The sequence below is a fragment of the Aquarana catesbeiana genome, linkage group LG06, assembly GCF_042186555.1.
Source record: "Aquarana catesbeiana isolate 2022-GZ linkage group LG06, ASM4218655v1, whole genome shotgun sequence".
In the NCBI taxonomy this organism is placed as follows: domain Eukaryota; kingdom Metazoa; phylum Chordata; class Amphibia; order Anura; family Ranidae; genus Aquarana; species Aquarana catesbeiana.
Window position 1 is genome coordinate 28,746,401 of NC_133329.1, and position 144,179 is coordinate 28,890,579.

The 144,179-nt window shown below is 42.0% G+C and overlaps 1 protein-coding gene across 1 annotated transcript; it reads left to right on the top strand.

Moving 5' to 3' along the window:
• The first annotated feature begins 9,324 nt into the window (after positions 1–9,324).
• LOC141147922 (uncharacterized) lies at positions 9,325–95,792 on the top strand. The gene is made up of 11 exons (XM_073635080.1): positions 9,325–9,451; positions 16,460–16,654; positions 48,183–48,232; positions 49,486–49,765; positions 53,327–53,512; positions 60,245–60,294; positions 64,744–65,032; positions 73,151–73,336; positions 85,032–85,063; positions 93,512–93,791; positions 94,748–95,792. The coding sequence occupies exons 1-11, from the start codon at positions 9,325–9,327 to the stop codon at positions 95,005–95,007; spliced, it is 1,935 nt and encodes a 644-aa protein (XP_073491181.1). The 3' UTR covers positions 95,008–95,792.
• Positions 95,793–144,179: the final 48,387 nt, after the last annotated feature.

Here is a 144,179-nt window from a genome sequence, read left to right on the forward strand (position 1 = left end):
TCTACAAAGAAAGCCCCACAACCAAGGTGAGTATTTATTTATAGACTGTAATAATGTGTTGTATGTTACAATAGTATATATATATTCGTTGATGTCATACCTGTGTTTTTATTTAGAAAGTTCTCCCAGTTCTTCCAACACAGATCCCCCAGAGGTAAGTAACATTTGTATAGAGTTGACCCTGCTTTGCTTTTATTTCAGTCAACAGAAAAGTAGATTTACCTTGTTGATTCTAAGAGATTGATTCCTTCAAAGCAGTATTTCAACACCTTATAGTGGGTTGGCATGACATCTTAAAGCTTTATTTAACCTAAAAACTGACATTTTATATACAACAGCTTGCCACTCTTAAAATTGAGGATTTGCATTAGTTTCCTTTTTATAGGCTTTTTTCCCTTTATTTTCACCTGGTGAACTGGACAACAACAGACTTCCTGTCATAGGCCCCTTTCACATGAAGGGTCCAATCAGGTCCTCCTGTTATTCACCTCAATGGATAGGCAGGTGTAAATGGCTCTGCCCATGTATAACCCACCTTTTTAATGAAGCACCCATCAAATGTAGCCTTACCAGCATCCATCAAATGCAGCCTCACCAGCGGCCATCCATGCAGTCTCACCAACACCCATCAAATGCAGCCCCACCAGCGCCCATCAAATGCAGCCTCACCAGCGCCCATCAATGCAGCCTCACCAGCGCCCATCAAATGCAGCCTCACCAGCGCCCATCAATGCAGCCTCACCAGCACCCATCAAATGCAGCCTCACCAGTGCCCATCAAATGCAGCCCCACTAGTGCCCATCAAATGCAGCCTCACCAGCACCCATCAAATGCAGCCTCACCAGCGCCCATCAAATGCAGCCCCACTAGCGCCCATCAAAGGCAGCCTCACCAGCGCCCATCAAATGCAGCCTCGCCAGTGCACATTGATGAATGTTTGCTTGATTCTATTCATTCGGTGAGTCTGGACACAGACATATTCCTCCGCCGCCGCTTTGCCTCTGACACTATGTACGAACGGAGCGGCGACTGCCTGCTGATGCAGAAACCTAGTTGCTCACTGCAGAGAGAAGAGAGTAGGAACACAAGTGGTTGGGCGCCCTAGGCAGCAGTACGCCCTAGGCGACTGCCTAGTTTGCTTAGTGCTAGCTCCATCCCTGTGTGTCTGTTTAAACCCTCCTACTTTCGATCTGATCTGGTCCACTAAAAAACAAAAAACAAAGGGAATCCATCCCCCTCTGTCTAGGCGGATCAGATCAGAGGGCAGTCAGGTGCAAACGGACAGTGGAGTCCATTTACTTCCGGCCACCCATAGAGCAGTGCAGTCTCTGTCCATGTCTGCTCTGCAGAAACTGAGAGGACAACCGGCCTGTCCTCCACCCGCTCTGCTCTGATCAGGAGGGGGTCATCCGGACAGATCCCTTGCTGATCAAAATGGAGTCTGCCCCATGTGAAATGAGCCTTAGGGTGGCTCCACTCTGGATGGAAGAAATCTTGGACAGCAGCATTGTCAGTTTGAAAATAGGAATGTTAAATGGACTAGCAAATTCAGACAAATTTAAATAACACATTAAAGCCGAACTCCAACTAACACTTTTTAAGCAGTTACAGCAACTGTTTTTTTTTCCCCTTTGGGATAAAGGTTTTGCATAAATTAATAAAAGCCGAACATTATAAGCACTCCTGTCAGTGATAAATGGTTTGTCTCATCCCTCTAATTGCCACTTTTGCTGGACATCTTGGTCTCATAAAGTTGAAAAACAACCGACTTACTGCCAGAATCACCAGGTGAAAATAAAGGGGGGGGGGAGTCTAACGAAAATGAACGCAGCCACCACATCTAAGAATTGTTAGCTACAGTATATAATCTTTTTGACTTTGGGTTTGATACTGCTTTGAAGTATTGGTGCAGTCATGTGGTGGGATTAAGACCACATATACACTATATTGTCAAAAGTATTGGGAAACCTGCCTTTACACTCACATGAATTTTGATGGCATCCCAGTCTTAGTCCGTAGGGTTCAATATTGAGTTGGCCCACCCTTTGCAGCTATAACAGCTTCAACTCTTCTGGGAAGGCCGTCCACAAGATTGAGACGTGTGTCTATGGGAATGTTTGACCATTCTTCCAGAAGCGCATTTGTGCAGGCCAGTCACGTTTCTCCACCCCAGACTTGCTCATCCATGTCTTTATAGCCCTTGCTTTGTGCACTGGTCCTAATCATTTGGTGGAGGGGGGATTATGGTGCGGGGTTGTTTTTCAGGGGTTGGGCTTGGCCCCTTAGTTCCAGTGAAGGGAACTCTTAAGACGTCAGCATACCAAGACATTTTGGACAATTTCATGCTCCCAACTTTGTGGGAATAGTTTGGGGATGGCCCCTTCCTGTTCCAACATGACTGTCCACCAGTGCACAAAGCAAGGTCCATAAAGACATGGATGAGCGAGTTTGGAGTGGAGGAACTTGACTGGCCTGCACTGTCCTGACCTCAACTCGATAGAACACCTTTGGGATGAATTAGAGCAGAGACTGCAACCCAGGCCTTCTCTTCCAACATCAGTGCCTGACCTCACAAATGCTCTTCTGGAAGAATGGTCAAACATTCCCATAGACACCCTCCTAAACCTTGTGGACGGCCTTCCCGGAAGTGTTGTACTGTAGCTGTTTTAGTTGGAAAGGGTGGGCCAACTCAATATTGAACCCTACGTACTAAGACTTGGATGGCACTAAAGTTCATGTGTGTGTAAAGGCAGGCGTCCCAATACTTTTGACAATATAGTGCTTGTCTTTTGTTTGATGCTTTTATAACAGCAGTATGTATTGTCGGTGTCCGTCTGCACATAGACACAAACTCCCTGTTACGTAAATGTAATGAAATGGGTAAAAAATGGCTTTAGATCCTCTTATCCACCTGTAGAGAACTCCTCAGATGCATTTTGCCCTTTTTGGGGCTTAATTGTAGAGGCCATCTCATTACATTTATACGACTGGTAGAAAATGTCTTTGTGCACCCACCATTTTATTGAAGTCTACTGGAGCCTGACAAGCTAATTCTGTCTGTCTTTCACCAGTCTTTTTACATGCTGATCCAACTGACATAGGTTTGGGGGGGGGGGGCATTCAGCATTACAATTTTCATTGTTTGACCAGGATCAATTGTGTTATTGACATTGGATGCATGCAGAAAGTAGCTAGTGGTTAGTTATTAACCACCTGCCCACCGGGTACTTAAACCTCCTTCCTAACCAGACCAATTTTTAGCTTTCAGTGCTTTTGCGTTTTGAACGACAATTACTCAGTTATGCAACACTGTACCCATATGAAATTTGTGTTCTTTTTTTCCACACAAATAGAGCTTTCTTTTGGTGGTATTTATTCACCACTGGGTTTTTATTTTTTGCGCTATAAATGAAAAAAGACCGGAGATTTTGTAAAAAAAATGCAATTTTCTTTGTTTCTGTTATAAAATTTAGCAAATTAATAATTTGTCTTCATAAATTTTGGCTAAAATTTATACTGCTACATATCTTTGGTAAAAATAACCCAAATTAGTGTATATTATTTGGTCTTTGTGAAAGTTTGTGAAAGTTATAGAGTCTACAAGCTATGGTGCCAATCATTGAAAATTGATCACACCTGATGTACTGACGGCCGATCTCATTTCTTGAGACCCTAAAAAGCCAGGAAAGTACAAATACCCCCCAAATTACCCCTTTTTGGAAAGTAGACATTGCAAAGTATTTAGTAACAGGCATGTTGAATTTTTTGAAGTTGTAATTTTTCCCACAATTCTTTGCAAAATTGTCATATTAAAAGGTTATTTCTCACACATGGCATGCGCATACCACAAATGACACACCAAAACACATTCTACTATCCCTCCTGAGTATGGTGATACCACATGTGTGAGACTTTTACACAGCCTGGCCACATACAGAGGCCCAACATGCAGGGAGCACCGTCAGGTGTTCTAGGAGCATAAATTACACATCTAATTTCTTGACCTTACACTTTTGAGGCCGGGTTCACACTGGAACCAACTGCGGATCACACAGGAACACTGTGCATCCCTGTTCCCTGTTTCAGGGATGAATCAGGGCCGAATCTGTGCCTGAATTCGGCCCTGAAACAAAGACGCACACCGTTTCTGCGCAGTGCGCTCCGCAGCCACAACGGAGATATGTGAACTGGCTCCATAGGGAGCCGGTCACATTCTCCTGCTATGCGAATTGGATGCGGGGAAACTCGCATCTAATTCGCATAGGTGTGGGCCTGAGGGTCCTTGAGCACCAGGACAATGGAAACACAGAAAAAAAACTACCCCATTTTGGAAAGTAAATACCCAAACATATATTCTATAAGGTATTATGATTTTTTTTGAACATGTAATTTTTTCCACAAGTTTTTGAAAAATGTGGAAAGAAAATAAAAACGCATTTTTTTTTAAAAACAAAGTTGTCAATTTATACAATATTTCTAATGCCCCGTACACACGGTCGGATTTTCCGATGGAAAATGTGTGATAGGACCTTGTTGTCGGAAATTCCGACCGTGTGTAGGCTCCATCACACATTTTCCATTGGATTTTCCGACACACAATGTTTGAGAGCAGGCTATAAAATTTTCCAACAACAAAATCCATTGTCGGAATTTCCGATCGTGTGTACACAAATCCGACACACAAAGTGTCGCGCATGCTCAGAATAAATAAAGAGATGAAAGCTATTGGCCACTGCCCCGTTTATAGTCCCGACGTACGTGTTTTACGTCACCGCGTTCAGAATGATCGGATTTTCCGACAACTTTGTGTGACCGTGTGTATGCAATACAAGTTTGAGCCAACATCCGTCGGAAAAAATCCTAGGATTTTGTTGTCGGAATGTCCGATCAATGTCCGACCGTGTGTACGGGGCATAACACACAGGATGTACATACCAAAAATGATACCCCAGAATATATTCTACTACTCCTCCTGAGTATGGTTAGACACGTGTGAGACTTTTACACAGCCTGGCCACATACAGAGGCCCAACATTCAGGGAGCACCCTCAGGTGTTCTAGGGACATACATTTCAAATCTAATTTGACTACCTATTATACTTTTGTGAGGCACTGTAGTGACATGGATGTGGCACAGATGAGCACTGATGGGGTATGGATAAGCATGAATGAGGCATAAATGAGCCATGGATAGGGATGGATGAGCCATGGGTGGAGATGGATGAGCCGCGGATGGGGATGGATGAGCCATGGATGAGAATGAATGAGCCATGGATGGGGATGGATGAGCCATGAATGAGAATAGATGGGGATGGCTGAGCCGCGGATGGATGAGCCGTGGATGATGGATGAGCCATGGATGAGAATGAATGAGCCATGGATGGGGATGGATGAGTCGTGGATGGATGAGCCATGGATGGGGATAGATGAGCCATGGATGAGAATGAATGAGCCATGGATGGGGAGAGATGAGCCATGAATGAGGATAGATGAGCCGAGGAAGGATGAGCCGTGGGTGGGTATGGATGAGCCGTGGATGGATGAGCCATGGATGGGGATGGATGAGTGTGGATGGATGATCCGTGGGTGGGAATGAATGAGGATGGGTGAGCCATGGATGGATGAGCCGTGAATGGGGGTGGATGAGCCGTGAATTGGGATGGATGAGCCGTAAATGGGGAAGGATGAGCCATGGATGAGGATGGGTGAGCCATGGATGGATGAGCCATGAATGGGGGTGGATGAGCCATGAAAGGGGGTGGATGTGCAGTGAATTGGGATGGAAGAGCCGTGAATGGGGATGGATGAGCAAGGGATGAGGGTGGATGAGCTGTGGATGGATGAGCCGTGAATTGGGATGGATGAGCCGTGAATGGGGATGGATGAGCAATGGATTGGGGTGGATGAGCTGTGGATGGATGAGCCCTGAATTGGGATGGATGAGCCGTGGATGGGGATGGATTAGCTGTGGATGGATGAGCCATGGATGGGGGTGGTTGAGCTGTGGATGGATGAGCCGTGAATTGGGATGGATGAGCCATGGATGGGGATGGATGAGCTGTGGATGGATGAGCCATGGATGGGGATGGATAAGCATGAATGAGGATGGGTGAGTGCAGGAATGGGCACAGATAAGCGGTGTGGGCACTACAGATCCAGCCCACAGAGCTCCTGCACTCAATCTCTCCCCTGTCCTCTCACACTGTACCGATTGGTACGGAGAGGGGAAGAGCTGAAGTGGGCATGCGCCGGCTTTTTGGCGGCGGCCACGGATATTCCCAGGTGCGTGCCCCAGGGGGCGCACGGGAGCGCGATTCTGGGAGGATGTTATAGTACGCCCTCGTAGATTTATCCGACCACGCTGCAGCCGTTTTTTGGCTATGGCCCAGTCGGGAAGCGGTTAATAATACAATATACATAGAATATCACCAGAACTCCAAAAATTAGTTTTACTTATTTATAAGATAAAGCTCACAACAGGACTATTGCAACAAGTCATTAACCACTTGAACTCCAGAAGATTTACCCCCCTTCCTGACAAAAAAATGGAAAAAAAATCAAATTTCTTCGTAAATTCAGGCCAATATGTTGTATTCTGCTACATATGTTTGGTTAAAAAAAAATCCCAATAAACGTATATTGATTGGTTTGCGCAAAATTTATAGCACCTACAAACTGTTAGTTTTACAGAATTTTTCATTTATTTTATTTTTTATTAGTATTGGCGGCAATCAGCAACTTATAGCGGGACTGCGACATTGGACACTAACTGACACTTTTGACACTTTTTTGGGGACCAGTGATACCAATACAGTGATCAGTGCTAAAAAAATATGCACTGTCACTGTACTAATGACACTGGGAAGGGGTTATCGTATATACTCGAGTATAAGCCGAGTTTTTCCAGCACATTTTTTTTTTTGCTGAAAATGCCCCCCTCGGCTTATACTCGAGTCAAGCACTTTTCTGCAACAGAGAATGGCATTTTCCGAACCGACTTTGGGGCCAGGTATCTCGGGCCACTTGGTGCTAGGAACCCCAAATTTGGTGTGCAAACTCAGTGGAACTAGCACTGCAAAAGCTGGCTTTCCTAGCACCAAGTGGTTCGGAAAATGTCATTCTCTGCTGCAGAAAAGTGCTTGACATTTTACGAACCGACTTGGGTCACTTGGTGCTAGGAACACCATCTTTGGATATGTTGTAGTGTTAGTTCCACTGGGTTAGCACAACAAATTTGGGGTTCCTAGCACCAAGTGGCTGCAGCTAGGGGGCATCTAGGAACCCTTAACTACCGAGTTTGAAGTTTGGGGGACCTATGGCTGCAAATGGGCACAGTGAGGCATGCAATTGGGCACAGTGAGGCTGCAAATGGGCATTGTTGACCCTCTTTTCCACTTACAGTAGCTGCACATTTCTCACCCTAGGCTTATATTCGAGTAAATAAGTTTTTCCAGTTTTTTTGTGGTAAAATTAGGTGCCTCGGCTTATATTCAGGTTGGCTTATACTCGAATATATACGGTAACATCAGGGGCGATCAAAGGGTTAAATGTATTCCTAGGGAGGACATAAGGTCCACCGGACCCCGCTGATTGGCCCCCCACTGTGTTCAATCACAGTGGGAGCGGGTCGCCGGCACTGCACGTGCGATTCAGAGTTGCAGAATTACGTACAGGTACGTAATTCTGCACAAGGAAGCCAACTTGCCATTATATATGTACTGTATATGATCGGCAAGCGGTTGATAGAAGTCTACATGTTTATCATAAGCCAAGGTGTGATTGCTATACCCAGAATGAACCAGAAAATATTTGTAAAACTATACAATAGTGCCCGATCTATTTGAAAAAATGATGGAAGTGGATATATTACATTCTAGGCAACATTAAAGCAGTAGTAAACCACCGGCAATTTTTTTTTAACCTTTAAGACAACTTTATAATGTGATAGAATGCATCGCATACTAGCACATTATGTGAAACTTACCTTAGAACAAAGCCCTTCCAGTGCTGAGCTGTCACCGCTGACAGGGCTTCCCTCTTTACCCGGTCTTCTTTCACAGATTCTGGCTGTGTGAGTGGCCGGAGCTGTGATGAAGTCACTCCCGCACGTGCGCGAGGGGAGCTGACGTTTGGACTCTGAATGAACGGCCTGGGTGGCGATGTCACAGTAATTATCTCCTAAATGGCGCACGTTTAGGAGGTATTTACATCACCTATAGGCAGTGGCGTCACTAGGGGGTGGCTTTTAGGGCTATAGCCCCGAATCTGGGGCCCATAGCCCCGAGTCTCTGCAGGGGTGCCCAAGGGGAGGGGAGGCTCTCTGGGGACCCTGATGTAAGTGGGAGGCTCTCTGGGGACCCTGATGCAAGGGGGAGTCTCTCTGGGGACCCTGAATTTAAGGGGAAGGCTCTCTGGTGACCCAGATTTAAGGGGGGGCTCTCTGGGGATCCTGATTTTAGGGGGAGGCTCTCTGGGGACCCTGATTTAAGGGGGAGGCTCTCTGGGGACCTTAATGTACAGGAGGCTCTCTGGAAACCCTGATGTAAGTGGGTGGCTCTCTGGGGACACTGATGCAAGGGGGAGGCTCTCTGGGGACTCTGATGTAAGGAGGAGGCTCTCTGGTCACCCTGATGTAAGTGGGGGGCTCTCTGGGGACACTGATGCAAGGGAGGAGGCTCTCTGGGGATTTTGATGTAAGGGGGGGCTCTCTGGGGACCCTGATGTAAGGGGGGGGCTCTCTGGGAACCCTGATGTAAGGGGGGGCTCTCTGGGGACCCTGATGTAAGGAGGGGGCTCTCTGGGGACCCTGATGTAAGTGGGGCTCTCTGGGGATATATACACACACACACGTATATTACTGTATATACATGTGTATGCCCGCCCAAGCGTATGACTTTCTTTACTACGCTGCTATGGGCTCTAGCCCCAGATCTATTGTAGACCTAGCAACGCCCCTGCCTATAGGTAAGCCTTATTATAGGCCTACCTATAGATACATTTCATGTATGGGAGTTTACTCCCACTTTAAGTTCATTGATTGGTGGGAAGATCCGATTATGTTCATTTATGTTTATGCTCACATGCTCAGTAATGAATATTTATGTATAAGACTTCCTCCAAGATAATACAATTAATCTTCCTTTTGTTTTTATTTTGTCTTACGAACTGATTGGGATATCTCAGAGGAACGTTGTTGGGATCTTCTCCAGATCTTCCAGTGATGATTATTCCTGGCTGGTGGAAATCCTGAAATCAAAAAATTTCAGAGAGACAATTCGAGAAGTTAGACCTTGTTACATCTCCAACAATGGATTCCAACAGTTCATGAATGATTTGTCTCAGTGCACATTTGGGATTCTGTATCACACCAAGAACAGAGGAAGAGTAAACATCACCAACGTCAATGACTCCCTGTATGATGAAGAGTTGGAGAATCTCAATAAAATACTTGGTATAGAACACAGAACACACCAAAAGTGAACTGTTTGCTAGCTAGGAATCAATAGGAAAATGTTTGCAATTAAAGCTGGTTGAATGCGGTCAGAATGAGTAACCAGACACTCCTCCTTCTTTGCCAGAAGCTACCAACGTCCAACCGTCCAACATACAAACACACAATATGTAATGAGTATACGACCACATTAAAAATATATATAAGGCCATAAATCATGGCTTTTTCTTACATAAGACAGTTATCATTCATGGAGGCCTTTCTTGACCTATAACTGGCTCAAGTATAGGGTGCTTAAAAAGAGACCTCTTTCACCAACCTAAAAAATTACAGTAAAATGCACAGAAAAAATCAAGGATTGTAAATGCTTATTTGCATTTTTTTTTTTCTATTTACCTGAACAATTTTACATTTTTTTTATGCCTCTGAACTTGATAGCATATTTTACTTGTGAGTCCTCTAGCACAGCCTCTCCCTATTACCATGCCATAGCCCAAACCTCTTCAACTTGCCTTAAAATGTTATTTTAGATTTAGAAAATGTTAAAAGATAAGCTAACCTTTGTAAAAAAAGAATAATAAATGCACATCTTTTTGCCAGTAAAAAAAAAGGCATTTATTTTTTTTTTTTGCTAGGAGTCTGGAAAGTATGCACCCATGATCAACACATCAGGGTTCCATGCAGGGCTCTAGTAGACTCTCTGCCTGTACCTTATATGGGCAGGCACCCAGATAGCATGCAATTGTGCTGCAAGTTTTAAAATGACTTGCTAAGCTGTAGCTAGACCTGCCAGGCTTCACAAGTTTGTTATATTGTGCAATAGTCATCCCACCACAGGGGGCACTGTGGCTGGATTACCATGCTGTAGACTTGCAGAGCTCTTGTTGTAGACTCACCACTGCAACTTTGCTCTTGCTAGAGACTTGCCATGCAAATTGAAAAAGTATCAACTAAAATATGTGCTTCAAGTGCTCAAGTGTACAACTTGCCAGTGAACATGTGCAGCAAGTTAACAGACTTGCCATTCAACACCGCCACAAATTTGTGGCAAGTTATCCTTATTATCTGGGCACATCTTACACACTGACAGGAAGAGATAGTGAACTACCCAGAACGCTCTACAGCGCCATGTTAGTTCATTGAGAACTACAAGCTGACAGCTACAAAGGCTACATTTATTTTTGTTTGATGAATTACTTCCTTGAAACTACTTTTATATGTGGTTTTATTAATGATGTTTTTTTTATTTTTTGTTTCTTTGTAACAGGTTTACTACGGGTTAATTAATTTGTTTTACTCTAAACAGGGAATGAATGCCATTTGATTGCTATCTTTCTAAAATGTACTGATAACAATTGCATTATATGTTACTGATATGTGATAATGGATTCAGTGGCTCCTTTTTCAGTCAATTGACTTGTTATGAATATATATATATATATATATATATATATATATATATATATATATATATATATATATATATATATATATATACACAGTATCTCACAAACATGAGTATACCCCACACATTTTTGTAAATATTTTATTATATCTTTTCATGTGACAACACTGAAGAAATGACACTTTGCTACAATGTAAAGTAGTGAGTGTACAGCTTGTATAGTTACTTTCCCCCTCAAAATAACTCAACACACAGCCATTAATGTCTAAACCGCTGGCAACAGGTGAAAATGTCCAAATTGGGCCCAAAGTGTCAATATTTTGTGTGGCCACCATTATTTTCCAGCACTGCCTTAACCCTCTTGGGCATGGAGTTCACCAGAGCTTCACAGGTTGTCACTGGAGTCCTCTTCCACTCCTCCATGACAACATCATGGAGCTGGTGGATGTTAGAGACCTTGCGCTCCTCCACATTCTGTTTGAGGATGTCCCACAGATGCTCAATAGGGTTTAGATCTGGAGACATGCTTGGCCAGTAGGGATGAGCTGAACAATCCCCCCCGTTTCGGTTCGCCCCAGAGCTTGCGAACAGGCAAAAAATTTGTACCAACACGGGAACACCATTAAAGTCTATGGGACACAAACATAAAAAAACAAAAGTGCTAATTTTAAAGGCTTATATGCAAGTTATTGCCATAAAAAGTGTATGGGGGGGGACCCGGGTCCTGCCCCAGGGGACATGTATCAATGCAAATAAAAAGTTCTAAAAACGGACGTTTTTTCAGGAGCAGTGATTTTAATAATGCTTAAAGTGAAAGAAATAAAAATGAAATATTCCTTTAAATATTGTGCCTGGGGGGTGTCCTTAGTATGCCTGTAAAGTAGCACATCTTTCCCATGTTTAGAATAATACCACAAGGTGATATTTCTAAAGGAAAAATTGTCATTCAAAAGTGCTTGCGGCTGTAATGAATTGTTGGATCCTGGCAATATAGATAAAAATCATTGAAAAAAACAGCATGCCCCCCCAGTCCATTACCAGGCCCATTTGGTCTGGTATGAATATTAAGGGGAACCCCAAACCAAAAATAAAAAAAAATTGCATGGGGGTCCCCCCAAAATCCATACCAGGCCCTTCAGGTCTGGTATGAAAATTAAGGGGAACCCTGCGCCAAATTTAAAAAAATGGCGTAGGGGTCCCCCCAAAATCCATACCAAACCTTTCAGATCTGGTATGGATTTTAAGGGGAACTCCACGCCAAAATAAAAAAAAGTGCCGTAGGGTTCCCCCCAAAATCCATTATTTGAGCATGCAACCCGGCAGGCTGCAGGAAAAGGGAGGGGGCGAGAAAGTACCACCCCCTCCTGAACCATACCAGGTCACATGCCCTCAACATAGGGAGGGTGCTTTGGGGTCCCCCAAAACACCTTGTCCCCATGTTGATGGGGACAAGGGTCTCATCTCCACAACCCTTGCCCAGTGGTTGTGGGGGTCTGCGGGTGGGGGGCTTATCGGAATTTGGAAGCCCCCTTTAACACGGGGACCCCCAGATCCCCCCTATGTGAATGGGTATCTGGTACATTGTACCCCTACTCATTCACCAAAGAAGTGTCAAAAAGAGTAAAAAAGACAAGAGACAGTTTGGGACAATTTTTTCCTTTAGAAATGTAATGTTGCTGCGGTATTGTTCTAAACACAGGAAAGATGCGCTACTTTGCAGGCAGACTACAGATACCCCCAGGAACGATATTTAAAGGAATATTTCATTTTTATTATTTTACTTTAAGCATTATTAAAATCACTGCTCCTGAAAAAGCTGCAGTTTTTAAAACTTTTTTGCATTGAAACATGTCCCCTGGGGCAGGACCCAGGTCCCCAAACACCTTTTTATGGCAATAACTTGCATATAAGCCTTTAAAATGAGCACTTTTGTTTTTTTCATGTTAGTGTCCCTTATGCTACGTACACACGGTCGGACTTTCCGGCGGACTTGGTCCATCACACTTTCTGACGGACTTTGTCCGCCAGGTGCGCCGGACTTTAAAACGGACGGACTTGCCCACACACGACCGGACTTTTCCGGCAGGCTAAGTCCGCCCGTCTTTCCGACGGACTTTCGCCGGAGTTACGGCGGACTTTCAGAATGAATGGACTTGCCCACACACGGACAAGTCCGTTCATTTTGAACGTGACTCATGTGCGACGGGACTAGAAAAGGAAATCAATCTTGCCGCTTTTATCGGCAAGATTGACACCTTGCGAGCCCCGTCGCGGGGCATACCAGGCCCTTAGGTCTGGTATAGATTATAAATGGGAACCCCCAACGCCGAAAAAACGGCGTGGGGTCCCCCCCAAAATCCATACCAGACCCCAATCCGAGCACGCAGCCCGGCCGTTCAGGAAAGGGGGTGGGGACGAGCGAGCGCCCCCCCCCTCCTAAACCGTACCAGGCCGCATGCCCTCAACATGGGGGGTGCTTTGGGGGAGGGGGGCGCCCTGCGGGCCCCCCACCCCAAAGCACCTTGTCCCCATGTTGATGAGGACAAGGGCCTCTTCCCGACAACCCTGGCCATTGGTTGTCAGGGTCTGCGGGCGGGGGGCTTATCGGAATCCAGGAGCCCCCTTTAATAAGGGGGCCCCCAGATCCCGGCCCCCCACCCTATGTGAATGAGTATGGGGTACATGGTACCCCTACCCATTCACCCAGTGAAAAAGTGTAAGTAATAAAATACACTACACAGGTTTTTAAAATATTTTATTAAACAGCTCCGGGGGGGGTCTTCTTCCGGCTTCGGGGGTCCCTCCGCTTCATCTTCTCCCGGCGTCCGGTTGGTTCTTCTCCGCTCTCTTCTCCCGGTGTTCCAGTTCTTCGGCCGGCTCCTCTGCTGTCTTCAGGTAGCTCTCTTGCCAGCAGAGGTCCGGACTTCTGGGCTTCTGGGCTTCTGGGCTTCTTCTCGTCTCTTCTCTTCTCCAGATGTTGACACAACGCTCTCTCCGACTGGACTGTTCTCTGAGGGCTGCGTTGTGACTTATATAGGCGGAGACCCCGCCCCCTAATGATGTCACAGTCCCTGGGCATGCTGGGACTGTAACGTTTTAGGGGGCGTGGTCAACATCACCCAATGACCACGCCCCCTAAAACGTCACAGTCCCAGCATGCCCAGGGACTGTGACATCAAAAGGGGACGGGGTCTCCGCCTATATAAGTCACAACGCAGCCCTCAGAGAACAGTCCAGTCGGAGAGAGCGTCGTGTCAGCATCTGGAGAAGAGAAGAGAAGAGAAGAAGCCCAGAAGTCCGGACCTCTGCTGGCAAGAGAGCTACCTGAAGACAGCAGAGGAGCCGGCCGAAGAACTGGAACACCGGGAGAAGAGAGCGGAGAAGAACCAACCGGACGCCGGGAGAAGATGAAGCGGAGGGACCCCCGAAGCCGGAAGAAGACCCCCCCGGAGCTGTTTAATAAAATATTTTAAAAACCTGTGTAGTGTGTTTTATTATTGACACTTTTTCCTTAGGTGAATGGGTAGGGGTACCATGTACCCCATACTCATTCACATAGGGTGGGGGGGCCGGGATCTGGGGGCCCTCTTATTAAAGGGGGCTCCCGGATTCCGATAAGCCCCCCGCCCGCAGACCCCGACAACCAACGGCCAGGGTTGTCGGGAAGAGGCCCTTGTCCTCATCAACATGGGGACAAGGTGCTTTGGGGTGGGGGGCCCCGCAGGGCACCCCCCTCCCCCAAAGCACCCACCCCCCATGTTGAGGGCATGCGGCCTGGTACGGTTCAGGAGGGGGGGGGCGCTCGCTCGTCCCCACCCCCTTTCCTGACCGGCCAGGCTGCTTGCTCGGATCGGGGTCTGGTATGGATTTTAGGGGGGACCCACGCCGTTTTTTCGGCGTAGGGGCTTCCCTTTAAAATCCATACCAGACCTAAGGGCCTGGTATGGCCCGCGCTCGCCGCAATAGGAAAATTTGTTTTTCCTATTGCAGCGAGCGCGAGATGCAATACCCTGCCCTCGTGTTGTATCTGGTCCGTCGGACCAGCATACACATGAGCGGGCTTTCCGTCGGACCAGCACACAGACGAGCGGACTTTCCGCTCAAAACTGGGTCCAACGGGAAGATTTAAAACTTGTTTCAAATCTAGGTCCGGCGGACTTTGGGGAAAAAGTCCGCCGGAAAAGTCTGCTGGCGCCTACACACGGGCGGATTGTCCGGCACACTCTGGTCCGCCGGACCAAGTCCGCCGGAAAGTCCGACCGTGTGTACGCGGCATTAGACTTTAACGGCATTCCGCGGCTTTGGAATTAGAATTTTAATGTTCGCTGTTCGAAGGAAAAGGCGAACACCCGATTTTCAACTCGAACATTGGGCTCATCCCTACTGGCCAGTCCATCACCTTTACCCTCAGATTCTTTAGCAATGCAGTGGTCGTCTTGGAGGTGTGTTTGGGGTCGTTATGTTGGAATACTGCCCTGCGGCCCAGTTTCCGAAGGGAGGGGATCATGCTCGGCTTCAGTATTTCACAGTGCATGTTGGCATTCATGGTTCCCTCAATGAACTGTAGCTCTCCAGTGCCGGCAGCACTCATGCAGCCCCAGACCATGACACCCCCACCACCATGCTTAAATGTAGGCAAGACACACTTGTCTTTGTACTCCTCACCTGGTTGCCGCCAGAGACGCTTGACACCATCTGAGCCAAATACGTTTATTATAGTTTATTACAGGACATGGTTCCAGTAATCCATGTCCTTAGTCTGCTTGTCTTCAGCAAACTATTTGCCGGCTTTCTTGTGCATCATTTTTAGAAGAGGCTTCCTTCTGGATCAACAGCCATGCAGACCAATTTGATGCAGTGTGCGGCATATGGTCTGAGCACTGACAGGCTGACCCCCCACCCCTTCAACCTCTGCAGCAATGCTGGCAGCACTCATATGCCTATTTGCCAAAGACAACCTCTGGATATGATGCTGAGTATGTACACTCAACTTCTTTGGTCGACCATTCACTTATGACTTATTTTGAGGGGACAGCAAATTTTCACTGTTATACAAGCTGTACACTCACTAGCACTAGCAAAATGTAATTTCTTCAGTGTTGTCACATGAAAAGATAGAATAAAGTAGTTACAAAAATAGTTACAAAAATGTGATGGTGTACTGTGTATATATATATATATATATATATATATATATATATATATATATATATATATATATATATATATATATATATATATATACTTTTATTATTATTATTTATTTATTTATTTATTTTTACTATTGCTTTTTTATAAAAAATATTCAAAATACAGAGCTACATTTTTTACAACATATTTAATATCACAAAATATTCAAACATTGATCATAAATTCATGTTTATTTTTTTTTAGGCCTTATCATAAATAAAGAAGTAAAATATATGCAAAACTTCCATGCAGTTGTCACTAGATTAGAAGTTTGCATTCAAATTATATAACTTACATAAAGAGAGGGACATTGAAAGAACATGGTCACGGACAGACATTTCAAACAATACAGGTAATAAAACAGATAATTAAAATGTAGCTATATTGACTGATAACCTCCTTTGTGTGCCCAGGAAAGGACAATGTTTTTGTGGTGATTGATGATCTGGAGGACAACAGTGATCAGGAGAAAACTCGAATCCTGGAGAATCAGCCCAGTATTGGAATGTTGGCCAGTGACTTCCTCCTCATATCACAAAAACAAAAAGCTGATAAAAGGCAACTTGAAAGAATACTGAAGAGTATAAAGCAATTTTGTCATCCGTCAGGTAATTATTCTTTGATCTCTCTCCATTGGTGATAAAAATGACCACAATGCAGTGCGCCATTGCACAGGGCATTTTATTCCCTGATTGCATGAAGCAAAGAAAGCTTTGCCCAATCAGGGCACAGAGCACTGTCAGAGCCATGATTAATGACTGTATCCAATCATGGCTCATTGCTCTTAGTCCCGCATCACACTATAAGGCCTCTTTCAGACGAACGATCCGTTCAGGTCCGCCTTTCAGTTTTTTAGGCGGACCTGAACGAACCCTCCATAGATCTCTATGGAGCGTCGGATGTCAGCGGTGACATGTCCGCTGACATCCGACCCGCTCCGATCCGAAAAAGTGTAGCGGAGGAAAAACCTACTTTTCCATCTGTTTTCGGATCAGATCGGGTGACGACGGACTCTACGGTCCGTCATCATCCGATCCCCCATAGGGGAGAGCGGCGCTCTGACAGGTCCATCGCTGCACAGTGTGCAGAGACAGACCTGTCATCTTCCTGCTCATCATGGATCCGTCCCGTGTGAAAGAGCCCTAAAAGTATTCTTTCAATAGTGGCCATTTGTAGTGTGATATTGATGTGGAGAGAGATAGAACAGGACTCTGTTTGGTGCTACTAGAGAGTTATGCCGCGTACACACGGTCGGACCTTTCTTCTACAAAAGTCCGACGGACACCGATGGACTAAAGCTGGCTGACAATCCGATCGTGTGTGGGCTTCCCCAGACTTTCAGCGGACTTTCAGCGGACTTTTCCAGCCTCAAATCTGACGGACTTTAGATTTGAAACATGCTTCAAATCTTTACGTCGTAACTACGCCGGACCCAGAAATCCACTCGTCTGTGTGCTAGTCCGACGGACAAAAACCCACACTAGGGCAGCTATTGGCTACTGGCTATTAACTTCCTTATTTTAGTCCTTGTGTACGTCATCATGTACGAATCCGTCGGACTTTTGTGTGATCATATGTAGGCAAGTCCGTTCGTAAGAAAGTCTGCTGCAAGTCCGCCAAAAGTCCGCCAAAAGTCTGACAAAAGTCCATCGAAAGTCTGTCGGACAGGCTGACGGACTTTTGTAGCCAAAAAGTCCGACCATGTGTACGCGGCATTAGTGTGCTATAGTGTGCTATTCTGATTCTCATGTCAGTGTAGAATATCATTTTAGTGTGAATCCAGTGATAGTTCAGTCAGTGTGAGTGTAGTGACTATTTAACATAATATATCAGTGAGTTACAGCAAGTTTAATGCCATATATTTCAGTGCATTACCTGCCATTTAACAGAGTATTTTTCTGTGCGTTAGTGCACGTTTAATGCTGTATATTTCAGTGCATTTCCTGCCATTTAACACAGTATATTTCTGTGCATTAGTGCACATTTAATGCTGTATACTTCAGCGCATTATTGCAAGTTTAACGCCGTATATTTCTGTGCATTACGTGCCATTTAACCACATGCTGACCGGGCCATAGCCGAAAGATGGCTACAGCGCGGTCGGCCTATCCTGGGAGGACATCCATGGACGTCCTCCCAGAATACTGCTCTCGCGCGCCCCCTGGGGCGCGCACCCGAGAACTTCCGTGACCGCCGGGTCCAGAGGACCTGGCGCATCATGGATCACGAAGAAAGGCCGCTGATCGCGGCCGTTTACCATGTGATCGCTCCATCAAATGACGGAGCGATCACATGTAAACAAACCGGCGTCATGTCATGACGTTGGTTCCTCCCTCCCCTCTGTGTACCGATCGGTACAGAGGGGGAGGAGCGGGGGAGGGATCGGATGGTAGCAGCATTGTGGGCTGCATCTGTAGTGCCCACAGCACTGCTCTGTGACAAATACAGTCACATCCAGCCATCCATCCATCCATGCTCAGCCATCCCTCCATACTATAATACCCTGCAATACTCTGCAATACCCCACAATACTCTGCAATACTCTGCCTTACTCCGCAACACCCCACAATACTCTGCAATACCCCACAATACTCTGCAATACCCCGCAATACTCTGCAATACCCCACAATACTCTGCAATACCCCACGATACTCTGCAATACCCCACAATAGATACTAAACACATGCAGCGCTAAAAATATGCATTTACATCTTAAACATGTATAGCATCATAATATATCGTAAATAAGTGACAAAATGCTAAGTACATAACTTATGCCAATATAGGCAATGTGTATAGTTAGTGGACGTTTGACAAATAAACCAATTTAAGAAAAAAAGTTTGTTGGTGTGTGATGAACCATATGTTTATCCACAGAAACTGGGGGTTCATGGGCATATGTAGTGCCACATCTGCGCATGAGGCGGAGGCTGGAGCAAACCATGATTAAAGGAGGCACTTAACACACAGATCTTCCAAAATTCCAACTCAAAACTGCAAACCATAGGAGTGAATATCCTTACCAGAAGGGATGGACACAGTCACCGTACGGTGGAGTGTCATACGGGCTTGAGGGATCCAACAATCCCAGGGATATCTGGCTGGAGAAGTCCTGGCGGGGAGTCCCATCCGGGGCGACCGTAGCTGTTCAATGATGTGTGAGTCCATGAACAATCGGGATATCTCTCTCAGATGAAATGAGTATGCAGAGAAGAATGGCTAGGGCTCAGCGGGGTCCCATTCATGGAAGAAGGAAAGAACAAAAAAATCTCCACATAGGGCATGAATCCGTTAAAAAATGCTTTTATTGAAAAGCTGGAAAGTGCTAAACAGCGCACTTAAATGGATAAAACGTGATCACAAAAAAGAATGAGATAAAATCGCGTGGTAACAGAGCATCTGTAGGCTTTAGCAACCCGACATGTGTTTTAACCACTTCCTGCCCGCCGGCCGTCATACGAGGTCCTTGACTTTGTGCGAGGATATCTGAATGATGGGTGCAGCTACAGGCATCATTCAGATATCAGCTTTTTCCCTACACCATAAGAATGATCATAGCGGCTGTTCCACTGCTTGATCGTTCTTATGGGAGGTGAGAGGGGACGTCCCCCCCTTCCCGCCACCCTCCAGTGCTTCTACTGACTCACCGCTATGATCGATTATGCAAAAACATTGGGCCAACTTTACTGTTTTGGTTTTTTTTAAAGCATAAAACTGTTTTTTTTTCCCCCAAAAAGCGTTAAAAAAATTGCTGCGCGAATACCGTGCGAGATAAAAAGTTGCAACAACTGCCATTGTATTCTCTAGGGTCTTTGCTAAAAAAAAATATATAATGTTTTGGGGTTCTATGTAATTTTCTAGTAAATAAATGATGATTTTTACATGTAGGAGAGAAATGTCAGAATTGGCCTGGGTGCTCCAGAACGCCTAGAGGTGCTCCTCTGCATGTTGGGCCTCAAAATGTGGCCATGCTGTGTAAAAGTCTCACACATGTGGTATCGCCATACTCGGGAGTAATAGCAGAATGTGTTTTGGGGTGTAATTTGTGGTATGCATACAGGGGCCTAACTAGAAACAGCAGGGCCCCATAGCAAAATGTTGTATGGGGCCCCCCTGCAAACAGCCCACCCCCACAGCTGCCCTAGTGTCAATGCAGCGTGACCTGTGCCACATACAGTGTGACCTGTGCCCAATGCAGTGTGACCTGTGCCCAATGCAGCGTGACCTGTGCCCCATACAGCGCGACATGTGCCCCATACAGCGTGACCTGTGCCCAATACAGCCTGGTCTGCCTGTGCCCCATACAGCCCCACCTATGCAGAGGAAGAGGCAAGCCACCCGGATCAGCAGAGAGCGGGATTGCCCGCTGTAATAGCTTTCATTTGAATTTCCTGTCTTCCCGGGGCTCATCATCACATAGCCCCACCTCTTGGCCTGACGCCTTTGATGACGTCACATGTCCCGCATTAGATCGGCGTTCTGTCTATCAAAGGCACCGGGCCAAAAGGTGGAGCTATGTGACGTGAGCCCCAGGAACACCGGAAGTTCTAATGAAAGCTCTTACATCGGGCAATTCAGCTTTCTGCTGATACAGACAGTTCACCTCTTCCTTTCCTCTCTCTTCCCCTGGCTGGGAGACTGTGTCGGCGGTGCTCTTATCCTCACTGGGCCCCACTCGGCTGCGGGCCCCATAGCGCCCGCATGGGTCGCTATGGTGGTAGTTACGCCCCTGTATGCATATGCGGTGTGTGAGAAATAACCTGCTAATATGACATTTTTGTGGAAAAAAAAAAAGGAAAAAAAAAATCTTGATTTTGCAAAGAATTGTGGGAAAAAATGACAACTTCAAAAAACTCACCATGCCTTTTACTAAATACCTTGGAATGTCTTCTTTCCAAAAAAGGGTTATTTGGGGGGTATTTGTACTTTTCTGGCATGTTAGGGTCTCAAGAATATACCCTGTTTCCCCGAAAATAAGACCTAGCGTGATTGTCGGTGATGGCTGCAATATAAGCCCTACCCCCCAAATAAGCCCTAATTAAAGTCCTTGTAGGTCTTATTTTCAGGGTAGTGCTTATTTTCAGTGAAACAGGGTAGGGCTTATTTGGGGGGTAGGGCTTATATTGCAGCCATCACCGACAATCACGCTAGGTCTTATTTTCAGGGAAACAGGGTAGATAGGCCGTCAGTACTTCAGGTGTGATCAATTTTCAGATATTGGCACCATAGCTTTTGGACTCTATAACTTTCACAAAGACCAAATAATATACACCGATTTGTACTTATTTTTACCAAAGATATGTAGCAGTATAAATTGTGGCCAAAATTTACGAAGAAAAATTACTAATTTGCTAAATTTTATAACAGAAACTAAGAAAGTTTCATTTTTTTACCGAATTTTCAGTCTTTTTTCTTTTATAGCGCAAAAAATGAAAAACCCAACGGTGATTAAATACCACCAAAAGAAAGCTCTATTTGTGTGAAAAAAAGGACAAAAAATTCATATGGGTACAGTGTTGCATGACTGAGTAATTGTCATTCAAAATGTGAGAGCACCGAAAGCTGAAAATTGGTCTGGTTAGGAAGGGAGTTTAAGTGCCCAGTTGTCAAGTGGTTAAAACAGTATAATTCTGTGTGTTAGTGCAAGTTTAACAGAGTATATTTCAGTGCGTTAAGTGCTGTTTAATGCAGTATATTTCTGTGCGTTATGTGCCGTTTAACGTAGTATATTTCTGTGCATTACTCCAAGTTTAATGCAGTATATTTCTGTGCACTAGTGCACTTTTAACGCAGTATATTTCAGTCTATTACTGCAAGTTTAACGCCATATATTTCAGTGCATTACTGCAAGTTTAACGCCATATATTTCAGTGCATTACGTGCCATTTAACACAGTATAATTCTGTGTGTTAGTGCAAGTTTAACAGTGTATATTTCAGTGCGTTATGTGCTGTTTAACCCAGTATATTTTTGTGTGTTAGTGCACGTTTAGTGCAGTATACTTCAGTGCGTTACGTGCCATTTAACGTAGTATATTTCAGTGCGTTACTGCAAGTTTAACACAGTATATTTCTGTGCACTAGTACACATTTAACGCAGTATATTTCAGTCTGTTACTGCAAGTTTAACGCCATATATTTCAGTGCATTACTGTAAGTTTAACGCCATATATTTCAGTGCATTACGTGCCATTTAACACAGTATAATTCTGTGTGTTAGTGCAAGTTTAACAGTGTATATTTCAGTGCATTATGTGCTGTTTAACCCAGTATATTTTTGTGTGTTAGTGCACGTTTAGTGCAGTATACTTCAGTGCGTTACGTGCCATTTAACGTAGTATATTTCAGTGCGTTACTGCAAGTTTAACGCAGTATATTTCTGTGCACTAGTGCACATTTAACGCAGTATATTTCAGTCTGTTACTGCAATTTTAACACCATATATTTCAGTGGATTACTGCAAGTTTAACGCCATATATTTCAGTGTGTTATGTGCCATTCAATGCAGTATAATTCTGTGCGTTAGTGCGCACTTATTGCAGTATACTTCAGTGCATTACTGCAAGTTTAACAGAGTATATTTCAGTGCGTTAAGTGCTGTTTAACGCAGTATATTTCTGTGCGTTATGTGCCGTTTAACGTAGTATATTTCAGTGCATTACTGCAAGTTTAACACAGTATATTCCTGTGCGCTAGTGCGCGTTTAACGCAGTATATTTTAGTGTGTTACTGCAAGTTTAATGCAGTATATTTCAGTGTGTTACATGCCATTTAACGCAGTATATTTCTGTGCATTGGTGCATGTTTAACGCAGTATGCTTCAGTGCATTATTGCAAGTTTAACGCTATATATTCCAGTGCGTTACGTGCCTTTTAATGCAGTATATTTCAGTGCGTTACTGCACGTGTAACACAGTATATTTCTGTGCATTGTTGCACATTTAATGCAGTATATTGTAGTGCATCAGTGCAGTTTTACTGCAGTATATTAAAGTGTATCAGTGGAGTGTGTCTGTGTAGTAAGTACTCAAGTTAAAGTGCACCAAACACCACTTTCCATTGCTTAAAGTGTATCAATGTACACATTTCCATTATTCCATTTTGTTAATAAGCTCCCCCATCATGTCTGGGAGGACAAAAAGGAGAGGCAGATGTTCGCATGGCACTGTGAGGGTGTCAGCAGCGTATGAGTCCACAGGCATAGGTGGACATGGTCAGTCCTCAGGCAGGGAATAATTTCCTCTGTTTAGTGATGTTTCCCATGCTATCCATCCGCAGCATGTGGCACGTATATTTCAAATGTAAATAGTAGCGCGCTACAGTAACTGAAGTAATGGAACAATCATAATAATAAAAAATATACAAAAATTAAGGATCACAGTGCTCGATACATCAAAATATACAAAAATGAATCCAATATCAGTGGATAATTTAAATCAGTGCAAACAATGGATAGTCCATGCAAAAAACTGTATAAATAATAAAAGTGAAATAGTGATGAAAAAACTAAGATGCAGTATCCTGCTGCAACATCCCACAGAGTGCATCCCAACTAGTGTTCAGACAGCTCAGACCAGTGTTCCATTTCTCATTAGTGTTCAAAGATCACTCAACAGATCACCTTCAAGTTTTCTTCCTTCAGGAATAATCTCACCTGAGGGAGTGTGATCTCTACAATTAAGTGAGATCAGTGAAATGCCTTGCTGTTGATGCGTGTAGGGGATGGCCCAGGACGGTGACAACATCTGTATCTAGCGTGGAGCTGTGAGTGGGATCATTGACTGCGAGGCTTGTGTGGAAAGAGCGGTATGTTCAAAACACGGATTTTAATGCTTGTCAAAGCCTGGTGCGCTGGAGGCACCTGAGCAATGTTAGTAACCTGTACTTATTTAATATATTTAAGTTCTATGGAGGATATAAACACTATAATGCCCCGTACACACGGTCGGATTTTCCGACGGAAAATGTTTGATGGGAGCTTGTTGTTGGAAATTCCGACCATCTGTAGGCTCCATCGGACATTTTCCATCGGAATTTCCGTCACACAAAATTTGAGATCTGGATCTCAAATTTTCTGACAAAAAAATCAGTTGTCGGAAATTCCGATCGTGTGTACACAATTCCGATGCACAAAATTCAACGCATGCTCGGAATCAAGCAGAAGAGCCACACTGGCTATTGAACTTCATTTTTCTCGGCTCGTCGTACGTGTTGTACGTCACCGCGTTCTTGATGTTTGGAATTTCTGACAAGATTTGTGTGACCACGTGTATGCAAGACAAGTTTGAGCCAACATCTGTCAGATAAAAAACATGGATTTTGTTGTCGGAAAATCCTATCGTGTGTACAGGGCATTAGTTATTTTTCTTTATATATGCACTTTGGATACTACAAATCACCATGAGCCATATCAGAGAGGACAACAGCAAGGAATTTCAAAGCCCGGGGAGGCTAAAAGGCTTTTATTGATCTCACTTAATTGTAGAGATCACACTCCCTCAGGTGAGATTATTCCTGGAGGGTGGAGCATTTGAAGCCGGAGGTGATCTGTTGAGTGATCTTTAAGTAGGGATGGGCGAACGGTTCGGCCCAAGCATGAGTTTGGGCCAAACATTTGCCTGTTCGGCCACTTAGCCCGACTAACACCCTGCAATGCACTGCACGGGTACATTCTGTGCCCTGATTGGGCAAAGCTTTGCCTAATCATGACGCAGTGTAAGCTGATTTTTAAGGAACGGGACCGGGAAGCCGGCCACAGCGTCCTTAACAACCGATGAGTCATCAACTGTCAATGGCTTATTTAAAAAAAATATATGATTTTAATGTTGCAACAATGAAAATGAAAAATTCCTTTAAATATCATGCCTGCCCCCCCCCCCCCCTTAATGTGCCTATAAAGTGGTTCATTTGTAGCATATACAGAACATGCTACAGCAAAACTGACATTTCTAAAGAAAAAAATCCCATTTAAAATGACACGCGGTTACAGTTACGTTTTTTATTTAAAATAAAAAAATAGAGTGAGGTCCCCCCACAGCCTCAAGGGCCTGGTATGGATTTTAAGGGGAATCTCACCCCAATTTAAAAAAAAAAAACAGCGTGGGGTCCCCCCAAAATCCATACCAGACCCTTATCTGAGCACGCAGCCTGGCAGGTGAGGATAGGGGGGATGAGCGAGCGCCCTCTCCTTGAACCATACCAGGCCACATGCCCTCACCATGGGGGGGGGTGGGTAGGTGCTTTGGGGCACCCACCCCAAAGCACCTTGTTCCCATGTTGACAGGGACAAGGGCCTCTTCCCGACAACCCTGGGCTGTGTTTGTCGGGGTCTGTGGGTGGGGGGCTTATCGGAATCTGGAAGCCCCCTTTAACAAGGGGGTCCCCAGATCCCGCCCCCCCATGTGAATAGGTATTGGGTACATCATACCTGTACCCATTTACCAAAAATGTGTCAAAAATTAAAAACCACAAGAGACAGCTTTTGACAATTTCTTTATTAAAAAAATCGAAAAAAGTGTCCCGCAATGTAATCCTCCGTCAATCACGCCCCCTAATGCACTCAAAAAATAGGAAAATATGATAAACGCTCTGCCTCCATTGGAGGCTACCCATGATGTAAGCGGGTGGCCCCACCCCCTCCTGACCTCATGTGATGTCATATTGTTAGATAGATAGATAGATAGATAGATAGATAGATAGATAGATAGATAGATAGATAGATAGATAGATAGATAGATAGATAGATAGATAGATAGATAGATAGATAGATAGATAGATAGATAGATACAGTGCCTTGCAAAGGTATTCACCCCTTGGCATTTTTCGTGTTTTGTTGCACAACTTCGAAGATGTTTTTTTTTTATTGTGAAGCAAACAACAAATAGGACAAAATAACAGAAAAAGTCAATGTCCATATCTATTCACCCCCCTAAAGTCAATACTTTATAGAGCCACCTTTTGCAGCTATCACAGCTCCAATTCACTTTGGATAAGTCTCTATGAGCTAGCCACATCTTACCACTGGGATTTTTGCCCATTCCTCCTTACAAAACTGCTCCAGCTCCTTCAAGTTGGATGGTTTGCGCTTGTGAACAGCAATCTTTAAGTCTGACCACAGATTTTCTATTGGATTGAGGTCTGGGCTTTGACTAGGCCATTCCAACACATTTACATGTTTCCCCTTAAACCACTAAAGTGTTGCTTTAGCAGTGTGTTTGGGGTCATTGTCTTGCTGGAAGGTGAACCTCTGTCCTAGCCTCAAATCACACACAGAGTGGTACAGGTTTTGCTCAAGAATATCCCTGTATTTAGCACCATCCATCTTTCACTCAACTCTGACTAGTTTCCCACTCTGACTGCTGAAAAACATCCCCACAGCATGATGCTGCCACCACCATGTTTCACGGAGGGGTGGTGTTCTTTGGGTGATGTGATGTGTTGGGTTTGCGCCAGACATAGCTTTTTCTTTGATGGCCAAAAAGTTAAATTTTAGTCTCATCAGACCAGAGCACCTTCCTCCATACATTTTGGGAGTCTCCCACATCCCTTTTCGCAAACTGAAAACGTGCCATTTTGTTTTTTCCTGAAAGTAAAGGCTTTCTTCTGGCCACTCTGCCATAAAGCCCATCTCTATGGAGTGTATGGCTTGTTGTCATCCTATGTACAGATACTCCAGTTTAATGCCCTCCTTGCCCGGTCTGTGAGTTTTGGTGTGTGGCCGTCTCTTGGCAGATTTGCTGTTGTGCCATGTTCTTTCCATTTGGTTATGATAGATTTGATGGTGCTCCTAGGGATCATCAAATTTGGATATTTTTGTATAACCTAACCCTGACTTGTACTTCTCAACAACATTGTCCCTTACTTGTTTGGAGAGTTCCTTGGTCTTCATGGCAGTGTTTGGTTAGTGGTGCCTCTTGCTTAGGTGTTGCAGCCTCTGGGGCCTTTCAAAAAGGTGTGTCTATGTAATGACAGATCATGTGACACTTAGATTGCACACAGGTGGACATCATTTCACTCATTATGTGACTTCTGAAGGTAATTGGTTGGACCAGAGCTTTTTATGGGCTTCATAACAAAGGGGGTGAATACATACGTGCATGCCAATTATCAGTTTTTTATTTCTGAAAAATAGTTTTATGTATATATTTTTCCTAATTTTACTTCACCAACTTAGACAATTGTGTTCTGATCCATCACATATAATTCAGATTAAAAAAACATTGAACTAAAAGCTGTAATGTAACAAAATAGGTAAAAAGTCAAGGGGAGTGAATACTTTTGCAAGGCACTGTAGATAGATAGATAGATAGATAGATAGATAGATAGATAGATAGATAGATAGATAGATAGATAGATAGATAGATAGATAGATAGATAGATAGAGTGCCTTGCAAAATAGATAGATGATTTATTAATAGATAGAAGGTTTATTGTCTTTGTAGAAAACAAATCCACAATGAAATTACATTTCTACTCCACACATTATTCATACACTACAGTCATCAACTACACATTTGCAATAAACAGTTGTTTTACTTACTTACTTTTTTTGGTGAATGGGTAGGGGTACAATGTATCCCATACTTTGGGGGAGGGGCCAGGATCTGGGGGCCCCCTTGTTAAAGGGATCTTCCAGATACCGATCAGCCCCCCACCCACAGACCCCAACAGCCACAGCCCAGGGTTGTGGGAAGAGGCCCTTGTCCCCATCAACATGAGGACAAGGTGCTTTGGTATGGGGGGCACAATGCACCCACCCCTCCATGTTGAGGGCATGTGGCCTGATATGGTTCAGGAGGGTGGGAGGGAGTTCCCTCATCCACCCCCTATCCTGACCTTCCAGGCTGCATGCTTAGATAAGGGTCTGTTTTTTTGGGGGGGACCCCACACCATTTTTTTCTTAATTTCTTTATATTTTTTTTAGCCGGGTGCCGGCAATTGTAACCGCAAGTTATTTTAAATGGGATTTTTTTCAGAAATGTCAGTTTTGCTGTAGCATGTTTTGTATATTAAATGTGGCTGGGTGGCCCTCATTGTAATACGGCACCTCATCCCAATAATTTGAAAAGTCAAGCCAGAGGGAGGGAGTACAGGGATTATAGCGGTGCCAAGAGAAACACAGTATACTCAGAATAAAATCAAAATTATTTTTATTAACACAAATTATTAAAAATAATAGACATGAGAATCACAGAAACAAGGTGTGCATAATCGGTAAAAACAATATTGTAGCAAAGTTTATTACGTGACTTGGCCTGAAGAGCGTGACGGCCAATTCAGTGGATAGGTATTTAGATATCCGACATGTTTCGCCTGTGAAGGCTTTCTCAGGGACAGATGTTTAATACCTATGACTCTACAATTCACTCTATAGAAAAAAATATAACAATCAAACAAAATTCTAAGACCTTTAGTACATTAGATATAAAGAATGTTTACAGATAATGTTTACAAATGTTTGCGAACTGTTAGAATAAACCACCAACCACCACCCAAGGATAACCCCAAAAGACCCCCCACGCACCAGGGCCCCAATGAAATCCCCCACCAGGCTACCTATAGATGGTAAACAAATACCTGCAAGTCACCAGGGACAGGCGTAACACGCATCCGGAACAGGGCTTCAAACACAGATTACAATGGGTAGCTGCAGGGGACAATCAGAAAGGCCTGACGGAGTGTGTGTCTAAAATAGAGAGTTGTATATATATATAAATATATTGAGGTGGGTCCTGGAGAGACCCCATAGGGACCCATCAATTGGAAAGAAACACAATATAGGACTAACATAGTCTCTGACTTATACTTACATTAATTCTATTTTAAGTAGATTACAGGACACCGGAGAACAATCAATTCGGGAAAATGTTGCCATAAACTACTAGATTTAGAAGACCCCCCACACACCAGGGCCCCAATGAAATCCCCCACCAGGCTACCTATAGATGGTAAACAAATACCTGCAAGTAGGGATGAGCCGAACACCCCCCTGTTCGGTTCGCACCAGAACATGCGAACAGGAAAAAAGTTCGTTCGAACACGCGAACACCGTTAAAGTCTATGGGACACGAACATGAATAATCAAAAGTGCTAATTTTAACCACTTCCCTACCCGCCCATAGTCATATGACGTCCACAGATGGGATCTCCCATCCTGGGTGGACGTCATATGACGTCCTGGGATTCCCGGCCGTCTAGGGTGCGCCCACCGCGTTCCTCGGGACCCGGTGCGTGTGCCCGGTGGCTGCGATGTCCGCCGGGCACCCGCGATTGCCCGTTAACCGGGCCGGCATGTGGATCTGTGTGTGTAAACACACAGATCCACAGCCTGTCAGCTCTGAGGAGAGCGATCTGTGTTCCCAGAACGGAGGAACACTGATCGGTCTCCTCCCCTAGTGCGTCCCCTCCCCCTACAGTTAGAATCATTCCCTAGGAAACATACTTAACCCCTCCCCGCCCCTAGTGGTTAACCCCTTCACTGCCTGTCACATTTACACAGTAATCAATGCAATTTTATAGCATTGATCGCTGAATAAATGTGATTGGTCCCAAAAATGTGTCAAAAGTGTCCGATGTGTCCGCCATAATGTCGCAGTCACCAAAAAAAAAATCGCGATCGCCGCAAAAAAAATTTAAAAATATATTTTTTTTAAAAATGCCATAAATCTATCCCGTATTTTGTAGACGTTATAACGTTTGCGCAAACCAATCAATATACGCTTATTGCGATTTTTTTTTACCAAAAATATGTAGAAGAATACGTATCGGCCAAAACTGAGGAAAAAATGTGTTTTAAAAAAAAAAATTGGGATATTTATTATAGCAAAAAGTAAAAAATATTGTGTTTTTTTCAAAATTGTCGCTCTTCTTTTGTTTATAGCACAAAAAATAAAAACCGCAGAGGCGATCAAATACCACCAAAAAAAAGCTCTATTTGTGGTGAAAAAAGGACGTCAATTTTTTTGGGTACAACGTCGCACGACCGCGCAATTGACGTTTAAAATGCGACAGCGCTGAAAACTAAAAATTGGCCTGGGAAGGAAGGGGGTGAAATTGCCCGGTATTGAACCGGTTAAAGGCTAATATGCAAGTTATTGTCATAAAAAGTGTTTGGGGACCTGGGTCCTGCCCCAGGGGACATGGATCAATGCAAAAAAAAAATTTTTAAAACGGCCGTTTTTTCAGGAGCAGTGATTTTAATAATGCTTAAAGTCAAACAATAAAAGTGTAATATCCCTTTAAATTTCGTACCTGGGGGGTGTCTATAGTATAAAAAGAGAACCCAAATCGGGTAAAAGGTGCGCTCAGATTAAAAAGTGAAAGTGAGTGAGATAAGCTGCCAGCACCCTATAAAGTCCAGTATCTGACTCTCAAAAGTATAATAAACAGCAAAGTGCAGCGCTAATATAATGTATGAAAAACAAAAAATGAATCTCAGCAAGTGACATGAAAATAATCAGTGAGCAAACATATAACAATTCAATCAATGATGAACAAAAAACTTGAATCACAAGTGCATGTGAAAAAATATAAAAAGAAGTCCAAGAGTTCTTGATATATCCACAAATAAATAAAGAACACCCATCCAGGAAGAGATGTGACAAAGGTGCCTATAAATGATCCACCAAAACGTGTGTGAGTAGAATCTGCTTACCGAACGGCGATGACTGCTATTACAGCAGTCTCGCCCAGCATAGGGATTATGGTCTCCCAAAACCAGGGATACAATTCAGGATGAGTGGTTCTATGGCTGGGCTCTGAGCTGCACTGCATAAAGGTATGCCAAATCATGGATCCATCCGACCCGACGCGAACAGCATGTATAAGTCCATAGGAGGAGGACAAAAAAGGTCCCTTATCCGAGCACGCAACCTGGCAGGCCGCAGGAAAAGAGGGGGGGACGAGAGTGTGGCCCCCCCCTCCTGAACCGTACCAGGCCACATGCCCTCAACATTGGGAGGGTGCTTTGGGGTAGCCCCCCAAAACACCTTGTCCCCATGTTGATGAGGACAAGGGCCTCATCCCCACAACCCTGGCCGGTGGTTGTGGGGGTCTGCGGGTGGGGGGCTTATCGGAATCTGGAAGCCCCCTTTAACAAGGGGACCCCCAGATTCCGACCCCCCCGTGTGAAATGGTAAGGGCCTACCATTTCACTAAAAAACTGTCAAAAATGTTAAAAATGACAAGAGACAGTTTTTGACAATTCCTTTATTTAAATACTTCTTCTTTCTTCTATAAGCATATGCTTTTTTTTTAACTTAGGTCTAATACATTGTGTTAACAATCATAGCTATACTTTGCGAACTGTCAGAGTGATTTGAGCGGGCACACGCTAGGGACCCTGACCCCCTCCCTCTATCTCTTTTTCTTACCTTGCTTCACTCCCTGTTTATGCCTTTGTGTGCAGGCGTTCCTTTGGGGCTCTATTTGGATCCCTGGTGTGTTCCCGCCCACTCTCATCTCTCCCATTGTGCCCCGGTCGGGCCCCCGCACCTCTGGGCACTATTGTGTCCCCCTCCATGCCCTCACATCACCCGTTGGGTACATCTGCCCACCGGCCCCTGTTGGTCTCTATGGATAGTGCGGACGGCGTCTGGCACTTTAGCCTCTCACATGTGATATACCCTAGCTGTATGGACACTCAAGGGCACTGGTTTTCCTCTGCCCGCCTCAGCCACTACACACTGGGGAGTCTGGTTACATCCCCCAGGTATTGCGCTGCGAGTTGCGGCGATCCAATACTGCGCGGTGTCCGTGAGGTGTTTACACACACGTCACCATAGACACCACCGCAATGCCTTCTGGACCTTGTAGGCCCGGACGCATTTGCGAGTGGCGCATGCGCAGTGGCTCTAATTCGTCCGCTCACACGTGTGGCGACGTCAGATGCCGCACGTGTGTGGGGGGCATAAGAACGCCGGCATCCCAGGCCACCACACACGCCAGGGATCCACAGGACCCCATCGTATCAGCTATACTCTGCTTCGGTAAGCATCACCACTCACTACCCAATCTTGCAGACTCAATCTCTTTTTCTCTATTAGCCTGCTTATACCATGCTGATGGTGCGTTTTGTTCCTCAGCTTATCTTATCGGGTGATTCAATTGGCTGTAACTTCTTTTTCAGCCATTTACCCCAATCTGTACTCTTATTGGTAAGTGCCAAATAACTTTTGCATACATAGAGTCTGTGTCATCTGTTGACACAGCCAGTTTGTAACTTGCATCCTTTGACCTATCATCTTTAGGACAATTCTATATACTGTCTATATTTTATTTCTCATTAATCCTTAGAGATACACATCCCATCTAGTAGTTTATGGCAACATTTTCCCGAATTGATTGTTCTCCGGTGTCCTGTAATCTACTTAAAATAGAATTAATGTACGTATAAGTCAGAGACTATGTTAGTCCTATATTGTGTTTCTTTCCAATTGATGGGTCCCTATGGGGTCTCTCCAGGACCCACCTCAATATATTTATATATATATACAACTCTCTATTTTAGACACACACTCCGTCAGGCCTTTCTGATTGCCCCCTGCAGCTACCCATTGTAATCTGTGTTTGAAGCCCTGTTCCGGATGCGTGTTACGCCTGTCCCTGGTGACTTGCAGGTATTTGTTTACCATCTATAGGTAGCCTGGTGGGGAATTTGATTGGGGCCCTGGTGCGTGGGGGGTCTTTTGGGGTTATCCTTGGGTGGTGGTTGGTGGTTTATTCTAACAGTTCGCAAACATTTGTGAACATTATCTGTAAACATTCTTTATATCTAATGTACTAAAGATCTTAGAATTTTGTTTGATTGTTATATTTTTTTCTGGGAAAATTAAAAAGAGAAAGGGAGGGGTGCTGCGCTAACCAGAGGGTCTATACTCATTAGTTGTGGGATCAAAGGCCTCAGTGTAATAAAATACATCCACATATAAAATCGCATGAGTTGGAGTAAATAAAACGCATAGGTAAAGGTGGTATCTAGAAATTGGGGGGGGTGGTGAGTGATAAAAATATCAACAATATGTATAAAATGGTCCAAGTAAGTGATAAATATAAACAATAAAGCATTGACTAAAATTCATTCAGTCCAGTGATATCCAATATGTTAAAGTGCTGGTGCTTTCGTGCCTTAAGTAAACTGAAATAATATAATGTGCTATAGACCAATAAATAAAATAGAACAAAATTGCACAAGATGAAAGTATCACATGAAAAATAAAAAAGTCATAATCGCAAAAATCTTCGTGTTGCTACAAGTGCAAAAAAGAAAGTTCAGTGTGGGTAATCCAGTGGGTAGACAAAATGCTTGCTAGTGTCCGAAAAAATTATATCAAGTGTCCAAACCAAAACAAAGTGCAATTCAGAGCAAATCTAATCAATGGTGCAAAAAAAAAAAAAAAAAAAAAAAAAAACAACTCAGCAGTATATAACAGTGAGGTGATGCTATGCAGACAAAACACTCTGTGTCTTCTTCATGCAGCATGCGCTAGTGTAGGTAATGGCCCCTTACCTAGCGGTGCTAGGTCAACCGCATGTATGTTGTATAATCGCAAGGTCCTGGGTCTCCACTGCGTCCCTGTGTTCCCACTTGCCAGCTCTACAGGATCCTAATTGCTGGCTGGATGTATCTAGTTATGGTCCTGGAAAAGTGCGGTTCCTAGCTTCTCCACATCTCATCTCAAGTATATAAAACATAGGACAAGGTACCCAGATAGTGAAGTATGTATTATAAGGGTCACTTTATTCATATACACATATGGAAAGAGTACTCACATTGAGCAGTTAGTATCACAGCGTTATATCCAACGAGCGGCGAGCTCGTAATGCATTCAGCAGGAAAGGAAACGAAACAAGCCTATTCCGTCCCTACGCGTGACGTCGCCGATCACGTGACTTCTTCAGGGGATCCCCTGAAGAAGTCACGTGATCGGTGACGTCACGCGTAGGGACGGAATAGGCTTGTTTCGTTTCCTTTCCTGCTGAATGCATTACGAGCTCGCCGCTCGTTGGATATAACGCTGTGATACTAACTGCTCAATGTGAGTACTCTTTCCATATGTGTATATGAATAAAGTGACCCTTATAATACATACTTCACTATCTGGGTACCTTGTCCTATGTTTTATATACTTGAGATGAGATGTGGAGAAGCTAGGAACCGCACTTTTCCAGGACCATAACTAGATACATCCAGCCAGCAATTAGGATCCTGTAGAGCTGGCAAGTGGGAACACAGGGACGCAGTGGAGACCCAGGACCTTGCGATTATACAACATACATGCGGTTGACCTAGCACCGCTAGGTAAGGGGCCATTACCTACACTAGCGCATGCTGCATGAAGAAGACACAGAGTGTTTTGTCTGCATAGCATCACCTCACTGTTATATACTGCTGAGTTGTTTTTTTTTTTTTTTTTTTTTTTTTTTGCACCATTGATTAGATTTGCTCTGAATTGCACTTTGTTTTGGTTTGGACACTTGATATAATTTTTTCGGACACTAGCAAGCATTTTGTCTACCCACTGGATTACCCACACTGAACTTTCTTTTTTGCACTTGTAGCAACACGAAGATTTTTGCGATTATGACTTTTTTATTTTTCATGTGATACTTTCATCTTGTGCAATTTTGTTCTATTTTATTTATTGGTCTATAGCACATTATATTATTTCAGTTTACTTAAGGCACGAAAGCACCAGCACTTTAACATATTGGATATCACTGGACTGAATGAATTTTAGTCAATGCTTTATTGTTTATATTTATCACTTACTTGGACCATTTTATACATATTGTTGATATTTTTATCACTCACCACCCCCCCCAATTTCTAGATACCACCTTTACCTATGCGTTTTATTTACTCCAACTCATGCGATTTTATATGTGGATGTATTTTATTACACTGAGGCCTTTGATCCCACAACTAATGAGTATAGACCCTCTGGTTAGCGCAGCACCCCTCCCTTTCTCTTTTTAATTTTCGTTCCGGGCTTATGTTTGGGCCCTGATTTTGGTGCATGCAGCTGTCCGGGTGTAGATGGTTTATATACCTCTTGAATTGCAGTTAGAAGTCTACACGATTATTACACTTTTTTCCAAATTGGTAGCGCAGGAATAGCTCCCGTTTTTTCCATTTTTTATATTTTTTTCTGATATGAGTGAATTGTAGAGTCATAGGTATTAAACATCTGTCCCCGAGGAAGCCTTCACAGGCAAAACATGTCGGATATCTAAATACCTATCCACTGAATTGGCCGTCACGCTCTTCAGGCCAAGTCACGTGATAAACTTTGCTACAATATTGTTTTTACCGATTATGCACACCTTGTTTCTGTGATTCTCATGTCTATTATTTTTAATAATTTGTGTTAATAAAAATAATTTTGATTTTATTCTGAGTATACTGTGTTTCTCTTGGCACCGCTATAATCCCTGTACTCCCTCCCTCTGGCTTGACTTTTCGTGTTTTGTATATGTTACAAATGCGCCACTTTACAGTCACATTAAGGGGGGCCCCCAGGCATAATATTTTAAGGAATTTTTAATTTTCATTGCTGCACTTTAAGCATCATTAAATTCACTGCTCCTGAAAAAACGATTGTTTTTAAAAAAAAACAATCCAGACCCCCATACACCTTTTATGGCTAATTACTTGCATATAAGTCTTCAAAATGGGCACTTTTGATTTTTTCTGTTCGGCTCCCATAGACTTCAATGGGGTTCCCTGTTCGGGTTAGAACATTTCCCCTGCTCGGGAGTTCTGCTGCGAACTGAACAGGGGGGTGTTCGGCCCATCCCTATCTTTGAGCACTAATGAGAAATGGAACACTGGTCTGAGCTGTCTGAACATTAGTTGGGATGCACTCTGTGGGATATTGAAGCAGGATATTGCATCTTCATTTTTTCATCACTTTTTCACTTTTTATTATTTATACAGTTTTTTGCATGGACTATCCATTGTTTGCACTGATTTAAATTATCCACTGATATTGGATTAATTTATGCATATTTTGATGTATCAAGCACTGTGATCCCTAATATTTTATATGTGTTATAATTATAATTGTTCCATTACTTGAGGATGGAGGAGATGATGATGACTTGGATGCCAGGTGGAGCAGAGGAGGATAGCGAGGGTGAGGCACAACCCCAACAAGGCAGCCATCATGGAAAAGTAAAGAGCAGCCACCCTATTCCATCACATTGTGGAGCTGTTATCTCCTGACCCACTTTCCATAGCTCAGCTGTCTGGGCCTTTTTTAGAACATGTGCAGCCGATCGCACTGTTACAATTTGCAAACTTTGTCTCAAGCACATCAAGTGTGGCAAAAACACCAACCATTTGGGTACCACATGCTTGACAAGGCATTTAACATCCCACCACTCAGCCTATTGGCAAGAGCACCTGAAAGCCACACAAAATGGGTGCTATTATGTTCCTTCTCCTTCTAACCTCAGTCTGCCCCTAACCTCCACTGACAGGGATGACGGTATAGTGCAGGGTGTCCCAGGTCCTTGCAGCACATCTGCAAGCAGCACACATACCAGCTGTAGACTATAGCTGGGAAATTTCTCTGCCCCATCTGCTGCAGCGAAAAAAAAATACAGTCACTGCCACCCACGTGCCCTGTGTCTAAATGCAAGCTTGTCAAAGCTGCTGGCTCTGCAACTTCTGCCTTGCCGTCTGGTGGATTCTGCCCCCTTCCGTGAATTTGCAGAATGTGCTGTACCACAATGGCAGGTTCCCAGTCATTATTTTTTTTCATATATGCCCATTCTAGCTCTGTACCATCATGTGGAAGGCAATGTTGTGGCATCGTTGGGCAAGGCACGTTACTTCGTTGGGTAAGTCCACGTTACTTCTGACACATGGTCCAGCAAGCATTGTCAGGGACGATATATTTTGTTCACAGCACACTGGGTAACTCTGCTTGCAACTCAGAAGTATGCAGAACATGGCTCAGTGCTGCAGCTTTTTGTGCCGCCCCGTCTCCATACAGCTAGTGGGGAGGATGCAAGATTTCTCAGCTCTACAACCTCCTCCTCCATGTCCTCCTCTGTTGAATTGTCCTATGAGCCACAAGTACCCCCTAAGCGTTTAAGGGGCTATTCAATGAGTCAGGCTAAAGGATGCCATGCAGTGCCTCAGCTGGTGTGTCTAGGGGACAGGAACCACACCAGAGCAGAGATTCTTGCAGCTCTGCAGGGGCAGGCCCAGGGGTGGTTCATGCCATGCAAGCTGGAGCCAGGAATGGTGGTGTGCGATAATGGCACAAACCTCCTGTCCGCCCTTAGACAGGGAGAGTTGACACCTGTGCCATGCCTGGAACATGTCCTTAATTTGGTGGTGCAGCATTACCTAAATAGGTACCCAGGGTTGGAAGATCTGCTAAAGCAGTCCAGAAGAGTCTGTAGCCATTTCAGGTGGTCGTACACAGCCAGTGCTTGGTTGGCTGAAATTCAACAGGAATTCCACCTGCTTCCACCTGCTCGTGACATGCCCACCAGGTGAAACTCGACTTTGGCAATGCTGCAGTGGCTGCACATGGAGCAGAGGGCCATCAATGAGTACCTGTGTAAATATGGCTTTTTTCATAAAGGATGCATCACTGTACTGTCATAATTTGAGGAGGCCACAGGGATGGTGAGCCATGACAATACATGCATCAGTGACACAATCCCTGTTGTGTTTCTGCTCGAGCAGACTCGTGGCATTATGGACAGGGCACTTGAGGCAGAGCAGCGGGACGAAGAGGAGAACTTCCTTTCCTCTCAAGCCCACTTTATGCAGATACCATTGTTTCTACGCTACATAACACACAAGAGGAGAGGGAGGAGGAGGAGGAGGATTCTGTCAGTTTTGGAGGCATTGAAGCAGAGGAAGACATACGTCAAACAGTAAGAAAGGGTTTTCCATACCCAGAACCCTTGAGAGTAGGGATGAGCCGAACACCCCCCTGTTTGGTTCGCACCAGAACATGCGAACAGGAAAAAAGTTTGTTCGAACACGCGAACACCGTTAAAGTCTATGGGACACGAACATGAATAATCAAAAGTGCTCATTTTAAAGGCTTATATGCAAGTAATTGTCATAAAAAGTGTTTGGGGACCTGAGTCCTGCCCCAGGGGACATGGATCAATGCAAAAAAAGTTTTAAAATCTGCTGTTTTTTCGGGAGCAGTGATTTTAATAATGCTTAAAGTGAAACAATAAAAGTGTAATATCCCTTTAAATTTCGTAGCTGGGGGGGTGTCTATAGTATGCCTGTAAAGGGGCGCATGTTTCCCGTGTTTAGAACAGTCTGACAGCAAAATGACATTTCAAAGAAAAAAAGTAATTTAAAACTACTCGCGGCTATTGCATTGCCAGTCCGACAATACACATAAAAGTTCATTGATAAAAACGGCATTGGGAATTCCCCACAGGGGAACCCCGGCCAAAATTTAAAAAAAAAATGACGTGGGGGTCCCCCTAAATTCCACCCCCCCAAAATTAAAAAAAAAAAACGGCGTGGGGTCCCCCCAAAAATCCATCCATACCATTTTTAACAATTTTGACAGTTTTTTATTGAAATGGTAGAGGTACTCCCTTACTATTTCACACGGGGGGGCAGGATCTGGGGGTCCCCTTGTTAAAGGGGGCTTCCAGATTTCGATAAGCCCCCCGTCCGCAAACCCCCACAACCACCGGCCAGGGTTGTGGGGATGAGGCCCTTGTCCTCATCAACATGGGGACAAGGTGTTTTGGGGAGCTACCCCAAAGCACCCTCCCAATGTTGAGGGCATGTGGCCTGGTACGGTTCAGGAGGAGGGGGCCACTCTCTCGTCCCCCCCTCTTTTCCTGCGGCCTGCCAGGTTGCATGCTCGGATAAGGGTCTGGTATGGATTTTTGGGGGGACCCCACGCCGTTTTTTTTAATTTTGGCGCGGGGTTCCCCTTAAAATCCATACCAGACCTGAAGGGTCTGGTATGGAATTTAGGGGGACCCCCACGTCATTTTTTTTTTATTTTGACCGGGGTTTCCCTTAATATCCATACCAGACCTGAAGGGCCTGGTATGGAATTTAGGGGGACCCCCACGTCATTTTTTTTTTTAAATTTTGGTTCATGGTTCCCCTGTGGGGAATTCCCATGCCGTTTTTATCAATGAACTTTTATGTGTATTGTCGGACCGGCAATGCAATAGCCGTGAGTAGTTTTAAAGGGGTTTTTTTCCTTTTGAGATGTCATTTTGCTGTCAGACTGTTCTAAACACGGGAAACATGCGCCCCTTTACAGGCATACTATAGACACCCCCCAGCTATGAAATTTAAAGGGATATTACACTTTTATTGTTTGACTTTAAGCATTATTAAAATCACTGCTCCTGAAAAAACGGCCATTTTTAAAACTTTTTTTGCATTGATTCATGTCCCCTGGGGCAGGACTCAGGTCTCCAAACACTTTTTATGACAATAACTTGCATATAAGCCTTTAAAATTAGCACTTTTGATTTCTCCCATAGACTTTTAAAGGGTGTTCCGCGGCATTTGAATTTGCCGCGAACACCCCAAATTGTTCGCTGTTCGGCGAACTTGCGAACAGCCGATGTTCGAGTCGAACATGAGTTCGACTTGAACTCTAAGCTCATCCCTATGTGAGAGTATTATACCTGGCTGGGAGGAGGCAGTTCCAGATACTTTAATCCTCAGTGACCCCGAGGAGTCTGTTTCTCATGCCTCCATAAATTTGGGGTGTATAGGCTCCCTCATGTTTCAAAGTCTGCGAAAGGACTCAAGAATATGTGGCATAAAGAAGAAGGATCACTATTGGTTGAAAACCTTCCTTGACCACCGTTACAAGGGAAAAGTCTCACAACACATCCCAACCCAACAGAGATTAAAGATTAAATCTCTTGAGGACACCTTACAGAGGAGCTTATCGAACACTTTTTCCAACTCTGGTAGGTTACTAAGTGATGCATTTCACAATTTTTTTGGTTCTCGCCGCCCAGGGCTGTCAGCTTCCACACCTCATCGGCAGCATCTGCATCACATGGTGGATGATTATCTAAGGGCAAAAACAGAGATGGAGAGTTTTCCAGTCGGCGATCCACTGGCTTACTGGGTCATGAGAATAGACCACTGGCCAGAACTTGCCCAGTATGCAATTGAACTGCTAGGCTGCCCTGCATCCAGCGTGTTTTCTGAATGGGCATTCAGTGCTGCTGGAGGTTTTGTTACTGATAATAGAACACGTCTGTCCACAGACTCCGTGGACTGTCTGACATTTCTCAAAATGAATCAGTCCTGCATTATCTGCAGCTATGAAGTACCTGGTGCTGATTTTTCTGATTAATTGTTTTTGGGATGTAGAATAGCTGCAAGGCTTCTAGGCTGCTTAGCGTTGTGGGTGTTGATTTCATATGGAAGATTTTTTTTGGTGTAGGTTTCATGGGCTCAATTGACACCCAAAGACCAATTTTTCCGCACCTGTTTGTCAAGTGCATAAGATTGCAATTTCTGACAGCAAGGCAACCTCAATAGGGTTACAGTGTGAAGGCACTGCTGACACCCAAAGACCAATTTTTACCAGATCAGATGTGGACTTTAATAAAAAAACGCAAAGTGTTCTGGATACTCATGTTACATACCAGAATTCCTATAGGGTTGCATTTTGAGTGGGATGTTTCCCGCTATTATGATTGATGGAGTTATTTAGAAGAATCATGTCCACTCCTATATTCTTTGGTACGCTTTTTGCTTCACAATTGTCCATCCCTCTTTAGGGTTCATGTCCATTTTTGTCCTGTAGCCACACGTCCATATAGTAGTTTTGTTTATTCCACCTATGTGTGAGATCACTATTGACATATCGATTTGTTGTGTTCTTTTACATTTTTAAGGGGTTTACGATTTAGTTCTCTTCTCTTTTCTACATATGGATGTGTGCTGGATCAACATTGATATTGACATACCCTTCAATATGTGTACCTGTTTCGTAGACAGCTTTAGGTTTCGTTTGGATACATGAGGGCATGTTTAAGTATATCACACATATGTTTATATAGTGTTTATAGTATTTATCCTCATGCCTCCAATCCTGCTTTACGTCTTCTTGTCTTTTCTTTTGAACATGCTGCTTTCCTTCCTCCTTTTTGCACCTTTTTCCCATCAGTTTGCTGTTTGCAATACTGTTCATGCATAACAGGCCTTTAACAACTTTTGGTTGTTGTTGGTTGTCCCCATGTAATATGCGTGCAATTTTCATGCAGGTTACGGGTATTATTTTTATATTTTTTTTGTTTTTATGCGATTTTTTATGCGATTTTTCATATAATTTTGTCTGGGGTAGATGTTAATATGCTATATCTCTTAGTATATCAACATACATTTCTTCGTGAGTGTAACATCCAGTTCTGCTTCATTTTTCTCCGTGTCTTTCTATAGTATAGTTTCTTTTAACTATTTCAAATATACATATGCTTGTACCATGGTTTTGGAGGTGTAGTGACCCCAATATAAAAAACGTTTGAACTAAAAAATGTGGACACTTAGATAGATAAATAGACACGGAGGCACATTTAAATCTAGTGCATATATTTGTGACATTTGTTTATAATATCTAATGTTTTAAATTCAAGGTTTTAGTAATGATATGTTTGTTTATGTACGTTCAATTATGTATGAAATAGTATAAGAATTTTATATATAGTAGCCATTTTCTGAATAGTTTATATCTAGAAGCCACTTCTATTCCTATATATATATATATGAGCCATATTCATTTTCAGTAATAGCTTTACTAATTAAGTTTTCATATTTATATATAGGCTACAGACACAAGACAACCTCTTGAATGCATTTGCATCCTTTGTTTAATACATGTCTCTGTAGATGTGTGGTCATTGGCATTCTCATGCCCTCATACTTTCCTATTTTCATATTTTCATACATAGTTTTTTTGTTATATATTCACGTACATGTGTGTCTATACTCACATGCCTATTGTTCCTTACCTGGAGATACACATGTTTATATGGACACGGATGTTCGTTTATCATTACATCATTCCACTTCACATTTTTCACCTTTTTTCATATTATTTTCACAGTAGTTCACGTTTCTATTGATAATATGTATTCTCATTTTCACATTCTACACTATATAAAGGTCTTCATGGATATATTTTGTATTTATATTTATCATTTTTAATTTTATTCCAACACATATGCACTTTGGTTTAATATCCAACATTAAGTATTTTTCATTTTTGATTATACTCAATGGATGTCTCATCAAATGTTTTTGGGTCTTTGCCGATAGCATTTCCCAAACATATATATTTCACTATACAGTATATATATATATATATATATATATATATATATATATATATATATATATATATATATATATATATATATATATATATATATTCATATATATTTTTATGCACATCCACATTTACACATTTTTGTTTTTATATTTTTTAGTATACTTAGTGGTGCTCTCACATTCAACCACACGTGCTAGCTATACATTTATCAACCCACTTCACCTATCAATTAACTCTAATTAGAGTAATTTATTCACAGGCTTGGGTCACATGTTTAATATATATCAGTGTGTATATATTGCAGTTAATATTTGTGGTTCTTTCGCTATGAATAAGCACTTTTGAAAATGTGAAACGCGTCAGTTCCTGTGATCCGTAGTTTGCTGTGGCTTGTACTTTTTGGATTATTACCTCCTTTTTTTAATAAAGGCATTTGATTTTGAGTGTGGCTGTCCAGAATCTTCCCTTCATCCAATTATCCAGATATCATGCCATTTCAGGTTACCCACCACTTTCCAACATAGACCCCTCAGACCAGGACAGATCTGGGCATACTTCTATCTCCTCTTCAACACATGCACAAAGAGAGCCTCCCAATAGAGGTGAGAATTTATTTATAGAGGGTAATAGGGTGTCTTCTGTTTTTCCCATCTTTGTCTATCTCCTGACCTCTTCCTCCATGTGATATCATGCCGTTTCAGGTTACCCACAACCACTTTCCAACATAGACCCCTCAGACCAGTACAGATCTGGGCATCCTCCTATCTCCTCTCCAACACATGCACAAAGAGAGTCGTACAACAAAGGTGGGAATTTTTCTATACTGTAGACTGTAATGTGGTGTCTTCTGTTTTTCCCATCTTTGTCTATCTCCTAATCTCTTTCTCCATGTGATATCATGCCGTTTCAGGTTACCAGCAACCACTTTCCAACATAGACCCCTCAGACCAGTACAGATCTGGGCATCCTCCTATCTCCTCTCCAACACATGCACAAAGAGAGTCTTACAACAAAGGTGGGAATTTATTTATACTGTAGACTGTAATGTGGTGTCTTCTGTTTTTCCCATCTTTGTCTATCTCCTGACCTCTTCCTCCATGTGATATCATGCCGTTTCAGGTTACCCACCACTTTCCAACATAGACCCCTCAGACCAGGACAGATCTGGGCATACTCCTATCTCCTCTCCAACACATGCACAAAGAGAGCCTCCCAATAGAGGTGAGAATTTATTTATAGAGGGTAATGGGGTGTCTTCTGTTTTTCCCATCTTTGTCTATCTCCTGACCTCTTCCTCCATGTGATATCATGCCGTTTCAGGTTACCAGCAACCACTTTCCAACATAGACCCCTCAGACCAGTACAGATCTGGGCATCCTCCTATCTCCTCTCCAACACATGCACAAAGAGAGTCTTACAACAAAGGTGGGAATTTATTTATACTGTAGACTGTAATGTGGTGTCTTCTGTTTTTCCCATCTTTGTCTATCTCCTGACCTCTTCCTCCATGTGATATCATGCCGTTTCAGGTTACCCACCACTTTTCAACATAGACCCCTCAGACCAGGACAGATCTGGGCATCCTCGTATCCCCACTCCATCACATGCACAAAAAGAGTCTTACAACAAAGGTGGGAATTTATTTATACTGTAGACTGTAATGTGGTGTCTTCTGTTTTTCCCATCTTTGTCTATCTCCTGACCTCTTCCTCCATGTGATATCATGCCGTTTCAGGTTACCCACCACTTTCCAACATAGACCCCTCAGACCAGGACAGATCTGGGCATACTCCTATCTCCTCTCCAACACATGCACAAAGAGAGCCTCCCAATAGAGGTGAGAATTTATTTATAGAGGGTAATGGGGTGTCTTCTGTTTTCCCATCTTTGTCTATCTCCTGACCTCTTCCTCCATGTGATATCATGCCGTTTCAGGTTACCAGCAACCACTTTCCAACATAGACCCCTCAGACCAGTACAGATCTGGGCATCCTCCTATCTCCTCTCCAACACATGCACAAAGAGAGTCTTACAACAAAGGTGGGAATTTATTTATACTGTAGACTGTAATGTGGTGTCTTCTGTTTTTCCCATCTTTGTCTATCTCCTGACCTCTTCCTCCATGTGATATCATGCCGTTTCAGGTTACCCACCACTTTCCAACATAGACCCCTCAGACCAGGACAGATCTGGGCATCCTCGTATCCCCACTCCATCACATGCACAAAAAGAGTCTTACAACAAAGGTGGGAATTTATTTATACTGTAGACTGTAATGTGGTGTCTTCTGTTTTCCCATCTTTGTCTATCTCCTGATCTATTCCTCAATGTGATATCATGCTGTTTCAGTTTACCCACCATCACTTTCCAACATAGACCCCCCAGACCAGTACAGATCTGGGCATACTTCTATCTCCTCTCAAACACATGCACCAAGAGAGCCTCACAAAGGTGAGAATTTATTTATAGACTGAAATGTTGAGTCTTCTATTATAGTAGAAGGCAGCTGGCACACGCTCTCTATTTGGGGATGAAACATACTCAGTGCCTCCAAGTATGGAGAAACACAAGACTCACTCAATGTAACAACGTTAAGCCAGACATTCAATTTTATCAAAATCACTTTGCTTTTTCCTAGTGTTTAGGTATAACGTATAAAGTCTCCATCCCCCACAGTTGTTGCCTTTTGTATCTCTTGACCTTCCCTCTTAGATTGTACGATCTAATGAGCAGGGCCCTCTGATTGCTCCTGTATTCAATTTTATTGCAATTGTACTGTCTGCCCTCATGTTGTAAAGTGCTGTGTAAATTGTTGGCACTATATAAACCCAGTATATTATTATTATTATTATTATTATTATTATTAATAATACAGTAATATTTCCTTAAAGCTCAATTTAAGTTCGTCATGATATTACCTAGATTTACAGTATATAATGTGAAATGGAAAAAATATACCTATTGCTATTGCTCTTATTCATCCCTAATACAAGTCTAGGATCCTCCCCCAGGCTGTATGTCACAGAGAAGGACCATTGCCCTCTCTGTAGAAGTGGTGGTCTCTCTGTGTTGGTCTGACATTTCCCCAAGTCAGAGATGGATCTTGTCAGGGAACATGACCTTTGCTGAATGAAGAGGATATTGGTGGAACCACTGCATTGACTTCTGCTTACATACATGTAGAAAAATGTTATATACCTTTTATTTCAATACCTTTGCTAAAACGTTACAAAATATTGCAATATCCCATGTGACTGATACCGCCATTTGCCATGTGGCTGCTTTGATTTATTTATATATTATTTTCTTTATTTTCTCACATTTATAACCCCTGACAAAGCCTTAAAGTGTTACTGAACCCAGTAATATGAAAATAGTCCCCCCCCCAGTGCCCACAGCTTATAAATTTTCTTTTTTCATTAAAACACTGCCACTATATACCTTTTTTGGAGGATCTGTATACCACAGTTACATGACAAACTGCAGTTTCTCCAGTGCTGAGAGTTTAAAGTGGTTGTAAACCCTCTGGGACCACTTTAACCTTCAGGTAAGCCTAGATTAAGGCTTACCTGTAGGTGCAAGAAATATCTCCTTAACCTACACGGTTAAGGAGATATTTTACAAAAACCGGGCACCGCTGTCTATGGTGCATGCGCACCGTAGACAACGGCGCAGGCGCACTGAGCATGCCGTTAGTGAAGGCAAACATGCCATCACTGACGACACCCGTGCGCATGCACTGGAGTGACGTCAATGTGGCTCCGGCCAGTCACAGCGCCGGAGCCGCGATACCCGGAAGTCACTCCGGGATAGATGGCAACGGCGGAGGAGGCGAACGAGGGTCGCTTCGGTGGCTTCGATCTGAGGTAAGTTGTTCATAATGAGCGAGTATGCTATGCATACTCGCCTATTATGACTTTGCCTTGCAGGGTGTATTTTTTTTTTTTTTTAGGCTTTACTTCCTCTTTAAGTAGAAGGAGATTTCGACTGCAGGCTGTATACCCGCCCACATGTGTGATGTCAATATCATGTGACCTGGCTAACTCTGAGGACAAGTAAATGTTCTGTCCAGCATAAAATATACATCTGAGCATGTGCAGGTCGTCTACCCTGCCTGTGTTAACTGGCTTTCCCCAGATAGACAATGCAGGAGGGGGAGGATCTATGTATACGGGATAAAACAACCTTTTTACACAATGCAGATGATTAACCCCTTAAGTTCCACAGTGAGTATAACAAGCATGCTATGCTGCAAATACAGACTAATTTTACTGTTGTGGGTTTAGTAACACTTTAAATTAAGGTGAAACATGTTGGATTTATGCCCCGTACACACGAGTGGAATTCCGCTCAAGCTTGCCTTGCATACTCATGGTCACACAAAAGTTCTCTGAACTTTCGACTGTCAAGAACGCGGTGACGTACAACACTACGACAAGCCGAGAAAATGAAGTTCAACGCTTCTGAGCATGCGTTGAATTGTTTCTGAGCATGCGTGATTTTTTGCACGTCCAAATTGCATACAGATGATCGCATTTTAGGATAGGAATTTTTCCCGACCGAAAAATAGAGAAGATGCTCCCAATCTTTTGCTGGCTGGAATTCCGCCAGCAAAAAACCGATGGAGCATACACACGGTCACATTTTCCGACCAAAAGCTCTCGTCGGAGTTTTGCTGGCGGCATTTCCGATCGTGTGTACGTGGCATTAGGGTTATTTTTTGGGGATTTTTTTTTTTTAGCACGTATTATTTGGGGTGAGCAAAAAATGGACAATATAGTATCCATAGCATTTGAGGGAGTTATGAATATTCAATCATTTTTTTATAGCAAAGTTCAGATTTTAGAGAGTCTGTATTGCAACATTTTGTAACATTTTAGCAAATGTATTAAAATAAAAGTTACATTTTAGGCCCCTTTCACACGATAAGCCCACTCGGATCCACCTGTCCATTTTTCAGGCGGAGTTGAGCGGGCCACCCATTGACTCCTATGGGCAGGCGGATGTCAGCGGAGATGTGTCCACTGACATCCGTCTACCATCCGATCCACTCAAAACGGACTTATGGCGATACGTTCAGCCATCCACCTGGTGGATCGGATGAGATCTGATGAAAATGGACATGCTGTCTCTTTTTGTCTGATCTCCCCATAGAAATCAGCGGGGCTCGGATCAGGCTTTTGTATTAGTTAAAGTATCTGTACATACCTCCCAACTTTCTGAGATGGGAATGAGGGAACCTATTAGCAAAAGTATGTAGGCATAGGGCACACACCCTGCCACGCCCCCTTAAAGGAGAATTGTACAAAAAAATGATTGGTTAAACTACTAAGTGCTTATTTTTATCACTACTATTCCTTTAGATTGGCTTTTGGAAATTACAAATGCAGCAATTTAGACATTGGATGAAAGGTTTAGCACTGGGAAACACTTTTTTGATAGATAAAAAGTACATTTTATATACAACTATATAGATCAGACCAAAATGAGGGACAAATGAGGCGGAAAGAGGGACAAGAGGGACTTTGTTCCAAATCAGGGACATTCCCTCTTAATCAGGGTTGGTTAGGAGGTTTATGTACACACATGTAGAGCAAAAATGTATGTATTTTTCCATATTGTATATATTCAGCTCCCTATGTATCTGGATCTACCAATTTGTATTGACAGTTGTAAATGAAAATGTGTAAATGTAAAGTTTGGTTTACTTAAAGTCACAAAATCTACATCCCTGTATGTAGAGCAATGACAATTATATGAGTTCTAATGATTTCAATAATAAAGACAGTCACTCTTGTCTCTACAACTTTTATATTTTTCAGGCAATTTTTCAAATCACAGCCTACAAGATCAAAGACCAAAAGTGTTAAATGTGAGTGAAAAAGTCAAATAATTTTCTGTTACAAAATGTTTATAGACAGATTTATTTGGGTCTCCGAAGACTTTTATTTTGCTGTGAAGGTTATGGATTAACCGGTTCCCGACCAGCGCACGACGATGTATGTCGGCAGAATGGCACGGCTGGGCAAATGGGCGTACCTGTACGTCCATTTGAATTCCCCGCCGTGCCATTGCGTGCGTGCCGCTGGCGGCGCCGGCTGGGAGCTCCGTGAGTCGGGTCGCGGGTCCCGCGGACTCGATCGCCGCGGGGATACCCGCGACTGCCTCACGGAGAGGACGAACGGGGAGATGCTGATGTAAACAGCATCTCCCCGTTCTGCCTAGTGACAGTGTCACTGATCACAGCTCCCTGTCATCTGAGCAGAGATCAGTCTAGTGACACACACAGCCCATCCCCCCTACAGTTAGAAAACACTCCCCTAGTACTGATTAACCCCTCCCCGCCCCTAGTGGTTAACCCCTTCACTGCCAGTGTCATTTACACAGTAATCAGTGCATTTTTAATCGCACTGATCGCTGTATAAATGACAATGGTCCCAAAAATGTGATAAAAATGTCCGACATGTCCGCCATAACGTCGCAGTCACAATAAAAATCGCTGATCGCCACCATTACTAGTAAAAAAAAAATTATAAATAAAAATGCCATAAAACTATCCCCTATTTAGTAAGCGCTATAACTTTTGCGCAAACCAATCAATAAACGCCTATTGCGATTTTTTTTTTTTACCAAAAATATGTAGAAGAATATGTATCGGCCTAAACTGAGGAAAAAAAATGTTTATTTATATATTTTTGGGGGATATTTATTATAGAAAAATGTAAAAAATAATGCGTTTTTTTCAAAATTGTCTCTCTTATTTTGTTTATAGCGCAAAAAAAAAAAAATTGCAGAGGTGATTAAATACCACCAAAAGAAATCTCTATTTGTGGGAAAAAAAGGACGTCAATTTTGTTTGGGAGCCACGTCGCATGACCGCGCAATTGTCAGTTAAAGCGACGCCGTGCCGAATCGCAAAAAACGCTCTGGTCAGGAAGGGGGTAAATTCTTCTGGGGCTGAAGCGGTTAATACCAACGTGTCCTTGAAAAAATCCTGAAAACAAATATATTGTGAAAATATATTATTGGTCTTCAACTATGAAACTCTAAAATTCTCAAACTTAGTATGACAACTTTCTTACAACTGTGACTTATTTGTATTTTTTACCATAAATATGTTCTCAGGAGACATTAGCACCAACAAAACCCACAATTGCTGTCTTCTCCATATCGGAAGAGGGTCACATTCTTTGGTTGAGGAAATTGCTGTCATCGGACATATTTGGACACCAAGATGTCACCTTCCATAGTATCTTACTAGATGATAAAGGAGAGCTCAGGGCTGTGGAATTTCAGTGTAAAGTTGCCGTCTTATATCACACTATGCAGAGTGGAGAGTTTCCTACCACCCCTCGTGGAGAATCTCTGTATCACAAAGTGTTACAACAAATGTCAGAAAAACTTGGTAAGGTTTCTGCCCAGATTAAAACTTTTTGCCACATTTTATCATTTCAATGTGTGTTAGGAGTAACCTGCAATAGGAAAAATCCATACATTGCCATCTAACTTCTTTCTGTAAATGAAAGAAAAAATTGCACTGCTCCAAGTCCTGTGTGTATTTCTCAGGTTCCCCACCACTTAGGGTGTTGGCTTATAGGGGGTTAACCACCTCAGGCATGAATGGCAAAAACAAAGATTAAAGCCACACTCCTCAAAGTCACACCATGAAGTTTATTCAGTATAGCTGGCTTCCAACAAAGTCTCTGCCTCAAGTCACTCCCCTCTGAAGCATTTCACTTTAATTGGGCTTCTTTGTAGAGAACCAGTGGTTCAATACTAGCAGACCCAAGGCAAACATCTAGATCAGAATCAGAGGTGAGCACAGTGGTTCTCTGAACTCATCTATATCCAAACTTCCAAGTTGCATTTTGTTCACTTCAATCAGCTGTGGGCCAAGTCATTCTCCGCCTTGCAGCACACTTACACAAAGATGTGGGGTGCTGGTGACCTTAGTGCTCTTATATGGACACATCACCACATTTAGGCTCCATGCACACTGGGTTAAAAAAAAAAAACCCTTTGCAGAATAAAAACACTTGTGTACGTTTTTGTACACATGTTTGGATGTGTTTAGGAGAGTTTCACGTTTTTTCTGGCGGAAAGTTCCAATTAGGTTTTGGAACTTTTTGGAAATATTGAGTTTAAAATATGCCTGTAATCATCCCAATGTACATGGACACATTGGATTACATTGAGCTGCTTCTACAGGCAGAACACAAAATTCCTGTAGAAGCAGCATTATCTAAGCCAGTGGTTCTCAACTCCAGTCCTCAGGACCCACCAACAGGCCAGGATTGCAAGATAGCTGAAATACATCACAGGTGATATCACTTGCTGCTCAGTGATTGCAGTATTCTAGTCTGCAACTCCCCAAGGTAATACTTAAAATCTGGCCTGTTGGTGGGTCCCGAGGACTGGAGTTGAGAACCACTGATCTAAGCCAATGTGCATATAGCCTAAGTCAATGTCAAGGAATGAACCAATTCTCAGCTGATGGAGCGAAAGAAAGTTAGACTTGGATGTTTGACTAGAGATGAGTCTGAAGGATGCCCAAGCTCATATCTAATCAGGAGTTATTGTACATACTTGATGCAGGTCAATGACTATAAAGCCAGAATTTTCAGATTGAAATTAGCAATATCAGCTTATGTATTGCTTATGTATTTCTTTCAGGGCAGGTGTAAAGCTAAATTCCAGTCTTACCTCCAGTCTTGCATAGTTGTATGTGTTTCACTCATTTCCTGGCCAAAGAGAATCTAGCATCATTTAACTGTTTCCTATCCAAACTGACTACATGCTACCCGCCCGTTTCATTAACTGGATTTCAGTTCTTTTAATCATGGAGGCTTAGCATGCCAATGTGGGTGTTCTTTAAGGTGGTCTTTATGCAAATACAGCCTAGCTTGGAGCACCCACTCCTTCAGATTGACACCCACCCATTAAAGAATTGTAATATTTGCATAACCCCTCTCAAGAGCTAGTCCACTGCCTGAATCAGGACTGAGGACTCTTGAGAGGATGTTTTCCATCCTTCCATCAGCTGATCTGCCTGCATTGCATAGAGAAGAATAGAGACCAATTGGTGAGATCACTGTGTCTAAAATAAGGTATGTCATGTAAACAGAAATATTTTACCTAAAAATTTTATTAGCATGTTGAGGGAAGAAAAGAGGGACCAGTGAAGGAAAAATATAAGCATATTGAACCTCGAAGATAAGATACGTCTTTCATTTATTTGTATACCTTCAGTTCAAGTAACATGTTTACATTGCAGACCCTTACAGGATAAGTTCACCTTTAGTAACATCTTACACATAACACCTGTATTTAGGGTGTAAAACATAACATGTTACTAGGCAGCATACTCCCTGAGCCCCCCGAGAATTTGGTCCTCTGTGAAGTCTTCATTCACACCTCTAAGCAATCTTCATCTGGTCTTCTATGCACTCTCTATTCAGTCCTCTATGCACTCTCTATTCAGTCCTCTATGTACTCTCTATTCAGTACTCTATTCCTACTCTGTTTGGTCCTCTCTGTTCACTCTTCCTTCAGTCCTCTATGCAGTCTCCATTCAGTCCTCCATGTAATCTCTTTTCGGTCCTCTATGCAGTCATCATTCACTCCTTTGTGCAGTCTCCATTCGGTCCTCTTGATTCATTCATCTATGCAGACTCCATTTCATCCTCAATCAATGTGGTATCTATTGGGTCCTTAACACAGTCACCATTCTGCCCTCAATGCAGTCTCCATCCAGTCCTCTGGGTAGTCTCCATTCTCTCATCTACACAGTCTACATTCGGTCCTCAATGCATTCTCCATTCAATCCTTCATTCAGTCTCTATTCGGTCCTCAAAACAGTCTCCATTCAGTCCTCCATGCAGTCTATAATTGGTCCTCAAGACCGTCTCCATTCAGTCCTCCATGCAGTCTATAATTGGTCCTCACTACAGTCTCCATTCAGTCCTCCAAACAGTCTTCATTCACTCCTCTATACAGTCTATATTTGGTCCTCAACACAGTCCCCATTCAGTACTCTATACAGTCTATTTTTGGCCCTTAACACAGTCTCCATTCAGTCCTCTATACCAGGGATATGCAATTAGCGGACCTCTAGCTGTTGCAAAACTACAAGTCCCATCATGCCTCTGCCTCTGGGCATCATGCTTGTGGCTGTCAGGGTCTTGCTATGCCTCATAGGACTTGTAGTTCTGCAACAGCTGGAGGTCCGCTAATTGCATATCCCTGCTCTATACAGTCCATATTTGGCCCCCTATGCAGTCTCCATTCAGTCCTCTATACAGTCTGTATTCAGTCCTCTATACAGTCTCCATTCAGTCCTCTATACAGTCTGTATTTAGTCCTCTATGCAGTCTATATTTGGTCCTCAACACAGTCCCCATTTAGTACTCTATACAGTCTATTTTTGGTCCTCAAGACAGTCTCCATTCAGTGCTCTATACAGTCTATACTTAATCCTCAAGACAGTCTGCATTCAGTCCTCTATACAGTCTGTATTCAGTCCTCTATGCACTCTTAATTTAGTCCTCTATGCATTTCTTCATGTGTTCCTCTATGCAATCTAGATACTCTCATCTCCACAGTCTCCATTCATTCCTAGTGTATTCTGTGTTCTGACTCAACATGAGATTGAATGAAGTTAGTACATGCTTGTATTTACAAGTGTAAGATTTTGAGATGCAGCTCTGGGTCTTCATGGACAATTTCCCCCTGGATGGGGTACAGGAGTGTATAAGACTAGCGGGTGAAAGGGGGCTGCTGGATTGGGGGAAGGTGAGGATAGGACTGAAAAAGGGGATGCTGGGTTAGAGATGGGCGATGATAAGACTGGAGGGGGCAACCTATATTAGTCAATAATAATTACCAATATTGTGAAAATTGCAATGACAATAAAGAAATGATGTATCTAGTTATCTAATACTGATTATTACTTTCATTTTTTGCACAGGAAGGGGAAATGTGGTTATGATAATTGATGACGTTCAGGCTAAAGAGATGCTGAGGCTAAAGAAGATTTGTTCTGATATTGAGAGATTAGCTGAAGATCTCTGTCCCATTTCACCTAAAGATAAAGAGGATGAAACAAAACTGGTACAGAAACTAAAAACAGTACAGCAATTCCGCCATATGTCAGGTAATTTATTTTAAATGATTTCACCTGTAATGTTCCTAAACAATTCTGTCCATTGAATAAATGTGGAATATAGGGCTGAAGGCCGACAACTGTGATCTGGGAAGTGATGGGAACAGTGATAGGAAGAGCACAAGAACTTAAAGCGGAACTCCAGACATACCTCTGACGCGTTTTGTCATCGACACCCTCAGATGATGTTATTGATGACGAAACGCGTCAGCGTTGGGCCAAACGACTGCCAGTTGTGACATCAGCACGCAGATCTGGACACGGTTTTTGCTATTGCGAGAGAGCAGTGCGCGGTAGGATTTAATTTGATTTAATTTGTTGAATGCTGATATGAAATTTGTTTAAAGTAAGTGCATGTCCTATAAGGGAGAGGGGGGGGGGCGTGTTTTAATTTAATAAAGCTTTTAAATGGAATTGCGCTATGGATCTTTTTTCTTTTGCTTTGGAATGGATTGACTAGCATGAGATACATCCCCTGGTCTGCAATTGAGTATGAGGTGAAATCTATTCAGAGTGAATATCCGTGATTGGCATTGATGCCAATTTCCCAGCATTGTCTGGTAAGAGTTTAATCACAAGGGGGTTTATCTATCCCCCCCTTCGTCTCATGTGTGGAGGTGTTGGTGGCAGGTCATCACTGCAAATGTGTTAAACGAGATCTACTTTATATCTGACTGGACTTTCACTATATATACAGTTGGGATTAATCATAAAATTGCAAATTACAACAGACTTTTTTCACATGCACTTTATATGATAGAGCACATCAGTAATAAGCACATTGTATTCATTTATATGTAGCGCTGCCTTGTTTGTTTTGTTTTAAGTAGATGGGATCTGTTTACTTGCCAAATGATTTATACGTCTGTCTATCCAGTCCTGGGGTTTGCACAGCCCTGCCACATCCTCTCCTCCCCCAGCCTGTGATTGGACAGTGAAGTAGCAGCACTTCAATGAAGATCTCATTTCTGAGCTCGCTTTGCTCTCTCTCCTAATCGGCTACTAGTCTTGGCTGTCCCTCTCCCAGTCTGAGTTCTGCTTTTCGGCGTCTGATATCAAGCCAAATTCAGGACCTTACGCTGCTTGCATTTTAATGAAAAGGTTATATATTGTTGTTTCATTATTTTTATGGATCGATAGTCACAAATCTGCTACCCAATTTATATCTTTTCCTGGAGTTCAACTTTATCCACTTCACCTCCGGAAGGATTTGCTCCCTTAATGACCGGGCTATTTTTTTGTGATACGGCACTGCGTTACATTGACTTACAATTGTGCGGTCATGCGACGCTGTACACAAATAAAATGTTTGTCTTTTTTTACAACAAATGGGGCTTTTTGGTGGTATTTGATCACCTCTGCGGTTTTTATTTTTTGCGCTAGAAAAAAAAAGAGCGACAATTTTGAAAAAAAAACAATATTTTTTACTTTCCGCTATAAAACAGATCCAATAAAAACATTTAAAAATCAAATTTCTTCATAAATTTAGGCCAATATGTATTCTGCTACATGTTTTTTTGGTTAACAAAAAAAAAAAAAAACATTAAGCGCAAAAGTTCTAGCGTCTACAAACTATGGGATATATATACTGGAATTTTTATTATTTTTTATACTAGTAATAGTGGCGATTAGCAACTTATAGCGGGACTGCGATATTGCGGCAGACAATTGGACACCTAACTGACACTTTTGACACTTTGTGGGAACCAGTGTCACCAATACAGTGATCAGTGCTAAAAATATGTACTATCACTGTACTAATGACACTGGCTGGGAAGGAGTTAAACATCAGGGGCGAGCAAAGGGTTAAATGTGTGCCTAGCCAGTGTTTATGCGTGTGCTGTTTTTACTTAAGGGGAGTGATGGATTTTCTTTCCCTGCTTTGCAGAACAGAGCTCTGCCTTGTTTACAGATCTTGGTTCTGTGTCTATCCTCCCTCATCAGCAGGTGCCGGCAAACATCCATTGGCTGGTATCTGCTGATCAGCTTGTGATATGTCTAATCACAGCACAGCCCTGGCGCCAGTGGCGCGTTAACACGCCCCCTACCCAGAACTACCGGATCACGTACTAGGTGCATGATCAGGAGAAACGCTCTGCCGCTGTACAACAAAGTTATGCGGTTGGCAAGTGGTATTTTGAATTTGATTAAATTTCAGCTTAGAATTTTTTAAAAAAATTGATTTGTTTTCGAATTCAAATAGATTTCAAATCTGAGTAGTTTTTGAATTTCCAAAGGACATAAAATAGAATAGAAAAAAAAGGAATGGAATAGAAAAGAATATAACAGAAAATTAAAGACTATATTAGAGTTTCTTAAGGTCTTGCAGGACAATTTTATGGGTCAGATGGTAGATGCACCAACTAGAAATAAAACATTACTGGATCTACTGATTACCAACAATAAAGACCTGATCACGGATGTGGAAATACGGGGCAATTTAGGTAACAGCGATCACAGGTCAATTAGTTTCAGTATAAATTACACATAGGAAACATAAAGGGTATACAAAGACACTGAATTTAAAAAGAGCCAACTTCCCTAAACTACAAACCTTGCTAAAAGGCATAAATTGGGATAAAATATTAGGAACAAAGAATACAGAGGAGAGATGGGTTTGCTTTAAGAGCATATTAAATAAGAGAATTAGCCAATGTATCCCATTGGGTAATAAATTTAAAAGAGCGAACAAAAGTCCTGGATGGCTTAACTCCAATGTAAAAATGCATATGAAAGCAAAGGAGAAGGCCTTCAAAAAATACATGGTTGAGGGATCATCCTCAGCATTCAGACTTTATAAAGAATGCAACAAGAAATGTAAGAATGCAATTAGGACAGCTAAGATAGAACATGAAAGACACATAGCGGAGGAGAGCAAAAAAAATCCCAAGAAATTCTTTAAGTATGTAAACAGTAAAAAAGGGAGGACAGACCATATTGGCCCCATAAAGAATGAGGAAGGACATCTGGTTACAAAGGATGGGGAGATGGCGAAGGTATCAAATTTATTCTTCTCCTCAGTCTTCACGAGTGAATCGGGGGCTTCAGTAACCAAAACTGCAGTGTTTATCCTCATAACACAACACAGGAAGCACCTCCATGGTTAACAGAGGACAGAATTAAAATTAGACTTGAGAAACTTAACATTAATAAATCACCGGGACCAGATGGCTTGCATCTGAGGGTACTTAGGGAACTCAGTCAAGTGATTGCCAGACCGTTGTTCCTAATTTTTACAGATAGTCTACTGACTGGAATGGTACCAGCTGATTGGAGAAAAGCCAATGTAGCACCAATATTTAAAAAGGGCCCAAAATACATCCCTGGGAATTACAGACCAGTTAGCCTAACATCAATAGTATGTAAACTCTTGGAGGGGATGATAAGGGACTATATACAAGATTTTAGTAATGAGAACGGTATCATTAGCAGTAATCAGCATGAATTCATGAAGAATTGTTCTTGCCAAACCAATCTATTAACCTTCTATGAGGAGGTGAGTTACCATCTAGATAAAGGAAGGCCCGTAGACGTGGTGTATCTGGATTTTGCAAAAGCATTTGACACAGTTCCCCATAAACGTTTACTGTACAAAATAAGGTCCGTTGGCATGGACCATAGGGTGAGTACATGGATTGAAAACTGGCTACAAGGGCGAGTTCAGAGGGTGGTGATAAATGGGGAGTACTCAGAATGGTCAGGGGTGGGTAGTGGGGTTCCCCAGGGTTCTGTGCTGGGACCAATCCTATTTAATTTGTTCATAAATGATCTGGAGGATGGGATAAACAGTTCAATCTCTGTATTTGCAGACGATACTAAGCTAAGCAGGGCAATAACTTCTCCGCAGGATGTGGAAACCTTGCAAAAAGACCTGAACAAATTAATGGGGTGGGCGACTACATGGCAAATGAGGTTCAATGTAGAAAAATGTAAAATAATGCATTTGGGTGGCAAAAATATGAATGCAATCTATACACTGGGGGGAACCTCTGGGGAATCTAAGATGGAAAAGGACCTGGGGGTCCTAGTAGATGATAGGCTCAGCAATGGCATGCAATGCCAAGCTGCTGCTAACAAAGCAAACAGAATATTGGCATGCATTAAAAGGGGGATCAACTCCAGAGATAAAACGATAATTCTCCCGCTCTACAAGGCTCTGGTCCGGCCGCACCTGGAGTATTCTGTCCAGTTCTGGGCACCAGTCCTCAGGAAGGATGTACTGGAAATGGAGCGAGTACAAAGAAGGGCAACAAAGCTAATAAAGGGTCTGGAGGATCTTAGTTACGAGGAAAGGTTGCGAGCACTGAACTTATTCTCTCTGAAGAAGAGACGCTTGAGAGGGGATATGATTTCAATTTACAAATACCGCACTGGTGACCTCACAATAGGGATAAAACTTTTTCGCAGAAGAGAGTTTAATAAGACTCGTGGCCACTCATTAAAATTAGAAGAAAAGAGGTTTAACCTTAAACTACGTAGAGGGTTCTTTTCTGTAAGAGTGGCAAGGATGTGGAATTCCCTTCCACAGGTGGTGGTCTCAGCGGGGATTATTGATAGCTTCAAGAAACTATTAGATAAGCACCTGAATGACCGCAACATACAGGGATATATAATGCAATACTGACACATAATCACACACATAGGTTGGACTTGATGGACTTGTGTCTTTTTTCAACCTCACCTACTAAGTAACTATGTAACTAAGAGTAAAACAGAACAAAATAGAATAGAAAATAAAAGAACAGAAAAGAATGGAATAAAATAGAATAAAAAAATTGAATTAAATAAAAAGAATATAACCATCTTCTGAAATTCTAATAGAATAGTAAAGAACAGAATTAAAAAAAAACAAAAGAATAGACTAGAAATAATATAACCTTTTTCCAGAATTCAAATAAAATAAATTTGAATAGAATAGAAAATAACACAATAGTATAGAAAAAAACAACAGAATAGAATAGAATGAATATAACCGTTCTCCTATTCTAATCTATTTTTTCTATTCTATTCAAATTAGATTTGATTCGATTTGAATTTTGGGAAATGGTTATATTCTTTATTTTCTATTCTATTGTTTTTTAATCATATTTTTCTATTTGCTCATTCTATTCTATTCTCTTTTATTATATGTTTTATTCAATTCTATTCTATGTTTTATTCTATTTCTATTTTATTCTCTTTGGAAATTGGAAACAGATTCAAATTCGAAAACTATTCAAAACTGATCCGAACACCTTTCGAATCGATGTGAATTTGAGTTCGAAAATTTGAATTTGAATTAATTTGAATACGAATAAACAAAACAAATTCCGAAAATGATTTAAAACAAGTTTAACTAAACAAGTTTTTGTAAATAATGAATTGAAACAAAGCCAAACAATTTTTTTCATTCTGCACATGCCTATGGTGTTAGATTAAGGCTTCATGTACACGGGACATTTTTAAAACCTCTCCTGAACGATTTAACTTGACAGATAGTAACCAATGTTTAAAAACATCTGTTGTGCTGTGTTTATATGCCGTGTTTGTGTTTAGAAGCGTTTTTTTTTACATTGAAAATAGTCAAAAAATGTTTCTCCATATTAAAAATGCCTGTAAACAACACGCGGCTAAGCACAAACATCTGTCTTGAAATGCTTCTAAACTCAACTGCCTAGAAACAACTGTAAATGACTCTGTGTACATGGACAGATAAGATAACATAGAGGAGAGTTCAGGGGCAGCTGAAAAAAATGCCCAACTCATCCGAAACATCCGTTTACCAGCAGCGGTGTACATGAGGCCTTATAGTTACTGTTGGAAGGCAACATGTTTTATTTCATAAATACAAGAGGTGTTTGAAATATGAACTATGGCTATACCAAACCTTCGCATTCTTGGGGACTGTCTGAAATGTAACAAGTTGCACATCAAAGCTTTGTAGCATATCAGAATATTCATCTGAAAGAAGCCTGGCTGAACAAAAGCTTGGCTCCTGACCGGCTGGTGTGATAACACTCTGCAAGCAAGCTTCAAAAAGGACCATGGCTGACAAGATGATTGATTAATGTCCTGCTACAGAAGATTAAAGGGCAAGCTAAGAACTGCCCCTGGAGGCCAATACAGCAGGAAGGACAGAAATATAATGTATTAAAAGGACTACCTCTTGGCAATATCTCATTGGACAGGAGGGTAGTGGGGTGTGGTTACGAGTGCGTCTGGATGAATGTGTAAGAACTGCACACAGAAAGGAAATCATCCTTTTTTTGCTCTTGGCTCTTGCCTGGTGGTGTTCTGAGCCTCATGGCTCTCTCTGTTACCATCTTGAGCCCAGCTGATGAGACAGTGTCTAGGGGACCGCCTTGCGATAAGTACCTTTGATGTTCTTTTGTTATATGCTTTGTAATATCTTCCTTTAGTGTTTTCATGTTAGCATTTTCCTATTTTCTTAGGAAATAAATAAGACATTGTTTTATTAAGCAGTGTGTTTGTTTTCATAGCTAACCTTATATTATTGTGTTATCAGAGTTTTAATAGACTAGCTACCTATAGAAATAGACAAATTAATACATATATGGAGTAAATAGAGCGTATCCATAACCACCTTCGGATAATAATACTTATTTTAGATTTTATTTCAGTTACTATGTCTAGAGGAAAATCTACTCTTCAGTCTTACAGAGTAATACAGGAAAGCTCTTTTTTTGTACTCAAAATTATTAAATGTACTTTTATTTTTTACAGAACATCCTCACAAAGTAGATCTTGCTCCACAAACCTCAAAAACATTAAATGTGAGTAATAAAAGAAGAAAATTTTATTAGTGTTGTGAAGATAAATGTGTGGCTAAACCTGCAATACTGCAGTCTAGTAATATTTGCTCCACCTTATTAGAAGAACAGTATGAACTAGTAATAATTTCTAATTCTTTTTTTTTGCCTGAAAACCAAGAGACCTCTGCAAGCATTTTTGTTGTTAAATGTGTCGGGAGCCCCCAAATCCAGAGCGTTTGACTTTGACATACACGTGGCTCCAGCTTGCCAGCTGGTACTCTAACACGTTAACATCCTATCCCTCAATGCAGTGAGATGTGTTCTACCTCTCTGACCAATACAGAGATATCCATTACGGGGGGGCTCTGACTTCTGACATACATGTAAAAAAAAAATCTACTTATTTTTTTGCTAGAAATTTACTTAGATCCCCCAAACATTATATATATTGTTTTTAAGCAGAAGCCTAGTGGGTGTTGCAATTTGTTATGTCACATGGTTTTTGCGCAGCAGTTTTTCAAACGCAATTTTTTTGAAAAAAATACACTTTACTGAATAAAAAAAAAAAAAAAACTATAATATATACCCCATAATTTCTGTAATGTGAAAGATGATGTTACGCTGAGTAAATAGATACCTTACATGTCATGCTTTATGTAGCAGGGTCCCGGGCCTCCAGAGGCCTAATGGTGACCTCAAGAGTCAGGGAGAGCTGACATCCTTCCTTGTAGAATGGGTTACCAGGCATGGTGGGTGTAATGCAAGATGAAATGATGGGCGCTTTTTGAATGCAAAAAGATTTATTGTCTTTTAACAAGAACTGTGGAAGAGCGGGTTAAGGCCAGGACACCCTTAGGTAGATGCAATGGTAATTGGCAGACTCCGAGACACTATAGGTAGACATCTATACAGGGAAAGGCCTCCAGCCAGATGCCACGTCTGTATAGGTAGGACTGCTGTCTCCTTTGGCAACTAAACTTGTAACAGTCACTAACGGTAGTTGCACATAACTCTTGGTAACATAGAACAGCCCGTTTCTTATCTTCCAGTATCCCACTGTAGATCTTCACTCACTGAGCTCCCAGTTTCTCAATGGACTTTTAGATTCCAATTGTCACTGGATCTCCCAAGCTCTTCCACAGCTATATACCCCTCAAGCGTCACTCCCGCTATTCTGCTGGGTCTCTGGCTTGGCATTCATTGAAGCTTTCCCACTTCTTCACCGTCCCTGGCTGGTGAGAAGACTGCTCTGGTGCCGCTTGAGCTTACTCACAGTGATCTCCGGTAATAAGGTGGATGGTCCCTTAGTGGCGACAGCTTCCCCCCTACCTCCGACCACAACTGGTTCCCCGTCTGGCTGAACCTTCGAAACTCGGTTGCACTCCAATCCTGCAGTCCCAACCCCATGCTGCTTCTCCTGCTCCTGGATAGGCCTCAGGCAGCCTATCAGCCAGGTGTCCCTGGGAAAGGCCTCAGGCTTCTGGCCTAGCAACCCAGGGCAACATAACACACATCCACCCAGACAGCCGTCCAGGTGGCACAGAACCCCGATCACTTGACTCCACCCAAATAAATAGGCTCTCCCAGCAGGCCAAGGGACTAAAGAAACCCCCATCCAATCATGATCTGACTTTGCTAAGCCCCTGTCAACCTAATGACACCAGCCACAGTGCCACCTAGTGACAGAAGAGAAAAGGTACAGCAATTCCAGAATTAGAGAGTAATCAGTGGATCTTCTAACAATTAGCCAGGACAATTACTACCTGGCAAACTAAATTTGTTAGCAACCCTGCCTAAACACTGGGTGCTACATCCAAAATTGCACACACTCATGGAATGGCGGCAAACTACAGTACCTTAAATTATCCATAGGTGACCCTTTAAAAGCCTCTGCAGGTTACCATTTTAGATTTACACACAAGGTCTGGTGCTAGAATTATTGCTCTCGTCCTAATGTTCATGGTGATACTGCACATGTGTGGTGCGATCACTGTTTACATATGCGTGTGGGACCGACGTGTGAGCATGGGGTGACATTGTGAAGTCATGCAACGTTGTGCCCAAACAAAATTGATATCATTGTTTTCACACAACACAGAGCTTTATTTTGATGGTATTTGATCACCACTGGGGTTTTTTATTTATTTGTGATATAAATGAAAAACAGAACAAAATGTGAAAAAACAATATTTTTTACTTTCTGCTACAAAACATACAGTATCCAATAAAAAATATATAAATAATCGAATTTCTTCATAAATTTAGGCCAAAAGGTATTCTGCTACATGTCTTTGATAAAAAAAATCCTAATGAGTGTATATTGACTGGTTTAAGTGAAAGTTATAGCGCCTACAATGTATGGTATATATCAGGGGCGGCCCGTCCATTAGGGGTGCCCGGGCACCACCCCCTCTCTCTACTCCACCCCCCTATATGCAATGGAAAGAATCATGAATCTTTCCACGGCCACCCCCTATTCATGCGCCCGGCCCCTTTCATGAAATACAGCGGCCAAGGTTTTTTTTTAAGCACCTGATTAGAGCCAGAGGCTCTAATAGGCTTCAAAATAGGGTGGGCTTGGGTCGCAGAGAGTGGAAACTGAGCCCACCCAGATGTGTTACAACAGCAAATGAATATTCGCTGTTGAAACACTGATTCTCAATCCGGCCAATCAGAAGCGGGTGTGAGACTCGTTTCCCGATTGGCCGAAAAAAGAGAAGACTCCCGATTGGCCGCCGTGGAGGAGGGAGGAGATGGAAGCCACCACTGCCGTGATGTCCCGTGCAGAGCAGGAGAATGGAAGGCCACCGCCGCCGAACAGGGGAAGCCATCGGTGATGGGGTAAGTGCTACCGACTGACTGGGGGGGCCACTGGTATATATACTGGAATTTTTATTTCCTTTTTTTTCTTATACTACTAATGGGGGTGATCAGTGACCTATAATGGGACTGCGATGCTGGCTGGGAAGGGGTTAACATCTAAGGAAATCAAGGGGTTAAATGTGTGCCTAACAATGTGTAATGTGTGTTCAGTGTGCTGTGTTTGCTAATAGATCTCTTAGTTTCTCATCTCTGAGAATAACACTACTATTTGTAATATGCAGCATGAAAGGGTCAATGTACTATCACTGATCCATTAGTGACCAGTGGCAGCTAATTAACCCCTTTGTGCTGCATTGGTGGCACCAGTGTCAGTGTTAATTAAGCCTTTCATGCTTCAGCATATAGTGGTTAATTAACACTGCCACTGGTGTGTCAGAAACCATGAAATCAGCCTGAGACTGAAGTACAGTTAAATCACACTTGTTTAATAATAAAAGTAAAAAGAACAAACATAGTCAAAACATAGCCAAAGTTCAGTAACCGGATGGGATAGTCAGCCAAGCCAGAAGTCAGGGATCAATGTAGTGGAACAACAAGCAGGATCTGAAGCCAGAAGGGATGTCATCAAAGCCAGTCTTTAAACAGGAACACAGGAGATAGTTTCTTGTGATGTGACCAAGGCGAAGGCAGAGCTTCTCTGGACTGGACGGCTTAAGTAGGCAGGACTAATGAGCAGGATCATTAACAGCTGAGTAACTGTGGAGAGAGATGGGAGCTGGCAATTAGCCGACAGCTGAGCAGCCAGCTCATAGAAGGAAGGGCTAAGCCCAGCCCTGACATGGTTTTACTGCCACTAATGCAGTACAAAGGGGTTAATTAACTGCCACTGGTCACTAATGGACCAGTGATAGTACACTAACCCCCTTCATGGTGCATATTACAAATAAAATTGTTTATTAATTCCTCCCTCCCCCCCCCCAAACCAAGAGTTAACCCACTTCAGCCTGTTCACACTGAACAGACACACCATAGGACAGAAAATAATTATATGCCACTACCAGCCCAGGTCCTAGCCCCTTAGCTTTTGCTCTGCTCACTTGTGCAGTGGTTGCAACCACCAGCACTCCTCCCCCATTGAGCCCTCTGAATGAGATCACGCAGGCTGGGACTAGGAACCCCCAGTGGCAGAAGCTAGCCTTTAACCGTAATGCAATGTAGCGGCCGGTGGTCGGTGATTGTGTCCAGTCTAAGTTTATTGATTTTATTGGGCCTATATTGAAGTAGAGGCCTGGAGCTGAAGCTCCAATAGCCCCTATGTTAATCTGGCCCTGCCCTCCCCAACTGCCCATGTTGGTAAACCTTTCTCCATTAAAAAAATAAATAAAATGGTCCCTTCAGAAACCAATAATTCCAGGCGTGTCAATCTTATGGTCCCCCACTGTGCTCTGTTTCTTGCCTTCAATCCCTGCATAACTACTGTGTCCTCTAATGACGTAGGGCTTTTGTAAGAAGAATCAGTGAGTGCAGCAGGGGACCAGGAATCAATTACCCCAAAAGTGTTGGTTTTTGAAGAGAAAATGTATTTTTAATGGAACAGTGATATACCTTTTCTTTTATTATAAGTCTTTGAATATTTCCTTTGTTCAGACCTGTTCTCAGAAAACACCAACATCTCAGAGATCCATCATTGGTATCTTCTCTGTATCAGAAGAGGGTCATACCGATTGGCTAAGGAAATTGATGTCATCAGACATCTTTGGACAAAGAGAAGTCACCTATCATAAAATGCCATCATATGATAATGTGGGACTTGAAGAAGGAAAACTTCAATGTGGAGTAGCCATCCTATATCACACTATGAAGACTGGACAATTTGTCACTTCACAGATGGAATTTCTGTACCACAAAGTAACAGATCAGCTGGTACAAAAACTAGGTAAGAGTCTCCCTAACTGAAAGATTATATTCACATTCTTAAATGTATAAAAAGTTCTAAAGGCAGTAGTTTATTTTTACCTTAATGTATTCCATGCATTAAAGGAAAAGTACAGGAAAAGCTCATTTGGTTGTATTTGTCCTGTGGATCACAGGAGTGCAATTCGTTCTGCACCCTTGTGACCCATTTTCAGCAGACAGCGGACTGAAGCCTGCTGTTGGCTGATGCCACAAAGCCAGTCCAGGCTTGGGCAAGATCGCGAGGTTAGTATGATTCTGCAAACATAAACAAAAACATACTTCTCTTTTAAGGTAAAAAAAAAAACTTCTAGTATCAGCTCCCCCCAGCCACCCCACAAATGCTTACCTGGCTGCTCTTTTGATCCAGTGCTGTGCCCAAGAAGAGAATCACTGCTCACTCTCTCTCCTCACAGGCACAAAGGCAGAAATGGGAGCTATTGGCTCTTGATTGCTGTCAATCAAATCCTGTGGGGAGGGAGCAAGGGGCGGGGCTGAGCTGTAATGAGTGTGTCTATAGACGCACACAGCCTGGCTTGGAATCGAACCTGCACATCTGCTGCCATAGCAAATGCTTGTTATGAGGACAGACAGAGGAGGAGCCAAGAGCAATGGTGGGGGACCCCAGAAGAGGAGGTTTGGAGGTGCTCTGTGCAAAACCAACACACAGAGCAGGTAAGTAGACATGTCCAATTTGTTTTGGTCCGTATACTAATTCGGACAAATTTTTGGTTATTCTGAGATTCTGATGTATCCAAACCTCCAAATGAAATAGTAACAAACTTCATTGAAATCTGTTAAAATTTGTTTAGTTTATTAGTTTTCTAACAAATTCCAAGTTTTTAGAACAATTACAATTCGGATCCGTTGCTGGCTTCCCCACTGACAGATGAATGAAAGATAAAGAATGCCGGCAATTGCCCGGCAATAGAAACATTTAAAAAAAAAACAGCATAGGTCTCCCTCAGTCCAAATCAGGCCCTTCAGGGTCTGGTATGGATTTGAAAGGGAGCCCCACACCAAAATTAAAAACAAAACTGGCATGTGGTCCCCCCAAAATCCATACTAGACCCTTATCCAAGCATGCAGCATGGCAGATTAGGAAAAGGGGGGGTGATCGAGTGGCCCCCCTCCTCCTGAATCATACCAGGCCACATGTCCTCAACATGGGGGTGTGGGTGCTTTGGGGCAGGGGGGGCTGCACCTCCTCACCCCAAAACACCTTGCCCCTATGTTGATGGGGACAAGGGCCTCTTCCCCACAACCCTGGGCTGTGGTTGTCAGGGTCTGTGGTGGGGGGGCTTAACGGAATCTGGAAGGGGGCCCCCAGATCCCGCCCCCCCATGTGAATGGGTATTGGGTACCTATTCACCAAAAAAGTGTGAAAAAGTAAAAAAACACAAGAGACAGTTTTTGACAATTCCTTTATTTAACCTCCTGGCATCCGCGCTATAGCCGAATGACGGCCACAGCGCGGACCTACATTCCCGGGAGGCCATCATATGACGGCCTCCCCTGTGCACGCTCCCTGCAGGGCGCGCGCCGGGCGCGTTGTGATCACCGAGTCACTGAGACTCGGCTGATCACCGATCTGTGTAAGGGGCCAGTCCCGGCCCCTTACCATGTGATCAGCTGTCAGCCAATGACAGCTGATCACATAATGTAAACAAAAGATCGGTAATAGTTTTTCTTTTTTACTCACGCTGACAGCGCGAGTAGAAAAAAAAGCCGATCACCGGATCAGATGTGAGGGACATCGGTCCCCAAGTGGAAGAGGCACGTCTGCCTCATCAGTGCCCACTAAAAGTGCCACCTAATAGTGCCCACAGTGCCACCTAACAGTGCCCACAAGTGCCACCTATCAATGCCCACAAGTACCACCTATCAATGCCCACCTGTAGTGCCAATCAGTGCCACCTGCCAGTGCTGCCCATCACTGCCACCCATCAGTGCCCATCACTGCCGCCTATCAGTGCCCATCACTGCCGCCTCATCAGCGTACATCAATGAAGGAGAAAAATTACCCGTTTAAAATTTTTTATAACAAAATATAAAAAAATAAACTTTTTTTTAAAAAAAATTCAGTTTTTTACATTTTTTTAATAAAAAGTAAAAACCGCAGAGGTGATCAAATACCACCAAAAGAAAGCTCTATTTGTGGTGAAAAAATGATAAAAATTTCATTTGGGTACAGTGTTGTATAACCGCGCAATTGTCATTCAAAGTGCGTCAGCGCCGAAAGCTGAAAATTGGTCTGGATAGGAGGGGGGTTTAAGTGCCCTGTAAGCAAGTGGTTAAAAGAAAAAAAAAAGTGTCCCGCAATGTACATCCATCGTCAATCACGATGCCTGATGGACCTGAAAAATAGCAAATGTCAAAAAGCGCTTCGCCTCTATCAAAGGCTACCCACCGTATGCTGTCTTTTCGTTTTGACAACTCTTATATAGTCAAGCGTGACTAACTCTTATATAGTCACCGCCCTCCTTCTGACATTATGTGACGTCAGACATAAGCATCGTGATTGACGGTGGATTACATCGCAGGACACTTTTTTTTTAAAATAAAGGAATTGCCAGAAACTGTCTCTTGTGGTTTTTTACTTTTTGACACTCTTTGGTGAAGGGGTACAATGTACCCTATACCCATTCACATGGGGGGCTGGGGATATGGGGGTCCCCTTGTTAGAGGGGGGCTTCCAGATTCCGATAAGCCCCCACCCACAGACCCCGACAACCACAGCCCAGGGTTGTCAGGCCCTTGTCCCCATCAACATGGGGACAAGGTGCTTTGAGGTGGAGGGCACAGAGCCCTCCCTGCCCCAAAGCACTCACCCCCCATCTTAAGGGCATGTGGCCTGGTATGATTCAGGAGGAGGGGGGACCGTTTGCTCATCCCCCCTTTTCCTAATCTGCCAGGCTGTATGCTTGCATAAGAGTCTGGTATGGATTTTGGGGGGACTCCACGCTGTTCTTCTTTTAAATTTTGGCATGAGGTTCTCCTTAAAATCTATACCAGACCCGAGGGGACTGGTATGGAATGGGGGAGACACTATCCCTTTTTTAAACATTTTTCTACTGCTGGGCAATTGCCGGCATTCTTTATCTTTTTTTTTTCAACAGCATTCTTTATCTTTCACTTATCTGTCAGTGAGGAAGCCCGCTGACAGATGATGACTCATTGCTGTTGAGGACGCGGGCAGCCGGCTTCCTGCTGCTTAACAACCAGTTATTTCTTCACACAGAATTCGGTACGGTTGATCGTTTTTCAACCGATCCAAATTCTAATCTGAAAAGTTGGAATTCATTAGAAAATTTATAAATTAAATGAATTTTAATAAAAAAGAAACGAAATTTAACAAAAATGAAACTAAACGAATTCCGAAACCAAACTAAACAAATTCCATAACAAAACAAAATTAGTAACATAATGAAACTATCCAAATTTTTTTTTGTCCCTGCACATGTCTACAGGTAAGTACAACATGTTAGTTATTTTAATTAAAAAAGCTGAGCCTTTATAACAACTTTAAGATATATCTCCTGTGTATTAATTGTATAGACCTTCTTCATCTTCTACATCAGTTTTAAACAGCAGATGGCAAGGCAGAATTGTTCTTTTTTTTTTTTTTAAACATGTTTTATTGAACAATTTTCAGAAATAAAAGACTTACAATTATTCATACATTCAAAGATTCAAAAAGGATTTTAACCAATTCCTGTTCTTATAGAACAGGTGCATGTAAGTACAGCTTAACATGGTCAACATAGTTATTGCAAAAGCATTAGAGGTACAATCGTCTTAACATTGTGTGTCGGTAGACCCACGACCCATTGGCGACATCGGGCATGCCTCCTGACCATCCGGAATCCCCTATTGGGGACAAACTATGTCTGGGTGGGGGCATAGCCAATCATAATTTTCGAGTGTGGATTCTTAATGTACCCAAGGTTGTTTTTTAACGGTTCAGATTTGTGAACGTGTGTGATGTCTGGAGTATCTTATTGTTATAAGGGAGAAAGAGGATTCAGAAGTTATATCTTACAAAGGGTAAGGTAATTTAGCCAGTGGCGATAGGGAATGTGGTGGGGGGGACCTGGGGAGGGAAATAAGGGTTCCATTCTTCTCCGCCTGAGGGTATCGAAGGTATTTCGTATCTAGTTAGGCGAAGAGCTTGGAGTATTCATCCGTTGTGGTAGAATGGTGCCAGCAGGACCAAAGTTTGTTGAATTTGGATATAGTCTCCTTTGTTTGATGGATAAGCTCTTCCATTTCCGCTGTTCTTCTTTTTTTTTTTTTTTTTTTTTTATTCCACAATATTTTATTGGTAAAGAAAAGTAAGTTTACAATGATCTTAAACAAGGTGCCTGATGCAACATTATCCATTACAATGAATGTTATAACAATTTTGTTCAGAACAAGCAAGCATTAATAGCTGCAATGAAATTCAAGTCTAAGTCAACAAAGCGAATATTAGTTAAGACATGAGGTTTGCAAATCAAAAGGTGATCTCGTGCAGTGATCTCATACCCTGGGAAAGGAGAAATCCACGACCAGCAGCACTAACCTACAGCAGTGACAACATCCATGGACCATTATTCACAAAAGCTATGACACCACAGCTTTGAGGTGAGAGTTCTGAGAGACCATATTTACAGAAAGTTTTGAAGGGCAACACCACTACATTTTATCATTAAGAAACCATCTATTGGATCCATATCACATCCCTATTTAGGACTTTCTATTACAGTTCATCCATCTTTAAGGACCTAATATTTCCATTTATTGCTTATTTGGACTACTCACTTTATACCACACTTTATGTACTGGTATTTTTGTTAGCACTAGCTATGTAATAGCATTCATATGTGTACCAGTTGATTATTTATGACTTTATTATTTATTAGTTTACTGTAGAATGTTTTTACATTTATGCACTTATGTAAAATATTATTACTTTTACGCCACTATTTTTAATCACACATTTTGTATTACCCTATTCCAAACACATTTTACCTAGAGAAAATTTTTCCCAGGGTATGAGATCACCTTTTGATTTGCTATCCTTATTTATATGTGTCACAGTGCACATTTGAGATTTTGCTGCATTTATCTTATATATTTTTTATACGGTAGTGATAGCGCGAAGGACACTTAACACAAGACATAAGGTTTGGTTCTGTTAGGTTTGCTAAATTACAAAGCTTATTACAATAGGAGTTCTTCTTTCTGGTGCTAATATAGGTTTGGGTGTGTTTCGTGGATAGAATTGGATAGAATTGGAAATGCACAAGTTAGTATGATAGCTACAAAGTTTGAGCATGATCTTTCTTGTACATATCATATGGTCAAAGTTGGTTGAATATCGGTGTTTAAAGATATAGAGCGCTTTTGGATGTAGGGGGTGGTTCAAGATGTAAACCCTAGGAGAGTGGAGAAAGAAGAAAAAGAAGTAAAAAAAAGGGGGGGAGGGGTAGTAAGTTTGGAGTTGGGTTGGGGGGGTATATTATTTTACCTCCCAGTCTCTGCCACCATTCCCTAAGGATTGGTGTAAGATGGATAGAGTAGTCTGATCTGAAAATTTTGGATATGTGATTAGAGCTATTCTTTTAGTACGTTGGAGCCATTCCTCTATAGTTGGGGTTTCGGGAGCTCTCCATCGGAATGGTATGCATAATTTGGCTGCAGAGCATAAATTGTTCTTATGGATGTTGGTAAATAGATGTTAGTAGATCTGGAGAGATCATAAGTCCTAGTAGCCATGGTCTCTGGCACAGAAAGTGATGGGAAATCCCATATTTTGAGTTGTCACGGGAACAGTGAAAATCTCCCAATGGGTAATCCAGGTTTTGCAAAAACTGTCTATAAGGCTGGGTTCACACTATCTTCGCATGCGGCTCCCAGCAGGGGTCCGGTGCTTCCCCATTCCTCAGTTCAGGTCAGATTTCAGCCCAAATTTTTGGCCGAATTCGGACCCGAAACAGACCAAAAGACGATAGACCATGCTATGAAAGCTATGGCCCTCCAGTTGTTCAGGAACTACAATTCCCATCATGCCTAGTCATGTCTGTGAATGTCATAGTTTTACAATGCCTTATGGGATGTGTAGTTCTGCAACAGCTGGAGGGCCATAGTTTGAAGATCCCTGCAATAGACCATAAGTCCATGGAGAACCGGTCAAAATCTCCTGCTATTGCGAATTGGATGTGGGGAAGCTGCATCCAATTCGCAATAGTGTGAACTCAGGCTAAAGGGATCTCTTCTCTTACTTTGGAGAGATTTAATCCTGCTGTGTCCCTGAGACAGGAAGTAAAGGGAATTCTCCCCAAATTACACAGACAGAAAAAAAAGAACATACAGGGTTCATAACATTTCTCATCCACATGTAAAACGAGTAAATCCTTTAAATTTAGTATATTAAAAAATAACCTCTGTAATTCAGTCTGCTATGATTTCTGTTAAAGCGTAATTAAACTTCATGGGTGGGGCTGAGCTTCTGCCATAATCTGTAACTATGCACAGCATAAATCCCTCAACTGGCCACTGGGAGGCCACAGATGATGTCGCTGTCGCACATGACCATAGGATTTAAATTGTCCTTGACACCTGGAATGAGCCGAGAGGGTGCACTGCATGTCACATGTGCCTTACTGTGTACACAGAACATAAAAAAATTATTAGGGTAAAGAGGAAGACGTTTTTTTGGTAGAACTAACCTGGAGATGTTCCTTCTGCTAAAATTCTCTACTGCCTTTATTTTTGATATTTTTACATTTACTTCTGCTTTCAAACATCTTTAAATGGTTTTATAGTCAGTGTGCAGAACTGACGCAGCAATGTAGTTTCCTACGCATGTGATTGGATTGATTTTTAAAATGCTGGGATTGATCATGTGACTAACAGGAAGACCCTCCCACTAAGCACTCAGGAAGCAGGAAGTAGCTGCAGGCTGCGGGAAGTGTTTGGAATTTACAGGCCATCTGAGTTCCAAAACAAATGGCAGTGGGAAGGTTAGCTGAGTGAAGTTTACAAGCACATTTGTTTGTAACAATACATACCACTCTCTAGAAGAAGACTTTCTCAAAAAATCCTTTAACTACTTTAGCCCGGAAGACTTTCCCCTCTTCCTGACCAGAGCACTTTTTACAATTTGGCACTGCGTCGCTTTAACTGACAATTGTGAGGTTGTGCGACGTTGTACCCCAAAAAAATTTGTGTCCTTTTTTTCCCCACAAATAGAGCTTTCTTTTCGTGGTATTTGAACACCTCTGCGTTTTTTCTTTTTTGCGCTATATACAAAAACAAGAGCGACAATTGTAAAAAAAAAACAATATTTTTTACTTTTTGCTAAAATAAATATCCCCAAAAGTTTTTTTTTTTTAAAACAAATTTTTTCCTCAGTTTAGGCCAATATATCTTCTTCTACATATTTTTGGTAAAAAAAATCGCAATAAGCGTATATTGATTGGTTTGCACAAAAGTTATAGCATTTAGCAAACTATGGGAAAGATTATTGGCATTTTTATTATTATTATTATTTTTTTACTAGTAATGGCGGTGATCTGCGATTTTTAGCGGGACTGCGACAATGCGATGGATAGATCGGAGACTTTTGACACTTTTTTGGGACCATTAGTATTTGTTGTAAAAATGCACTGATTACTGTGTAAATGTCACTGGCAGGGAAGGGGTTAACACTAGGGGGCGATCAAGGGGTTAACTGTGTGTTCCCTCAGTGTGTTCTAACTGTGTGAGTGACTAGGAGAGAGGCCATATAATTTTTCCTACTTTGTAGGAAGAAACAATATGGCTCCTCTCCTCTAACAGCACAGGGATTTGTGTGTTTATACACCCAATTCCCGTGCTGGCGCTCGTGCACAGGATCACGCATTGCCGGCGGCGATCGTGTCCGCCGGTCACGTGCAATCGGGGCCCCCGCCGTGCAACAGGCACGCACCCTCTGGTGGCCAAAAACAGGTAGGAGGTAGCGTATGGGGTTTCACCCTAGAGAACCATTGTGCCACAGTATATCTGCGTGACACAGTCAGCAAGTGGTTAATGAAATCTGCATGTTATTAATTATTGATCTCTTCCTTGTACACAGGGAAGGACAACGTGATCGTGATGATTGATGATCTGCAAAATTATACAGATAAAAAATGGGCAGTGTGGGTTCAGTCCAGGATTGAAAAGTGGGCTGGTCTCCTCTACTTCCTTCAAGAAGAAAAACACAACCGAATGCTGCTGGTTCAGAAATTAAATAGCCTAAAGCTGTTCCGCCAATCTCCAGGTAATTTTGCACAACTCTCTTTACCCATAGCTAGAGGAATAAGGCTCCATGCACACTAGCTTAAAAAAAAAAAAAAAAAAAAAAAAAACCTCTCCTAGCAGCAGCTTTTGAGCATTTTTTTTTCTGCTTCTAGAAGCAGATAGTGCTATCTTATGAGTCCATGGACACTATTTTAGTCTAGAGGCGTTTTTAAGCTTCAGCGTATACGAGCAGCGAAAAACTCTTTAATTTTTTGCGTTTTTGGGAGTGATTTGCGGGCATAAAAAAACAGCATGGGGGTCCATACTAGGCCCTTCAGGTCTGGTATGGATATTAAGGGGAACCCTACACCAAAATATTTGTAAAGAATTGTGTGGGGTCCCCCCCAAAATCCATACCAGACCTTTATCCAAGCATGCAGCCCTGCAGACCAGGAAGGGAGGAGATAAGCGAGCGCCCCTCCTCCTGAACCATACCAGACCAGATACATCAACATGAGGGGGTACTTTGGGGCAGGGCCCCCCAAAGCATCTTTTCCCAGGTCTGCGGGTGGGGGGCTCATTGGAATCTGGAAGCCCCCTTTAACAAGTGAGCCTCCAGATCCCGCTCTCCTTATGTGAATGAGTAGCAGTACATTGTACCCCTCAGGGGCGGCCCATCCTTTAAGGGCACATGGGCGCCACCCCCTTTATTTACACCACCCCCTATATGATTAATGGATAGATTCATGCTATGCATAGCATGAATCTATCCATGGCCGCCACGGCCACCCCCTATTCATGCGTCCGGCCCCTTTCAGGACACCGGGCGTATAAATTACAGCAGCAGGGGTGTTTTTTTGAAGCACCTAATTCAAGCCATATGCCGTGTACACACGACCGGACTTTTCGACCGAACTCGTCCGCCGGAACGAATCCGTTGGACAATCCGACCACGTGTGGGCTTCATCGAACTTCTGACGGACCTTTTCGGTTGAAAATCAGACTTATGCCGCGTACACACGGTCGGACTTTTCGTCTACAAAAGTCCGACAGCCTGTCCGACAGACTTCCGACGTACCTTCGGCGGACTTGCGGCAGACTTTCTTACGAACGGACTTGCGCACACACGACCACACAAAAGTACGACAGCCTAGTACGCGGTGACGTACACCAAGTCCAACGAGACTATAAAACGGAAGTTCAATAGCCCGTACGACACCCTTTGGGCTCCTTCTGCTAATCTCGTGTTTATCTCGTGTTAGTAGAAGTTTGGTGAGAGACGATTCGCGCTTGTGAGACTCGTATTTTTCAGTTCGTTTTAACTGTTGTTCAGTCTGTGCTTGTGAGGTTTGTATCTGCTTTTCAGTGCGTTTGGTCAGTTGGCATTGAGAAATCTTTGTTTTATTGGCCGCTCGTTCCTGATTTTCAGGTCGTTCTTCACAGGCCTTGCTGTTCTTCAGTGCGTTCTGTTTAGTGCGTTCTGACCAGCCGACCGTTTTGAAGCCATGTTACCTGTACGTACTCGTCGTAGAGCTCGTGCATTGTATGTGCTTGGTGCTGTAGTTTATTCTTCAGCCCAAGACCAGTCCATGAACAGGGCGAGGAGGAGTTCATGGACCAAGAATTGGTTGCTTCAGCGTGACCAGTTCTGTCACATGCCATTGCTCCGTGAGATCCGTGAGAATAATCCTGAGGATTTCAGGAACTTTCTCCGGATGACGGACCCCGTTTTTGACCGTTTGTTGGCTTTGCTGACCCCCTATATCAGCAGGCAGGATACCTGCATGAGGCAAGCCATCACTCCGGAGCAGAGGCTGGTCGCTACCTTGCGGTATTTGGCCACAGGGAGAAGCCTGCAGGACCTTAAGTTCTCGACAGGCATCTCCCCCCAGGCTCTGGGGATCATTATCCCAGAGACCTGTTCTGCCATCATACAGGTCCTGCAGAAGGACTATATTAAGGTAAGATATTTTTCTTTTATTAGCATCATATGTTCTTTTATGTAATCTTTGATAATGTGATGTATTTCTTGCTTCAAACACTACTTACCATCATTGCAATATAGTGTGAATGTCCCCTTTTTATCCTCACACATGCTGGAATTTTTTACTGTTATTTTTTGTCATGCATGTATATTTTCCTTCAATAACCTTCCCAGCATGAAGTGATGGGAACATATCCACCTAGTCTACTCATTTGGAATGTATTTTGTTTGAGTGTATTTAGTGTGCTGCTAATGAGCAATTATCTAGATTTCACAACCCCCCCACCCCCCCCCCCCCCCACCACCTAAACTCACTCCAAATAGTGTGCTGCTAATGAGCAATTATCTAGATTTCACAACCCCCCCACCCCCCCCCCCCACCACCTAAACTCACTCCAAATAGTGTGCTGCTAATGAGCAATTATCTAGATTTCACAACCCCCCCCCCCCACCACCACCTAAACTCACTCCAAATAGTGTGCTGCTAATGAGCAATTATCTAGATTTCACAACCCCCCCACCCCCCCCCCCACCACCTAAACTCACTCCAAATAGTGTGCTGCTAATGAGCAATTATCTAGATTTCACAACCCCCCCACCCCCCCCCCCACCACCTAAACTCACTCCAAATAGTGTGCTGCTAATGAGCAATTATCTAGATTTCACAACCCCCCCACCCCCCCCCCACCACCTAAACTCACTCCAAATAGTGTGCTGCTAATGAGCAATTATCTAGATTTCACAACCCCCCCACCCCCCCCCCACCACCTAAACTCACTCCAAATAGTGTGCTGCTAATGAGCAATTATCTAGATTTCACAACCCCCCCACCCCCCCCCCACCACCTAAACTCACTCCAAATAGTGTGCTGCTAATGAGCAATTATCTAGATTTCACAACCCCCCCACCCCCCCCCCCCCCACCACCTAAACTCACTCCAAATAGTGTGCTGCTAATGAGCAATTATCTAGATTTCACAACCCCCCCACCCCCCCCCCCTCGTTAAAATTTGCTGGAATGTTCTGTGGTGTTGATTTGTCTAAAGCAAATATATGTTGCACTTTGCAAAATGCATGTGCACTCTACAAGTGCATTTGTTCCAGTGCTTTAGTAAATGAGCAGAAGCTCTGCTGATTTCCATCATCAAATCATATGCAAGCCTCAAAGTGTTTTCATTAATTGCCCTTGCATGTGATTGTGTACTCCTTGCAACATGAATGCCTTTTTACATTACCTCATTTACTGTAAGCTGGTTAGCAACTGCACCTGCAGAGTGCGACAACTGCAGTCTTGTAGCCTTTTTAGTCCCTAAATTCCTGCGTGTCCTAAAAGTAATTTTTTTTAGGGATTTCACAACCCCCTAAAATGTAATCAATGTTCCATCAGAGGGGGTGAGCAATCTGATAAGTGTGCCTTTCCATATTAGTTATTCCAGAACAATTAAATTATTGAATGTTATACTGATGCTGGGGAATAATGTTTTTAATTGTCTAATTTTCTTGCAATGTTAGCTTCAAAATTAATTGATTTTGGTTTTCTTGTTTGATTTCCCAGTTTCCTTCAACGCCACAGGAATGGCAGACTGTGGCATCCCATTTTGCCAGCCGTTGGGACTTTCCCAATTGTGGAGGGGCTATAGATGGGAAACATGTCCACATTGTGCCACCACCCCATTCGGGGTCATATTATTTTAATTATAAGGGGTTCCACAGTATTGTTTTAATGGCGGTGGTGTCGGCACACTATGATTTTTTATATGTGGACGTGGGGAAGAATGGCCGGATGTCGGATGGAGGAGTATTTGCCCAGACGGAGTTCTGCCAGCGTCTCCAGAGTGGTGGCCTGGGATTGCCACCTGATGAGGATAACGTGGAAGGACTCCCCTTTGTCTTCATTGCCGATGAAGCCTTCGCTCTCAGCAAGCACCTCATGAGGCCATTCCCCCAAAGAACCCTCACCCCGGAGAGGAGGGTTTTTAATTACCGGCTGGCCAGAGCTAGAAGAGTGGTTGAGAATGCGTTTGGAATTCTGGCCAGCCGGTTCTGCCTGTTTCAAACAGCCATTAATTTGGCGGAATACAAACTTAATTTTATCGTTTTATCGTGCTGCATTCTGCACAACTTTTTAAATAAGCATTCGCCAAATTATATAGGCACAGTTGGGCCTGAGGCCGGACAAATAGAAGCCAACCTTACAGGCCTGGATACTGTCCGTACTGGCTTGGCCCCCCAAAGTGCCCGTCAAGTTAGACAGCAATATGTTAATTATTTTATGGGTAGGGGGGCCATTGCAATGGGCCAGGATATATAATTTTTGACAATAAAAAAATTATTGATGAAATCTTGCATTATATTTATTGCTTGCCTTTCTTTTGGGCTGTCTCCTAGGTTATGGTCGAGCAGTTGTAGTGCCAACTGTATTGTAATTTTAAATGTCTAAATAAGCTCCATTGCCACTGTAAACAACTTTTTTACAATTATAACTAAAATGATACTGAGCCTTGAAATAACAAACCACACATTTATTTAATTCCTATAAGGAGATGTTTTTATTAATGGTTGTTATGCATTCCGTTCTGCATTTAGTATAAAATGTTCATAGACAAAAATAGAATGATATCTTAATAATGTAGCAAAATATAATTATATCTAAATATTTATACCTAATCCACAAAAAAATATTTTTGGCTTTTTGATTTTCACAAACAGGCTTTTTTTTTTTGTTTTGGGAAAATCAAGTTTTTTTTTTTTTTTTTTTTTTAAAGCAATTTTTTTGTTTATGTTTTTTTTTTATCAAGTTATTTTTGTTTTTATTATTTTTTTTTAATAAAGTTTGTATATTAATTTTTTTTGGTTTTTTAAAATCAAGTTTTTTAATTTTTTTGGTTTTTTAAAATCAAGTTTTTTAATTTTTTTGGTTTTTTAAAATCAAGTTTTTTATTTTTTTTGGTTTTTTAAAATCAAGTTTTTTATTTTTTTTGTTTTTTTAAAATCAAGTTTTTTAATTTTTTTGGTTTTTTAAAATCAAGTTTTTTAATTTTTTTGGTTTTTTAAAATCAAGTTTTTTATTTTTTTTGGTTTTTTTAAATCAAGTTTTTTAATTTTTTTGGTTTTTTAAAATCAAGTTTTTTAATTTTTTTGGTTTTTTAAAATCAAGTTTTTTAATTTTTTTGGTTTTTTAAAATCAAGTTTTTTATTTTTTTTTTTTTGTGTTTTTTTGAAAATCAATTTTTATTTTTTTGTGGATTTTTGAGGTATTTACGAGAAACAGCCCTCCTTTTTTACATTAGGTTAAACAGCCATTTATGTTCTGCCAAAAAAAAAAAAGAGAAGGCCCAGAATGGGGCCAGCAAAACAGGAAATGAAGGACATGATTGATGTTTTGGGGTTTAAAAAAGGGCATTTAGATTCGACCCAAAACATCAATCATGTCCTTCATTTCCTGCTGCATACGATCCAGCCGATTCCGCATTTGATCGATCTCCCCATTCCAGGCCATGATTTGAGCAATTAGCCGTTGGGCACTGTCTGTGGTGAAATAGTCACTTGGACCTAAAGTGGAATGAAAAAAAAAATATGTTTAGAAATATGCACACATAAGTTTACCTTACCATAAAGCTGGTGTCTCAAACACTGACCTGGTGGGGTGCCCATGTCGCATACTTCATGAACATCCTCGGGGGTGGCGCTGTTGCTTGACTCAAGCACAACCAGATCCCCTAAAATAGAGTAGAAAAATTACATAAAATAAAAGGCAGCCATGCATAGATTACCGTAAGCTGGTGTGTCAGACACTCACCTGGTGGGGTGCCCATGTCGCCCACCTCTCCTTCCTCCACATCCTCAATGGGACTTGGGCTTATTTCCCAATCATGTTTTGCTTGGGGTGGACTGTCTTCTGGTTGTTGGCTGAGTGATTTTTCCCCTATGTGAAACAAAAAATTAATAATCTAATTAGCACACAGATATTTTAGTACATAGTAATTTTCCAACATTTGTAATGAAGTGGTTTGTGTAGAGTTCCTATTTTACCTCAATATTTAAAATTAGAAAGACATATCGGATAGATAGATATCAATATCTCAAAATATAGTTAATAATCTTTTGATCTCTCTCTATATCTGGAACAAAATCTCTAAATATCTAACTAAATGTAAAGCCAAAAAATTAAGATAACTTCAAATCTTCAAAAAGAATGTTTTACATTTCTATATCTATCTATCTACCTATCTCTATATTTCTCTCTCTATATATATTTCTCTCTCTCTCTCTCTCTCTCTCTCTCTCTCTCTCTCTCTATATCTATCTCTCAATATATATATATATATATATATATATCTCTCTCTATAGTTATATATATATATATATATATATATATATATATATATATATATATATAGTTATATATATATAGTTATATATATATAGTTATATATATATAGTTATATATATAGTTATATATATATATATATATATATATATATATATATATATATATATATATATATGTGTATATATATATATGTGTATATATATATATGTGTATATATATATATGTATGTATATATATGTGTATATGTATATATAGATATATATCTATAGATATGTAACGAGGTTTCTTAAAAGATCGTTTAAAACGATGAACAAAAAAACGGATAGGAAGGAAAAGCACATGGAGCAGTATACAAGGTAATAAACACAAGAGAAAAACACGACAAGTACTTACTTTTTTTAAGAACTTTCCGGATACGTCGGTATTGATCCGGCTCCCTGAGTTTCAGGTCAGACCATCTTTTTCGCAGTTGATCTTTGGAGCGCTGGACCCCAAAAGATGCCTGCAAAGTCTCCACGACCTTCGCCATTATTTTGGCCTTGCGCAAATTTGGCCGTGCGTACGGCCCATAATTGCCATCATAGTCGTCTTTGTGAAGAATGGCCACCATCTCCACCATCTCTTTAAAACTCATATTAGAGGCCTTAAATCTAGGCCTCATAGATTTCGCTGACGTTCCAGCCTCCGGGCTGTCTCCACTACCTGAGGTCGTCAACATTTCAGGTGTCTCCGCCATTCTTTAACTCCACTACGCGCCGTAACAAAAAATGGGCGGAGAACATGAGTTAAAATCGAACGTCAGGGGCGGGCGACGCAGGCGGAGTTTCACACATGCGTAGTGTATAAAGAGGGGCCTTGCGCACGTGTCGTACGTACGTTCTGTGCGTCGAATTAGGGGGCGGAGAACATGAGTTAATTTCGAACGTCAGGGGCGGGCGACGCAGGCGGAGTTTCACACATGCGTAGTGTATAAAGAGGGCCCTTGCGCACGTGTCGTACGTACGTTCTGTGCGTCGAATTAGGGGGCGGAGAACATGAGTTAATTTCGAACGTCAGGGGCGGGCGACGCAGGCGGAGTTTCACACATGCGTACTGTATGAAGAGGGCCCTTGCGCACGTGTCGTACGAACGTTCTGTGCGTAGGTGATAGTGGACCAGGACGTTACAAAACGAAGGTAATTTTAAATATATTTTTTTTGGGTTTTATGGTCATGACTTTGTAGCAAGCGGCCTATATGGCTTGATAGATTGATGAGGCCTACATAGGGAGAAGATGATGAGGGGTTAGCCGAAACCTATAATAAAAGTGTTTTTTGTCTTGTGACTTCATCTTTTCCAGATATAATGAATCCCCTATTTAAGGATCCAGAGTTCCTTACATCTTTTATTTCCAAATATCGAGAGATGAGGAATTTGTGGGAGGTGAAACACCCTCAGTATTATGCTAAGCATGTGAGGAAGTCAACGCTGGAGAGACTTCTGGCCTTTGTCCAGGCGACCATCCCGGAAGCAACAATGGAGACATTGCTCAAGAAAATTGGGGTCTTGAGGAACATGTATAAGAGGGAGCATAAGAAGATCCAGGAATCAAGGAGATCAGGAGCATCAGCAGATGATGTTTATGTACCCAGGCTGTGGTACTATAATCAACTCCGTTTTCTGGATGACCAGAATGAAGCCAGGCCATCACTTTCAACCCTTCCCTCCACCCTTCCCTCCACCCCAGCAGAGGCTGATGAGGAGCAAGCTGGGTCTTCCATCCTGGATGAACCAGATATGACCATCTGGAGTCAGGTAAATTATTTTAACAAATATTTACTGTACTAATATTAATGATGTTAACTGGATGTTATAATTGTCTAAAATAATTTGGCACTCAAAATTGGGTATACATATCAATTGACAGTAGTGGCTAAATATGTTTGGCACCTGCTTGAAATAATTAGGGTGTCTGATTAGACTCTTTTATTAAAGAGAAGTATTCACATTGAATTTGCTATTCATGAGAAGCAAACTGTGTGTCATTGATGAACCCAAAAAAATATACTCAAACTATTGTCCTTTTTTTATACACAGGATGAGTCCATCCAGGAGGAATGTGGGGAAAGTGGCAGGCAGGAGGAGACCAGGCCCATGGACAGCCTGGAGGAGGCCGGATTCACCATCATCCTGGAGGAGGCTGGGCCCAGTGTCAGGCAGGAGGTGGCTGCTCCCAGTGAGGTGGCTGCTCCCAGTGAGGTGGCTGGGCCAAGTGAGGTGGCTGGGCCAAGTGAGGTGGCTGGGCCCAGTAGGAGCCTGACCGAATCCCAAGTGCCTCCCCTCCACCTTCCCAAAAAAAGGGCCAGGAAGGGGATGGTCACACAGGACGCATCCCTGCGCCTCATGCAAGAGGCCACCCGTTTTTTAAGGAGCCCCCCCGAAGCGGAAGAATCCTATGGCTGCTACTTAGCCAGCAGGCTTCTTCAGATGAATAGGGAGCAGCGCCTCATTTGTGAGCGCCTATTTGGGGAAACAATCCATAAGGGGCTGCAGGGCACGCTAACACAAAACACCCAACTACATGAGGCAGCCCCCCCTCCTCCTCCTCCTCCTCCTCCTCCTCCTGCCACAACTGAAACACCAGAGCCACAGCCTCAAAAGAAGGCTACAGGGAAGGCTGCAGGGCAGCGTGGAGGAAAGGCTGCAGGGAAGAGAAGAAAATGATGACCTGGGTTCAGTCTGGTCTGACAGAAGACGCAGGCTGTTGTAGGACCACAGTCTGGGGACATCTAGATCATCTGCTGGTGCTGTTGATCTCTGGGATTCTTGGACCAGATTGTGCTCCCTCTTATATGGACTCCGCAAGATCCCAATTTTCTGGTACACCGACTTTTTCCAGCGTTGACTTCCTCTTTATTTTATTTTGACCATGAATAAATGGATCATTTTTTGAGTTTAGCAAAAGACTTTTTATGTTTTTTCTTTGAAATCATTGATTTTACACACAATGTTAAATTAACAAGGGACAACAATCTCATTGAGTTTGAAAAAAAACACACCAAAAATACATTACTAATGTTAATAATGTTCAAGTGGTAAGTCTTGAAAATCCAAAAATTTACGTAACCAAAAACGGTGCTTTGGGTTAACTTTATCTAAAAACTAAAAAATAATCACTATAAAAAAAAAAAAACAGAATAATGGGTTCTTTGTGGTAACTTTACAAACCTAAAAAAAAAAAAGGGGAAAAAGTATTATTAGTATGGAAACATTGTTTTTAAAATGCATACTATATCATTCATGAGATCAAAGAGAAAAAGAATCCAGAAATCAGTTTGGGAGAACTCTGATTATGAACAGCAAAACACCTTCGTTCTTTATAGAGCCTTCGTAAAGAAGAAATAAAATGCGCTGCATTCAACGATCACAGATTTTGCAGCGTGATGAATGTGCTACCTACAATACGAACACTAGTTTTACTAGACCGAGTGCTTCCGTTTAGTTTTTGCTTATGAGCATGCGTCGTTTTTTTGTCCGTCGGACTAGGATACAGACGAGCGGACTTCGGGGTCCGTCGTACTTACGACGTAAAGATTTGAAGCATGCTTCAAATCTAAAGTCCGTCGGATTTGAGGCTAAAAAAGTCCGTTGAAAGTCCGGAGAAGCCCACACACGATCGGATTACCAGCCAGCTTTAGTCCGTCAGCGTCCGTTGGACTTTTGTAGACGAAAAGTCCGACCGTGTGTACGCGGCATTAGACTCGGACTTTAGATTTGGAACATGCTTCAAATCTTTGATTTGAGTCCAGTCGAAAAGTCTGTTCGTCTGTATGCTAGTCTGACGGACGAAAACCAACCCTAGGGCAGCTATTGACTACTGGCTATTGACTTACTTATTTTAGTCCGGTCGTACGTCATCACGTACAAATCCGTCTGACTTTGGTGTAAGTCCGTTTGTTCGAAAGTCCGTCGGAAGTTCGTCAGAAAGGCTGTCGGACCTTTGATGTCGAAAAGTCTGCTCGTGTGTACACGGCATTAGGTTCTAGTAGGCTTCAAAATAAGGTGGACTCAGATGTGTTAGAAAAGCAAACAAATAATCACTAAATCGCAGCCTGCCCGCTTCCTCAATGGGGTAAGTGCGGGGCTTTCCTCCTGGGGGTGACCGGTTGCCATTGTCACCACCGCTGACCAACTGGGGGGTGGCTGTTTGCCGCCCCCCAAAAGAAAAAAACACCAACCGCCACCGTTACCCCTACTTATTCACCAACAAATTGGTAAAAGTGAGTAAAAATACAGAGCCAGTTTTTGACAAGTTGTTTATTAATAAAATAAATAAAAAGGAAGAAGTTGTCCCATGCTGTAGTTCCAACGTCAATCATGATAAACACAGGCCACCAACCCGAAAAACAAGAGGCCCCTAAAATCCATACCAGACCTAAGGGTCTAGTAAGGATTTTGGGGGGACCCCTCACTGTTTAGATTTTTTTATTTTTGCGATGGGGTTTCTCTTAACACCAGGCATTCTTTTCTTTACATTCAGCTGTCAGTGGGGAATCCCGCTGGCAGCTGATGAGTCATCAGTTGTTAAACACGCGGCTGCCGGACCATTTTCTAACAGCCAGCTATACACTGCTAAACAACGGCAAAATGCCGCCAGAAAAACGCCAGCTAATAGTACAGTGAAACCTCGGATTGCGGTTAACGAACGTTTCACAATACAAGCATTTTTTTTTTAAATCCTGACTTGGTTTGCGAGTGTTGTCTTGCAAAACAAATAGGATTCAAGCCTCTGCAGTGTGCAGTACCACATTTGGCCAGAGTTGCGGGGGCGCCGGAGCTGAGCTGAGCGGAGGCAATTGGCACCATTCTGAGCCGTGTGGAGATACTCGGAAATACTCGGAAGCACTCAGAAATACTCCATTCCCGAGCCTTTCTGAGGATTTCCGAGTTCATCTGAACTGTCCCCGAGTATTTCCGAGGCTCTCCGATGCCCCCCACCTCTGGCCACATGCAGTATTGCATGCCGTAGAAGTCAATGCGGAACTAATTATTTTGGTTTCCATTGACTTCTATGGGGAAACTACTCACTTTGACATGCGAGTGCTTTGGATTATGAGCATTCTCCTGGAACGGATTATGCTCGTAACCCAAGATTCCATTGTAAGTGTTTTTTATGTAGCTTTTTTCCATAATTTTTTCCAGCTCCTAGTGTGCATAGAGCCTAAGCCTCTTTATTTTATCAGTCTGGAATTTAGAGGCAAAAATTGACTATTACATTCTGGAAAATAATTTCGGGAGAGAGGACAACAGGAAGAGAACCTACTCTCTGAAGTCCAAAAAAATTCCTTTTACCTTTGGTCGTTTCAGCTTCTATCATTTAGAAGTTGATGTAGAAACTTAGATAACTATTGTTTTGTATTGTCATTTTTATATTTTCTAGATCATCGTCCAAATGCATCGGGAACATTAAATGTGAGTAAATGATCAGCAATGCCACAGTGTACTATCATTCTAAGTAAATTTTGTGTTTTTCCTATTTCTTTATATATATATATATATTATGGTCAAGACTAAAAGGAGGATTCTGTGCCATGAATGGGGCTACATTCACATTGTATGCGTATTCTTAGCATCACCATGAATATTAGATCAAAACCCAATGGGGGAAGAGCTGTATGTGTTTTGCAGTACTCCTGTGTAATTCATCTTTCCCTCTTTCCTCAGTTGTTTACATTCCTTGTGCCATAACGGTGATACAAAATAAATAAAGTAACAGTATAAAAAACAGTGTATAAAAATAAAAAAATGAAAAAAAAATTTAAGTGCCCCCATCCCCCCTATGCTCGTTGCGCAAAAACGAACGCACATATGCAAACAGTGATCACCCCATATATGTGAGGTATCACTGCGAACGTCAGATCATGGGCAGTAATTCTAGCACCAGGCCCCCTGTATATATCTAAAGTGGTAACCTGTAAAGGCTTTTAAAGCGTCACCTATGAATAGTAAAATTTACGTTTTTTGTCGCCATTGCAAGGGTGCAATTTTAAAGCGTGACATGTTTGTTATCTATTTACTTGGCATGATATTATCTTTTATATTTTTTTATTCCAAACAATTTTATTGAAACAAATACAAGGTGATTTAAGATGATTGTTTTACAGTTACAAGATTAATAACGTGTTGTAACATGTTAAACTTGCTATAAGAAATATAAGTAGAGCTGTTAAATAAAACATCAATTACGGGTGGACAATCAGAACAAGGAGGTACATGTAGAACTTCATTGTTTCAGATAGAAGTCAACTGGAACAATGTATCTTGAGAGAGAAAGTAAGGCTATTGTGGATATAGATCAGGGGTCTCCAAACTGCGGCCCTTTGTTTGCCTTTATCCGGCCCTTGGGGCACTATTCCATCACCTGACACCAACAATTGGGAATCATTCTTGTTGCTGATACCAACAATGGGGCACTATTCCTCCAACTGACACCATCAAAAGGGGACAATTCCTTCCATTGACACCAACAATGGGGCACTAGTCCTCCCACTGACACCAAAGATATGGATATGGATACAGGACGCCTGGACATTTTGTACTCCCAATGGCTCTAGTCTGGCCCTCCTAAAGTCTGAAAGACAGTAAACTGGCCCTTTGTTTCGAAAGTTTTGAGACCCCTGATATAGATTATGAAAGGTTATTGATGACTAGGGATGAGCCGAACACCCCCCTGTTCGGTTCGCACCAGAACATGCGAACAGGAAAAAAGTTTGTTCGAACACGCGAACACCGTTAAAGTCTATGGGACACGAACATGAATAATCAAAAGTGCTAATTTTAAAGGCTAATATGCAAGTTATTGTCATAAAAAGTGTTTGGGGACCTGGGTCCTGCCCCAGGGGACATGGATCAATGCAAAAAAAGTTTTAAAAACGGCCGTTTTTTCAGGAGCAGTGATTTTAATAATGCTTATAGTCAAACAATAAAAGTGTAATATCCCTTTAAATTTCGTACCTGGGGGGTGTCTATAGTATGCCTGTAAAGGGGCACATGTTTCCTGTGTTTATAACAGTCTGACAGCAAAATGACATTTTGAAAAAAAAAGCCATTTAAAACTACCCGCGGCCATTGCATTGCCGACAATACACATAGAAGTTCATTGATAAAAACGGCATGGGAATTCCCCAAAGGGGAACCCCGAACCAAAATTAAAAAAAAAAATGAAGTGGGAGTCCCCCTAAATTCCATACCAGGCCCTTCAGGTCTGGTATGGATATTAAGGGGAACCCCGGCCAAAATTAAAAAAAAAAAACGGTGTGGGGTCCCCCCAAAAATCCATACCAGACCCTTATCCGAGCACGCAACCTGGCAGGCCGCAGGAAAATAGGGGGGGACAAGAGTGCGCCCCCCCCTCCTGAACCGTACCAGGCCACATGCCCTCAACATTGGGAGGGTGCTTTGGGGTAGCCCCCCAAAACACCTTGTCCCCATGTTGATGAGGACAAGGGCCTCATCCCCACAACCCTGGCCGGTGGTTGTGGGGGTCTGCGGGCGGGGGGCTTATCGGAATCTGGAAGCCCCCTTTAACAAGGGGACCCCCAGATCCCGGCCCCCCCCTGTGTGAAATGGTAAGGGGGTACAAAAGTACCCCTACCATTTCACTAAAAAACTGTCAAAAATGTTAAAAATGACAAGAGACAGTTTTTGACAATTCCTTTATTTAAATACTTCTTCTTTCTTCTATCTTCCTTCATCTTCTGGTTCTTCTGGTTCTTCTGGCTTTTCTGGTTCTTCCTCCGGCGTTCTCGTCCAGCATCTCCTCCGCGGCGTCTTCTATCTTCTTCTCCTCGGGCCGCTCCGCACCCATGGCATGGGGGGAGGCTCCCGCTCTTCTCTTCATCTTCTTCATCTTCTTCTCTTCTTCTTTTCTTCTCTTCTTCTCTTCTTCTCTTCTTCATTTTCTTCTCCGGGCCGCTCCGCACCCATGCTGGCATGGAGGGAGGCTCCCGCTGTGTGACGGCGCTCCTCGTCTGACAGTTCTTAAATAACGGGAGGCGGGGCCACCCGGTGACCCCGCCCCCCTCTGACGCACGGGACATGACGGGACTTCCCTGTGGCATTCCCCGTGACGTCACAGGGAAGTGGCCCCGCCCCCCGTTATTTAAGAACTGTCAGACGAGGAGCGCCGTCACACAGCGGGAGCCTCCCTCCATGCCAGCTAGGTGCGGAGCGGCCCGGAGAAGAAAATGAAGAAGAGAAGAAGATGAAGAAGATGAAGAGAAGAGCGGGAGCCTCCCCCCATGCCATGGGTGTGGAGCGGCCCGAGGAGAAGAAGATAGAAGACGCCGCGGAGGAGATGCTGGACGAGAACGCCGGAGGAAGAACCAGAAGAGCCAGAAGAACCAGAAGAACCAGAAGATGAAGGACGATAGAAGAAAGAAGAAGTATTTAAATAAAGGAATTGTCAAAAACTGTCTCTTGTCATTTTTAACATTTTAGACAGTTTTTTAGTGAAATGGTAGGGGTAATTTTGTACCCCCTTACCATTTCACACAGGGGGGGCCGGGATCTGGGGGTCCCCTTGTTAAAGGGGGCTTCCAGATTCCGATAAGCCCCCCGCCCGCAGACCCCCACAACCACCGACCAGGGTTGTGGGGATGAGGCCCTTGTCCTCATCAACATGGGGACAAGGTGTTTTGGGGGGCTACCCCAAAGCAACCTCCCAATGTTGAGGGCATGTGGCCTGGTACGGTTCAGGAGGGGGGGGCCGCACTCTCGTCCCCCCCTTTTTTCCTGCGGCCTGCCAGGTTGCGTGCTCGGATAAGGGTCTGGTATGGATTTTTGGGGGGACCCCACGCCGTTTTTTTTTTTTTTTTGGCGCGGGGTTCCTCTTAAAATCCATACCAGACCTGAAGGGCCTGGTATGGAATTTAGGGGGACTCCCACGTCATTTTTTTTTTTTAATTTTGGTTCGGGGTTCCACTTCCCCTGGGGCAGGACCTGGGTCCCCAAACACTTTTTATGACAATAACTTGCAAATTAGCCTTTAAAATTAGCACTTTTGATTTCTCCCATAGACTTTTAAAGGGTGTTCCGCGGCATTCGAATTTGCCGCGAACACCCCAAATTGTTCGCTGTTCGGCGAACTTGCGAACAGCCAATGTTCAAGTCGAACATGAGTTCGACTCAAACTCGAAGCTCATCCCTATTGATGACATAGATTGTGATAGTCTGGAATGGGTAAGTTATATCTGATGTAGACAACACGGTACGGAATATGTCAATTAGGTGCTTCCATAAGTTGTATTTACTTTGTGGAGTTGATCTTGTTACGTACTGATTCCAATTTGTCCAATGAGTGCGGATGTCCAGCAAAGGCACTAAGGGGAATCTGCTCTTATCTTTTATATTTTACTAAAAAAATTGGGTTATATATTGTGTTTTTTGCATTAAAACAAAAAAAATGTTTTTTTTTGTAATTTTTTCTCTTGGGCCTCTGCTTTAAAAAGAAAAAAAATATATAGATATAGATCTATATAGATATATATAGATCTATATCTATATATATCTATAGATATATCTATAGATCTATATAGATCTATAGATATATCTATAGATCTATATAGATCTATCTATATATATATATATATATATATATATATATATAGATGGATAGATATATAGATATATATCTATCTATATACATATAGATATATATCTATATCTATATATATATAGATAGATAGATATATAATGTTTGGGGGTTCTAAGAAATTTTCTAGCAATAGATACTGATTGATACATGTACTGTAAGCAAAAAGTGTCAGAAAAAGGCCTGGGGTAAAGTGGTTAAAGTGGAAGTAAAGTCCACTTTTTAACTTGTACCTACAGGTAAGCCTATAATAAGCAAGGGTAGAGCGAAAATAGTGCAGACCTCTGGTGTAGTAGAAGGATCAAAGAACTGTTTTAAAAACAACATATTATATACTCACAAAATAAAATTTGAAAGAGCGCATGTAGTCATAAGAAAGAGCCCACTAAACACAGCCAGAAGGAAAGGATGGATGAGCAACCACAGTGTCCAGTTATGGTCGGTTGTCAGGTAAAGAGTGGCACTGGATGCCAGAAATCTTTGCTGCTCCCGCTCAGCTCGCCCAATCCCAAAGACAGTGGGTGGTGGTCTCCTGTAATGTGGGGTCGCAACATGCATTTAAATAGCCCCCCACAAGCTTTAAAGCCTGGAGCTGTGGCAGCAAGGCAGACTGACTGTGTGCTGGATGGAAGGAAAAACCATAATAAGGCTTACCTGTAGGTACTAATAATATAAATGGTGTACTATTCCCTGTGTTAAAATATGGAACACAATATATTGGATGAACAAAGAGTGACTGATGTGTACACAATAGTATGTGAGGTAATTTCCTTAATAAATTCAGACTGATACTAAATAGATTGGTGCATAAGTGACACTCTGAGGTGCTCAAAACAGTACATAATAATAAACAATCTATGTATGGAAAAATTGTGCCTTATGTGATAAACAATTATATCACATGAAGTTCATATTCATGAGCAAAGAGCAGACAGATTCCTGCATTAATCCCCTATGCTGAAAAGCGCTGAAATTTTGCAAGATGTCTGCTGGATTCCATTTTTAAGTAATCTCCAATGACCTGAAATATGATGTTTCGTAAAGTTGGCCTCTTACCAGATATGGTGGATCCCTATTACAGAGACCAGACTCGCTGTGGAATATGACCAAATGTGTGACTCCATAGGCATTCAGCTCATACACATCACAGCAATTAGCAATTTTAAATTCTCCGGTGCAATGATATTGAAACTTTTGCATCCATTTAAATGAAGATGGAACTCAAAGATTCAGGAAATCATATACAAGGAAAGAAAAAGCCTCATAGTGTAAAATTGCATACATTTATTAAAATGCTTGTAAAGGTTACATTTAAAGCAAGGCAGAAAATTCAGGCATGAAAAAATTGTCTGGTGATGATGCCATTCGTCCATTCAGTTCAGTGGCGCTACAAGGACTCTCCAATCCGAGGCGTTTCCACAAAACTGTCATCTACTGGGAATGGAGGATGCTCTGTAACGGCAGTTGACTGTCTTATAAGAGGTGGCGACACAGTTTCAATCTTTGGAGGTGTTTGGTTGTGAAAAAGCCTAGGAGAGTGATATCCACACAGGCGGTCATATTCCACAGCAAGTCTGATCTCTGTAATAGGGATCCACCATATCTGGTAAGAGGCCAACTTTACTTTATGAAACATCATATTTCAAGTCATTGGAGATTACTTACAAGTGGAATCCAGCAAACATCTTGCAAAATTTCAGCGCTTTTCAGCATAGGGGATTATTGCAGAAATCTGCCTGAAAAGATTCCACATGCTGCATCTTTGCTCATGACTTCCAGTCAGGATTTTGTCCTAGGAGAGGTTCGGAAACAGCCCTGGTAAAAGTCCAGGACGATTTGCTCTGGGCCTTGGATGAGAATGAAGCTTCAGCCTTGGTACTTCTGGATCTGTCGGCAGCTTTTGATACCATTGACCACTCTATACTTGTGGATAGGTTGAAGATGGTGGCGGGAATGGATGGTATAGCTCTGGCATGGGTAGCCTCGTCCTGCGAGACAGGGTTCAGAGGGTAAAGTTGGGACTATTTTTTTCCTCCGATAGTCCCCTGTCTTGCGGGTCCCACAAGGATCGGCTTCATCTCTGATCCTTTTTAACATCTATATGAGGCCGCTGCTGTACATCATTCGCCGTCACAATCTCCCGTTCCATGTCTATGCTGACGACACCCAGATCTACTTCAAATTATCCACGAAAGGGAAGGATAAGGTCATGCTGGCCTCCTGTATGGAGGAAATCCAATTCTGGATGGGTGCCAATTATCTAAAGTTAAATGGCACCAAAACTGAATATATCATCTAAAGTAACCAGGTGTATTCCAACTTGTTTCCGTCATGGCCGGATTTTTTCAAACCTTTTCCGATTCCGGCCACTCAGGTCAGGGACCTGGGCGTCATCTTTGACTCTAGGTTGAATCTGTGCCCTCAGGTAAATCAGTTGAGTTCATGTCACTTCTACCTGAGACTCCTGAGGTTGACTTTTCGCTATATGGCAAACTCTGACAAGATCGCCATGGTCAATTCCATTATCAGCAGTCGATTGGACTAAAGTAATGCCCTGTATTTGGGTTTGCCTGCTTGTACCATCTACAAGCTCCAGTTGATTCAGAATGCCGCAGCAAGGTTACTACATCACTTCATCCCTTAGAGCCCTGCATTTGCTGCCCGTGAAAGAATGGGTTCTGTTCAAAACCGGATGTCTTATTCGTAAGGCACTGCATGGACGTGGCCCAGAGTATCTGAAGGAAAAATTTGTCAAGTATGTGCCTACCCGATCCTTGAGATCGGCGAAGATTCCAAAATTTAAAAAGAAACCATGCGGAGGGTGAACGAGTGAAGTACAAGGAGCTGAATTTTGGAACTCCTTGCCTCTGAAACTGAGACTTGAGAATGACTTTTTGAAATTTCGAAAGAAAATGAAAACCGTACTTTTTGTACAAGCTTTTGGAGTCACCTAAATTTTAATTGGGGTGTGATGGACAGACTCCCTGGCTTTTATGCTGTATCTTGCTATGCTGGTTTGTTGGTTCTCTTAAGGTCTTTTAATGTCAATGTCCTTTTTTTTTTGTGCATCGAGGCCTTCGGGTAAGACTGCGTAGGTTAAGCATTTAAATAAATAAATAAATACCTTTTTTACTTCGTGTGATATAATTGTTTGTCACATAAGGCACAATTTTTCCATACATAGATTGTTTATTAATATGTACTGTTTTGAGTACCTCAGAGTGTCTCTTATGCACCAATCTATTTAGTAACAGTCTCAATTTATTAAGGCAATTACCTCACATACTATTTGTTCATCCAATATATTGTGTTTCATGTTTTAATACAGGGAATAGCACACCATTTATAATATTAGTATTTATTTGATTCCTTCCTGGTCTTGAGTAGCAGCCTTTCCACCAATTCAGACCAGCGTAGAGATTTACATTTATACACATTACCTGTAGGTACAATGAATATTTCCTACACTTGCACTGCTATCCTATAGAAGGATATGCTTTGTTCATTTTTTGTGTCAAAAGTTTATAACCACTTTAACCACTTTCAGATCGCCCATCGTACATATACTGTAGCAGGGCGGAACACAGTTAACCCCTTGATCACTCTAGATGTTAACCCCTTCCCGCCCAGTGTCATTAGTACAATGTCAGTTGTATTAGTGTCACTGGTGATGTCAGTGTCAGTTAGTTCCCGCCCCCAGTGTCAGTTTGCCCGCCACAGTCTCACTATAAGTTGCTGATCGCCGCCATTACTAGTAGAAAAAATAAAAAATTCCAGTATATATACCATTGTTTGTAGACACTATAACTTTCGTGCAAACCAATCAATAAATACTAAATGGATTTTTTTTTTACCAAAAATATGTAGCAGAATACATTTTGGCCAAAATGTATAAAGAAATGTGATTTTTTTCCTTTTTTTATTATATATGTTTTATAGCAGAAAGAAAAAAAATATATATATATTTTTTCAAAATTGTCGGTCTTTTCTCATTTATTTTACAAAAAAATAAAAAACCCAGTGGTGAACAAATACCACCCAAAAAATTGCAAAAAATGGTCTAAGTCATGAAGCTTAAGTGGTTATGTAATAGTAAAGTTATTGCTGAATAAAGAGGTCCAAACAAAAATGTAAAAACTGCTCTGGTCCATAGAGGGTGCACAGGGGTGAGTGGGGAAGTGCTAATGACATGCATATAATTGATGAAGTGTACCCCGGTCTCTCTCATATTCTGCTCTTTGCTCCAATTTATATTTTCTTCTTCTCAGACAATATCAGCTCCACCTAGTTCTGTCATTGGTGTCTTCTCCTGTTCAGAAAAGTCCAAGTTTAGCTGGTTGGACAGACTGCTGTCATCTGAAATATTTGGAAACCACCAAGTCATATTTCATCAGATCTTTCCTGGCAATATGAAGGGATTTTATTCGATGGTATCACATTGTAAATTTGGGATCTTGTATCACTGCATGGATCAGGGATACAAACCAATCACAGATATGGAGAATTCTCTGTATGATGAAGAGCTGAAATACTTGTCAACTACACTTGGTAAGATTAAGATGTACTTCCCCCTATGGTTCAATTATACTTACTTTATTTTCTTAGTAAGGAAGAAAGAGTCTACCTCTAAGTTAAGCCCACTTCCAATGTATTTGTTGCTATATATCCTGTATGGTTCATATTTGGAACATAATTTTGAAAGACTGTACTGTGCAATAGGGCCTTAGCATGGCTTCCCATGTTTTTGGGATTAGGGATAAGCTCAAGGTTCAGTCTGAACACAAGTTTGGCAGGAGCTGAACATAACGTACAGTATAATAGTGGTATTACTTCTGCTACTGTATTATACATGATAGTTTCCCACTGTCAATGGTTGTTAAGGATGCCGGCACTGGCAGTAAGGTCATTGGCCCCATTCACTTACTGGGAATCCATGGCCATATAAGAAAAGAAGTGGAGATGGGGTTTATTTTGTTTGTTTGTTTTTTTTAACAATCTGCTTTAAAAGAAAAGAAAAAAAAACAAAACAGTCTGTTATATATGTTGGGGGACCTTTTGAGGCACCCATTTCCCCTTTTTTTTTTTTAAAGAAGGTAGTAGGGGGATGTACTTTGCCTGCAGTTCTAACAGGTGTTTTCCTTTTGTAATATCATTGGTTAAAAAAAAATCACTGCTCCTGGCCAAATGGGATTTTTTATTTATTTATTTATTTTTACATTGGCACATATTTCCCAGTGCGATATGCTCCTCCCCCACCCAAAATATTTTTGGACAACCTTTTACCTATTTGCCCAGAAAAATGGACATTTTTGATTTGACAGATTGGATTCCTATTGATTTCAATGCAGTTCTGGTTTGGCATCTGAACTTCTTTGAAGTTCTTCAAACCCTGTTCAAACCAAGCTCAGGGCAGCTTCCATAATTCTCTAATGACGGGATTCATTGAATGTATAAGTCTTTCAATTATTTCTTGAGACTAATGTCAGCACTTGTGATTGTTACAGGTAAAAATAGAGTGATTGTGGTGATGGATGAATTGGGTAACTGCGATAAGGAGGCAAAATCCTGGACTCTGGAGAATCAGCCCAGTCTGGGGATGTTGGCCAGAGATGTTCTACTCTTCAGTAAACAAAAAAACAAATATCAAGAGAAGCCCAACAGAAGTATGCCTGTAGATAGGAACCTGGGCATGTTTTATGAGAATCTTAACACACTTAAGGAAATTCTAAAGGAAGGAATGACTTCTGCTTCATTTTCCAGTTGAAAAGAAGATTTGGAATAACTCCACCTCAGTATTCATTATAATATCAAGTTGGTTGTTTCTAATAATTTCTCCACTGATATCACTTTATGTGGTGGCAGACTTTGGATAAAGTGAGGTCCTTGGACAGCTACCATCACCCCAGGAGACCAATGGATTCAGTCCCCATATCACTGCCAGCAACCCAATGGGTAACACATCTTTCAAGAGACAATGAAGTTGGAAAATAAAGATTATGATTTTTTTTTTTTTTTTCATTGAACTTACCTCATATTATTTCTCTCAAGGAATAGCTTGTCTTTTGCTTAGTATCCTTAAAATGTGTGTAATCCCAAAATCAGGTTTTTCAGTATACAGTATTTCATGTCATATCTCATTATATACAGTTTTCTTGAGCATGTTTTGTGTATCTGTTGCAAAAGTTGTTTTACTTGGAGATCCTGCCAGTAACTATACCTCTGATTGCTTTCTGACAACACTGGCAACTCACAATAAGCAGCTGCAGCGTCAGGCTGTCCTGTGCATTCCTCGATTTGCTGTTGGATTGAAAGACCCGACAGGCAGTACAATGGACAACTAAAGGAGAGTGCAGGGCATGCTAACAATGTGTGAATATTCTGCAAAGACATCTATAGACTCCTCCCCAACATCTCAACACTGACAACAAGCAATTTCTCTATAAAACTTTATTTATTAGATTGGTAAATTTCCTGTCTGTTCTTGTAATATAACGGGCTTAGAACATTATCAACACTACTGGCTTAATAAAATACCAGAAAGAGTCAATACGTCTTCGTATAATTTACCTTCTAATAGAAAAGACCATAAAGATATCCATGTGGTCATTGATTTCATTATATTTACAATCCTAACTATTTGTATTTACTCTCATAGATGCCTGTTAATTGGTGATGGGATTACATACAACACAAAACAATCTCCTGCGCTCAGGAGCTTAGTCCATATGTAAGTGGTGTAGCCAACCCTTTGGATAGAATATGAAAAGTCATAGGTCGTGCTGCCCTCCTCAGAACAATGGGTGTCCTTAGAGCTGAAACATATAGAAAAACAGGGAGGGCACACCGACCTTGCGCATTACCAAAGATAAAATGTATTTAAATAGTAAACTCAAGTCATACTCACAAACAAATGTTTAAAAAGTCTTAATATAGCTCCACAAAATCGGAACTGTATCTTCTGCAGCCTGCACTGGGTATAAGGAGGAACCAGATATATGGTGCCTGGAGCTCTTGCTTTTACTATTTAAATACATTTTATCTTTGGTAATGCGCAAGGTCGGTGCGCCCTCCCTGTTTTTCTGTATGATGGGATTACATGCCATTGAGAAATTTGAACTGCATTATTCTAATATTCTCAACACATTGTACCACATTTGGGTTTCGTGTTGTCATGATGGTTACTAACCATTAAAGGGTAACTCCACTTTCGTGGGGAAAAAAAAAAAATAGCAAATAAGGAAAAAATAATATAGTGTGTACAATTACGATACAAGTCATATTGTAATTGAATGTTATTAAAAATTACCTTTCCTTTTCAATCTGCAGCCACTGCAATCTTCTAAAAATGCAATATGGCTACATGGAGTTGTTCTGTACACAGAATGTGTACTGACCACCCCCCACAGAAACATAATTTCCTGCTTGTGTGATTGGAGCACCAATCTTCCCAGAAGTCTATATTAAGATACAAGTCAAATTTCCGGCATCCCCTGCAACAAAAATATCATGAGATATTTCCAATAGGAACACATCTAAAGGGATGCAGGCCCAGCAGCTTTCCTCATTAGAGCCCTCCCATTAGACTCACTAAGCACAGAGGAACAAACAGGGATTTCTTCAGAATAACAAAAGTTAGGAATCTGCAACAAAGTTTGTTATAATCCTTTCAATGTACATAGATAAGGAAAAAATTTTTCTCAACAAAAGTTTTGTTACGCTTTAAAGCGGAAGTAAACCCATCCATAAACCAGTTTAATTTACGGCACATGCTGGAAATGTAGCACCCCCATTGGTTTGGTTTTGGTGTTCTCAACCAAACTGTTAAACCATCCAATGGCTGGTGTCATAACTGATCACATGTGCAGCATCATGGCAGTTGGAGATTAAACAGAGGCAAAGATGGCAGCTTCCTTGGCTGAAAACTATAGGGGGTTTACTTACACTTTAAGGATGAGAGGATGCTTCAGTCTAAACCTAGGTTTGGATCGAACTTTGGTTTTTGGAGGGGGTCCGGACAAACACTCAAAATATTGCCTATTCAGCAGGAGCCGAGCATTTCTACGCCTTTCATGTGATAGCTTCCTGCTGTCACTGGTTCATATGGAGGAACCTTGCACCCACAATATCCCTAGGAACCAGTGATATCCCTGAGAAACACCGGCAATATTTGTGCAATGACGTTGACGAAAAATGTCCATGGCCATATTCCGTCAATGATGTCACCATCATCTCTCCGATTCCCTTATAAAGTTGATGACAGCTCAGGGAGCTCTCATTTGGCTATGTGTACTGTCGGGATCAGTAATGTCTCGTCAGTGGGCAGACGGCACTGTGATATATGATGCATTGACAATGAGTGACATTTTTGGGGATTTTTATTTAATAAGGGATATGTGAAATGTTTGGGTGTCTATTTCTAGGTTACAATGCTTTTTATTTGTGAATAAGTAGGGCACTATGTACCTCCATACATAATAGTAGTACTATGTACTTTATACTCATTCACATAGGGATGATGCCAGAATCTGGGGGCTCTCTCATCATTAAAGGGGCTTCCTAATTCTGATAAGCTCCCACAAGACTGTTATACAAATTATACCAAATGATACACCATGTTGACGGCATGTGACCTGGTATGGTTCGGGGGGTGCATGCTCATTCTCCCACCTTTACTGGCCAGCCAAGCTGCATGCTCAGAATAAGGATCTGGTATGGATTTTTAGGGGGGCCTATGCATCTTTTTCATTCTTTCTGTAGGATGTGCTAAAGAAAAAGTGACATTTACAAACAAGCAAAATGTACTTTATTGCCAGTTTCTTAAAAACAACACACCCATCCAAATGTCCCCCAAAATACAAAGCAGACCCTCGGAGGGGTTTGTTTGCTGTCAAACAAGCTGTTAATGAGTTGTATCTTGGGAAGCAATTGTAAACACTTTTTTCCTTTGTAGATGTCAGCAGCTCTTCCAGTACATCACAGAGATGCCCCTTCACATGTAGGATTAGGACACCCCCCCCCCAGGCATGGTATTGAAAAGAATTGGACATTTTAAATGTTTCACCTTTAGAATTTAAAAAAAAAATCCTGGTCAAATCGAATTGTTTAACAATTATTTTGCATTGGTTCTCCAGGGCAGTACCCACCCCAAGGTTTTCCTGACACCCCCTTGCCTATTAGCCCAGAAAATGGGAACTGTCAATTTCACAGATTTGGCTCCTATGGATTTCAATAGGGCTTGGGTTTGGCATCTGAACCTCCTTGGAGTGTACAGTTTGGCTCCTTACTAATAATGATTGGGAAGAGCAAAGACAAAAACTTTCTCCCACAAAATAATGTATTCCTTCACTATGGCTCGCACTGGTGTTTTACCGAACTCAATGCCAGGGGCATTTCCTGGGCTTTTGATCAATGTGATTGGCTGTTGCAGTGACAACGTGATTGGGGACCCATTCCACCACCTCCGGATCATCAATGTGGTATAGGGAGAAATCACTGCTGAGCATAATTGAGCATGCTCCTTGCACAAAACACATGCTGGCTGTATTCTCTGCCACATATGTGTGTACAACCAGGAGGAAGGGATTAAAAAACACATACCAGTCCATAGAATCCAGTTTATAAATTCAGCAGGTAAACAGATACAACTTATGCAGGAGGATGTGTTTCATCTCTGTGTAGCACCTGAGGATAGCCCACTCACTGGATATATGTAAGGGTTTACAACCACTTTAAGGCCTCATTCACACAGGCATACCAATTTGTACAAAAGCCATCTTCACCCACATGGGACTGCATCCTAATCCATGCATCAGACCTGCACAGATGTACAGTGGGCGAAGTGCTGGGACATCCATGCAGGTCTGTGCAACTGTCCAGCTGTCTTTGAGTTGAACAGGCAGCTTGCAGGGCCCTCCAAGGAATACCTGTTCATCCTGCTATTCTGATTGGTGTGAATGAGGCCTTCCTGACCAGAAGCCTTCTGAGATATGTGACATGGATATCCTGGGAGGCTCTGGGTGGCTGAGGAAATGTCACTCTTGCCTCTTCGATCCTCCTCTTGTTTATGTTATCTTGTAATGTCTTGTTCCCTAGCCGTGACGAAGAAAGAGTTATGAGCCTAAGAAACAAGTTGACTTTTTCTTCTGACTTCTTGTTATGAAACATAAAGCTCTACTGGGCTTAGAGAATTGCAGCGCTGTCACATTTAGCATTTTCTTTTAGGCAAGAAATAAGAAAGTAGAAGAGGAACACAGTTAAAAAAAAAAAAAAAAGAATATTTACTAAACTGATAAAAGAAAATTACATGAGATTGTATAAGGAAGAGTGTAAAGGAAGTGACTTTGAAAAAGTTTTAATAAGGATGAAAGGTCTTGTTTATGTTCTATTTACTGTTTCTGTTTAGAAGAGAATATTCATCATGACAGAGGTTGCTGGATAGGCAAAGGTGTTAGTGAATCAGTAAAGGAATTTTCAATTTCAATTTCAATTTTCAACACCACCAGACACCTCTGTATCAGCTTTATAATTCAGATTTCTGATGGATACACTATGAACATTTATCAATGTTATAGAGCAGAAGGACCCACAACTAACAGGAGCAAACAGACACAAACCACAGCAGGACAACCTACATACTTCTGGAGAGACACCACTTCCAACACGCAACATCAGGAAAGGTATGAACTTACTAAGAATATTGTTCAGTTATGGGGTGCGCTTCATTTAAGAGTACAGTGATGGTAACATCTTATCTTGATAGATAAATTTAATTAATGTAAGTGCATTTGAAATATATATATATATATATATATATATATATATATATATATATATATATATATATATATATACACACACACACACCCTCACACTATACATAGCACATATCATTTAAGCTTTACACAATTTTCACCTAACATTCACATTTTCTTTTTTTCAAATTGTATTGAAAGATGTGTAAATCTTGGATTACAATATATATATATATATATATATATATATATATATATATATATATATATATATATTACATTTGAATTTTTTTGCTTTCAGTTATTTTTTTATGTTTGCATTTAAGCTTCACACAATTTTTGCCGAACATTCACATTTTTTTCCAAAATTGTATTGAAAGATGTGTATATCTTGGATTACCATAATGATACATTGACCCCCCCCCCCCCCCCACAAGTGCAATAAATTGATTAATTCAAGACACAAGTTTCAAATAATTTGTGTGACTTATTTTTCTAAAGTGTAGTTCTTCATGATTAGGTAAAAAAAAAAGACTTTAAGCCTAGGTTCACACTGATGCGGGTTAGAAATTGTGCGAGTTCAGCCGCACTCGCACGATTTCAAACAGGCAATGCAGTCCGACTTTGGGGGCAATTTGACAGACATCTGGGCATATTCCTGCACAGATGTCTATTCAAACCCCCCCCCCCCAAAGTTGCCAAAAGTAGTACAGGGACTACTTTTGGGAATCGGTGCGGAGCCGCACCGATTCGAGTGGTGCCATTGCCGGCAATAGCCACTGATTTGGCATGCCATTTGACATGTCAAATGGCATGCCAATACAGACCAATGTGAACGGGGCTAATAAAGAGAGCCACCGTTAATGATATACCTGTTTGTTTAATCTAACCTTTTAGTGGAAGAATTGCTAATCAGCTCCACCAGGTGGAGCTGATTACTGGGAACATCTGCTGGTGGACACTAGAACTACAACCCTCTGCCCAGGGAACTACAGTGCAACTAGCAGGCGATTCAGATACTAACAACATCCCAGGAAGGAAATCAGCTGATTTTGGAGAGGATGGAGATTTAGGTTGTCACTGGGCCCCTTCACACTGCTGAACTCTAATATTGAATGCTATACTTCTGCATTTACTGAGTTGTCAGTTATTCAGTTTTTTCGTATATAAAGTGTTTTTATATCGTGCATCAAACCTAAAAATAATAGTGAAAAAAAAACAATAGTGAAAAACACAGTGGCGCTATCTTAAAGAAACTATTTTTCCCTTAAGGTGATACTGCAAATAAAAATACAAATATTCAAATACACAATGTAACCACCAAGTGACAGGTGATTGAAATATACAACAAGTGTACAACCAATAAGTATATTAAATGCATGAAAAGGTCCTAAATAAAAAGTCCTTTAAATAGTGATGTCTTCTTTGCAACTTTCACCACACCCGAGTGTTCAGTGATCCCACTCCCTAAAGAAATCCACTCACCGACTCTCGTGTAAGGCTCAAGTGCTTTTTTGACCACACCAGAGGGGTCACAGCGGCAAACCAAAAATCCAAAATCGTGTGCAGGAATCGTTCCACATGTAAATGAAAATAGTGCTCCAATAGTGTAAATCATATAACCAGTTTATTGAAAACACACAAACTCTTCAATATTAAACTCACACTTTCCAAATTTAAAAATAGCAGAGTAAAACTTCCACAGCAGAATGAACTCCACAGCACAGCACAGCAAACATTTGGATACCACAGTAAAGGGTTGTGGTCACGGCGGACCCGAGGTATGCAGGCGTCAGACAGCTTCTCTCACCTACTCCTCGATGCCTAGCCACTCTATCAGAACACCACTTCCTCGTACAGCTAAAAAGCGTCACTCATCATTGGTGGAGCCACGCCCGACATGTTTCGTCATACACTGACTTATTCATGGGATTGGCTGTATGATATGACACTCATCCCTTATATACCCTCCTACCATCAGCTGATAAAAATAATTTGCGCGCCTGCGTACATCTCGTGTCCCCGCGATCACATTACCCCCGTCACTAAGAGGCAACATATGTTTTGATCACATGTAATATACATCATTTACAGATTCTAGGATGCTGGCACAGCTCTGCACCTACATTGAAAGCAGACCGCATTGTAAACAATATCGAACTTAATCATATATCCATGTGTAATCATTACAACCTTCACATTGGACATATGTTATTCATTCTCCTGGCAGAGAATAAAAACCATTAAAAATAGATTTAAAACTATTTAAAACACTTATATATTGAGAGGGCAGGGACAGTTAACCCTTAGCACCACATCCCTAGTAGATAAGAGTAAATATAGGAGGGGATTGGGGTAAGATTACCCCTGGGACTTTTAAGGTGCTTACCAGTATCAAATTAAACCAAATAAATAATGTATGCAAATTACCAAACTATCTAAAAATAGATCTTTTATTCAAAACTTTATTACAAATATCACCAAGGCATCTAAAAACAAACAATCTTTCAATCTGAGTCAATCAATTGTGATATAATATTTGACAAAACCACTCAATGAATACCACTCAACATGTTTCGCTCAATTCGTGAGCTTCATCAGGAGTTTTGGTACATATGCAGCATACTATGAATAAGGGAGAAAGAATATACAAGTCAGATAATTCAAAAACGCTTCTAGATTAACATTAAAAACAAGGACTTATTGCATACATGAAGAAGGAATCTTATCATATAATGAAAAAGACAAATGTCTCTAGGTATAAAACCAATGATCAAAAAAATCCAAACAATTGGTTATCATACTGTATATATTATACATTGACTTGTGTGTCCACATTAGTGAACAAACTATCCGTATCAATAGAGAGTTAAATCATCATAAGTGGGATTTGCTTACCCAGCCCATCAAAGATTTAAAACACTTAATTAAACCCTACTGATTAGAAAATATATGTTTTCCAATCTAATGTATATGGATGGCCGGAACCTACCTACTCATTAGTTGTAAAGAGGAGGGGAGATAATGATTGGGCTGCAATTAGCACTTACCAGTGGTTGCTTTATAGGATGCCTAAGCGATTTTTATACCCCAGGTTATATATCCATATTCCCTTATGTAAGAATATTCAGGTACGGGAATTCTGTTGTTGCAAAATGCTTGAACGTAACTTTGCAATATAAATTTGCACATTATAGATTGCTGATTTATAAAGACAGTGAGAGAGATTTTAATGAGTAGGTAGGTTCCGGCCATCCATATACATTAGATTGGAAAACATATATTTTCTAATCAGTAGGGTTTGATTAAGTGTTTTAAATAGTTTTAAAACTATTTTTAATGGTTTTTATTCTCTGCCAGGAGAATGAATAACATATGTCCAATGTGAAGGTTGTAATGATTACACATGGATATATGATTAAGTTCGATATTGTTTACAATGCGGTCTGCTTTCAATGTAGGTGCAGAGCTGTGCCAGCATCCTAGAATCTGTAAATGATGTATATTACATCATATTACATAGTCCCTGACAAAAGTCTTGTCGCTTGTGTACAAATTGACCTGAAGTGCCGCTAAAATATATTTCTAATCAAGATTTTGTTACAAGAAATGGGTCATTTTAATCCCAACAGCTTTTGTAATAATGTTTCAGTGCAAAACGAAACTGACAAAAAGTATTCTAATATTCACAGCTTGGTAAAGCCCATTGAGTCAATTTTTGCCAAGACATAAGTGTTGTCGCCTTGTTATATGAGCTTCACCTGTGACTAATAATGGATCAATTAGGGCTCAGGTGTGTATAAAAAGAACACCAGTACACTAGACCTTCTCAACTGCAACTAGACCTCTGCAAACATGCCTAAAATTCACCCGGAGACTAAAGTGTTGATTATCAAGAGGCTGAAGACTAGATCCACTATTGATGTGGCAGACACCTTCAATGTGTCTCAGCGTCAAGTTCAGAGGATAAAAAAAAAGATTTGAAGAGACTGGAGACGTTTTGGACAAAGCCAGGTCAGGCCGACCCCGCAAGACAACTGCTCGAGAGGACCGTTTGTTGGCTCGAAAATCCAAGGCCAGCCCATTTTCCACTGCAGCAGAGCTCCACGAGACCTGGTCACCTGAAGTCCCTGTGTCAACCAGAACAAAAGAGAAAGGCTCTGACAAAGAGCAGTAAACAGTGTGTGCCACATCCCATGAGTCTGAAAAAGACCAAAAAATTCCCATATGGTGGGATTTTCCAGGCACTACCATAAATAATACAGTATAGGTACAAAAATAGTTTTTATTACAAAAATCGAACAAAGTAGATCATTTAACAAAATATACAAATCAAATACAGAAACTATGTACAATGGGATACTTCAAAAGCAGAGTACATATTGTTAAGAATACAAATAGCATAACAATGGAGAAAAGACCAAAGGTCGGGATATAATAAGTCTCACTGAACCGACGCCTTTCCGAGAATCCTTCATCAGGGTTCACCAAGTGAGAGTTACCATTTCCAAAGTACAAATGCTATAAGAGTATCCAAGGCATAAAATCAACTTCACAAAGGTCTCCCAGGCTGTGTGCATGTAAAGGTAGCCTAATGGCTGGCCATACAGGATGGTATTGTAGAAGACTGATGTAACAGAGGAAATCCCAATTTGTGCTAAAGAACGCTGCGCCTCAGGGTTTGGCGCGGCGTTTGTGCGCAGGCTGGGGTCCAAACGTCTCAGGACCTGTGAACTGGATACAGAGGTGAGACCTAGAGTTTGTCATGTAGGGGAGAGGCTGAGAGTCCGGGCTGGCCACCATACAGCTACAGGTAGTAAAAAAGACCTGTAAACTGGATCCAGAGGTAAGACCTATAGTTTGTCATATAGGGGAGAGGGGAGAGGCTGAGAGTCCGGGCTGGCCACCATACAGCTACAGGTAGTAAATAAGACCTTCTTAGTAAGCCCAGGGACACAGCATCAGTGAAACGTCCTCCTCACGTGATCTGGTGTGGTCAAAAAAGCACTTGAGCCTTACACGAGAGTGTGGGCACTTGGAGTCGGTGAGTGGATTTCTTTAGGGAGTGGGATCACTGAACACTCGGGTGTGGTGAAAGTTGCAAAGAAGACATCACTATTTAAAGGACTTTTTATTTAGGACCTTTTCATGCATTTAATATACTTATTGGTTGTACACTTGTTGTTCATTTCAATCACCTGTCACTTGGTGGTCACATTGTGTATTTGAATATTTGTATTTTTATTTGCAGTATCACCTTAAGGGAAAAATAGTTTCTTTAAGATAGCGCCACTGTGTTTTTTTCACTATTGTTTTTTTTTTTTTCACTATTATTTTTAGGTTTGATGCACGATATAAAAACACTATATATACAATTCAACATTTAAAGTGGCAGCTTTGGATTTAGATTTAAATTTTTCGTTCTCCTGGGCGCAGTGGTGGTAAGAAGTAGAAGGGGGCAGTGTTACTTTTAATACCAACGTTTGGTGATATTCAGTTTTTTCACATGAGTTCAAAAATGTTTAACACAATAGTCTGTGTTTTTTTATGGTCAGGAATAATTATTATTTTTTTTTTACATTTTATTTTAGTTAGGGAAATATAAAATGAAGCATATAAATATGTTTGGATTTCCATCAAGTTCCTTTTAATATGTCTAACAGGATATAATTACGTGATTTAAAAATTTCAAAACATATTGCTCTATCTGGAGTTTCAGTCAGAGAGAGTCAGTCTGAAAGCAAGCAGGAAAACCCCTAAAGCTTTGTCAGTCCCATGTTATGGGTGCTGCCTGTAAGAAAAATTTTAAATATTAACTATTCCAGAGGACGTCATTGAATTAGTATGAAGCTGAACTCTGACCTTCTCTTCGGTCTTCCACAGTTGTACCGACTCCTCTCCTGTACTCAAATTGCTTTCTCTGATTTTATTGCACACTGTGAGCTTGCCACAATGTGCATTGGGAGCTTCAGCAAGTCAGACAGAGCCTCATTTCCTGGCTGGAGACAGTCCAGCATCATCTAGGCCTTTCCTCTTCAACATTACTATCCTGTCCCTTTCATTCATTGGATTTCAGTTCTTTCATGCATGGAGGCTCAGCATCACACCTATGGTGGTCTGCATGCAAATACAAGCTATCTAAGGGTGTCCACTACTCTATGCTGACACCCACCCATCAAGGCATTTTGATATTTGCATTACTCCTCCCAATAGCCAGACCACTGAATGGCACAGAAACTCAGTGATTACATCATTTAGTCCAACATGAAGCATGTAATGAAAGCAGAACAGTTTTTATTTTAAAAAAATCCATTAGAAGTTTGGGAGGAACTAGGAAAGGCAAAGTTTAAGCAGATTAAACTTCAGCTTTAACGCTTTGTGCAGACTAATAAAAAAAAAAACATTAAAGTTAATTTCCAATATTGATTTAAATATTTCCCTGTTTTTGTATTTTTTTTTCAGAGGAAAACAGCGATGAAACACTCAATTGGCATATTCTCCAGATCTGACAAAGGTGATTATGCCTGGCTGGTGACACTTTTCTCATCGAGTGACTTCAGTGATTGCATCCAGGATATGAGGTCCACCGTCATATCCAATAGTGGTTTTCATCAGTTTATTGATGATGCATCTCAGTGCTCTTTGGGGATTATTTATCACACCAAGAACAGAGGACGAGTCAACATCACTGATATACCCGGATCACTCTACGATGAGGAACTGGACAGCTTGAATAAGTTACTTGGTAAAATATATATTGACAGATTAAAAGAAAGTTAGACTGACTGATAAATATATAGAGGAGAGGATATAATTCTAGAGGGGAGGTGAGAAGAGAGGAAGAGAAGAAGGAGGAAGATATGATTCTAGAGGACAGGATAGGAGAGAAGTGGAGATATCACGTACCTGGTAGAAGAGCCTGATATGATGAGGAAGGCCTCCCTTACACGTCTGACTCAATAGCGTAGACAGGAGGTGCAAGAGTACAGAGTGGCATGAGTGCTTGTAAGACCTGCTAGCAGCAGGGTAGGTGTCCACACTGGGCAGCAGAAGTCATCAGAAGGCTCCAGTAAGCAGACAATCAGGGGAGCAGCCAGTACTGGTGACAGCAGGCAGAGTAGCAAAGTCAGGCAGGTCGGGTCATACACAGACGGGATGGATTAGATATAGGGCACTGGCAGGAGCTTGGTCAGAAAACAAGCTGGGTCTGGAACCAATCACTAAAGTAGGAGCCAATGAAGCAGACAGAAGTGGAGGTCAGGGGACAAGTCGAGGTCAGTGCAAGTGGAGGTCAGGGGACAAGTCGAGGTCAGTGCAAGCGGAGTTCAGGGAATGGTCAAAACGAAGCAGCACTGATCCTGAGCACTGGCTGAGTTTAAATAGCCCCTTTAGCGCCAACATCTGTCACAGGAACACGTAAGCACTGGCACACATGAGAATGCAGAAGGGCATTAGCCACTGCCCAATTTCTGTGAGCACAAAAGGGAACATGTATTAGCCTGTGCAAAAAATCCACCAAGAGGAGTTATTTTGTCTATTGGAAAGAGCCTTTCCTTACAGTGGAGGAAAGAAGGGAAAGGAGAAGGAAGAAGACAATAAAGAAATAAGGACTGGAGGGATCAAGAGAAGAGGAAGGAAGAGAAAGGATGAAAAGGACAGGAGGGAAAGAGAGGAGGAATGGTAAGGGTAAAGGTGATGGAACAAGAATGTGACTAATATGGTTGATACTTGTGTGCAACCACAGGGAGAGACAATGTGATTGTGGTGATTGATGATGTGGAGGACAGCAGCCATGAGGAGAAGATTCGGATCCTGAAGCTTCAGCCCACTATTGAGAAACTGGCCTGTGATTTGCTTCTCATTTCAAAAACTGAAAAAAACAACAATAAAACCCTAATGACAAAACTGAGAAACTTGACAGCTTCTACTTCAGGTATGAGAAAAAGTAAAAAAAAAAAACAATGAATAAAAATAAAATATGTTACAATACATACAAAAAAGCTAAATATAATAAAACATATTCAATTGTGTATTACATAAAATTAAAAATTAACAAACAAATATCAATTAAACGTTTTGTACATCTCTCACAGACACCAATAAAACAAAGTGCAAAACTGAAGATTCAAAATCACTGCATGGTGACAAGAGTCCTAACACAAAATCAACACATGAGGTTTTAATACCACGTAGCAGCAAGAGTGCAGAGGTATCATTCAGCAATGAGGATCCTCAAACATGGAATGACTGTGATGGGTATGAGTTCATGAGGGAAATTTCAACACCAGTAGGCATCAGTGAGGAGTCTCAGATGACATGCAGCACTACAGAGTCCTGTAACAACCATCACAGTCAAAAAATGCCATCCAGTATTGAGAACTTAGAGACGTTGCACATCTCTGAGACTGAGAACATCTATGAGACTCCTGATACATGGATCAAAGACAAACCTAAGCCACAGTTGCATAATCAAAAGTCTACAGCTTGGTACATTTCAGAAAATTCAAAGGCGCTGCCCAACAATGAATGCCAAAAGGATAAATTCAGCAGTAAAACTTCAAAGATAGGGTTAAATTCAGAGAGATTGGAGAAACTGCCTAGCAAAGGTTTCCTGGTGACCCAACTCAACAATGAAACTTCTAGGATACCGTACAAAATTGAGAGTTCAAATAAACCACCCATTGATGAATTCTCCAAGGTCCATTCATACAATAAACCTTCTGAGATTGGGCACACCTATAAAAGTTCTGAAACAAAACACAACCATGAAAGATCAAAGGAACTATGTGATAATATTGACTCACAGTGCAAAGATGAGAGCCTTGTCACACCATTAAGAGATAAGTGTCCTAAGCAACCATCTTCACAAAAAAGCACCGAAAGTCCATTCAACAATGGGAAATGGTCTCTTGTGGTAGATGCACTGAAAAAAAACAATAAAATAAAAAAATAATGCCAGTGACAGGTCTCCTTAGACACTGCATAGATATGGGTATCATCAGAATGATTAAGCATTTCCTAGTCTGTAACCCTATTTTTTTTTTTATTTCTGCGAATATCTGGATGGCACAGGCTACTATCTTTGATCTCTTTTGTTGTACTTGTTTTTTTGTCAGTTTCTAATATTATGCACTATGACACTTAAAAAAAAAAAAAAGAGCATTTATGCAGACATTACCCTTAATGGGGTGTTGCTTGGTATTCACATACACTTAAGGTGGGGCTACAAACCTGTAATGTCATCACGCCCACCGATGCTGGCTGTTTTTGAGGCTTTGTGCTATTTGACTGCATATGATTTATTTTTGCAATGTGAGTACCTTTCTTCATTCTTAAACAATAAACATACATTAGCAGTATTCACGCTATGTGCACCCTTGTTCCTTTCCCTTCATGGTGGCTGTCTGAAATTTCATGATTCGGGGTTAAGGCAATTACATTGGTGGATATTATATGCTGGGACCCAGTGGACCGTACTTGTCTAGCTCGGGGACACCAGGAAGTGTCAGTTGTTTGGTACGCGTGTTTAATCTCTGCAACTAGGGATCATATTAAGAGGCTTTTATTACAGTAGAGGGCACATGTACGTTTTGGACTTTCCAATCTTTCCATGTGGTTTGGTGTTTAGTGGAGCATACCACTATTTAACAACTTGCCACCCGCCCACCATCAAATGACGGCAGGACAGTGCGGCTCTCATTCTGGGTGGTCTTCTTATGACTGCGCACCCGAACGCCAGCTGCCACACGCCCATGGGGGCGCGCAGCGCGGTGATCTCGGTCGCGCTGTGTTGCTAGGACACGATGTAACCCCGATCTCTGTAAAGAGCCACTGACGCGCCTCTTTAATCATGTGATCGGCTATGTCCAATCATAGCCGATCACATGTAAACAAGGAAGTGCTGGTAATCGGCTCTCCTCACCTCACACTGACAGAGTGTGTGGTGAGGAGAGCCGATCAGCGGCATTTCCTCACAGGGGACAGTGAGAGATGTAATCAGGGCACTAATGATCAGTGCCCTGATTACATTAGAGCGCCACCAGTGCCAGCAACCAGTGTAAACCAGTGCCAGCAACAAGTGCCAACAATCAGTGCCCACCACAGCCAAAAATCAGTGCCCATTAGTGATGCCAGTCAGTGCTGGCTTTCAGTGCCGCCTATCAGTGATGCCCATCAATGCCCATCAGTAAAGCCCATCAATGCTCATCAGTGCCACTCATTATTGCCCATCAGTGCCCATTAGTGCTGCCCATCAGTGCCGCTTATCCATGCTGCCTATCAGTGCCCACCAGTGCCAGCTATCAGGGCCTGTCAGTGCCACCTATCAGTGCCCACCATTGCCACCTATCAATGCCCACCAGTGCCACTCATCAGTGCTGCCTATCAGTGCTCATCAGTGCCACCTATCAGTGCCCATAATTGCAGAATATTAGTGCCTCCTCATCAGTGCCACCTAATCAGTGCCCATAAGTGTCGCCTCATCAGTTCCCATAAGTAGAGACTGCATGGAGGTGTATCAGCAGAGGCAGAGATACAGCGGTACACCAGTACAAAGGTGAGGGTGGAGACTGCATGGAAGCATGTCAGCAGAGGCAGAGATACAGCAGTACACCAGCAAACAGTGAAAAACAACAGCACTCAATCATCTTCAGTTGCTGCTCTTAAATGTATAGCCAGTACATGCAAAGTAAAAAAGGTTATAAAGTGCAGCACTCTTAAATACATAAATACAAAAAATTGATAGAAAAAAAAAAAATGCATAAAAGTATATACCTCAATACCCCAATCACATATGTATACCCTATAGAGGTGTAAATGAATAATAAAAAGTGCCCCCTTCTTGGGGAATCAATTTTATAGATAAATAAAATAAGTACATAGAAAAGACTGCAAATTATAAACCAGTTTACATACATTCCCTAATCCACAAAATAATATTATATGGGGACACAATATGCAGCTATTTTTTGAAAAGTCCCCTTTAAGGGCTAAGTCCACCTTTTGGGAAAAAAATTAAATGCACATGTTTTTAGCAGGTAAAAAAAATGTGCATTTATTATTATTTTACATTGCATCATGTAAAGCATTGCACCCTCAATCAGCAGATGGCGAGTGCAGTGCCAGGATCATGCTGACTCTCAGTCAGCTGTCTGTCTGTACCTCCCGTATAGGCAGGCAGTTACTGACTGGCAGAAAGAATCAATAAACTACGAGAGCGCTCATCAGCACCCTGCTAGTTCATTGAGAACTAAAAGTTGTCTGCTGCAATGGCTGGCAGTACTTGTAGTCTATTAATTCACAGAAAACTGGTGGGTGTAGAAGAGCATGTTACATGTTATACCCTAAATACAGGTTGTGACGGAACCATCCAGCACCCAGCTTTGGGGCTTCCGTCAGTATACAGCTTCCTCCTGTCTGGACATAGGAACCAGATATTATAGCGGACCATACAAGACTAGCCGACAATAGCTTGTATTAGAACTGAAACTCTCTATTAAAAACTCACACATAATTTATATAGTGCACAATCAGGTGAGGCTGATCACGTTATTGTATGCAAAGGTACCTATATATAAACATGTTATACTTGCCTCCTCTGTGCAGTTGGTTTTGCACAGAGCAGCCCGGATCCTCCTCTTCTCGGTTCCCTCTTTGCTGCTGGCCCCTCCCTTCTATCAAGTGCCCCCACAGCCAGCTTCCTATGGAGGCACTGGAGCAGAGTCACAGCTCCGTGTGACCATTCAGACACAGAGCCCCAGCCTGGCCCCACCCCCTCTCTCCCCTGATTGGCTGACTGACTTTTATTGACAGCCGTGGGAGCCAATGGCGCCACTGCTGTGTCTCAGCAAATCAGAAGTGTCCTGGACGGCTTAGACATTCGTGGATATCCCTGTAGAGAGATGGGGCTCAGGTAAGTAGGGGTCGAGGGGGGCTGCTACACACAGAAGGTTTTTTATCTTAATGCACAGAATGCATTAAAATTAAAAAAAAAAAATTCTGCCTTTACAACTCCTTTAAGGAACAGCCAACATAATCTACGTTACTCCCCCTCTAGCAACTAATAGCTGACAGTGATATAATTAACTTGAGCTGATTAACTAGTCACTTAAACCAGCCTAGGTGGAGGCACAGAATACTAACAGACAAACAGGTGACTGAATTAGCACAATTAACAATGGGTAAAACATACTTAACAGAAAACACATAACACCTTAATAAACAGACCTCCCCTCCACTCTCCTCTCCTCTCCCAATGCCAAAGAAAGACACAAACAAGGAAAGCATCTTTTACCAATGCTTTATTTGAAACAATTGTGACAAAAACCTATGTGCACTCACATAGTAATATGCCACAGTCCAACACCTGGATAGGCAATCAAGTACACTGTGAGGATACATAGCTCCACTCTCTCCTTCATGAATGTAAGCGTACACTCCAACTGATGGAAGTGATGAAATCAGCCATTACCATGTCCCAGGTCCTACACGTTTCGTCTACCAGGATGTCTTCAGAAAGGAATCTTTTGGATCGGTGTGGTTAGGGGACTTCCCCTATTCTTGAAAGCAAGCCAGGAGTGGTGCAACATGTCAAGGAAGGAAGGTTCCCAGGTAGAGACATTGTTGTATGCAGTCACTTTGTTGACAGCTAATAAATATCGCAAGAGGAGCCAAGAGTGGAGTGCAGTTGATACATTTTGTCATATTTTTGATGGGGAGTGGAGACGGACTACAGTGACCGGCACCCAAATTGTCCATGTACATTAGGGTGAGTCTTGAGTGGAGCTCTGGATTTGGGTATGTCTTTGTTTTAGTTTTATCGCAGGCATTTACCATATATGATTCAGGTGAACAAAGTACGGAAAGCCTGCAATGCATCAAGGAAGAAGTGTGTATACTTTTGTGATATGTGGATTAAATATTCTCACCTCTGATTAAGGGGATGTTTGAAAAAGTTTCCTTTTGAAAAAAGAAAACTTCCCTGTAAAAGAAAAACCTTCACATCAGATATTTCTGGGTGCGTCAGATGCCTGGTCCCTCACCACAGTATGTGGTCCCACCCTCCAACCCCTCTATTGCTGATTTGTCCTCCAGTGCACAGTGGAGGGTGCAGGCATCCAACGCACCTGAAAGTTTTGCATGTGAAGATTCTGCCAGGGGATGTAACTCTGCAAAAGAGCACTGTGGTTTTCTTTCTGCTTTTCAGGTGGGTGGGAGTACTTACCTGCTACCCCTACTTACCTCTTTGTCCAGATAGCATAGAATACAGTCATGTCGTATTTAAGTAGATTTTGATATTTCAGACTGATTTAAGCTTATTTTTCAGTCATTCACAGAATGTGCCACTGCTCTTGCGGGGTAGCTTTGGCCATTTGAGACTGTAATGTCCTGTACACACGATCGGACTTTCCGACAACAAAACCATGGATTTTTTTTTCGAAGGATGTTGGCTCAAACTTGTCTTGCATACACCCAGTCACCCAAATGTTGTCGGAAATTCCGAACGTCAAGAACGCGGTGACGTACAACATGTTTGATGAGCCGAGAAAAAGCAAGTTCAATAGCCAGTGCGGCTCCTTTCTCTTGATTCAGAGCATGCGTAAACTGTTGTTGCGACGGACTTGTGTACACACGATCTGACTTTCCGACAACAAGTTTTGTTGTCGGAAAATTTCAAACTGCTCTCAAACATTTGTGTGTGGAAATTCCGACAGCAAATGTTCGATGGAGCATACACACGGTCGGACTTTCCGACAACAAGCTCACATCGAACGTTTCCCATCGAAAATTCCAATCATGTGTACGTGGCATAACTGTGAGTGCAGTGGGAAACTGAAATCCATAATTATTATTACAGGATATAATATGATATTTTTAGGATTATATCTGTATGCAAAATATTATGTAATGTTTATGAAAAAATATAAATTCTTCTATATCTATACAGACTTTTATTTTACCTTATCCTCCTGAGGAAGTGGGACTTATCCTGTGGAACGTGTAGAGGGAACCCTATGACAGCTCCATCAAGACAAATGGTTTAATTTACTAAAATTGGAGAGTGCAAATCTGGTGCAACTCTGCATAGAAAGCAATCAGTGTCTAATTTCAAACAAGTGGTCACTGCCCCCACCTATACCTGGTCTATTGCAGCAAGGAGAACTGGAAGGGCTACATATGTCAAACACATAGAAAGAGATTTCCGAGCTCAAACTTACCAACAACCCAGAGACCAACTGAAGTATCCTGTCTAACAATATGCGTTTAAGAACAAGGGTTTAGTCTGCACACATTTGCTAATACACGCGTAAGCTACAGGCCCCCTCAAGGCACCTGTTTTCTGTAGTCCCTAGCCTGGCTTCTGGGTCTCCATAATGGAAGCACATGCATTTTAATGGATGGGTGAGGACAGGTGGCCTGCAAGGAGCCCACCCCTCCTTAAAGGTACAGGGGCACACTGAACACCCAGCACTATGGCAGCAAAGATGTCAGTGCATTGCCTGACCAATATAATCAAAATACAAAAAAATGGCCACTGCCATTCTGTGGAGACCCAGAAGTCAGGGTTAGGGCCTACAGAAAATAGGGTGCCTTGACTGTAGCTTACGCATGTATTTGCAAATGTGTGCAGATTAAACCCCTGTTCTTAAATGCATAATGTTAGACAGGTCAATTTGGTTGGTCTCTGGCTGGTTGGTAAGTTTGAGCTTGGGAATCTCCTTGTATTTGTTTGACAGTGTCTAACTTCAGCTTGTTCACTTAAGCTTTAAAAGACAAACAAACTGGAAGCTGATTGGTTTCTATACAGAGCTGCACACGATTTTGCACTCTCCAGTTTTAGTAAATCAACCCCACTCATGGATGTATATACAAACAGATTGCCTGATTTGGATAGTTGATGTAAGATACCGTAGGAGTCATAGTAGCTGAAAAGATTTTTAAAGATTACACTTATTTATGTGAGGTTTTTAAAATTGTACATATTTTTGATAATTACCATATTTTGTAGTCCTTGTGTAGTCCTTGTGTACCTTAAAAATCCATTTAAGTGTTTTTCATAGACACTGTATTTTATATATCTAACATAAAAAAATACTTTTAGGCCTCATCCAAGTGTACATAGAGAAAAAGGTAGGTAATAGCTACAGAAGGATATCTCTAGCTGCCTAAGAATGCGAACTATAGGGGAACAGCACAGGAGACAACAAAAACTAAGATAAAATATACTCTTTATTATACAATAAAAAAAAACCACATCAGTGTTGTATCCCATACATATTAGGGAGATAGTACCTTCTCGAGACTACATATGCAAAATAGGATAGTAACAGTCCAGTATTGATGAAGTGGGCTTTCCTAATGCCTGTAAGGTCAACGCATTTCACCAGTTATTTGGCTTCATCAGGACCCAGAAAAATGAAGAGGGGAAACTATGCAAGACAACACATGCATTAGTGCACAGTGTATCAAAACAGTTTCCAATAATGTACAATAATAAGATATATTGAGTTTGCATGCTCATACTGGTGAGTCTATGCATCGGGATATCCACCCACCAGGGTCTAGGTCAGGCACAGGGGCACAATAGACCCAAAACAACCCCCCCCCCGGGGAGATGAACATACAGATAGAGGTGGCCAGGTCCAAAATCTAAATGTACAAAATAGATAATAAAAGACCAGTTGATTAAAATAGTATTTTATATATATAAAAAATGTAATTTTTTATCATACATACACATTTTTGTAATTTTTTTCTTGGTTCTGAGAGTGTTCCATGTGTGACTACGCATCTAATAATTTCCTCCCCCTTCATTGCCCATGGGTCACAGCTCCGCCTCCTGAAATATTTCTGAACACCGAATCACTACATTAGGCTGTCAGTGAAAGTAAACTTTGATTCTATGCAAACAGAGCAATAAACAACCAATCAGGAAACAGAATAAGAATATTTCTTGGATTTTATTGTAGTTTCACTGTAGATTATTTTCCATTGTTGTATAGTTGAAGGGAGCACAGTACAGATGTAGACCAGCTCCTTATCAGAAGGGGAAGTCTTCCACTATACAATGTAATTTATAAAGTGATGATTTGCCTACTGAGCTCAAAAGAAACACAATTTGTATCTGATACATATTTTTTTTTTTTTTGGTACTTTGCCATCAGATACAGCAACAAATGACACAATAAACTTAAAAAAGGTTGGTGAAAATTGTTGTAATTCTTTACACATATGAAGTTTTGCTTTCTTATTATTATCATTTTTTTATTATTATACAGGATTTATAGTATAAACCGCCAACAGTTCCCTTAGAGCTTTACAAAATGGAGGCAGACATTACAGTTACAATACGATTTATTACAAGAGGAATCAAAGGGCCCTGCTCCTTAGAGCTTTTTTAACATTATTTGTTAATTTTTTGCTGGATCTGTTATGCTGCCCCTGTTATTAAGCAGTTTTTATTTCATAATTATTTGCATTTAGTTTTTCAGTTCATATTTTTCAAAATAGGTATTCCAATATCTTACAGCCCTGATGAATCTTTATAACCCACAAAACACATTGTACTTTTTATGATCTTCTACTATTCTATAAGTTTATTTTTCTATTCTATTTGTACATTGTGTCGGTTTATTGCTCTTCTGTCTACAATGGGAAAAAAAAAATCAAAAACATTTTTGAAATTAAACATATTTGAGCATTTCAAAGGTCACCAAACTCATCCCAGGATAGAAGGAGGAAGAACAATTAAAGAAAATGCGCTGGGATCATAAAAACAAATGATAGAGCATTACAAAGTACAACGTTCTGCAGCGTGAACTTCACAAGGGATTGCATTTATGTTAATGCCTGCAGGAAAGCCTGGACATAAGTACCAAAAGTTGGATACAAGGAACAATTATTTATCTATATCAGCTGAATACACATGATTATGGAAAAATCAAAGCTGTGATCACAAATGAATTTAGAGAGATGTCATCCTTTGGCCACATTCTGGAAGGTTTGAAGAGCGGTGTCCTATCTGGAAGAGAGGTATGATTGCCCCACAGTAATCACTGATGCTGAATGACATGAATACTAATAGTTACTCACATTATTTTGAAGTTATCATCATAATAATTTAATGATTGTTTTGTGCAGCACAATACAAATGTATCAAAAAGAACATTAAATAATATACTGTAGTTAAATAAGGAATGATTAGTGTGGTAAATAAATATACATTGCAAGTTGCTAGTGACAGTGCTCTTCACCCATAATTTTAAGGGTTAAAGGGGTGTTCCGGTCGTTTTTTTTTTTTTAAAGTCAGCAGCTACAAACACTGTAGCTGCTGACTTTTAATAAGGACACTTACCTGTCCAGCGAGCCCGTGATGTCGGCCCCCCGAGGCCGATCTGTTCATCAGATCGGCTGCCGGCGCTGCCTTCCTAACTAAGGGAAACAGGCAGTGGAGCCTTGCGGCTTTACTGCCCGTTTCCTACTGCACATGCGTGAGCCACGCAGCACTTTGTGAATGGCCCTGTTGTTTCCTGGGACACACACATGTCCCAGAAGACAACGGGGCCGCTTGCCAAGGAGGGGGAATTGAAGAAACAGCGCCACAGAATAGGAAGAGACAGATTAGGAAGATTGCCTAGCAAAAGGGGTGGCCCTCCACTTTAATATGCAAGTTATTGTCATAAAAAGTGTTTGGGGCTCCAATCCCTCTGTGCAAATTCGCATAAACGGTACACTGAGTGACCCCTTCACCCTGCACAACAGCACTAGACAGGGGTGCCCCCTCCTTTTTGCTATTACTTTAGAACCCTTCCTAGCTACAATTAGACACAACATTAATATACATGGCATTCAAGTAGGCGACAGAACCCACAAATACGCCGCCTACGCCGACGACATACTCTTCTTTATCCATCAACCGTGTATCTCTCTACCCAACTTTATGTCAGCATTCTCCACCTTCCAAATGATATCAAATTTTAAAATAAATATCTCCAAATCCGAAATCCTGAAAATTAACCTCCCCAAATCAGAGGTGGCCCTCCTAAAACCCCTCTTTCCCTTTAGATCGGAACAAACTCACATGAAATACCTGGGTATAAATCTTACAGCTAAACTCCACTCCCTTTTTAAGTACAACTACATCCCCTTATTAAATAGTATCAGAGAAAACCTAAGAAAATGGGCTAGCCTATCACACTCTTGGTTGGGGAAAATAAACATTATTAAAATGAACATACTCCCTCGAAAACTCTTTATTTTTCAAATGATACCACTGGGTGTGCCTGTAGGGTTCTTTACTATTCTGCAAGCCATGATCTCCCACTTTGTTTGGAGGAACAGCCACCCCAGAGTATCCAGAGATGTTCTTTTTCGATCCAAGTGCTCTGGGGGACTGGCACTCCCAAATTTTAAGACATATTATCATGTAGTTATACTGTCCAGACTAGCAGACTGGAAATATACTATTAACTCAAAACTATGGGTGCAATTTGAGCACTCTCTGAGTGGTGTAGATCTCTCTGTTGTCCCCTGGATACCCCGAGATTACAGGAACATTACCCACACTGCTTCAGTACTCACCACGTCCTCACTAGACATTTGGGATGCTCTACATAGGAAACTCTCCTGGAGATATGACTCCCCTCTGATGCCTCTCCTCAATCACCACTAGCTAGCGCCAGCTATAATGAATTGTTGGTCCGGCAATACACATAAAAGTTCATTGATAAATACGGCATGGGATTTCCCCACAGGGGAACCCCGAACCAAAATTTAAAAAAAAATGCGTGGGGGTTCCCCCAAATTCCATACCAGGCCCTTCAGGTCTGGTATGGATATTAAGTGGAACCTCGTGCCAATTTTTTTAAAAAAATGGCGTGGGGGTCCCCCTCAAAATCCATACCAGACCCTTCAGGTCTGGTATGGATTTTAAGGGGAACCCCGCACCAAAATTTAAAAAATGGCATGGGGTCCCCCAAAAAATCCATACCAGACCCTTATCCGAGCACGCAACCTGACAGGCCGCAGGAAAAGATGGGGGATGAGAGAGCGCCCCCCCTCCTGAACTGTACCAGGCCACATTCCCTCAACATTGGGAGGGTGCTTTGGGGTAGCCAAAGCACCTTGTCCCCATGTTGATGGGAGAAGGGCCTCATCCCCACAACCCTTGCCCAGTGGTTCTGGGGGTCTGTGGGCGGGAGGCTTATCAGAATCTGGAAGCCCCCTTTAACAAAGGGACCCCCAGATCCTGCCCCCTCCCTGTGTGAATTGGTAATGGGGTACCCCTACCATTTCACAAAAAAGTATCAAAAAGGTTAAAAAAGACAAGAGACGGTTTTTGACAAGTCCTTTATTATTTTTTCTTCTTTCCCTGCTTCTTCTTCCATCTTCTTTCTTCTGGTCTTCCTTCGGTGTTCTTCTTCCTCCATCTTCTTCTTACCCCGCTTCTTTCTCCACTTCTTCCTCCGGTCTTCTCGTCTGGCATCTTCCTCCGGCTTCTTCTCCGCTTCGTTCTCCGCACGATCCGCCTCAGTGGGAGTCTTCCACTGTCTGACGCTTCTGTTCAGGTGACAGTTCTTTTATAACAGAGGGTGGGGCCACCCGGTGACCCCGCCCCCTCTGACACACGGGGACTTCCCTATGGCTTTCCCCATGAGGATAAACACTTTTTTCAGTTTTGGTTACTGAAGCCCCCCGATTCCCTTGTGAAGACCGAGGAGAAGAATAAATTCAATACCTTCGCCATCTCCCCATCCTTTGTAACCAGATGTCCTTCCTCATTCCTCATTCTTTATGGGGCCAATATGGTCTGTCCTCCCTTTTTTACTGTTTACATACTTAAAGAATTTCTTGGGATTTTTTTTGCTCTCCTCCGCTATGTGTCTTTCATGTTCTATCTTAGCCGCCCTAATTGTACCCTTACATTTCTTATTGCATTCTTTATAAAGCTGATGATGATCCCTCAACCTTCTATTTTTTGAAGGCCTTCTCCTTTGCTTTTATATGCATTTTTACATTGGAGTCAAGCCATCCAGGACTTTTGTCCGATTGTGTGTACGTGGCAATAGAGATTGTTTATTTAGGTGTTGGTTAGGATTAGGCTATAAACATTAGTCTAAAGAGCTTAATATACAGCAAAATTTATATTGTATTAGTAACACTTATAGTGGCTATAAAATGTCATCTCACTTTTCTTTGGTTGAGATTAAAAAAAAAGTTCCTCTTCAGATCATTTAAATCAGTGGTGGTCAACTTTCTTGATGTGGGGTGTCTCAATTGTGTCCCTCGACATCATCAAAAGGACACACATAAAATTCAGTAAATTCAGTGTCAGAGACAGCAGACAGAAAACAAGGTATAGTCAAAGACTATGGGCAGGATACAAGAAATAGTCAGAGAGGAGGACAGGATACAAGAGATTGTCAGAGACTGCAGACATCATACAGGAGATGTACAGAGATTGCAGACATGAATCAAGACATGGTCAGAGACTGCGGACATGATACAAGAGATGGTCAGAGACTGAGGACAGGACATAAGAAATGGTCAGTGACTGTGAATATAATACAAGAGATGGTCAGAGACTGCAGACATGGTACAAGAGATGGTCAGAGACTGAGGACAGGACATAAGAGATGGTCAGCTACTGCAGACATGATACAGAAGATGGTCAGAGACTGAGGACAGTACATAAGAAATGGTCAGTGACTGTGAATATAATACAAGAGATGGTCAGAGACTGCAGACATGATACAAGAGATGGTCAGAGACTGAGGACAGGACATAAGAGATGGTCAGCGACTGCAGACATTATACAGAAGATGGTCAGAGACTGAGGACAATACATAAGAAATGGTCAGTGACTGTGAATATAATACAAGAAACTGGTGGGGTCAACCTGCGCTAGTGAGCAATGCGTGAAAATAATGTGTATTCGCAAAAATTGCAGCAGCAAAAAAAACTTCAAATATCCATGAAGTGACAAACATAAAAAATAAAACTTAATTGCGCTAGCAGTGATAATATAATTGAAAAAAAGTGTTTAGGACACACAATATATGTATGTAAGTCCCAATTAACAGGTAACAATAAGTGCATAAACCTTATAACAGGAAATAGTTATGTGCTAAGAGTCGATGTTCAGGCAACAACACCACCTATAATATGTCCATAAAACAATAATTCCAATAGGAATAAAAGTCCATTTTGAAGACTAAACAACTTAAATGGACTTTTATTCCTATTGGAATTATTGTTTTATGGACATATTATAGGTGGTGTTGTTGCCTGAACATCGACTCTTAGCACATAACTATTTCCTGTTATAAGGTTTATGCACTTATTGTTACCTGTTAATTGGGACTTACATACATATATTGTGTGTCCTAAACACTTTTTTTCAATTATATTATCACTGCTAGCGCAATTAAGTTTTATTTTTTAATATAATACAAGAGATGGTCAGAGACTGCAGACATGATACAAGAGATGGTCAGAGACTGAGGATAGGACATAAGAATTGGTTAAAGACTGAAGACAGGACATAAGAATTGGTCAGAGACTGAGCACAGGACATAAGAATTGGTCAGAGACTGTGGATATAATACAAGAGATGGACACAGACTGCAGATATGATACAAGAGATGGTCAGTGACTGTGAATATAATACAGGAGAGATGGTCAGAGACCATATATAATGATAATACACTTAGAAATAATAACTATGAGAGTCAAAGGGTACCTTTATATTTGTACTTGTTTTGTAGCCCTGTTTGGCCCCCAAAATGTGTTGAATTTATTCTGTTATAAATCAATTTCACCATTAAATTATATTGAAAAATTGTGATGGACTATCTCGGTACTAATAACACACGATATGGATAATATAAAAAGCTATTTATTACATATAAAAAAATAACATACAGGGTACATTAAAAGAACAATTTGGAAGAGATAAAGCATCTGCTATTGGAGCAATTCACAAAATGTATTTCTCTACTAGTTTCGCGGGTGACCGCTACTTCAGGAAAAATAATCTAAAAAATAGATGTTAAAGTAAACACATTGAAACACATTGAATACATTACACTCACGATTACAGACAATTAGGTTCAGCAAGTTATACATTCAAGGTAAGGAAAATAATCAAGTTGCTCACCAGGCTGAAAATTGACCACATGTGAAAACCAAAGGCCCGGAATGGAGGCTCCCCCCCCCCCCCCCAGGGGACAAGGGGGATGTATGCGGGTATAAGTCTAAATAAAAAGAATTATATATGGTGATAATACACAGGAGGGATTTAATATAATGGGTCATAGTCCACTCAATAGGGAAAGAGAGAGAAGAGAAGAAAAAAAGAAGAAAAAAGAAGATAAAGGGAGAAAAGAAAAGAGGGGAAAAATTGAAAGGGGGTGCGAAGGGGGGGCAAGGGGGGAGAAGGGGAAAAAAGGGGGAGGGGAAAGGTATGGAGGTGGAGAAAAAGAGGGGGTGCAGGGGGGAAAGAAGTGGGAAGAGAAGCAAAAGGGGGAGGGGGGGAGGGGGGAATGAAAGAAGGAAGGGAACAGGGGGAAAAAGGGGGAGAGGGAAAGGAGAAAAATGGGGGGGGGGGGGAGGAGAAAGGGGGAAAAAAAGAAAGAAGGGAAAGGGGAGGGGGAGGAGGAGAAGAATGGGGGGGGGAAAGGGGAATGTTTGATTAAAATATGAGAGATACAAAAACATATGTGACAATAAGTAAGGGGACAATAAAATATATCAAGCTCACTAGTAACCCAACACAATCGTGTATGTTAAGATTTCAAAACTCCAGGGGACTAGAGGGAACAACTCAGGTGCTTGGTATGGACAATTTGGTAATGGAGAGACCAGCCAGACTGGCTCAAACAGCTCATAACCGAAATAGACTTATAACTGATAGACTTATAACTGAAAGTTGGTGTTCATCAAAGTCATAATACCTGCACCCTGAAGGTTACTGCAGGCTTAAGCCCGCATTGGATAGGGAACGGTCTGCAAAATGGAAGAATACAACTACATAAGTAAATGGCCAAAATGGCTAATATAAGCACACCAAGATACAAGATCAGAACAATGAGTTAAACAATGAGTTAAAGAGAGTGAAAAGTGTAGACTCTCCACATAGTATTACCGATATTCCTTCCTGGGAAGAAAAGAAACATCCGGGTCATACGGCAACACCAGGGCCAACCCCCTCCCCTTCCCTTTTCCCCTTCCAATTATCATGTCCCCCCTTTTCCCTATTCCTTCTTTCTCCCCTAATCTTTATTAGCTGATGTCAGTATCTAACTGTCTAAGTATTGGATGGAATCGATCATTGATCTAATTGGACTATTATTTGACCGTCTATTGTTTGTTGTTTTGAACCTGGCCCTATTGACAATTGAATAAAGATTTTTTGTATTGTTTATATATTTTATTTTTTATTTTATCATGTCATTTCTTAAAGCTGTATAATTTGTTTTTCCAACAAAAATCCTCTTTTTTACAGTATTGCTCCTCTGGCTGGTTGGTCCTGGTGTTGCCGTATGACCCGGGTGTTTTTTTTCTTCCACTGGCAGACATGTGACTCCCCTGGGTATGGATGTACTCTGTGGAGTTCACCCCTTCCTTGTTCCGCCCGAGATCTGGGCTTCCCGCCTATTGGCTTGGACGATGCGCACTTGCGCAGTGGTGTCTATTGAGTGGTGACGCCAGACGCCGCCCGGCGGTGTGCTGTGCGCCTCTGGGTTGGGGAGCTCATTTAACAGGCTTTGGCCCGTGGATGAGCACGGCGGATCCTTCTCCAGGGGACACATGATAGAACCACTCCAAACAGGCAGGAATCTCGGTAATACTATGTGGAGAATCTACACTTCTCACTCTCTTTAACTCATTGTTCTGATCTTGTATCTTGGTGTGCTTATATTAGCCATTTTGGCCATTTACTTATGTAGTTATATTCCTCCATTTTGCAGACTGTTCCATGTCCAATGCGGGTTTAAGCCTGGAGTAACCTTCAGGGTGCAGCTATTATGACTTTGCTGAACACCAACTTTCAGTTATAAGTCTTATGAGCTGACTGAGCCTATTTACACTTGAGCCAGTCTGGCTGGTCTCTCCATTACCAATTTGTCCATACCAAGCACCTGAGCTGTTCCCTCTCGTCCCCTGGAGTTTTGAAATCTTTCCAAACAGGATTGTGTTGGGTTCCAGGTGAGCTCGATATATTTTCTTGTCCCCTTACCTTTTGTCACATATTTTTTGTGTCCCTCATATTTACTCAATTTTAATCTAACATTCCCCTTCCCCCCCATTCTTCTCCTCCTCCCCCTCCCCTTTCCCTTCTTCTTTTTTTCCCACCCCCCCATTTTCTCCTTTCCCTGAACACATATTTCCCCCACTCTTCCCCCCCTCTTTTTCTCCCCCCTCCATACCTTTCCCCTCCCCTCCATTCTTCCTTCGTTCCCCTTCTCCCCCTTGCCTTTTTTTCCCCCTTCGCACCCCCTTTCAATTTTCCCCTCTTTTCTTTTCTCCCTGTATCTTCTTTTTTCTTTCTTCTTTTTTTCTTCTTTTCTCTCTCTTTCCCTATTGAGTGGACTGTGACCCATTATATTAAATCCCTCCTGTGTATTATCACCATAAATAATCCTTTTTATTTAGACTTATACATGCATACATCCCCCTTGTTCCCCGGGGGGGGGGGGGGGGGGGGGGCCTCCATTCCAGGTCTTTGGTTTTCACATGTGGTCAATTTTCAGCCTGGTGAGCAACCTGATTATTTTCCTTACCTTGAATGTATAACTTGCTGAACCTAATTGTCTGTAATTGTGAGTGTAATGTATTCAATTTGCGCTTTACTTTAACATCTATTTTTTAGATTATTTTATCCTGAAGAAGCGGTCACCCGCGAAACTAGTAGAGAAATCAATTTCGCGAATTGCTCCAATAGCAGATGCTTTTCGAGGGAACCCTGAGTATTTGCTTTTTGAAATATAATCTCTTCCAAATTGTTCTTTTAATGTACCCTGTATGTTATTTTTTTATAGGTAATAAATAGCTTTTTATATTATCCATATCGTTTGTTATTAGTACCGAGATAGGCAATCACAATTTTTTGAGTCTGTGAATGGATTTATGGACAGCTTCAGCAACTGTCCTATCGTTCCATTCTCATCCTTTTTCTCTATATATCAACTCCGAAGATGGTACTTTGCTACTCTTTAATTGAAAACTTTTACATAAGGGCTATACTCTCAATTTAATATTAAATTATATTGGACTCTTGGATGTTTGTTTTGTGTCCTTATTGGATTATATGTGTAATTGGTGGGTGTTTGTATTGATTGGGTTTGTACCAGGGGTGTCTGCACTGGGAGGTCTCTGCTGAGGGGCTATGTTTGGAGGGGGGGTTGTACTGGGAGTTCTGTGCTGGGGATCCATGCTGAGGAGTTAGAATGGGAGGGGGTAAGCTATATGTGCTGGGGATCCATGCTGCCCCCCCCATGATGCAAGAGATGGTCAGAGACCATTAGAATGGGAGGGGTTAGAAAGGGGGAGTCTGTCAGGCAGACTCTATGAAGCCCCACAATTTCTCATGACAGCCATGAACAATGGATTAAGAATTTACTGAAGTCTAGGTGGTGTAGCTAAAGAAGTCCTTTGGTGTGGAAAAGCTTGGACTAGTGGTTTCTTACGTCTTGCCATTGTCTTGACTAACAGAAAACAGAAGATTGACATACAAGCAATAAAAAGACAGAAAAAAGGCTTGTATAGTAAAGTTCTAATGTCATTTTTGTTTTCTTCTCTTTGTATTTTGTACAGGACTGAGGCCCCTGATAGTGATGATTCTTGATGTGAAGGACAGCGGTGAGGAAGGGAAGAGGTGGATTCTACAGACCCTGAACTCTATTGAAATAGAAAGCAGACATCTCTTCCTCTTTAGTAGACCAGAAGAAGATACCTACACACAGCACCTCAGTTTGAAAATCCAGACTGAACCTGTGCTCAAAGGTTAGCTTGAAAAATTCTAAGACTGTATAAGAACTGAACAGGATTATGACATTGATACAGAACAATGATTTGTTTATGGCCCAAGAACTTAGGAAAAGACTCTACGTGTTTGGGTAAAGAAGTTGAGAAGATTTTAAATTAGATCTAAACCCTGTTATTACAATTACAGATTTTAAAGCTGAAGTATAATCTGCTTATATTTTCACTTGCCTGGTTCCTGCTTCCCAATCAACAAGTTAATAAAAAATGTAACCACTTGCCGCCCCCTAGCAGTAGATTTACTGCTAGAGGGTGGCAGCTACAGGCTCGGCAACGTACCCATACACCGCTAAGCACATGCGCACTGTCATGCCCCCTGGGGTGCGTAGCAGCGCAATTTCATGACCGCTGTGTCAAATGGAAACAGTTGATCACGGTGCTAAAAATCCGGCTGCTGTGAGTGGCCGGGGTATCACGCGATCGCTATGACCATTCATAGCAATCATGATAACTTGTAAGCAAACTGTCATGAATGGATTTCATTCATGAGATTTTACTTACTGTTGTGATGCTGTGATTGGTCAAAAGTGATCACATGGTATCTGGCCCAATCACAGCACCCTGTACCATGTGATCACTTGTGAACATTCACAGCATCACAGTAGTAAATGCTAAGTCGTGATTGAAATGCATCTATGACAGTTCAAACGATTGTTTATAACAGTGAGTCATCACTGTTAAAGTGGGGAAAATAATGATTTGATTCCCTGCAGATTTTGTAAGTTTGCCCACTTACAAAGAAATTAAGGGTCTATAATTGTTATCATAGGTGTATTTTAAATGATACAGAAAAGCAACCAAAAATCCAGAAAAAACACAAGACAAATGTTATAAATTGAGTTGCAGTTTAGTGAGTAAAATAAGTATTTGATCCCAAGCAAAACATGACGCATTACTTGGTGGAGGAACCCTTGTTGGCAAGCACAGATGTACGATATTTCTTGTAGTTGGTTACCAGGTTTGTACACATCTCAGGAGGGATTTTGGTCCACTCTTCTTTTACAGATCTTCTCTAAATACTTAAAGCGGAGTTCCGCTTTTTTTTACAAATACATCAGCTGCTGACTTTTAAAATATGGACACTTACCTGTCCAGGATGCCCGCAATGTCGGCACCCAAAGGCGATCTGTCCCTCGGCCAAGCGGCTTCACAGCCTGGTTTCCTACTGCGCATGCGCGAGACGCGCTGCGAGATCCCACTGGTCCCTGCTGTCTTCTTGGACCTGTGTGTCTCCCAGAAGACAGTGGGGGGGGGGCAGGGGAGGCGCCGGATATGGGATAGATATCCACAGCAATCTATGCCTGGAAGTGGGAGCAAATACATGGATTGTACAGGTATCTGCTCTCCCCTCCCCCCTGAGAGGTGCCAAATGTGACACCGGAGGGGGGGAGAATTCCGAAAAGCCAGAGTTCCATTTTTGGGTGGAACTCCGCTTTAAGGTTTCTTAGCTGCCGCTTGGCAACTCTAAGTTTCAGCTTCCTCCATTAATTTTCTATAGGATTAAGGTCTGGAGACTGGCTAGGTCACTCCATTACCTTAATATGTTTCTTCTTGAGACCCTTCTTTTTTTCCTTGGCGGTATGTTTTGGGTCATTGTCATGCTGAAAGACCCATCCACGACCCATCTTCAGTGTTCTGGCTGAGGGAAGAAGGTTCTCATCCAAGATTTAACAATACATGGCCCCATCCATTGGCCCATAATTGTGGCAAAGTCAGTCTGTACCTTTAGCAGAGAAACAGCCCCAAAGCATAATGTTTCCACCTCTGTGCTTGACTGTAGGGATAGTGATCTTAGGGTCATAGTCACCATTTTTCTTCCCCCAAACACGCCGAGCCCCCCTTCTGAAGAAGGCACATGTACAGTCATGCCAATGAACTTCTAAATGATTCAGATAAGGATTGGGAGAAAGACAAGCCCGTAGCAAAAAAAAAATAGAAGGAGGGCTTCATGATAGGGTAGACAGTGATAACTGACAAGAAAGGGTTAATTACAGGGAGTGAGGAGGGGAAGGTTATCAGCATTGAGTGGTTGTTTTTCAGGAAGGTGGGGGCTGCTGTGAGGGGAGATGTGCAGAGCACACAGCAGCAGACTCATGGTGGATCCAAAGAAGAAGGAAATCTGTGTTTCTCCTGTCTGGATCCCATGGCCATAAGAGACTTGGACAGCCTGCTCAGCCAGCTAAGATCCACGGCAGCCTCCAGAGGTGCGGACTGGCTATCTCAGCCGGGCGGCTCAGCACGAGAGAGGGCGCCGGCCAGTCGGATGGAGCTGTTGGTGGCCCTTCCCGGCATACCAGGAGCTCAGTGGAGTCCCCATTGGTAGTGGCCACGCCACAGCCTGGTCGGAGCTCAGCACGGAAGAGGCCCAAGGTGTCTGGTGGCAGATTGTGACCTTCCCGCCGGTGTGTGGATGAGGATCAGTGGCCTGGACCCTCGGTGCCACCCTCCGCTATCCAGGACAGCCAGGTTCTGGCAACTGGCAGGTTGGAATGTGAGCTATCCAGCTCTGATGATGGTGGAGACCTGGGGCCCTTAACAGAGGTTGATTCAGGATCTGCGGCTGCAGGGCCTCTCCCTGTGCAGCCTGGTAAGTCCTATAACATTTCTAATAATGCCTTAATTTCTGTTTTGCGGGATGCTTTTAATGTGGATTTGGGCCAGGGTCAGCCTGCTAGTGTGGGGGATCACCGGGGACATCACATGCAGCCTCAGCCCCTCAGGTAGCAGATGCAGGGCCTGCTGTGTCCAGGTCCATGGCAGGCCTCCCAGAGTTAGTAGCGGGTTTGTGGACTTTGTTGCAGCACTTTGACTCAGCCTCTGTGTCAGTGGTGCCTCCAGCGATCGCACGGGTGTCGGGGACACCTGCAGTTTTGTCCGCTAGTGCCACAATGGCGTCAGTGAGCAGTGTGGCTGCTACGTCGGTGCTGGGGCCCGTGGTTTTGCCGCAGCGTCTACATCTATGCAAGGGGATATGGCTGCGGACCCCAAGACTGGAGGTAAGTCCAGAGATTCGGTTCGCTAGGCGGATTCCGCTAAATGTGAGGTTTAGGTATGCTTTGAGGGCCCCTTGGGGGCGCACCTCAAGGCAGAGGTGCGTGTAAATATTTGGAATGAGGAGTACATGGAATTATTTACGTTACTCCCTCTGGAAAAGTTCAACCTGGATAGACTGAAGCTTGAGAAATCCAAAAAAGAAGATTAGGAGAAGCATCGGTTTAGTTTGATTCCGCGCACCTTAAGCAATTGGTTGCAGGCCTTTGCAATCCTGGCCAGTGTGATAGGAGAGAAGCATCTGGAAAACTGTTCGGCTCTATTCTGCTATCTGGCGTGGCATTACTTCAGTATGACTAACAATTTCGTCAACGTAAGGCCATTCGACCTTCTCTTCCCTGGGATCACAAAGACATAAGTTTATGGATGGGCCTCATGACTTCAGCACACGCTGGGTCCCTTTTTTTTGAGTGGGGCCAGAAGTCCAAGCACCCCTGGACAGTCGGCCGGTAAGCGCTGGGGGTCTTTCTGGCAGTTCAATGAGTGCACGTGACGTTTTGGTTCCACGTGCCGCTACAAGCATGAGTGCTCGAGTTGTGGAGGTGCACATGCCCTTTCCTGCTGCCTCAAACAAGGCAAGGGCCGTGCAGGGGATACTTCTGGTAAGAAGGATGATACTGGTGATGATGAAAAGGATGCGGCCTTTCCTAGGTAGGTATCCTGATTGAGCGGAGGAGGGTTTTTCCGTGGGTTTTGCTATCCTGTGCTCTCTTTCCTGCATTCCCCCTTTGGCTGACAATTTTCATTCCACTAGGGCTTATCCCAAGGTGGTATCTGACAAACTGGCCAAAGAAGTGGCGTTAGGTCGCATGGCAGGGCTTTTTGCTCAATCCCTCTTACTAATTTGGTGGTGTCTCCTCTGGGTTTGGTTCCTAAAAAGGAACCTGGGATGTTCCGTCTTATTCATCACCTGTCCTTTCCCAAGGGTGGCTCGGTCAACGATGTGATCGATCCAGAGTCGTGTGCGGTATCTTACACCTTGTTCGATGAAGCGATCTTTTGGGTGCGTTGGTGCAGGCAAGGCGCTCTATTGGCTAAAATTGATATGGAAGTGGCTTTCCCTTTATTGCTGGTGCATCTGCGGATTTTTCATATTTTGGTTTGCAGGTGGTTAGATTTGTTTACGTTGCTCAATGTTTACCAATGGGTTGTTCTATCTCTTGTGCTTTTTTCAAAACGTTTAGCTCCTTTGTTGAATAAGTGGTCTGGGAGGTATCGGGGGGTCAGTTAGGTCATCCATTATTTGCATGACTTCTTGTGTGCGGGTCCTCCCTCGTCTAACTTATGCGCCATTATGCTGGCCACCATTCAACATGTAGCTGAGCGTTTCGGTATCCCATTGGCGGCGGATAAAACGGAAGGCACAATTATCACAGTTAGTTTCTTAGGGATTGTCATTGATTCGGTGACTATAGAATGTCGCTTGCCCGAGGACAAACTGTTAGCTTTCCAGGCAGAGATTGCTTTGCTGGTGAGTAGACGGAAAGTCCAACTGTGACAGCTGTAGTCCCTCCTTGTCAAGAAAATTTTTGCTTGTCGCATTCTGCCGATGGGCAGGATTTTTAGTCATCGATGGTCGGTGGCTACAGCTGGCATTACTTCCCCACGGCACTTTGTTACACTAACTGCTGAGCATAGGGAGGTCTTCAAGGTTTGGTAGGCCTTCCTGGATGCCTTTAATGGTAGTTCCCTATGGCAACGGGGCCCGGTTAGGAATTATGATATGGACCTCTACACGGATGCGGCGGGCTCTGTGGGCTATGGTGCATTCCTTGGGGGCGGTGGATCACAGAACGTTGACCGGAGACATGGAGGGAGGCTGGGTTTTTGCGGAACCTGTTCCTGTTTGAACTTTTTCCAGTTACATAGTTACATAGTAGATGAGGTTGAAAAAAGACACAAGTCCATCAAGTCCAACCTATGAGTGTGATTATATGTCAGTTTTACATTGTATATCCCTGTATGTTGCAGTCGTTCAGGTGCATATCTAATAGTTTCTTGAAACTATCGATGCCCCCTGCTGAGACTGCTGCCTGTGGAAGGGAATTCCACATCCTTGTCGCTCTTACAGTAGGGAACCCTCTACGTAGTTTAAGGTTAAACCTCTTTCTTCTAATTTTAATGAGTGGCCACGAGTCTTGTTAAACTCCTTTCTGCGAAAAAGTTTTATCCCTATTGTGGGGTCACCAGTATGGTATTTGTATATTGAAATCATATCCCCTCTCAAGCGTCTCTTCTCTAGAGAGAATAAGTTCAGTGCTTGCAACCTTTCCTCATAACTACTATCCTCCAGACCCTTTATTAGCTTTGTTGCCCTTCTTTGCACTCGCTCAATTTCCAGTATATCCTTCCTGAGGACTGGTGCCCAGAACTGGACAGCATACTCTAGGTGCGGCTGGACCAGAGCCTTGTAAAGCGGGAGAATTATCGTTTTATCTCTGGAATTAATCCCCTTTTAATGCATGTCAATATTCTGTTTGTTTTGTTAGCAGCAGCTTGGCATTGCATGCCATTGCTGACCCTATCATCTACTAGTACCCCCAGGTCCTTTTCCATCCTAGATTCCCCCAGAGGTTCTCCCCCCAGTGTATAGATTGCATTCATATTTTTGCCACCCAAATGCATTATTTTACATTTTTCTACATTTGCCATGTAGTTGCCCCCTCCCCCATCAATTTGTTTAGATCTTTTTGCAAGGTTTCCACATCCTGCGGAGAAGTTATTGCCCTGCTTAGCTAAGTATCGTCAGCAAATACAGAGATTGAACTGTTTACCCCATCCTACAGGTCGTTTTTGAACAAATTAATCAGGATTGGTCCCAGCACAGAACCCTGGGGGACCCCACTACCCACCCCTGACCATTCCGAGTACTCCCCATTTATCACCACCCTCTAAACTCGCCCTTGTAGCCAGTTTTCAATCCATGTACTCACCCTATGGTCCCTGCCAACAGACCTTATTTTGTACAGTAAACATTTATGGGGAACTGTGTCAAATGCTTTTGCAAAATCCAGATACACCACGTCTACGGGCCTTCCTTTATCTAGATTGCAACTCACCTCCTCATAGAAGGTTAATATATTGGTTTGGCAAGAACGATACTTCATGAATCCATGCTGATTACTGCTAATGATACCGTTCTCATTACTAAAATCTTGTATATAGTCACTTATCATCCCCTCCAAGAGTTTACATACTATTGATGTTAGGCTAACTGGTCTGTAATTCCCATGGATGTATTTTGGGCCCTTTTTAAATATTGGTGCTACATTGGCTTTTCTCCAATCAGCTGGTACCATTCCAGTCAGTAGAATGTCAGTAAAAATTAGGAACAATGGTCTGGCAATTACTTGACTGAGTTCCCTAAGTACCCTCGGGTGCAAGCCATCTGGTCCCCGGTGATTTATTAATGTTAAGTTTCCCAAGTCTAATTTTAATTCTGTCCTCTGTTAACCATGGATGTGCTTCCTGTGATGTGTCATGAGGATAAACACTGCAGCTTTGATTACTGAAGCCCCCCGATTCCCTTGTGACTGAGGAGAAGAATAAATTCAATACATTCGCCATCTCCCCATCCTTTGTAACCAGATGTCCTTCCTCATTCTTTATGGGGCCAATATGGTCTGTCCTCCTTTTTTACTGTTAACATACTTGAATTTTGAATACTTTGTTTACATACTTTGAATTTCTTGGGATTTTTTTTGCTCTCCTCCGCTATGTGTCTTTCATGTTCTATCTTAGCCGTCCTTATTGCACCCTTACATTTCTTGTTGCATTCTTTATAAAATTTGAATGCTGGTGATGATCCCTCAACCTTGTATTTTTTGAAGGCCTTCTCCTTTGCTTTTAAATGCATTTTTACATTGAAGTTAAGCCCTCCAGGACTTTTGTTCACTCTTTTAAATTTATTACCCAATGGGATGCATTGGCTAATGCCCTTATTTAATATGCTCTTAAAGCAAAGACCCATCTCTCCTCTGTGTTCTTTGTTCATAATATTTTATCCCAATTTACGCCTTCTAGCAAGGTTCATAGTTTAGGAAAGCTGGCTCTTTTGAAATTCAGTGTTTTTGTATTCCCCTTATGTTTCCTATGTGTGTGATTTATACTGAAGCCAATTGACCTTTGATTGCTGTTACCTAAATTGCCCTGTATTTCCACATCGTGATCAGGTCTGTATTGTTGGTAATCAGTAGATCCAGTAACGTTTTATTTCTAGTTGGTGTGTCTACCATCTGACCCATAAAATTGTGCTGCAAGACATTTAGAAACTGGCGAGCCTTAGATGAATGCGCGGTTCCCTCTGTTCAGCCTGGATAGTTAAAATCCCCCATTATGATAACACTTCCCATCCATGCTGCTAATCCAAATTGTGATAGGAGATCTGTCTCCCCTTCCTCCCTCAGGTTAGGGGGCCTATAGCATACTCCCAGTATTATTTTCCCCTTAGCTTCATCCCTTTGGAGCTCTACCCATAAGGATTCCACCTCCTCCCTAGCTCCCTTAGTGATGTCATCTCTCACATTCACTTGTACATTATTCTTGATATATAGGCACACCCCTCCCCCTTTTTTACCCTCTCTATCCTTGCGATAAAGGGTATACCCTTGAATGTTTGCCAGCCAATCATGAGAGCTGTTGAACCAGGTCTCTGAAATTCCCACAAAATCCAAATCCTCCTCGTACAACAGTATCTCTAGTTCACCCATCTTGTCCGCCAGGCTCCTGGCATTGGTGAACATGCCACGTAGTTTAGACCGGTCCCATATTATCCTCTTATTGGGTGTTCCGAGATTGCAACCATGACTTGCTACTATACTTACCTTGGGTTAATGTGCTTTGGTCAACCTACCACTAATTCCCCCAATACTACCCTCTGGAATATGTTCTGCACTGACTATCTCTACCTCTGGACCCTCCCCCCCCATTGCCTAGTTTAAAAACCCCTCTAACTTTTTGGCCATCTTCATTCCCAGCTGATCTGCACCCTCCTCAATTAGGTGCAGTCTGTCCCTTCTATAGTACTGGTTATCGACTGAGAAGTCCAGTCCTCCAGGAACCCAAACTCCTGCTTACTACACCAGCTCTTCAGCCACTTGTTTACTTCCCTAATCTCCCTCTGCCTTTCTGGTGTGGCTCGATGTACCGGTAGTATTCCTGAGAATACTACCTTGGAGGTCCTTTTCCTCAGTTTAGCGCCCAAATCCCTAAAATCGTTCTTTAGGACACTCCATCTGCCTCTGACTTTGTCATTGGTGCCAACGTGCACCATGAGAGCTGGGTCTTCCCGAGCCCCTCCCAGTAATCTGTCCACCAGATCTGTGATGTGCCGAAGCCCGGTAGACAACATACTGTTCGGCGCTTCAGGTCTTGTTATTGTTGCCATAGAAATTTGGGGGGATTGTTTCCGGGACAAGAAAATTTGTTGGCACTTCGACAATATGGCAGTGGTACAAGATTTGAATCAGATGTCAGCCACTGCAATGCCGGTTGTCCCTTTATTATTTCAAAATATTTTTATTTTGAGAAAAAGCATTTATACAAAACAGAATTATACTTTGTCAAGTATAGGCATTAAGGAACAGAGCAGTGTCTAAACAGTAAATACTGAAACAGTTGCCTTCAGCATGGACTACATGTGGTCAAGGATTCCAGGGCTCAGTAAATAGACTAGCACAAAAAAGGGTGTCAGAGAAAGCTCTATCCTGCCACCACATGAGAGCACACTGTGCCGGGGCGAGGAACCCCCAAATGATCTCGAAGGTCTGTGCTCTCCCTATGAAAGCTCATACCCCAATAAGATTACATCTCTGAGAGCCGAGGGGAAATGTAGTGCTACAGGGGGAATGGGAATTGAACAATTCCTTGCTCCACTACTGCGGTTGACATTGAAAATGAACAAATCTAAGAAAACAAAGTAACCATGTAACTGAAATAATACCAAGGTCTAGAGGAGACCTGAAGAAGAGAGAATAGTAGAAAGGAAGAAAGAAAGAAAAGGAGGGAGGGGAGGGGGGAGGAGAGAAACATCACTCATGCGTTTAGGGTATGCTTTATGTGGGTCTATTAGGAGGGCCTAAAGCTACTCCTACCAATCAAACCCATGGATTCCAGATACCCTCAAATTTCTTCACAGTGTTCTGGACTATACTAGTGAGTTTTTCCTGGGACATTATCCAGGATATTTTTCTTTTGGCTGCTGGGAGAGATACTCCCGGCTGTTTCCAGGCTCTGGCGATCATGAGCTTAGCCCCCAGCAGCACAAAGTGTACCAGTCTTGGAGAGGATTTTGGGATCCCCGGGATCGGGGTGTTAAGAAGGGCCACCAGAGGAGTTCTGGGAATCCGAGACTCAACCAGTTCTTCAAATATATTGAATATTCTTTTCCAGAAGGAACGAATTCTGGAGCATTCCCACCAGATGTGAGACATTGTGCCCTTGAGTTGACAACCTCTGAAGCAGAGAGGGTCAGCCATTGAATAGATTGATGCCAGTCTAGTCGGTGTATAGTACCATCTGGAGATCACTTTCAGGCTGGCCTCCACTAAAGTGGTATTGAGGACACCCTGGAAGGATCTGAAACAGGATCTCTGCCAATCTTCCAATTTCCAATTAAAGTGGAGCTCGGACTCCCAGGCCTCCATAAAAGTCATTTTTGAGCATGGCGATGTAGGTGACGAATAGATCACTGAGATCCCACCCCTCTGGTCTCTGGCTTGACCACACCACATTTCGTAGTCAGAAAATTTTGGGGGGAAATCTTTGTCTTTACATAGCGATTGCAAGAAATGGGAGTATTGGCTGAACCGAAAGGTTTCGGATAAGGGCATATCTAGCGTTTTGGTGCAATGTTTTAGAGTGAAGGGGCCTGCGGCTGTGAAAAATTGTCCTATCCTCTACAGGCCTTTATCCACCCTCCACTTGAAGGCCATAACATTTTTCCCCGGAGGGAAGTCTGGGTTAGAGTGAAAGAGTGGGAAAGGGTTGGGGCCAGTATAGAGGGTCTGTTTTTTGGGGGTATCCAGAGGAGGAAGTCTAGCGTGAAGTTAGGAACTGCCTGTTTTTCTATTGCAACCCAATCAGGTTTTTCGAAACTAAAATAGACTGTTGACATTTGGGCCAGTCTGGCAGCTTGGTAGTACTTGTAAAGGTGGGGTAGACCCAGCCCTCCTTTTTTCCTATGTAGGTAAAGGGTTCTTTGGGGAATTCTGTATCCCGCCTTACCCCAGATGAACTTTAGAAGTTTGCTTTGGAAAGATCTAATATGGTCCTTCCGGAGAGGGATGGGTAAGGCACGAAACAGATATAGCAATCTGGGAAGTAATGTCATTTTAACTGAATTTACCCTCCCCAACCAAGAACTATTATTACGGGACCAGGTGTTTAGGTCTGTTTCCAGCTTACGATACATGGGAGGGTAGTTATGGCCGTATAGTGTTTCAGTTTTAGCTGTTAAGTTAATACCTAAGTATTTGATGGAGGAATCGCTCCATTTGAAGGGAAAGTTTTGTCTTAAGAGATTAACAGTCTCGGGTGTTAGTGAGATGTTGAGAGCTCGTGACTTTGAGTAATTAACTTCTAAACCGGACAGTCTGGCGAAGGCATCTAAGATTTTGCATAAGTTGGGAAGGGAGGTTACGGGGGAGGTGAGAAAGAGCAGGACGTCATCTGCATATAGCCCGCATTTGTGAGTTTGGGAGCCGCAAGTCACTCCCTGGATGTTTGGGTTATGACGAATTGCAATAGCAAGCATTTCAATGGCCATTGCAAATATGATCGGCGAGAGTGGGCACCCTTGTCTAGTCCCTTTTTTAATTGTGATGGGTTTTGAGTAATATCCTTGCATGCGAATACTGGCACTGGGGTTGGAGTAAAGCGCCTGTATCAGTCCGAGAAATCTTTGTCCAAAGCTCCATCGCTCCAACATGGCAAAGATATATGGCCAGGAGACAGAGTCGAAGGCCTTTTGTAGGTCCAACGACAGGGGCATTTCAGATTGTTTAGGACTTCCCGCCCAATTAGTTTGAAGGATGAGACCAAGTCTATGGCCAGCCTTATTTGGTCTGGGCCTTGTCTACCCGGAATGAAACCCACTTGATCCTTATCTATATATATATTGATGAAGGAAGTCATGCGATTAGCATGAATCTTAGTCAAAATTTTGACATCACAGTTAATAAGTGATATAGGGCGACAATTTTCAACATCTTTAGGATTTTTGTCCGGTTTAGGGATCACTGCAATGTATGCAGTATTAAGTTGTGGATCAAGTGGGTTCCCCTGTGTTTTAGAGTTGAAGAAATGTGTTAGATGTATGGTAAGGTGTTGGAGAAGGTCTTGTAATAGGTGTTGGACAGACCGTCCAGGCTGGGGGCTGAGCCATTTTTTAGTGATTTTATTACTCCAAGTACCTCTCCCTCCATGAAAGGGGCTTCAAGGCTGTCTCTATGTTCCGCTGAAAGCGATGGAAGAGAGAGACCGCCCAGGAAGGAATCCAGAGTAGTATCCTGCGGAGGAGATTTTGGCGAGTAAAGGTTGCTATAAAAAACCTGGAAGGCCTCTAAGATTTTGGAGGGATCAGCCATGGAGCCCTGACCTGGGATCTTTATTTTTGGCATAGTATATGATTTAATTCGGGGCGTTAATTTGGCGGCCAACATGGAACCCACCCTGTCCCCTTGGGTAAAGAATTTGTGTTTGTTCCAGCGAATTTGTTTTTCCGCCTTAGCTGTCAGGGCTAGGCTGAGCTCCAACCTGGCCTTGTCTAGCTGGGATATCGAGAAGGGGAGGGGTTGGATTTGTGAAGTGTCTGAAGTTTGGAGAATTCGGCCTCTAGGATCTTTATGTCAGCCTCTCTTTCCCTCTTAAGTTGGGAAGCGAGTCTGATTAGCTCCCCTAATCCCTCCTTGATCCACGTTACAAGGGTAAGGTTGCGGACCTTATCTTGCCGTCGCAGAGGGAGCATATCACAAAGCTGGATGCTGATTGGAGGGGAGGAAATATGGTTCAGAGAATATCAAAAAACGAAACGGAATGGATATATAGATTGAACACACTGACTCCGGCAGGTATTAATGTTGATATCGATCTGAATTGTTATCTGTCCAGTTATTGATACTGTGAAAAGGTAATCCATTTTAGTCTCATCCCTTATTGTAATATTTTTAGAACATTCTTTATGATTGCGAATTTAATTCCATCACAAAATCTCAACATTAATCTACTTCTATTTTTAATTTATTTAAATTTATTTTATTTATCTATTTTAAACTAGTACATTTTATTTAGTTGTGCAATCTGGCATTTATCCACAAGATGGCAGTCCAGATGTTTACTATTTCTGTAACTGGATTCTGTTTTCTGGCCACAAGATGGCAGCCTTCATTCACCAATAGTTTTCCATTTTTCCTAATCATGGTAAATCCCCTAACAAGGTGAGATGGCACCAGATTGGATACCTTTGTTTGGTGTTTTTATTTCAAGGAAGCGACGTGTCTGTATGTATGATCCTTAATCACGCCAGAGCGCACTGACGAAACCGGTCGGACTTACCGAAAGTGACACGCAACTTCCGTTCGCTACGCAGCATTGTAGCTACGTTCATTGTTTGTTTGTCCGCACAAACCCACATGTGGTTCATGTGGGTTTTTTTAGCTTGTTTTTAGCCTGTTCAATACATTTTTGGCTTATTTCACAATGGGAGTTTTCCACTCATTCTCTTCCCATTTATGGCACTAATGGTCTTCAATGACCAATCTCTGTCTGAGAGTTCATCTAAATCCATCCAGTAGCCATGCAGTCACAGCTTTCCTGGGTTCCAGCACCTGAACCAAGCCGTGATCGTGTGAAGCTTTCTGGCTGTCTTTGAATGGTTTTGACTCCTGTTATGGGAGTCATCACAATCTGGTGAGTAGGCTGTGTGGTCGGTGATGGTGGTGGATTTCTGTTCCCTGATGCTTTGCTGAATTCTAGGAGGATTTATCCAGAAGCTTTGAAATTTACACTAATTTCTGAACACTATTTATTTTTTGAATTCTTTGAATTTTGAATTTTGAACTGTTGCTTTCACTTTGATTTTTTTAAATATTTTGATGTTTTTTTATTGCTTTCTGACTGGATTTTTGCCGAAAGCTATTCATGGTTGTCACTATTGACAAAGTATTTTCAAAATTTTTTTTGTGATTACTATTTTCACTTATTTGCATTCCTTGGTAATGATTTGCACTTGCACTTTAAAGGGAGCGTGGTTTGTAATTAATTTGTTTATTATTCTCTTTTATCTGATTTTGTGCACGGGGTCTGGGGCGCGCGCCACCAGGCGACCCACTCCCGCTGTGATCATTTTGAGGAGAGACAGCAGTCTGGCCTTGTAAACAAGGCAGATCACTGTTCTGCCAGAGGGGAAATGAAGATCTTTTGTTTCTAAGCAGAAACACGGATCTCTTTTTTCCCCCAGTCAAAGTACCCCTACACAGTTAGAAAGCACCCCCTAGGGCAGTGATGGCAAACCTTGGCACCCCAGATGTTTTGGAACTACATTTCCCATGATGCTTATGCACTCTGCAGTGTAGTTGAGCGTCATGGGAAATGTAGTTCCAAAACATCTGGGGTGCCAAGGTTCGCCATCACTGCCCTAGGGACACACCTAACCCTTTGAGCGCCCCTGATGTTAACCCCTTACCTACCCGGGTCATTAGTACAGTGACAGTGCATTTTGTTTAGCACTGATCACTGTAATAATGTCACTGGTCCCCAAAAAGTGTCAGTCAGGTGTCCGATTTGTCCGCCGCAGTGTCGCAGTCTTGCTAAAAATCGCTGATCACCTCCATTACTTGTAAAAAAATAAATCCCATAAAAATATCCCATAGTTTGCAGACACCACAACTTTTGCTGAAACCAATAAATATACGCTTATTGGGGTTTTTTTTTTAAAGCAGAATACGTATTGACCTAAATTTATGAAGAAATTTGATTTTTTTACATTTTTTTTATTGGGTATGTTTTTTAGCATAAAGTAAAAAATATTGTATTTTTTTCAAAATTGATGCTCTTTTTTTGTTTATAGCACAAAACATAAAAACTGCAGAGGTGATCAAATACCACCAAAAGAAAGTTCTATTTGTGGGGAAAAGGGAGATGAATTTTATTTGGGTACAACGTCGCACGACCGCGTAATTGTGAGTTAAAGTAACGCAGTGCCGTATCGCAAAAAATGGCCTGGTCATGGAGGGGGTAAACCTTCTGGGGCCAAAGTGGATAATGAAGGAGGATTGAAGGGTGGTACTCAAATGGTTAAAGTAATTGCTAACCCATTTTTATAAGTCACTGCCAGCCCCTCTATTAAAGGCTGGCATAGCACACTATGTAAGTTGTTTTAAAAAACAAGCATTCTAAATACCAAATTTGAGCTGTCTTCAGGCCAGTTACATGACTCATGGCCGCTTTACAGCACCAGTGGATGGCTTCTGTGTGATCTCCCTCTGATGTCAACCGGGGGGATCACGTGACCGCTCGTCTCCTCCGCAGAAGCTCTGTCTCGTAGCTGTAAAGCGACCACGAGTCACGTGATCGGCCTGAAGACAGCTAAAATTCGGTATTTAGAACGCTTGTTTTTTAAAACAACTTACATAGTGATCTATGCCAGCCTCTAATACCTCTGGCAGTGAAAATTTTGTGTTTTTTTTCAAGAATAGCCTGGGGGGGGCGGAGACAGACACAGAGAGGGGGATGACAGGCAGGAAGGACAGCAGCATGTAATGCAGGGACATACTCTGACCATGGTGATCAGGGCTCTGCAGCCCTGATTTTTGTGGACAGTATAGAGAGTAGATACAGGAAGTGGCACGATCAGGGAGTTTTTTATTACAGTTTAAAGGGGGGCAGATTATACAGCACAAACACTGTGCTCTGTAATCTGCTTTAAGGGACCAGGATCTGTTTTTTTTTTTTTTTGGGTTAACAAACACTTTAATGGGTGTACTGTTCCCCTGCGTTTACTTTCATCTATGTATAAAAAAATAAATACATTTTTATATTGTTTACACAATCTTATCCTATTAATTATCCTATTTATTCAACACATTTATTCTGATATCTTACAGCTCTGATGAATCTTCATAACCCCTAAAATGCATTGTACATTTAATAACATTCCAATAATTTATACATTGTATCGATTTGGTACTTTTCTATCTACACATATACATTGATAAAAACATGAAGGTTGAGTAACAAAACACATTCAAGTTCATGAAAAATGCAACAGTATCAAAGGTCACCAAAGTCATCACGTGATGGAAGAAGGAAGAACATTTCAAGAAAATGAACTGGTATTGTAAAAAGGACAATAAAGCTTTACAGAGTACAAAAGTACCCACAGAACAAACTTTACAAGGAAACAAACTTATGTTATTACCTACAGGAAAGCTTGGACACAAGTGCCCAAGAGTTGGATACAAGGAGCAGTTACTTATCCTATATAGACTGGACACATGCAACCAAGTTAAAAATCAAAGCTGTGGTCACAAATTTGAACTGGAGAGGTCTCACCTTTTTCCATATTCTGGATGGTTTGAAAACCGGAGTCATGTCAAGAACAGAGGTATGATTGCTCTACAGTAATCACTGATACTGAATGACATGACATTATAATGCTACTTGTATGATTTTTAAGTTATCATTTCAATGATTTATTGATTACTTTGTGCATTGGCAGGGCTGATTTATGACAAATTTATCAAAAAGGACATGGAATAGTATAGAGAAATAGGCAATATTTAGTATGGTGTATGTATAATGATAAAAAGTAAACACTTAACACATTTGTTGGACACCTTACAATAACACCATTGAGAGCCTGAAAATATTTAATTGTCTCTTGATGTTAGATTTCTGTACACCTCTATTCACCATTATAACAGGGGCCAAACACCCCTCCTGTTTGGTTCGCAGCAGAACCCCTGAATAGGAAAAGTTTTAACCAGAACGGCGAACCTCATTGAAGTCTATGGGGGCTGAGCAGGAAAAATCAAAAGTTCCCATTTTGAAGGCTTATATGCAAGTAATTGGCCATAAAAGTGTTATGGGGGTCTGGGTACTGCCCTGGGGAACATGTATCAATGCAAATTTTTTTTGTAAAAACAATAGTTTTTTCCAGGAGCAGTGATTTTAATGATGCTTGAAGTGCAACAATTAAAATTAAAAATTCCTTGAAATATAGTGCCTGGGGGGCCCCCTTAGTCTGTCTCTAAAGTGGCGCATCTGTAGCATAGTAGCATATGTAGAACATGCTGGAGAAAAAATGACATTCCTAAAGAAAAAAAAAAACAAGTCAAATCCCATTTAACCCCTTGCCGACCAGCGCACGACGATGTATGTCGGCACAATGGCATGGCTGGGCAAATGAGCGTACAGGTACGTCCCCTTTAAATTGCGGCATTGTGGGTGCGCATGACTGTGCCCGTGGGTCCCGTGGGCTCGATCCCATGATCGTGTCACGGAGCAGCAGAACAGGGAGATGCCTATGTAAACAAGGCATTTTCCTGTTCTGCCAAGCAATTTGACAGAGATCTACTGCTCCCTGTCATCGGGAGCAGTGATCTCTGTCATGTTCTAGTGAGCCCATCCCCCCTACAGTTAGAATCACTCCCTAGGACACACTTAACCCCTTGATTGCCCCCTAGTGTTTAACCCTTTCCCTGCCAGTGTCATTTACACAGTAATCAGTGCATTTTTATAGCACTGATCGCTGTATAAGTGACAATGGTCCCAAAAGAGTGTCAAAAGTGTCCGATGTGTCCGCCATAATGTCACAGTCATGATAAAAATCACAGATCGCCGCCATTACTAATAAAAAATAATAATAATAATAAAAATGCCATAAATCTATCCCCTATTTTGTAGACTGTAATATTCTCATTTTTACGGTAATAATAACGATATTTCAATAATTCATATTGATGAGGAAAGTTCCAAGAAAGTCCGTTCAGTTCTCGTGCAAAAACTCAAAAATGTATTTAATAATAAAAATAGCAAAATATTACAAAAACAATGTCAAAGTATAGAATGTCATTTTTTTAAATCAAATAGTTTTTTTTAATTTTTTATCATGCTTATTCCATATAAAAATTGAAACAAAGGGTCAATAAAAATAAAAAAATACCTTAATTTCATTTAATTTCTATTAATATATATATATATATATATATATATATATATATATATATATATATATATATAAGAAAGAGAAGGAAAAAACCAACAACGAACATACACCTCTACATTGATTTCCAATTTGATCTATAGTGTACAGTTCTCCTCTTATTAGTTTATTATAGATCAATCTCCTCACTACCATCTGCCCCCCCCTCCCTCTCACCGTCCCCTCCACATGAGGCATCGTACAGTAAGTTACTCGAGTCAAGCCAATAGTGCCATATTTTATTACATTTTTGAGGGGCTCCGCTATGTTTATATGCTAATCTTTCTTTTCTTCCTTGTTAAAATATTTTATTATAGATTTCGGTATGGAAGTAACATTGTACAAGTAACATATTGTAGTAATAATACAGTCTTGTAGAAGATGGTCATTTACATTTACATAAATAATCTAATATTATATCCTTAGAGATAATAAATGAATATCAAGAACAAATTAAAATGTTGTTGATAATACATAAGGCTATTCAAGATATTGTGTATTAATATAAAAGTAATAGTCATTTATTATGATCTTGACAATATCAAAGAGACTGTTGAGTGGAAAACACGAAAAGAAAAAATATACAAAATAAACAAAATGGGTGCTGACTCGGTTAAATTGATGATAGGCAACTCCTATCCTCATATTGATTAGTGGTTCCAAATTAATAATAACTACTGCAGTAGGGAACAGACACAAAAGATACGCTCAGCATCTTTCCAAATTACTGTTCTGCTTTATTATGACGCAATTGAAGGTTTTTATGCACATGATTACGTAGGTATCACATTAATATTACAATTGTACGTTTATGGTAACAAGGGGCATTACATAGGCAGGCTAATTCTAATCAGGACTCGAAAGAAATGTAAACATTTACTGAAAACATTA

Excerpts from the sequence above, each read along its gene's own strand:
- LOC141147922 (XM_073635080.1), top strand. The coding sequence starts at position 9,325 with ATGAATGATTTGTCTCAGTGCACATTTGGGATTCTGTATCACACCAAG. Across the intron at positions 16,655-48,182 it reads GCAATTTTGTCATCCGTCAG|GCAATTTTTCAAATCACAGC; the intron begins GTAATTATTCTT and ends TATATTTTTCAG. Across the intron at positions 48,233-49,485 it reads AAAGACCAAAAGTGTTAAAT|GAGACATTAGCACCAACAAA; the intron begins GTGAGTGAAAAA and ends ATATGTTCTCAG.